This window comes from Mizuhopecten yessoensis, unplaced genomic scaffold, assembly GCF_002113885.1.
Source record: "Mizuhopecten yessoensis strain PY_sf001 unplaced genomic scaffold, ASM211388v2 scaffold1595, whole genome shotgun sequence".
NCBI lineage: Eukaryota > Metazoa > Mollusca > Bivalvia > Pectinida > Pectinidae > Mizuhopecten > Mizuhopecten yessoensis.
In genome coordinates, this window is record NW_018404125.1 from 312,712 (window position 1) to 428,050 (window position 115,339).

The 115,339-nt window shown below is 35.6% G+C and overlaps 7 protein-coding genes across 11 annotated transcripts; 4 read left to right on the plus strand and 3 right to left on the minus strand.

Moving 5' to 3' along the window:
- Positions 1-2,190: 2,190 nt before the first annotated feature.
- LOC110465871 (FGFR1 oncogene partner 2 homolog) lies at positions 2,191-11,098 on the minus strand. Its single transcript, XM_021522000.1, has 4 exons — positions 11,001-11,098; positions 6,446-6,587; positions 4,199-4,450; positions 2,191-3,783 (listed from the first exon to the last, which is right to left on the minus strand). The coding sequence occupies exons 2-4, from the start codon at positions 6,578-6,580 to the stop codon at positions 3,508-3,510; spliced, it is 663 nt and encodes a 220-aa protein (XP_021377675.1). The 5' UTR covers positions 6,581-6,587; positions 11,001-11,098; the 3' UTR covers positions 2,191-3,507.
- A 5,815-nt stretch (positions 11,099-16,913) lies between these two features.
- On the minus strand, positions 16,914-24,986 carry LOC110465742. Of its 2 annotated transcripts, none has more exons than XM_021521776.1 (4): positions 24,609-24,986; positions 23,451-24,183; positions 18,125-18,928; positions 16,914-17,878 (listed from the first exon to the last, which is right to left on the minus strand). In XM_021521776.1, the coding sequence occupies exons 1-4, from the start codon at positions 24,951-24,953 to the stop codon at positions 17,352-17,354; spliced, it is 2,409 nt and encodes an 802-aa protein (XP_021377451.1). In that variant the 5' UTR covers positions 24,954-24,986; the 3' UTR covers positions 16,914-17,351. The 2 variants fall into 2 exon arrangements, with proteins under 2 accessions (XP_021377451.1, XP_021377461.1); XM_021521786.1 differs by having other exon boundaries at positions 24,605-24,742.
- Positions 24,987-54,908: 29,922 nt separating this feature from the next.
- Positions 54,909-55,928, plus strand: LOC110466157 (keratin-associated protein 4-7-like). The gene has a single exon (XM_021522508.1). It carries the CDS (start codon positions 54,909-54,911, stop codon positions 55,926-55,928), a length of 1,020 nt encoding a protein of 339 aa, XP_021378183.1.
- Positions 55,929-58,976: 3,048 nt separating this feature from the next.
- LOC110465753 lies at positions 58,977-74,866 on the plus strand. The gene is made up of 17 exons (XM_021521799.1): positions 58,977-59,106; positions 59,537-59,639; positions 60,343-60,546; positions 62,849-62,923; positions 63,264-63,425; positions 66,268-66,446; positions 67,110-67,232; positions 67,527-67,644; positions 67,975-68,135; positions 68,960-69,061; positions 69,820-69,894; positions 70,154-70,277; positions 71,416-71,522; positions 72,381-72,566; positions 73,085-73,295; positions 73,709-73,780; positions 74,671-74,866. Exons 1-17 carry the CDS (start codon positions 59,089-59,091, stop codon positions 74,790-74,792), a joined length of 2,142 nt encoding a protein of 713 aa, XP_021377474.1. The 5' UTR covers positions 58,977-59,088; the 3' UTR covers positions 74,793-74,866.
- Positions 74,867-76,634: 1,768 nt separating this feature from the next.
- LOC110465754 lies at positions 76,635-81,833 on the plus strand. Of its 2 annotated transcripts, XM_021521825.1 has the most exons (3): positions 76,635-76,881; positions 79,195-79,545; positions 80,926-81,833. In XM_021521825.1, exons 2-3 carry the CDS (start codon positions 79,213-79,215, stop codon positions 81,244-81,246), a joined length of 654 nt encoding a protein of 217 aa, XP_021377500.1. In that variant the 5' UTR covers positions 76,635-76,881; positions 79,195-79,212; the 3' UTR covers positions 81,247-81,833. The 2 variants fall into 2 exon arrangements, with proteins under 2 accessions (XP_021377500.1, XP_021377490.1); XM_021521815.1 differs by having other exon boundaries at positions 79,195-81,833.
- A 138-nt stretch (positions 81,834-81,971) lies between these two features.
- On the minus strand, positions 81,972-94,602 carry LOC110465856. 3 transcript variants are annotated; one of them, XM_021521980.1, is made up of 8 exons: positions 94,449-94,602; positions 93,185-93,275; positions 91,151-91,337; positions 87,358-87,567; positions 85,078-85,157; positions 84,678-84,778; positions 84,046-84,095; positions 81,974-83,765 (listed from the first exon to the last, which is right to left on the minus strand). In XM_021521980.1, exons 3-8 carry the CDS (start codon positions 91,271-91,273, stop codon positions 83,628-83,630), a joined length of 702 nt encoding a protein of 233 aa, XP_021377655.1. In that variant the 5' UTR covers positions 91,274-91,337; positions 93,185-93,275; positions 94,449-94,602; the 3' UTR covers positions 81,974-83,627. The 3 variants fall into 3 exon arrangements, with proteins under 3 accessions (XP_021377663.1, XP_021377655.1, XP_021377645.1); XM_021521970.1 differs by lacking the exon at positions 93,185-93,275; XM_021521988.1 differs by lacking the exons at positions 87,358-87,567; positions 93,185-93,275; positions 94,449-94,602 and having other exon boundaries at positions 81,972-83,765; positions 91,151-91,707.
- Positions 94,603-94,713: 111 nt separating this feature from the next.
- On the plus strand, positions 94,714-113,636 carry LOC110465764 (protein SpAN-like). The gene is made up of 13 exons (XM_021521837.1): positions 94,714-95,271; positions 98,382-98,488; positions 105,041-105,143; positions 105,528-105,666; positions 107,859-107,928; positions 108,374-108,583; positions 109,048-109,111; positions 109,633-109,695; positions 110,616-110,744; positions 111,555-111,706; positions 111,928-112,061; positions 112,561-112,682; positions 113,418-113,636. The coding sequence occupies exons 2-13, from the start codon at positions 98,396-98,398 to the stop codon at positions 113,564-113,566; spliced, it is 1,428 nt and encodes a 475-aa protein (XP_021377512.1). The 5' UTR covers positions 94,714-95,271; positions 98,382-98,395; the 3' UTR covers positions 113,567-113,636.
- Positions 113,637-115,339: the final 1,703 nt, after the last annotated feature.

Genomic DNA, 115,339 nt, shown 5'->3' on the forward strand with positions numbered 1-115,339 from the left:
GGGTCAGCCCCATCATTTGTACAATTTTGAATCCCCACCACCTAGGGATGCTTCTAGTCAAATATGGTTGATATCCACTTTTTAGTTCCAGAGAAGTAGTCGCTTTAAGCAATATAGCCAAATTGACCCCTTTTAGCCCTGCCCCTCAGCCCCCTGGGGGGTCAGCCCCATCATTTGTACAATTTTGAATCCCCACCACCTAGGGATGCTTCCAGTCAAATTTAGTTAAATTCCAATCAGTGGTTAAGAAGAAGAAGTCGTTTAAAGAAATTGTTGACGTACGGACGGACAGACGGACGCAACGGTATGGCATAAGCTCACCTTGGTCCTTCGGACCAGGTGAGCTAAAAAAGTTAGCTTTATACTGAACGCCTATGTTACAGAAACATCTAGAAGACAGAAGGGTAAGTAAACAAGTGAAATATGTAGTCCCTTCTGTCATTAAAGCAACATCTGTACACAAAATCATACACACCACTCTCAAACACTTAACACAAAATACGTCGTAAACATACCTTACATACACAAACAACTGCTTCCATGCATACATAAAATGGTGGAAGTGTTGAGAAAAATTACCAACATTGCCCTGACCAGAAAAATGGTGAGTGGGATTGTCAAGGGATTCTGGAACCTTCAAATCATTCAAATTTTGTTCTCTAAAACTAGAAATAGATTATTTTTTTGTATTTTTAATTTTATTGCACCTGGAACAAACGGACACGCCTCCCATCATTACCTGGATATGTCACTTTGAAGACATGCTGGAAAGACAGATTGCATTAATCAAATCAACTGGAATTAAGTAGGTGCTTGAAGACAACTTGACAGTCTGTCAATCACTATAGGACATGCAGGTAACAATTAAGAACATACATATCAGTATCAGCTCAATCACGATGTGTGAATCTCACTAGTAAATAACAAGTTAATTAACCCTTTCACCACTACGTAAAATAATGGACTCATCCAGATCAAGGCATGGGAGAGTCTACTAAAGTTGCAAAGGGTTGAAAGGGTTAAATAAAAAAAACATTGGTGGTGATACCAAACATATGCACGATATTTTTCTAGGGTACTCGACAGAGTCCAAATTGACAAGTTTTTGTGGGTTGGGTATGATACTGCATGCTTGCAAGCAATGATTTAAGAGTAACACTTCCTCATTCAAATCTCTGGTGGTCGATTTTCATTTTTCAAATGATTACCATATGGGAATTAACTAAATTCAGGTGCACGCAAATTGATTGATACTGATTAACAAATTGTAATGAAGGTAAGGATAAAATACAAATATATATTGTATTTTTTATATATACTAGTTTATACCAAATGAAGGTTAAATGTTATACTGACACAACACAAAGGTAATGCCATAGTCATATAAAATATTGTACATCATTGTTTGTACCTAAATGTTGCAACATTTATAGAATACACACTACACATTACAGTTAATATGGGTGTAGCAGATCAATTTTAGTCACTTCAATGTCTCCTTAGCACAGAAGAACACCACAACCCCTCCCACACCCCGACCCCTCCCCGACCCCCGGGAACCCTACAATCGTTCCTTTTACTTCATGTAATGAGATATAAAGTGATTAACAAAGAGAATAACAAGTGTTAGTTTTTGTTTGTGTAGGAGGCTATATTCTTACACTTGTCTACTGTTTTGTCGAGTACACTGGACAACAGGGTAATATGGGGCGTTTAAGATGCCGACTGCATGTGTGCTAGACAACAGGGTAGTATGGGGTGTTTAAGATGCCGACTGCATGTGTGCTAGACAACAGGAAAGGCAGTACACATTAAACTGGGCTGTGAGAGGGAAACAGCGTTTTTAAACAACAGTTTATTTGATAATCAAAAACATGTAGATATATGATGACATATATGAGCAACAGCTGTATCAACCTGCATTAATCTAAAAATGATCATCAAAAAGAAAAATCAATTCATATCAATTTATTTTTTTCTCTCATCTGCTTCAAAAGCAAAAGACCCATCATAGTTGTCATCGGATGGGGGTCATTTGGAATTCCAGAACATATATGTTTAACATTAAGATTTTTTTTAATTATAAAAAAAATATCAGTGATAGATACTTGTCTTTTAAGAGTCAAAACGTTTACAACATCCGATACATCAGGTTTGCTACAGAGGCAGAAACATCCATCAAGAGATTTCTAATGTCAATAAATAACGACAGATTCTTTATTCACAATAATGATTAAAGATGTTAATATTCAAAGATGAAAAACTTGTCTTAACACATGTGAACATATCAATCATAACATGCCAACTAATCAAGATAAAATCACAGGTGTCTCTAGAAATGAAGTCCAAACAGGGGAGATAACAAAGATCAAATTTACCTCCTCTTTCACAAACATACTGTAATTGGGGTGGTATTTTACATTTATTTCTTCATAACGTTTTTTACCATTCAAATAAAGGCAGAACTCTTTTCTGTTCACATGGGTCAAATTGTCAGTGTTTTGGGTTATAGTAGGGTATTTGACATGTGATAGTTAAGTATAATTATTGAACACAGTGCTGAACTACATGAAATATATCAATAACTTGTTTCACAACTTCTTCATTTGTAAATGTTAAAGTTAAAAACAAAAAAAGAAGCAACAACTGTCACACATGATGTCAGTGTGGTTATGTGGCGCTAATTAAATGTCACTAATTCCTGTCGGATAATGTGAATTTTAAATAATTAGTTCACAAAAAAAATGTTCTGTTCTATCAATAGAGGCTATTTTATATGACTACTTAACAAATAAATTGTTTTTAGTCTTAGACTGTTACACAATGAAAGATCTCTAGATGTATGGGATACATGAAGCTACATATAATTCGAATACTTAAACACTGACCAAGAGTACAGTGACTAGTGTTACCCTTATGAAAACAGTAATTAGTAATGAATCTCTGCTGGTAAATGGTATGTCCAATTTTCAACATCAATAAAAGTAGCAAAATACACACCGGGTATGAACTTGGTATGAACTTGGTATGAACGTTTCGTTTTGTAGCTAAACACAAGTAAAATCATGTTTGATTTTCAGGGGTGAAGGTCCAAATGAACTAATTTTAAGTGGAAGTCTCCTCAAGGCAAGTGACATTAACAGAATCTCATTATACAGAATACATAGTGGGGAAAACAGTGTTTCAAGAAATTGAGATATTCAGTGAAGAGTACAATTGACAATTGTGATAATAAGAAAAATGTATTGTATCAATGATTTACATCACCAAATTATAAACATTGCTACAAAGCATAAACACGTATTATTTCACTTCCTCTTTAGTGACACTCTAGGCTACAAGTGGACGAGGCGGCATACACTCTAGGCTACAAGTGGACGAGGCAAGATTATTTGTAGGTTGCATTTGGAATCACTTGGATTAAGTCCTACTTTGCGTACATGCTCTCACACACCTTCCTATGTCTTTTAAATTAATTGTCTAACCAATTCAAACGATGAGGATGAATTACACTGGCTCCTGCTCAAGTTCCGCTGTTGGTGTTTTTTCTCCCGACATTTCTTCTGTCTGACAATATTTATCGTCCTGTTCCACTGTAATAGACTGGAGTATTTTTTGTTTAGCGGTGGTGCAGACCTCCAGCAGTTCACGTAGCCCGTTGTTCTCCTTCTGTAGTTGAGTGAAGATTTCCTGATCCTTAGCTGATGCGTCCTCATCCACCATGACGGCCCGCTGCATCACGGCTGCCATCTCACATATCTTGTCAATGAGTCGCTCCAGGTCCTACATCCAAACAAGTCAGGTTATTCAATTGAAATTTATTAACAGATGTATCATTTAAATGAAAAGCCCAATATTTAATTGTTTTTATGTAACATCTAATGCTGAAACACTATTTGGATATCAACGTTTTTCTCACTTATACTTATCTTATTCATACTTGCCAACTTTTTTAAAAACTTCATGGGGGAGATCATTATGGGTGCTCAGAATTAAGCGCATAAATAAAATGTGTGTTTGTACACCCTTGGTAAAAATGACACTTTTGAATGGCATCTTTGAGCTGTTCCTTCAGAAGAAATCATCATATCTTATCATATCATATCAAGATCTTTTCAGTACTTAACCTCACAAACTTCTATATACTCATAATGTTGAAACGGTGCCATAACATCAAATCCTTTCATTGTATTCCTACCTTAGACTGGTCTTTCTTCTCTGCTATAACAGTTTCAAAGTTGTTGGCCTGTATGAGTTTAGTCATCTGTTCTCTGTATTTCTGCATGATGAGCTCCAGTGCATTCTGGTGTTCCTCTAGAGAACATCTCAGTTCCCTGTTCTCCTGTTGAAGTTCTCTAATCTGTCGGTTTTCCTGAGCAATTCCAAGAACTAACGTGGAGCGCGGCCGGTGACGTGCAATCTCATTTAGTTCTGTAATGTCGTCTTGGTACTAGCAGAGAAAAGAAAGGTTGTGTCAGGGATCCATGTGTGTAGATATATTTAGTTCTGTAATGTAGCCTTGGTACTAGCAGATAAAAGAAAGGTTGTGTCAGGGATCCATGTGTGTAGATATATTTAGTTCTGTAATGCCGTCTTGGTACTAGCAGAGAAAAGAAAGGTTGTGTCAGGGATACATGTGTGTAGATATCTTTCGTCCTGTAAAGTCGCCTTGGTACTAGCAGATAAAAGAAAGGTTGTGTCAGGGGTACATGTGTAGAAATACTAGACACTAGACTATGAAGGGAAGGAGAGAATGACTGCGAAACAGCTTTGGGATGGGCACCAGATGGAAAAAGGGCAAGAGCTGGGAGGCCAAAGACAACACGGCGTAGGACAGTAGATAGAGAAAGGAACCAAGCAGGATGGGGGACTTGGAATACAGCCAAAACAGCAGCCCAGGACAGAAAGAATTGGTCAGCCAGCATTGAGGCCTTATGCGCCTTCTGACGAGGAGAGCATTAAGGTGGTACTAGCAGAGAAAAGAAAGGTTGTGTCAGGGATCCATGTGTGTAGATATATTTAGTTCTGTAATGTAGCCTTGGTACTAGCAGATAAAAGAAAGGTTGTGTCAGGGATCCATGTGTGTAGATATATTTAGTTCTGTAATGCCGTCTCGGTACTAGGAGAGAAAAGAAAGGTTGTGTCAGGGATACATGTGTGTAGATATATTAAGTTCTGTAATGTCGCCTTGGTATTAGCAGAGAAAAGAAAGGTGGTGTCAGGGATACATGTGTGTAGATATATTTAGTTCTGTAATGTCGCCTTGGTATTAGCAGAGAAAAGAAAGGTTGTGTCAGGGATCCATGTGTGTAGATATATTTAGTTCTGTAATGCCGTCTTGGTACTAGCAGAGAAAAGAAAGGTTGTGTCAGGGATCCATGTGTGTAGATATATTTAGTTCTGTAATGTAGCCTTGGTACTAGCAGATAAAAGAAAGGTTGTGTCAGGGGTACATGTGTAGAAATACTAGACACTAGACTATGAAGGGAAGGAGAGAATGACTGCGTAACAGCTTTGGGATGGGCACCAGATGGAAAAAGGGCAAGAGCTGGGAGACCAAAGACAACACGGCGTAGGACAGTAGAGAGAGAAAGGAACCAAGCAGGATGGGGGACTTGGAATACAGCCAAAACAGCAGCCCAGGACAGAAAGAATTGGTCAGCCAGCATTGAGGCCTTATGCGCCTTCTGACGAGGAGAGCATTAAGGTGGTACTAGCAGAGAAAAGAAAGGTTGTGTCAGGGATCCATGTGTGTAGATATATTTAGTTCTGTAATGCCGTCTTGGTACTAGCAGAGAAAAGAAAGGTTGTGTCAGGGATACATGTGTAGAAATACTAGACACTAGACTATGAAGGGAAGGAGAGAATGACTGCGTAACAGCTTTGGGATGGGCACCAGATGGAAAAAGGGCAAGAGCTGGGAGACCAAAGACAACACGGCGTAGGACAGTAGAGAGAGAAAGGAACCAAGCAGGATGGGGGACTTGGAATACAGCCAAAACAGCAGCCCAGGACAGAAAGAATTGGTCAGCCAGCATTGAGGCCTTATGCGCCTTCTGACGAGGAGAGCATTAAGGTTAAGGTAAGGAAGGATTCACAAGGATAAATTGATTACACCAAAGCAAAACAAGACATAATGTTGATGAGATGTAAGCCAAGGTAGATAACTCTTACACAAGAATAATCTCGGCAGGCTAGGTACCAGTACAGTTTTCATTACTATGTATAGGACGATACACATAACAGGAACAACAGGAATCAACCAAATTGTTTCTAATTCAAGTATTTTATATGAAAATTGATCTTTCACCCCATTAATAATGATAAGTTTCTTGTCCAAAATTATAAAGGGTATTTAGTAAAGACTTATGGCAAGAAAAATGCTTCTTAAAAGATTAAAAGAGATATAATTCTCTATCACTCAACTCAAAATTATTAGTCATACCTCTTTCATGGCATCCAATCGTTTGTGGAGTGTCTGTGTATGAGCGATCAGCAAGTCCGCTGTTGTGTCATGGGTGCGGAGTCGAGCCACAAGAATCTGGGCATCACCCAAAAGCTTATCAACAGTCATAGCCATTACAAATCTGTAAGTATAAACATAGCCATTACAAATCTGCAAGTATAAACATAGCCATTACAAATCTGTAAATATAAACATAGCCATTACAAATCTGTAAGTATAAACATAGCCATTACAAACCTTTAAGTATAAACATAGCCATTACAAATCTGGAAGTATAAACATAGCCATTACAAACCTGTAAATATAAACATAGCCATTACAAATCTGTAAGTATAAACATAGCCATTACAAACCTGTAAATATAAACATAGCCATTACAAATCTGTAAGTATAAACATAGCCATTACAAATCTGTAGAATAAACATAGCCATCACAAATATGTAAGTATAAACATAGCCATTACAAATCTGTTAGTATAAACATAGCCATAACAAATATGTAAGTACAAACATAGCCATTAAAAATCTGTTAGTATAAACATAGCCATTACAAATCTGTAAGTATAAACATAGCCATTATAAATCTGTAAGTATAAATATAGCCATTACAAATCTGTAAGTATAAACATAGCCATCACAAATCTGTAAGTATAAAGGAAGATTGCTATGAAACTTCTACAAAATGGTGATTAATTCCCAAACCATTTCACCATAACCCCCAAGAATTCTAACCATACTCTGAAAGAATACCCAATAGTTTTTTAAGGAGACTTGCATATAATTTTTATAGATATGAAAACGGACCATATACAGTATTGTAGTTCTTCCAAATATTATGAATTAAAATGGGATTTGATACACCTGATTTTACAGAGCATCCGTATGATGACACATGTGTAGGGTTCAACCCATGTTACAGCTCATATTTGTGGTCAATATGGTCATATGAGTACCAGTTCATTTGTTGCATTTATTACACCTACCTGGTAGTATCAGACCAGACTGACTGACAAAAAGGCTCCAACAAAGCTATCATAGACCATCATTTATTTTATAACAGTATGCTGGATTTTGATGTATTTTACAAAAGTTCAGCTGATAACATTTACATTTCATATTTTTTCTTGAGTGGTCTTGTCCTAAACCATTCAATGACCTGAGAATCATGAATGAAGCATTATATCGATTTTAAGAAAATTATTTGTGGACAAAACAGCACTACAGAATTGTAAGAGACATACTTAACCAATTACAAGGTACCATAGCATACGGTAGCCAGAGGTTTGGATTGCCATTCTTCCTCTATAAATGAGAATGCTATGTGAGTGCAAATGGCCCTATTGACATAACAATCGACTAATGAATCTGATATTTATAGTTTGGTTTGTTTTTGTTTTACGTCCTTTTAACAGCTATGGTCATTTAAGGTCGTGTCAGGTTTTGGTGGCAGAGGGAAGTCGGAGTTCCAAGAGAAAAATCACTGACCAACGGCCAGTACCTGGCGACTGCCCCATGTAGGCCTCGAACTCCCGACCCATTGGTAGAAGGTTAGTGGTAGCAGAATGTCAGACGCCCTAACCACTTGGCCATCCCAGCCCCGATATTTATATCAGCTATCATGAAAATATGAAGAAATATTTGTATCAATACTTTGTACATGAAACAGGAATCTGAAGCCTAAATGAAAGCAAATTTATTTAGAATCAATTTTATCATCTTTAACATAACTTTCTTTTAAAATCTACAGGTGTATGCATTATGAATAGTAAGAAACAACTGTGACATTTCAATTTTCATAAACTCATTCACCCCTGAAACTTCATAATGAAATATTCCAACCATTGACTTGGAAGAGTTCAAATGTGTCTTCAGGGGTGAATGAGTTAACTTATATAGATACTCTGATTTTAACATTGCTGCAAACATATGGGAAGTGAATGTTTAAGAAATGTCCGATTGATTTCAGCTGACTGATCTGTTATATAACAGCTAAATATTTATTGAATTTTGTAAGGCAGAAGTCAATAACAGATGAAGGCTTTTGTTCATTTTTTGTTTTTATTACAGTTCACAGAATGTTCAACTGAAATGTGGGGATGTGAAAACAACTGATGTCTTCATCGTCCAAGTTAAGGTAGAACATCTATTCTGAAGCTTTCACATCTCAGTAACAAATTACTTGCATGAATACCTCTGATAGATTAGAATAAATGTTATCTTTCTGCGACGTATTGAAGCCTAAATTCAGTTTGTACGTAATGATAATTTAGGATTCGACACTTATATAAACACAAATCCTCTAGTCCGAGACACTAGTTCTCAGCAAGTAGTTAACTTTATTAACAAACTTGTTATGTCCTATCATGAACTTGTGAGAAACATTAGAATGTCGAATGTTTGTTTACCCGCCCTCAGAGGGCGGGGTGAATTACCCTTTTTCTCTTACCCTGTGATGTACATTATAATGCTATGTTGATGTCAATGTATTGTTGACATGACGCTTATGCAATATTAGCATGACATCAATGTATCATTAACATGGCGTCATACTTCTACTATATATTTACCGCCTTCAACAGGTTGAAGATTATGTTATTTGAGATTGTTGCATAATGAGAAGGAAGAAAGATAAATAGATATAATCATACTTGCCAACCCTCCCTATTTAGGAGGGAGAGTCCCGATTTTGGACCCTTAAATTTAGCATTTTTAACCAGTGAATTTGCTTAACTGTTCCTATATTCTAAGATCTAATGATTTCATCAGAAAGAACAACTCAAATTATGTCATTTTAAAGGGTTATTTTGTCTCTAGGGGATGTATTTACACACATTCTGTGTTTTAATTTTGAGCATGCAGAATCCCCCCCACCCACCCTGCCATGGAAATTTCAAAAAGTTGGCAAGTATGGATAATTATATAAATAAATAAAATAATATAGTGAATAAATAAAGAGGCTGATTAAAGGTTTATGGCAGTTTTGCAATGGCGGATTTGAAGGCAGTCAATTTTTCAAGTTCAGAGATATCTGGGGGGAGTCAGTTCAAGTCAGATATATTGTTTTTGGAAAAAATGACTGTTTTCTGACTTCAGTTTTACATGAAAGGAATGAGTATGGGCCTTCCTGGTGAGACACGAAGGAGCAACTAAAATGTCCTTGGATAGGACAATTTGATTGTGTACAATCTTATGGAAGGTAAAAAGGTATATATCCTTACTTCGTCTTTCTAGAGAGGACCAGTCCAGCTTGCTCAGCATGTCACCAACACTGGACATATTCTGGTGCCTATTTGTGACATACCTAGCAGCTCTACGCTACACAATTTCTATTTATTGGATGTCAGTCTTTGTATAAGGGTCACATACAGTGCATGCATATTCAAGAGATGGTCATGTAGCGCCATGTATGCATTTTCTCAGACATGTGAAGAACCTATTTTAAGGTTTCTGCGGAGGAAGAGCCTTCGCACACACTTTATTTATATGAGCATACCATTTTAGGCTTGATTTGATGTTAAGGCCTAAATATTTGACATCATCTACATGTTTGAGCGGATAACTATTTAAGGTATACTGAAATTTGACAGGGGACTTATTTCTACTGAATGACATGACATTTCACCTGTCAGGATGGAATGACATTTTCCAGTTCCTCTCCCACTTTGCCAAAAGGTCTAAATCAGCCTGTAACCTTAGAGCATCACTAGTTGATTTGACTGCTATTCCATAGGAGGCCGCCCGGTATGCAATGGTGTCATACGCAAATAGGCGGACAGTTGCATCTTGGCCCACCAGCATGTCATTGATGTAGATCAGGGATAATGTTGGGCCGATGATCGAACCACGGGGGACCCCGGACATCACATTCACATACAATTGATATTACTGAGATTTTTTATCCATGTAAAATGGAAAAGCGACAAATGTGGAATAATGGCTCAGTAAGAGATATATCAACATATATGTTGCCTTATATATTCCTTATTATGTAAATTATAGCATGCCGATCGGTCGTATCCCGAACAGCTAATAAAAAGGATCACAGGCGAGACCATCAGCTTGCCCTTTTTTATAAGATCGTGAAGAGGCTAGTTGGCATACCTGTAGATCACATATTGACTTCATCAAACACCCGTATCAGATCAACAAATAGTGAAAATTAACGACATTTCCAGTGTTATACGGACATATTGAAAAATTCATTTTTTCCTCGAAGAACAACAGAGTGGAATAACCTACCAGAAGACATCGTCAAAATGTAAGAACTTAAAAGCTTCAAGACAGCACTACAAACTGAAATAATATAAACTATATGCGCACTCCTCCAACCCAGGAATTTATACTCAAATTTGAGGTCTTCCAGTAATATACAATTACAATGGCAGTTCTGAAGCCTGTGATGAATATGAAGTTTTAGCGGAGTACAACCGTGACCGTCTTTGGCGTCTGCTCAAGTTTGTGTTTTGAATTTACGTATGTGTGTCTATATTTCGAATCGCCTCTTGGTTCAGTCAATGCATATAAACATAGTTACCTGATCTTTTAACAAAGATAATGCTATACCAACAAACACACTTTCTGGACAGTGTCACTAAATGTTTCGTCGCCCGACTTGACACCGGAAGTAAATCTTACCAAGCTTTTCTAATACACAGATTTCCATCGAGGCCATCAAAAAGCTTTATTGGCCTATCTCGAAAGCAAACAGGTGGTGGGGGGCATCTCAAAATGTGGCTATATGAAAATCCCATCGTGGACCCAATAGCGCATTGGGGATAGAGGGGCGGGAGCAAATATAGGGAAACAGAGGTAAATCTTCAAAAACCTTCTCGTTACGATATTTAAATCAGATTTGATATGGAGCACCCTTGGGACTCAATGGTGTTTGAAATCCTAGGTTTTCAAGTTAAAATTCAAAATCATTTCAATATAATTTTCACCCTCTTTTTCATCGATGTATAGCCAGTATATAAACCTACCCAATTCATCTGTGAGCATCGGTAGTGAAGCGGACGTAAAACCTATCAATCAATCAATCAATCAATCAATCATCTGTGAGCAGTAAGATCATCAATGGCGGATCCAGAGTTTTTTTGGGGGCTTCAAGAACCCCCCTCACCCCTAATCTATTTTCACCATTTCCCTCAATTTTTCCCCACAAGGAAACCTCCCTTGAAATTTGGAAACCCCCCAGATAGGTCTCTGGGTCCGCCACTAATCATGGCCCTTATTGTCATGACGTCATTTCATTTTTGTGCGATAATCATAATGTAAATGAAAACTATAAATACTTGTTCTATAATTAGTTCTGAACAGGACTGTAGACGAAGATATAATCATAGGATTTTAACTCGGAACAGAATGCAGTTTTTTGATCATGGCAGATATTTCTATTTTAATTGATGATCGATGAATATCGAATATCAGATAAAAAATACAATACACGTCACGAGTTGTAAAAACACTTCAAAGAAAATAGTCTTTTTAAGAAATAATTTATTTTCGAAAAAATCTCAATCATATTACAAAATGAGGTGAGGTTCTGTAATTAGTCTTTGTTTGACCATTGATATATTTCCATTCCTTACACGCATTCTCTCATTATTAAATCACAAGTAAAACAGCTTAGTTTTCTAAAATGCTTGTTTAAATTATAGCATGCACAGACAGACAGACAGACAGACAGACAGACAGACAGATTCTTTATTTCCTCTGGATAGAGATTTCAAAATACAGTTTTTGATTCAAAAAAATTGATCGGAATATTTAGTTTAAATCATATCAAGTCACATTCATTTGCAATTTAAAGTCTTGAGTTCATGTCGGGGAGCAGCAGCCCAACTCCGTCCGCAACAACCAGCATCAAACTCTCCCACTCGTCATCAGCCAATTGGATGCGCGCGCTACTTCCCAATAGAAAATCCGTTTGGTAATTGTCCTCAAGGAATGAAAACTTTACATTATCTCTGACATTTACTACATTTACAACCTTATCAAGGAAAGCATCGCGTGTAAGGTACAACACTGGACACTCAATAAGTAAATTTGAAACAATAGTGATGGTAGTTTTCGCCCACAATCACAATATTTCCCCAAAAAATACTATAAACAGTATGAAAACACAAATAAGAGATCCTAAAAATCACATTTTACTTGAATAAGGCTATTATGAAAAATTGAAAAACGGAAAAAATGAAAATAAAAATAAAAAAAACTGAGGAAAAAAACCAAAAAAAAATCAAATTGAAAAACATCTAATATTTTCTCAACAAATACTTAAAACAGTATTAAAACACAAATGAGATATCGTGATCATCACTTTCTACGTAAATTAGGATATTTCGACAAGTTGAAAAACGGATAAAATATTGATAAATACACAAAAACTGAGGAAAAAATACAAAAATAAAATTTAAAAAAACCCATAAAATATTTCCCCAAACAATACTATAAACAGTATGAAAACACAAATGAGAGATCGTAAAAAATCACATTTTACTAAAATAAGGCTATTATAAAAAGTTGAAAAACGGAAAAAATGAAAAAAACTTTAAAAAACTGAGGAAAAACCTCCAAAAATTCAAGTTTTAAAACATCTAATATTTCCTCAACAAATACTTAAAACAATATGAAAACACAAAGGAGAGATCATAAACATCACTTTACACTTAAATTAGGATATTTCAACAAGTTGAAAAACGGATAAAATAATGAAAAATAAACAAAAAATGAGGGAAAAATACAAAAATATAATTTAATTTTTTTTTTTTTAAATATTTCCCCAATATATAAAATAATATTAACAGTGTGAAAATACAAATGAGAGATCGTAAACATCACTTTATACTTAAATAAGGCTATTTCAACTAGTTGAAAAACGGGAAAAAAAACCAGAAAAAAAAAGGAAAAAAAAAGAATGAGGAAAAAAAAAAAAAAATTCAAATTTAATACACTTCAAATAATTTCTCAACGAATAGTTCAAACAGAATGAAAACACAAATGAGAGATCATAAACATCACTTGATACTTAATCAATAGGATGTTTCAACAAGCTGAAAAACGGAACTAAAAATTAAAAAAAATAATTGAGAAAAAAATTGAGGAAAAAAACAAGAAATTCAAAGGTAGGGACAACGCCTATGGAAATTTAACATTAGCGTCGGCCCCCGCTTTGAATTTCAAAAGAAAATAGATCCAAAAAGGTATGGTTATAGGAAGCTTAAATCAGGAATAGTTAGTTTCAGAATTCATTTGATGATAAATGTGATCTCATTGACTTACACCTGTGTGGGTGCTAAAGGTGTGGTAAAACAATTCCTCCTAGAGCATTTAAATAGCACAATTACTATCAAATTATATCACTATCGTGTGCAACATATTCCAACTGTTATTTTGACACCAAATATTACACTATTTCAATAACGAATTGTTCTTTTTATTGAAGATTTATGCAGAAAAGTGTGTGAATTTTCATTTTTAATGAGAAAATTTCCATTTTTTACACATTAATTTATAAAGTTCTAAAAATAGTCTATTCTTACTTACTGAAAAGTTGGCTACCAATTATATCTTTCAACACGAGGAATTAACAAAAAAACTAACAACCGGTAAATTTGTCATATAACACTTTTGGTTAAAAATAAGAAAAACACATTTCCTTTAACTTGTGTTTCTTCATGACAAAGGTCCTTGGGTCTTGATATTTGGAAAGTAGGTTGCTGATGTGAATGAGTTTAACTGTTGTAAACGTTGATGACCTTGGCATTAGTTCAAGGTCACAAAAAATCAAATGTGCTGAAATTTATTTTTTGTATAGGGAGTCAGACAAGGATATATTTCCTTGCTTTATTTGTTAAGAGTTAACGATATAAAATAGCGTAATATTCCTTCATATTTTGTTTACTGAATATAGGAGCGGGGGTATCAGTTAGTCTTTGGCTTAAAGTTCTATTTTTCCAAAAGGCAAAAGAAAAAATAATAACTATCATCAACAACCTACTTGCCAAATATCAAGACCCAAGGACTTTTGTATAAACCAGAACTGTAAGCTAAAGGCTAACTAAGGCAAAGCATTGCAAAGCAATCCATAGTCTTCCACCAGTAATGATCTAAGTACGTATGTCACTGACATACCCCTTGTACTCCCTCCCCATGCCAAAACATACTTTCATACCAAATCTTGTTAGCCTTGAAAACCCAGTTTTGCTAACATCGTCCTAGTAGTTAAGGAAGAGTTGTCAAGTCCAGACAAAGATTTTTAACAAAGGGCCATAACTCCTTAAAAAGGGTCGAAATTAAAAAAATACACTGATGCACGACACAGTGAGTAATTACCACATCTGTAAACTTTCATTGAAATCGGCCCAGAAGTTTATCGGGCAGAATTTTTTTTTTTGAAGATAGGGTCATAACTCCTTTTTAAAGGTTCGGACTGAAAACATACTACTTGGATCGATGCACAATGTTAGGGGGCAGTTACCATATCTTTAAACTTCCGTTGAAATTTGCCACATAGTTTTGGAAGAGTTGTCTGGACAAGCTTTTTTCAACAAAGGGCCATTACTCCGTAAAAAAGGGTCAGATTGAAAAAAAAGAATACCTGGATGCACACCATCAGATGTTACATATTGTATTTACCATATCTGTAAACTTTCGTTGAAATTGCCCCCTTAGTTTTGGAGGACATGTCCGGCAAAGGATATTTCAACACAGGGCCATAACTTTGTAAAGAAGGGCCAGAATGAAAATAATAATACCTCGATACACAACTGCAGGTGTTAGTTATCATATCTGGAAACTTTCGTTGAAATTGGTCCACTACTTTAGAAGGAGTTGTCCAGACAAACGTTTTCTACGGACAGATAGACAAGCTGATTCCAGTATACCTCCCCCAACCCCTAACGAATTCGTTGCGGGGGGTAAACTAAAGTGTATAATAGTTTTATGATTAAGATTATTTTATTATTTTTATATAATTGCATAACTTTGTCTATAACACAATCTCAACTTAAAGTAGTTCTCAAGAGGAAAGATTACTTTGGCAGAATACATATTCATGAGTTATTATTGCTGCACATAACTTTAAAACATGCCTTATATAATAAAGGTTTTGGTATGATACAAAAACAGAAAATGTATCGGTATTATCATAATAAAATCAAAAGTCAAATCTTCAAGGTTATGTGAAATTTGCAATTGATCATGTTTGGCATGCTAAAAAGGTACTTAACCGTTTTTTAGAAAGTTTAAAATATAGACTACCATTGTAACTATATGAAGGCAAGTTGACAATGTCGGTTATATTTTAAATTTTGCATGTTTTTTTCTAATTAACAGTATCACTACGCTTACTTGATGTATACCAATATGACATATTTAGTATCAAAATAACAGTAATTTTATACACAGTACACTATCGTAATTCATTTTCAAAATAACATTTATCGCCTGTGACATTTATCGGTCATTTTGTTAGGATAACCCCGTCACTCAATCTGGTGTTATGCAAGGAGGTCGACTACGGTTACCAGTAGTAATTATGAATAATAATTTATGCAGTTATTGATCATTTTTGTGTGTCTACATATGTCAAAAGAATAATGAAATCAAAGTGGGGGCCAAATGTTGACCCCACCTTTAAAAAACATAAAAATATTTCCTCAACAAATACTAAAAACAGCATAAAAACATTAATGAGAGATCAAAAACATCAAGTTATACTTAAATTGGATATTATCATAAGTTGAAAAACGGAAAAAATTGTAAAATAATAAAATGATTAAAAAAACAAAAATAATATTTAAAAAATAAATAAAATATTTCCCCCAAAACAGATATTTTCCAATATTTTCAAGATTTCTCTCAAACAATTTATCTGATAACTCACTTTTAACAAACGTATAGTCTCAATTTAACACAGTTTTAACAAAGTCAACATTAGTCAACTATATAAGATATACCTGGCGTTAGTGGCAACGACCAGGATGTTTTTTTCTACATTCTGACAGGACTGTGTCTGACCTGTTTGGTAACTATGCTTATTTGTAATGTGCTGACAAAACAATAGCAATACAATGATATTGATACGATAGCATTAAAACGATATTACAAAACGATATGACTCACTAAACATTGGCATTATAAGGATCACTGTGCTTTTTCCTGTATGCAGTATCCTCTCCTTAACTTCCATTCGGATATAACAACTGTAGCACAGTTGCGCAATGGCACTTCTAGATCTGTTGACCAGGTTGCTCAACTGGTTATAGCGATGGTACTACATTCTGAAGTTCAGGGTTCAAATACCGGCTTAGCATCAGTGATTTTTTTCACACTCAAAACACTGCTTGTTTATTTTCATCTTTATTATTTCACATGAAAGTCCCACAAGGTATGGTTTACTTTTCAGAAATGATCTATCAAACCTATAGTAGTGTCGGAAAATATTTTCCAACACTAAGTTACAGTTTTTGGTACAGGGGATCCTTTAACGAAACGAGCAATAATTCAAAGACAACAAAGAACCAACACCGCGATCCTAGTCACGGCACCATACTACAATGGACGGGTAGAGCATTCATCACAGATTCACTTTATATAATTTTATTAGCGAAGGAATCAGTTCGATCATTGTCATTGGATGATGTTCAAAACATTTTGAAGTGTTTAAATTTCAAATATAAACCTCACCTCAACGGAGACTAAACATGATTTGAATTTATATTCTAAATCCAGATTCAGATAAAATTACCATTGTATCGCAACCTCCTTTACCAGTGTTCCACTGAACTGCGTAAAGTGTGGTCAATGGCGAGTTCATAGATTGTATGACGAACGCACCGTTCAGTATGGCTGTCAAGACATGATAACATTAAATCGATCCGCCCTACTTGGAAGAAGCGAATTCCGCCACAGTTCTAGAAAGTACTGGACAATCGTCTCCACCTGCGCATCCAGCTTCAGCACCAACACCTGACAGAGAACTACTAGCGTTATCACCTGGAGGATCACCACCAGAGTCGTGAACACCACTTCCAGTTTCATAATTGAATTGATGAATTTCTAGTCGTGGCCCCACAGCCTGTAACGCCTGTAACACTGCGCCAATCGGCATCACGTAGCATTCTTTTTTGTTGTCAGACCCGCCCAACAATACTCCAATGACACGTATAGCCATGTCTCTCACTGCGAACACAGCAGAACCGGAGTCACCATGTGTAGCAAACTCTGTATCGCTCAATATCAGATATAAATTGTGACGTTCTTCTTTCTTCATTACTCCCCATTTCACTACGTCCATCATTGTTTCAAGGCACCCTGCTGTAAGCCCTGATGCGAAGCCTAGTTTATAGACCATGGTATCCTCTTCCATTTGCATGATCGGTTCCCCCATTGAAAGAATTCCTCCGAAGTCTACAATGATAAATAGTTTACATGTGTTTCAGGTGTGTGTACTTAACAGCTTGTTTTAAAGTTTTAATAAGATGAAGAATATCACTATTAACTATTTACTGTTTTCTTTGAAAATTTCAATTTGATAAAAAATGGACTTTCCAAAAGTAATTAAATATGAATTTCTTTTTATTATTTTTGTTATCAACATGTTTGAAATTGAATTTGTTGACTTCCCCTTTCTATACTTATAATGTCATAACTTACCATTTATCAATCTTTCTGGGGTTATTAATTCTTTCGGTATCCGTTGATTGATGACAACATAAGCAACATCAATGCTTGTGAGTTTTTCTTTGTATTGTATATCTTCCAAACACGTGGATATGATTTTACCACATGTTGTATTATCTGCCTTGTCGTGTAAAAGGGAAGGTTGAACTACCTGACTACCGACTTTAGGTGAATGTAAAACATGTTGACATGTTAGAAAACCCATTGAAGATTTATTTTCAGCTTCAACTACAAATGGACCCAAAGTTCCAGCATCGGGTATACCTTTGCCTCCAATGCTTATACCGATCCGCAGAGGATCGTTGTATTCTCGTGCACCTTGAGTGCTGAAAAGGGAGAAGTATCCTTCTCGAACGTCGACAAACGTGTTTTCTATTTTCCTGCGAAATGTTTGTTCGTCCTGAGGTATTATTCCTTTGCAGGAACAGTACATCACGATACATGGCATTTCTACAATACCGCTCTTTCGCGATAGAACAGGACTTATTCCGATCCTGTAGAGGTTAGAGTGCTTCTTCATCAGATCTTCGGAGTATTTGTTCACGAGTTTGTACAGTCGTCTTTTTTCTTCAGTTTTCATTTTCAGACAGTTGTCGTGAATATACTCATCAACGTATCGTGTTTCCCAAGTAGCTGTTTCCACTGTTTTTCTGTCAAGAGCTGCATCAATATCTCGATGGATTGTGACGTGGATTTTGTCAAAGCTTTCTGCTCGGAATCCTATGGAACATCTGGTTGAATCCATCGAACCGCAACAAACAGATGTCAATTTGCGACCTGAAACATAAAGACATGTTTTGTGTTATAGATTAAGTGTGACCTCGCATGATAACAACTATCAATAAGAATCCCCAGAACTATATGAAAGCGCCTTGGTAGTTGTAGTATCTGCGTGCTTATCATCACTGGCTGATGAGTGTATCGCCCGGATGAACCGAGATTACTCATTGTATGAACTGTCAACAAACACACTTCGTCCTTTACGCAACTGCCTAACGCACATGAGTTATATAACATCCTATACATATGCAAGGCAAGAGGAGTTATGTCCTATGACGTTAGTTGTAATGCTAATTAATAGATACCACAGAAGTAAAAATTCGCAGGATATAAATCTTTACATCAAAATAATTTCACTAGGTTTGAACGTGAATTGACCTGTGTGATTGCAAGTTCGTTTTGTTGTATCGTTTGGTACTGTGGACACATGTTTTTTTTATTTAGATCAAACGTAAATATCTCTTTTATAAATTAAGTTCGCACAATTTATAAAACTCTATACCGGTTAATATAAACTTTATTTCATTCCACACTAAGTTGCATGGCACCACATAACATACAAAATACAGAGGAATGGGATCTGGAAACAAGATGAAATAACTTATATAAATCAGTTTCCGATAATATATCTCATTTAATTTAAGGCATGAAGGCATAGTAACTGAATTCTATGGAACGAAATATAAACACTTAAAACATACACTTACTAAACGTAGTTCGAGGGAGACTAGAATGTTGTATAATGAATAGAACTTAGTCAAATCTTTTAGAATGGATGATGAAGTTTTGTACAGATGAAAAAATCAAAGCATTTTCATCATCTGTAAGCTCCTCATTCCCGAACAAAAGTAAATCAAATGAGAGTGGATGGTTGATTTCGTTAAATGTATGTAAACGTAGATGAGAAAAAGACAACAATGTAATAGATAATGTTCATTGGTTTCATTTGCTTGCATGCAAGAACACAGAGGACTATCAATTAGATTTCTCTGGTACAGATAAAACTTAGGGGAACTACACTCCATTCTTAATCTAGCATGATGTATCTGCCCCAGTCTGGTACCATTAAAGTAGAAAATTTGAATTTTGTGAGCGGGCTTTCGTAGATAGGTTTTAAGTTTATAAATTGAAGGGTCGTTCTTGACATAGACAGGCAAGGAGTTCCAGATACTGAATAAGAGTGTAGTACATAGTTTGGAGACTATACCTGTCCAAAGAGAATTTAAATTTACGTAAGATATTTATTTTAGGTGAAATCTTAGATATCAAATAACTGATGTGTTCATTCCGATGACCATTTCCAGATAGAATAATACCCAAATGCTTATGTGTAGTAACTTCAGAGATGTTAGTATTGTTCATATGTAAGGGAGGGTGAAAAGGTTTAATATTTTTTCTACTAATGAGCAGGGTTTCTATTTGGAAGGGTTAAAATTTACTAACCATCTTTGTGACCAGTTATGAATTTTAGTACGGTCACTATTAAGAATGTATGCGCTGACTCTAGTAATATCAACAGTGACGTAAAGAGAGGTGTCGTCAGCGAATAACTTTATTTTAGCTTGTATATTTTTAACAATGTCATTTATATATATCAGAAATAAAAGAGGTCCAAGAATTGAGCCCTGTGGAACACCAGCCTTAACATTTTACCAATTTGAATTTTTACCATTGATGACAACTCTCTGCTTTCGATTGGAAAGATAATTTTCAAACCAAACTAATAGCGAATTTCGAATCCCATAGATGGATAATTTACAAAGAAGGCCTTTATGCTAAACACGATCGAAAGCTTTACTAATCTCACAAAAGACCATACGTATTTTCTTACCATTGTCGAAAGCTAAATATATATCATGAATGATCGCAAGAAGTTGCTTTGTTGGTGAGTCACCGTGCCTAAAACTAAATTGATGGGGGGATAGGAGGGAGTGAGTGTGCAAAAAATTGTAGACATATTTGAAGTCACATCTTTCCATTAATTTACCAACGATCGATAGCAGTGATATAGGTCTGTAATTAGTTAATATGGACTTGTTTATGCACGGGGGTGACGTTAGCAAACTTCCATTCAGATGGGAATACTCCAGATCTAATTGACCTGTTAAAGAGATTTCTTAAGGGGACACATATGATATTTACTGACTCTTTAAGAAGACGAGGATTTACCAGGTCAGGACCAATGGCCCTATAACAGTCAGTGGTAAGAATAGCATCTCTGACATCATTAGCTGGGATGTTAATATCAGATAAGGAATTATTACATTCGTCGTTAGTGTTAGGGAGATTTACATTGGAGTCATCTGAGACAGCGCTATTGTTATGAAGCAATGGTGGTATACAAAATTTACCAGAGTTAGGTAATAGTTGCTTTACAGTTTTCCACCATTGTTTAGCACTAATGTTAGAAGGTTTGCGAAGTTCGCTACATAAATAAGAAAAATATGTTCATTTGGCGTGCTTAATTGTTTTAACACATTTGTTACGAAGTCGACGAAACTTTGCCCAGTGAGCTTCAGTAAGGGTACGCTTGGCTTTTTATGAGCGCGCTTTCGTTTACGAATTAATCTCCTTATTTCGTTTGATAGCCAAGGGGGTTCATTAGATCTGATGACTATTTTTTATTTGGAATACAAGATTTAGCAATAGTCTAAGAAATGTTTGACAGCATCATTAATATCATGAAAATCACTCAATAAATTCTATTTAACTGAGCTTAGTTTTTCCCTAAATAAATCGTAATTTCCTAGGTCAAAAATCCAAACATTTCGCTTAAGTTTTGAAATATTAAAAGAACAGTAAATTGGACAATGATATCTAACCGGTTGGTCAAGGAAGCTTTCTCCAACATAGCATTTATTAATAAGGTAATTACTACTAGTACAGACTATATCTAACAATGACTCGGAGGCTTCTGTATAAAAAGTTGATGATTCAACAAGCTGAGTTAGATTAAAGGACTCGCACAACTTAATCATTTACTATATGTTATTACCAAACATTTTAGCTAATAACTTTAATATTTGAAGTTCAAAACCAGTGACAACTGTCTAGATTCATAAATACACACCTTACAAAGGCTACAAAATGACTTTTTTGGCAGGTTTAGTGGCATATTGGAGTGTCACAGCGCCAAGAAGTTGACAACCGGAAGTTGACAAGTAAAACCGGTGACCCTAAACAGAAACGCCCCCAGACATTTTGTCCCTGTGCAAATCCGCACACAAACATGGACATATATCAAAAGTATACATTTTTCAAAAGTTAAATACCTGAACATTTCATTTATCTAAATATCTGTCATCAGTTCCTTATTAAACTCCTTCAGTGGCCCAGTAATTAGCCGGATCTTATTTCAGATAGGAACTACAAACGTATGAAACACTTGCTGATTGGCTGATTTAGTTGTGTGAGTCCTAAAGGAAACAAGTATATCGCGTAAGTGGGACGAATGGTGGTCTACTAGGGCATTTGCATTTAAGTCGCCGGTTATCACAATATGAGAAATACCTGAATTATACGCTTTTTTCTATAGAATGCGAGATATGGGACCATAAGATGACAGGAGAGTTTGGAGGCCGATAAAAAGTACCATACAATATTCTTTCTGAACCAAGTACAATTTCTTACCCAACACGTTCAATGGTAGCTATCTCTATATCTGATCTTCTCTTTGCAGGAATATTATATTTTACATAAACCGATATACCACCGCCCATTCGATCAGGTCTACAGTGGCAGAATGGGTCAGAATATCCAGGCAGGTTAAAGTCAGATGAGATATCACTTAAATTTAACCATGTCACAGTAAAGGATAACCTTGTTATATTACTTAACTCGGTATAAAGAATATCGAGTTTTTGTTTGAGACTTTGTACATTAAGATGGACAAACGAAAAATTACTTACTGCATCAAGCTGGCCACTAATATTCGAAAACATAGATGAGGAAGATGAGCTAGAAGACATGGGACCAGGATTCAGTTCTATATCTCCAGATAACAACAAATGCCAATAGTCCAAAGCACGACGTAGATATATAGACAATTTATCAGTAGCGGACATGATAGAAGAGGAGATGAATTTAGCACTTATGTAATGAAAATTTTGGTTTGTATTTGAAACTTTTGACGCTAGAATGGACGAAAGAATACCTATCGTTACAGAACTGGATACTTGAAGAGGAAGTAGAAGCAATTGATTCATGGAAGAAAAGGGCTGGGAATTTAACTCAATGCCACCTGACAAACACTAGCTGATCAATGCATACTGTATTTATATAGAAGTAAGTATACCGGTTAATTGTATATCAGTCATACAGAAAGGATTATGTTCAGTATGAAACAATCATCAAAATGAGCATACACAATATTTACTATATACATATATATGGGTGTATATCTGTTGATTACATATGTCGATCACTTCTATTCGCGTGTATTCGTTTTGTTGCTTTAAAGGGACATCCTTACAGAAGATAACTATACATGGATATCATTGTTTTGATGAATTTCACTTACGTTGATGGTTTTCCACGACGTCCGGAATGAGAAGTTTCTCCTCCTGAACAATTATGATCTCTTCTTCTAAAACGCTTTTGATGTACATATGCAAATTGTGCATCGACTCAGTAAGCATTGCTTTGATATCTGCATCAATTGCTTTCAATATTGAGGGCAACGTTGACGCAATGTCCTCACGGCTGTCTCCCCAATTTGTGTTTTTAAAATATTTTTTTACTTTGATCATTTTGATGATTCTGTCACAGAATTCACGTCCATATTTATCTTCCATGCGAAATATCATCTGCTTACATATCACCACTTTGTCCACCTTATCGCAGATCAATTCATTCATTTTTTGCGATAACTTTTCACCAATGATTTGAGAGAACTTGCGAATGATTTCATCAACACAGTTTTCTACGGTTTTGCCGTTTTGCTGTTTCATTGAAAAAACGTCTTTTCCGAAATTTAAGCAATTCATTAAATCATCTTCAGTAACATGCTGTTTGATTAGGCTACTAACGATTTCGCTTATTTTGTTTTTGTTTTGGCACACAACGTTGATGTCCCGTAGAGCTTCTTGATATTTCTCTAACCAACTGTTGATCACTTCACTTCGTTGTTTTGTTATGGCAAGTGGCTGAAATTCTGTAAGTCTCGCAGAAACTGTTTCATCCAATGTAACACCTGCCTCTTGAATATCAAATAGGACTTCACAAGGAAAATCCTCTTCCAGCAAATGGTTATTCTGAAAATTATAAAATATGGTAACTAAAATTAACATTTCTTTTAACAATTTTCTTCTTTTTTGTTGATAACACTGATTACACTTATTCAACAGATCACATTTACGTTCTTTTGGAATAAAGCAAGTTTCTGGTTTTCTTCATGTAGACTATTAGCCAATGACAACATTTATGCAAACATAATTGGCCGAGCTGCCATCGATATTAACGGCAGGCATGAAAGGTGAAAGTCGTAAACTTTTACTGGGAGCCTCGTCTTCATGTAATCTTATTCATGAAAACTGTCAAACCATGTCAATTTTTTTCTAAGTAATATTCATGTAAGTATTTCTAGTATAAATGATTGGCCATATTTATGAAACTAGCTTGCATGATTACGTTATATAATTGTTTTCAAAACAACGATTTTAACGTTACACCTACATACTTTACTCGTGAGCCTAAGGCGGCGATCTCTTGTTTCAACTTCCAGACGGACATGAGCGAGAACGTTGCCCCCGGCGTTGCTTTTCCTCCTTATATAGTCGAATGTTTCCTGTATATCCTCGCTCACCGACACGACTTCGACGTCATACTCTAGCAAAGCATCTTGAAATTTTTGCTGTAATTTCATGGATTCTTGTAGCGATGATAATAATGTATGTATAATGTCATGCCTGTACTCCGTCAGACGGTTTTTGACCTTTTTAACTCTTGCTGAGAAATGACATGTTGGTTTCATTTTCAGCGTCTGGGAGCTGGGATTGAAGGGTTTCATCACAAAATCTGCCATTATTGTGGTTCAAGTTGGTGTAGTCCTTTGATGTGTTTAGCGTTATTCTATCAAAAAAAAAGAAATAGTTAATTTTTACCATAGTAACCAAAACTTCAGAAGGTTGACTTCAAAGTCAAAGTACAATTAAACAAATAGAATGGTTGTAAATTGTATACTGCCATATAATTAATAATGTTGTAAATCCCTAAATACACCGAAGAAAACACAAATTGTCTTATTATCAATTTTTTCATTGCCAATAGTTTGCCTACGTTTTCTTCTTTTTTGAGTTTGATTTGGTTGGATTGGCGGTATTCTCAGCAGTAAATAGAAAATATCTGACACATGGCCCAAAACATGTTTATTCTACGTGGGAAATGTGTTTTGATATTGAGTCTAGATGAATAAAATATAATATTTTTGTCCCCCGATAATACAAATAGTTGACACGTTAATGGGGAATGTAAGATACACCATTCCTTCCATATTGGTTTCTCTTTATTACTTTCAATCGGGAAAATTAATTAGAAGGGGAATACCTACTTTTTATGCTTCCAGTGCTATATGTACATCATCCAAATCTATATTTAAGTTCTTGCTACGGTTTCTTATTATGCAGGTTCATCATACGTAAAAAGGTATCTTGAAGCAAATGTGTATTCTATTTTAAAAAAGTGTCTTGAATGTACATTAATTAGCAAATCTGTGCAAGTTGATAATCAGAAAATACGTAATATTTAAACGGCCAAATTTTTTTTTTTTATAACGAGCGGTTAATTATCGTTTCAATTCAAAACATTGTCTGTATACAAAAACATCTTCAGTTGCTGGAATAATTATAGATTATAACACTGTGTTTTCAAGGTTCGTCGCGAGAACAATTTTCTCATAGTGAGCACTTTAATAATATCGTTCTGTTATCCCCTGGGAACAAAATTCCAAAGGACAGGAGCTGGAAGGCTTGTAAGACCCATATGATGGCTAAGGTAAGTGTTGGGCACATGCGAGAGATTAGAACATTGTTTGAACAACAAACCTGAAATCATTGTGGGCTAAACTGTTAATCATTTATAATCCACTACCTTGTATATTTCTCCATTTATAAAAAGTCAACTGTAGGCCTAACCTAGTGTTCATCGAGATCCTCGGTCTGTGAAAAACGTAAATACCATACCCCTTAAAACTACGTAGAAAGGTAAAGTGTTATCGAAACAACAGTATCGTCACTGACCTCCAAATATGGACATTTACGCTTAAAATGGTGCTGTAATCCCTAACTGTATTTTTTCATAATTCTATAATGATTTTTTTATGACGGACTTTTTTCTTCCGCGTAACACCTGTGTGTGTCTACTATTTCCGATTCAGGACGTCACCTTACGCGAGAACAAGTCGTTCTCAATGTCTTAAATAAATGTTCCCCTGCAGGTAGGGCGTAATAATTGTACCTGCTGCCCCCAATTGCATGATCGTAAGAGGCGACTAAATTTGGGACCTTATCTCTTCTCTCCTTTCTAAATAACTTTCTTCTTCCTAATGTCTCCCTTGACAATGCCTCACTTTTGGCCATTTGTTGAGCGTTCGCCCCTGTGAGGAAGGCTTTGGGTTCTGTCCCCTGGCCGAGACATACCAAAGTCTTTAAAAATGGTAGTTTCTACTCCTGCTTAACGCTCAGCAAATTAGGAGTGGGACGACTGGTTCGCCCGTTGTCAGTATAATGTGACCGGGTGGGGCGTCCTGCTGGGTGTCTTCGGCAGTATGTTTCAGTGAGGTAGCACTATAAAGTCGGCATCAGTTCCGCGCTATCACAAGAAGACAAACACGAACATATCGCAGCCTCCCAAAATACACACACATACACTACACGCATGCATCTTGCACACAGGGGAGGCCGTCCTTAAATGACCTTAGCTGTTAATAGGACGTTAAACAAAATCAAACAAACAAACAAACTTAAATAAATGATGCAGTACATAGATAATAATACAATATCACTCTAATCTACGTTCAACACTGAGTAATTTCTCTCTGTAACTTCATTTCAACAGTTTCTCATAGTTACAATATGATTTAAATTTTTGTTGCAATTTCTTCTATATGATTTAAATTATCACCAGGGCAAAAACACGAATGTTACATTCTGGGAAATGCCCATCATCTGGGCGAAATCTACCTTATACACTAATGATATGTACAGACAAGGATTGTTAGTACCTTATACACTAATGATATGTACGGACAAGGATTGTATTTACCTTATACACTAATGATATGTACAGACAAGAATTGTATTTATCTTATAGACTAATGATATGTACAGACAAGGATCGTTAGTACCTTATACACTAATGATATGTACAGACAAGGATTGTTAGTACCTTATACACTAATGATATGTACAGACAAGGATTGTTAGTACCTTATAGACTAATGATATGTACAAACCAGGATTGTTAGTACCTTATAGACTGATGATATGTACAGACAAGGATTGTATTTGCCTTATAGACTGATGATATGTACAGGCAAGGATTGTTAATACCTTATACACTGATGATATGTACAAACCAGGATTGTTAGTACCTTATACACTAATGATATGTACAGACAAGAATTGTTAGTACCTTATACACTGATGATATGTACAGACAAGGTTTGTTAGTACCTTATACACTAATGATATGTACTCACAAGGATTGTATTTACCTTATAGACTAATGATTTGTACAGACAAGGATTGTATTTGCCTTATAGACTGATGATATGTACAGACAAGGATTGTATTTACCTTATACACTAATGATTTGTACAGACAAGGATTGTATTTACCTTATACACTAATGGTATGTACAGACAGGGATTGTTAGTACCTTATACACTAATTATATGTACAGACAAGGATTGTTAGATTGATCCAGGTTAATAAAACTTACAAAAGTTTTAAATTTTGACAAACCTGAAATCTACTTTTATGAAGGTTCCCATAGTATGAAAGGAACTGCAAGGTATATAAGTTGATACTTGGAACGACGTAATGTTTAATCGGCCAAGTAACGTTATTCTCAATGTCATTTTCTTTATTGCCTAATCTATGTAAATAGTCAAATTACTATGTCATTTATAGGTAAAGGGTTTAAAGAAAAGTATCAAATTACGTCAACCCTTACTTCTAGGGTCACGGCTGAACATAGTTCAATAAAACTTACCTGTCATTATCCTACATCAAATTATACATTGATTCTAAAGGTGTCCATGCTGTCTTAGATTATACAAAAGGTTTGTATTTAGTTGAAACAAATTTGGGAATTTTATTTCGAGAAACTTAAATGAGTTAATTGTCAACAATCCTTGTATGAATATTGGTTCATGTCCCAAATTGTATGCATTCACTAAGAAAAATATTTTTGTTACTTGGGCCACACAGTCCGTAACAAGCTTACATAAGTTCTGATTGTAACGAGGATCCGTTATTAACGGGGACCGTGACAGAAGTTGTAATGGGACCCGTGGCAGAAATTGTAACGGGGGCCGTGACAGAAGTTGAAACGGGGGCCGTGACAGAAGTTGTAACGGGGACCGTGACAGAAGTTGTAACGGGGACTATGACGGGACTGTGACAAAAGTTGTAATGGGGACCATGACAGAAGTTGTAACGAGGACTGTGACGGGACTATGACAGAGGTTGTAATGGGGACCATAACAGAAGTTGTAACGGGGACTGTGACGGGACTATGACAGAAGTTGTAACGGGGACTGTGAAAGAAGTTGTAACGGGGACCATGGCAGAAATTGTAACAGGGACCCTGACAGAAGTCGTAACGGGGACTGTGACGAGACTATGACAGAAGTTGTAAAGGGAACTGTGACGGGACTGTGACAGCTATTGTAATGGGGACCGTGGCAGAAGTTGTAACGGGGACCCTGCCAGAGGTTATAACGAGGACTGTGACAGAAGTTGTAACAGGGAGCCTGGCAGAAGTTGTAACAGGGACCCTGACAGAAGTTGTAACGGGGACTGTGACGGGTTTCTGACAGAAGTTGTAACAGGGAGCCTGGCAGAAGTTGTAACAAGGATCCTGACAGAAGTTGTAACGGGGACTATAACAGGACAGTGACAGAAGTTGTAACGGGGACCCTGACACTAGTTGTAACGGGGACCGTGGCAGAAGTTTTTAAGGGGACCCTGACAGAATTTGTAACGGGGACTGTGACGGGACTGTGACAGAAGTTGTAACGGGGACCGTGGCAGAAGTTGTAACGGGAACACTGGCAGAAGTTGTAACGGGGACTATGACGGGACTGTGAGAGAAATTGTAACGGGGATCCTGACCCTGGTTGTAACGGGGACTTTGACAGAAGTCGTAACGGGGACTCTTACGGGACTGTGACAGAATATGTAACAGGGACTGTGAAGGGACCATGGCAGAGGTTGTAACGGGGACTGTAACGGGTACTGTGACAGAAGTTGTAACGGGGATCCTGGTAGAAGTTGTAAAGGGGACTGTGACGTGACCCTGACAGAAGTTGTAACAGGGACTGTGACGGGACTGTGACAGAAGTTGTAACCGGGATCCTGGCAGAAGTCGTTACGGGGACCATGAGAAAGTTGTAACTGGGACCGTGACAGAAGTCCCCAAACTGCCCTCGCATATGATGCTTTGTTAAAAATTGGAGCAAAATTAGAAAAAGAGAGGGACCATTGGCAACATCTTTGCGTACCCCGTTAGTTAATCAATCAATTATAGGTCACGGTAGCCATGTTTAATGACAATGTAACGCATATTTACACATGCAAAACCATGCCCATGTGAAGATGTGTAAGCATTGGGCAAATAGTTCCTGAGAAAAAGGAAGAAGAAAAAGAAAAAGAACAAATAATAATAAAGAACATAGCCAAATCAGTAAGTCTCTCACTTTTTTTAGGGGACAATATCACTGATGCTGAACTATAATAATGTGACATTGCTATGGTAAGCCAATTGATCATTTAATCCAGAAGTAATATGGTATCGTATAACTATCTAAGATATCTAACATACAATAGAGATATCATATATATATGGAATATCTTATATATTTATGTAACGATATATGATATTATATAAGCTATACTAGATACATCATATAGAAATAATTGAGATACTTCTGTATATAAGGTATGATATACTATTGAAATCTCGTTGGTATGTACGATATGTTATAATATAAATCTTTTCATGAGAAACGTATTTCTCCCTCAAGAATTATTCGGAGCACACCTTATGTGGACGAACCGGTTCGCCTAGTTTTAAATATAATATTTTTGGGATAAACACAGGCAGGCTACAAATATTAATGCAGGCCTCGAAAGAATGTGTCAAAGTTTGCTTTAAAGCTACAACAGATCATTAGGTCCATCCCTATTTCATAAATGAACACCTCTGGTCCAACTGGTCAACCCGTTTGAAATGCAGCACCGAATTAGGCACACCGACAGAGACGCTACTCAATGCTTTCTAGAGATATTTTGCTACATGTATTCCCGTTTTTGCATTGTCTTTGCTATGACAGCCACGCAGAGACTGCCATTTCACGCACCCTGGAGGATAAGACATTTCAATATGGGGACCGGGCCATGTGTTGTAGACAGCAAGTCTATACTGTAGTAGACCCTCGAGAGATTCTTGTACTTTACTTTGAACATATTTATTGCCAATAAAATTGAACAAGGAATTGGGCACAAGTTATTACAACTTATCAAAGCCATCTCCCGTCATACATTTACAATTATATGTCGACAATGATAATAGGCATAAACATTAAGTATATATATATATATATATATAATATTCACACAGGTACAAATACACAACTTTAAAAAGCACCGTTCAAAATCTTTTGCTGGATTTGATGAAGTGATGCACATGTCTAAAAACGTAAGAGTTAAGGTCTACCGAAAGATCTGGAATGCCAAACAAAAGAATCTCTAAATTTATATCTAATGAAACAAAATACGCCTTTCATTGCTTAAATGTTGACACTCAAAGAGAAGGTATTCTCACATGGATGTCCACAGATGCAAAATGGACTCTCGACAAGATAAACTCTGTAAAGGTCATACTTAAGCTAACTACAATTGTGCCTCAGTTAAGTATGTATAATATTTAATTTACGTTCTCCAAAACTGAAGTAGATAGGAGGGGATGGTTGTACTTTTGAGGTAAGAGAGTTTTTAAATAAATGTATAGAAGGCAACGATCGTACTGATAGATCTATGGAGTTCAAGCTACGAAGAGTGGAAGGTATAAAGGAAAGATTGGTAAGAGAAAGCCCAAATAGAGGAACTCGATAATCACTGTTATTTCTCAGAGGGTACCTGTTATTTTCTGCAATAGTAGGTGACAGGAGGTCGTTTAAATAATCTGGAGTTAAGTTGTTTTGCATTTTGTACAAAAGTTGGAGTTTTCTACGTTTTCGACGATTAGAAAGAGTTTCCAAACCTGTTTCAAAATGTAAATCTTCGATACGGGCATAGAAGGAAGACCGGATATAATTCGAGCAGCTTTTCTTTAGGCTTTCTCTAATTTTTCTGATTTAAATTTAGTACCATCTAATAATTCACAAGCATATTCTAAAACTGGTATAATGAATGATTTATACATTTTTAAAACACTATTCCTCTTTAGCAAATATTTCAATCTCCGTAAGACGTTAATTTTCTTCATAACTGAACTATAAATGGCATTAATATGATCCCCCCACTTTGCGCTTCAATTTAAAACTACTCCCAGATGCTTATGATGGTCTGTAAAATTTAAGTATTTTCCATCAAATTTCAAATCTAAATTTTCATCTATGTCAATAGAATTAGAAATAAATATTACTTCGGTTTTGTCTGGATTAAATGTTACCAACCAAGTTTTACACCATACATTTAAAGGCTCAAGATCCCTTTACTGTTTGGATTTCATGACAAGATGAAGAAAACTGAAACAAGTATCATCTGCAAAAAGGCGAGCAGCTGATTCAAGGACATCGGCAATATCATTAATGTATATTAAAAACAAAAGCGGTCCAAGAGATTCTTGTTCCCATGTAAGATTACTTAAATGGGAACGAAATTTAAATTATTTAAGATATCTTATATAGTTTATCGTGAATAGTCGAATGTTTCCTCTATTTCCTCACTCACTTCGATCTCACACTCCGACAAAGCATCTTGGAATCCTTTTTGCAAGTTCATAGATGTTTGTAGCAATGATTCCAATATATATATATTACCATGCCTATACTCGATCAGACGTTCTTGGATCCTTTCACATCTTGCTGAGAAATGGCGTGTTGGTTTTATTTTCAGCGTCTGGTAGATAGGATTGAAGGAGTTCTTAAGAGAATCTGCCATTACTGTTGTGCAAATTGGTGTAGTCCTTTGATGTGTAGTCCCTGACAGATGCATTATTCTATAGTAAAACAAAAGAAATAGTTAATTGTTATCATAGTAACTAAAACTAAAGAAGGTTGACTTCAAAGTCTAGGTACAATAGGAAATAGAATGGTTGTAAATTGTAAACTGCCATAAATACAATGACCCGGTAAGAAAACACATATGGTCCTATTATCAATTTTTCGTTGCCAATAGTTTGCATAAGTGTCATCGTTTTTGAGATTGATTTGGTTGGATAGGCGGTATTCTCGGCGGTAAATAGAAAATATCTGACACATGGCCGAAAACATGTTCATTCTACGTGGTAAATATATTCTGATGTTTTGATATGGAGTCTAGATGAATGAAACACACTATTTTTGTCCTCCGTTCAGTTTGTAAAGTAGTGTGTGACATGAATGTCCTCAGCAGTTGCATTGTCCTTTCTAAAGTAAACTGGCGAGTGAGTCACCACGCCATAGGACATGAAAGTATGGAGCCTGGGCTAACAGAGGCAATCATTGTGTGTTGATACGGTTTCTGATTATTTAGGTTCAGTATGTGTACAATGGTATACATTGAAATAAATTCGTATTCTATTTTGTAAAAGTTTCTTGACTGTAAATGTAATAGCAAATGTGTGCAAGTTGATAATCAAAAATTACGTAATATTTGAACGCCCAAATAAGAACCTTTTTAAAATGATCAGTTAATTACCGTTTCATTTACAAGTATTGTCTTTATACAAAAATAAATCATTCAGTTGCTGAAATAATTATTGAATATCACACTGTGTTTTCAGGGATCGTCGCAAGAACATTTGTTTTATAGTGAGCACTTGAATAAAGTCGAGGGATCACCACAGGTGGACTTGACATTGTATCCACATTATCAGAGAAAATTGTCATCCAGTTGAAATTGGTCTGATATTCTTATTTTTACTTATGTACGCAGACGACACAGTTCTTGTTGTAGAAACACCGCATGCTCTTCATTCTATGTTAGATGATTTATGTTTGTATAATAATGAATGGAAGCTTACTCTTAATACAGATAAAACTAAAATTGTCGTTTTCAGGAATGGTGGAAAAGTCAATAAAACTCATGCAACATGCAGCAGAAAAGGGAAGGGAAGCCTATTTTGCATTATCAAGCAAATTAAAGAACCATAAATTTAATACTGAAACATTATGTTCTGTATTCGACACTTATGTAAGCAGTGTATTGGGGTACGCAAGTGAAATATGGGGTTTTCACAGGGCTTTAGAAGTTGAAAAGGTTCATACATATTTCTGTAAAAATACATGTAATGACCTTGTATATTACGAATTAGGTGGACTTCCAATGTACATTGTTCGGAAAATGAAAATATTAAAATACTGGGTAAAAGTGAAAGAAACAGACAATTGTATATTGAAAGCATGTTATGAACAGAGAATATCAGACAAAGATGATTGGGTTATAAATATACAATCAGAATTGAATAAGTTAGGATTAGGGTATTTATGGAATAACTGCTATGAAAGCAAGATTGTGCACACGTTAATACAGCACAAATTTTATGATATACATGTACAAGAAATTAATTTTTCTCTAAAATAGAAAATTCCCAAAAAGGACCATTGTATCAGGATTTAGTAGATAGTTTTGGTCTACAATACTACCTGAAAAAACCTATAGATCAGTTGTATAAGAACAGTATTTCATGTATTCGCTTAAGCTCTCACAAGCTCAATATTGAAAGTGGAAGATACACTTATTTAGCTAGGTCCAATAGAGTTTGTACATCATGTGATACTCATGATATTGAGGATGAGTTTCACTTCATCCGTAAGTGTCCTATTTATGCAGATTTACGGGTGAGATACCTGAAGCCATATTATTTTAGTCGTCCCAGTGTATTTAAACTTGTTCAATTGCTCAGTGCTAATAATGTAAAAGATTTGAGTAATCTTGGTAAATATATAAGATTTGCTTTTAAGAAGCGCTCTCAGTCATTATAGTATTATCACATTCTTGTGTGTGTGTGTGTGTGTATGTGATACGATCATCATTACTCTGTTTAACCTGGTAATATGTATTAATATTGTGTTTTGTATCTTATAAGTCGTAAGGCTTACAGAATAAACTAATTGAATTGAATTGAGAGATAAGAACATTGTTTGAACTACAAACCTGAAATCATTGTGTGCTAAACTGTTAATCATCTATAATCCATTACCTTATCTATTTCTCCATTCATAAAAAGTCAACCAAGTGATCATCGAGATCTTCGGTCTGTGAAAAACGTAAATACCATACCCCTTAAAACTATGTAGAAAGGTAAAGTGTTATCAAAACAATAGTATCGCCACTGACTTCCAAATATGGACATTAACGTTTAAAATGGTGCTGTAATCCCTCACAGTATTTTTTCATAATTCTATATTCTTCCGCGTAACATCTGTGTGCGTCTACTATTTCCGATTCAAGACGTCACCTTGCGCGAGAACAAATCGTGTTCAACATCTTCTTGTATTTTAATAAAGACAACCCGTGATAATGAATGTAGCTTATTTTTGGTAGGCGGTATAATGCAGTACATATATAATGATATACTACCCATGTCAGTATCGCTCAATCACTCTAATCTACGTTCAACACTGGGCAATTTTTCTCTGTTACCTCATTTCAACAGTTTCTCATGGTTACTATTTTTTTTTATTTTTTTTTGCAATTTCTTCTATATGATTTAAATTATCACTATGGCAAAAACACGAATGTTACATTCTGGGAAATGCCCATCATCTGGGGGAATTTACCTTATAGACTAATGATATTTACAGATAAGGATTGTTAGATTGATCCAGGTTAACAAAACTTATAAAAGTTTAAATTTTGACAAACCCGAAATCTACTTTTATGAAGGTTCCCGTGGTATGAAAGAAACTGCAAGGTATATAAGTTGATACTTGGAACGACGTAATGTTTAATCGGCCAGGTAACGTCATTCTCAATGTCATTTTCTTTATTGCCTAGTCTAGATAAATAGTCAAATTACTATGTCATTTATGGGTTAAGGGTTTACAGAAAACTGTCCAATTTCCTCAACCCTTACTTCTCGGGTCAAGGCTGAACATAGTTAAATATAACTTACCTGTCATTATCCTACATTAAATTATATATTGATTCTAAAGGTGTCCATGCTGTCTTACATTGTACATAACGTTTGTATTTCGTTGAAAACTCCCTTTCCTGCACAGCCTTTTTTACTTCTTATGAGTGAGAAACTTTCGAGTTTGTCTCTGAAACAAATTGGGGAGTTTTAATTTCGAGAAAATTAAAAAACTTGTAACTATAAGGAAGTATAAAATAATTTATCTGTTGATAATGGTAGGATAGAATTATAATAAGTTACGTATACTTACCATACTGATTGATCATGTATGCTAGATTTCTATCCATGCGCTGGTCTATACCATTTCCTACACACTCTGTCCGCAAGAGTCTTTACTGAAATATACATCGCCTTCCTTTTTATATTGACTGTTCTTCAGAAAATCCTCAATAATATACGTTGTTACTCGTTTTACAATCTCTAGTTGTTTTGTAAGCAACTGAAAATTGCATTTATTGAAACTGATGTCATATGGTGACACTGCAATTCCAATTTAATGATTTATGTGAGATCTTATCGGCCCATCAACACAAGCATGTCTTTAGAGCCAATACAAGGTAGTTAAACACTTAAAAGGTAATGACATCAAATGATACGTAGCATGGTTTACGTTCCTCTTATCGAAACCCCCCCAAAGTATTACCGCTATATAAGACGTTACTATTCGTGTGATCTCTATATACGTGGGATAATTTACTAATCATATAGTGACACATTCGCTAGAATTGTTAATCATTTATAGAAGACATGCAAATGTTCTGTACCTGAAAGCCTGACAGAAAAGAAGATCGGAAATAAATTACAGAAATATATGTAAACAGCAGACCTCATCAATCTATACTTGACAGATACAAAATGTATGTACTTTTGCAAACACAGGTGACCACATCACATTGCGTATTGATTTAATGTCGAGCGGCACTACGTAACAAACGCATAATTTATTTACCGTCCGCCAGGCATGGGGCCATTACAATGGTTATGCAATTGATTTTATTACACATTACATTGGAAAAGTAGCATTACCATTTCATGGTTTTAGTAATGTAATTAATAAAATTACAATCACATTGCCAGTAAAATAACCATTACACATTACTATTTTTTTTTAAATAAACAAGTGAGTAACATAAATATTTTGGGTATTTTTTTTATTTTTTTTTAAACGTTTAAGCAAAATATACGGATGTATTTTTTTCTATTCTAGACCAATTCTGACTTTACAGAGATACACATTATTTTGACAGTGTCTCTAGTTTTTATTCAGTAATCCAAAATGCAAGGGTATTATGCTTTTATATGTTTTGTGTTGTTGTTGTTGAGTTTTATGTGTCATTTGTCTGTGTGGGAGGTTATTTACTTAAATACCAAAACTGATAAGAAATGGGGTCAAGTACAGGATCACCTAAGGGTGTGCTTTGGTAATTTCTGGATAAGTGATCATGGCTAATTTTGAGATATTGTCTTTGAATGTCAGGGGTTGTATTCATGTAAAAGAAAAAGAGTTGATCTGTTTAATTGAATAAAAGATTGAAAACCCAGTGGGAAGATGAATGGGGTGGTAAAGGTATTTTTAGTCATGGAAGTACATAAAGTGCAGGAGTAGCAATTGTTTTTGGATATGAAGCAGATTAATAGAATCTATCGCTACTGGTTGTGTAAGATAGAGATATCTCAACCCGAGGACTAAGTTCTTTTGTCCAGAACTCGGCAAGCCTCGTTCTGGACAAAAGATCTTATTCCTCGGGTTGAGATTTCTCTATATTACACAACCAGTAGCGATATATTATTTTTCTCCCATATCTAACAGTATTTCAATGTGAAATAAAGGTAAACATGGACCCAAAACACATACAGGCAATTTGTTGATGGATTGTTGACGTGACGTCGTTGTATTGTTGAAGTGACGTCATGCCATTGTTATGAATAGGGGAAACCCCCGTCTCAACCCTAGGGCGGAGACAGATAAATCTAGCACCGGCAAAACGGGAGATAAATCTGTCAGGTGTAGGAGAAATTGAGATACATAATATAATTATAGACTCAGAGTGAAGATACATTATATTAGATGTTTCACTTAATTAATGGAACCAGGGTAACATCAATAAATTTATATGGGCCGAATGATGATAAGCCAAATTTCTTTGAAATTATATATAGAAGAATCAGATTGATTTCAAATACTAAAAAAATAATGGGAGGGGACTGGAATTTGGTACAGGATATGTAAAAAGATACACATAATATTATGCATGAGAGTTATAGACTAGCCAAAGAACTTATTGGTAAGAGTATGGAAGAATTTAAATTATTTGATGTTTGGAGAATCGTACGACGTAAGTAACGGACAAAACGTATATTTATGTCGAGCATTAAAGGTAACAGGTAAAATAAAGATGTTACTGATTCTGTCATGTCATACGCAGCTGGAAAGGGTGTAAAGATTTCCTACGTTCGGATCTTAAATTCTTGGATACACGCGTGCCAACGTACACCGCAAAGTTAAACGTAATAGAACAGGACTATAGTACGGTAATTGATAGCTCATTCTGCCCAGCTGGAGTTCTTGTTCGGGAATGGCTTGAACGCAAAGAGCAAAACGAATATCGGAAAACAGCAACTGAACGCGGTGGTTTCGGCAGACCAGATACGCAACACAATAGTGAGTGTGATGAGGAACCTGGACACAAAGTTTCCAATTGGAATAGCTAGAATAGAAGTTTCACATTTTCCTGCGAAAACCTGCTGTTCTCTCCACTGCATTGCACCTATGCATAAATAAAGGAAAAATAGCTGGATCGTTTCTATTTGTACTTACAATGATTTCTTAAAAGAATTAAAAAGATGAAATACAAGGAATGCCATAATTGTTTCAACATTTATGAGGTCTAATCAATATTTGGTTTTCGGAAAAAATTAACATGATATGCTAAAAATAACGCACATTATTTAATCAGTTACCACACGGTAATATAGTACAGAATTGATTTGGTGTCCATATTGGACTATGCAAGCTTTCAGAACGTGTATCTTGGTTATTTGATATTTCATTACACACGTCAGAAAAGATGCAATCACAAGAGGTATAACGATTTCAGAGTGGTTAAAGGTGTCAACACTTATTATATTGTTTATTATATTAAAGCAATAAAGCACGAAGAAAAGCTAAATGGATTATTCATGTCAGACTTGATGTTATCTCATCACGTTTAATAATCTTTACTAAGTTTGTTTAAACACAAGGGTAAATTGAAAATTATATTTCTTTTTCTAATCATTATAATTCAATTTGAAAAAAAACCACTTTGATTTTACAAAATGTGTTTCATTTCTTTTTCAACGAAAAAAGTACGTTTTATTACAGTAATGGCGAAATGAGGTTTTGTTTCCCCACGTGCGTGCCTTGACGCGCCAATCTTTTTCAGTCGGATCTCTCTCAAACTATGACGCTTATAAGGCCACACATCTTGGTCAGCTTTAATTTTCATGTCTTCTGTTGTAAAATCGAGCATTATGCTCGAATTTCCAATGTCAAAAGACGTTGTTGCAGCCGATTATTCAAGTATGAAAGATTGCCTTTTGTGGGGAAGGGTAATACTTAGTGTATGACATTACCAAATTATGTTCTCATTTGTTCGGTCCATCACTTGATAGACAAAGCAAATGAAAAATGATATTTAATGATATAGTTCATTAAATTCTGATTAATAATATTCAGAATGTTAAACAATCGTTATGACTCTAAACGTGTTTTAACATTATGATAAATTACACTTGCTAAAACACATTGATGCTATACACTGTTATCACCTCGCATTTTAACACATATATCAGTAATTTACAAACTCAAAACATCATTCTACATTATGGATATATTGCAAGTTACATATACCTACCATACTGTTTGATAAAATATATCAGTAACTAACAGAATCACGACATCATCCTACAATATGAATATGAAACAATTATAATAAGCGACATCTATCTACCATGTTGATTGGGCTTATATGCTATATTTAACTCCACGAGCTGGTCCATACCATTTCATCTACGCTCTGTCTTCATATGACATAACACAAAATATACGTACAAATATACCACGCTTATATAACCTCTTGGTATTTATTACTATTTAAAAGAATAATACTATATAACGTTTCCTATTTCAAAACAAGTCCAAAGTATTTACCTTGTACAGGTAGACATGAGCTTAATTAATAGTCGTGCAAGTTGTTTTTACGTAACTTTAAAATTTGTGTAAATGCTGTTTCTGTGAGTGTCCTGAAAAGGCTCGGCCAGTTGCGTGTTATGATAGGATTGTATATTTGGTAAGATAATTCGTTCAAAACCTCAACACGTAAGGAACAAAATGATGTCGAAAAGCTGTACAGATAATGTGAATAGAACTAGCCTGTCCTATTGTGTACGTAACTAATGAGTACTTATACAGGAAATCGATAATAAGTTTAATAAAAACTCAAAATTAAACCTACTTTTTGTCTTCACAAAATACTATAACAAATAGTTAGATCACAAATGCGATTACAAACTAAACTTTAACAGAGTTTGAGATCCATGGCTATCGTCTTTTGGCTTTAGATAGCACAGAAAATATATATATTTGTATACACCCATCCCCAGCCCCCCAAAAAGGTGTATCCCAGAAGGATGAAGAATACTTATACAGATATTGTTTTCTTTCAATGGTATTCTACAATCAATATGTCCGCTATATCAGATGACATATACATCATCGGGACCAATATTTATGTTGAATATAAGAAATATACACAATAGGAGACAATGTTTGAACTACTTATACATTGAAATACGTTACATAGAAACAATAATTTGGGCTATTTAAAATGAAATACTTATATACTATCCACCGTGTTAAAAAGGAAATACTTGTGTAGTTTTTCACCGTGTCAAGACAGCTTTTTTACCACCTATAATTATGTTTTAAGTTAAACTTTATTTTATTCAAATTACTATGGTAATTAAGGTGTCAACAGTCTCCAAGAATTATTTGCCTGTAATATATACTTGGGAGAGGAATTGATATAAGCTGTAAGCTTGTTTTCCTATCACTGTGTAATTATATGTATGACTACTGTTTAAACTAAGAACGGTGCAAGGTATTTACGTTATACATAAATAGAGAAAGGAATGGACTACGTGATTGTGGGATCGTTTATTGGTAAAGGCAGACGGAAATTTATAGCCGTACAAGTGTACTGTACCTTGATACCAGTTACCGGGGTATGTTTTATGAGGTGCTGACAAAATAATACTTGAAAATCTGTGGAAATGTAGTTTCGAGGGCTTCCCGGAAAGGCTCAGCGAGTTGAATCTTATGATATGTTATTTATGACGTATATAATTTTACCGCAAAATGGATTTATTGTTAGAGCACTTAAAAGTCGCTGAAACTACATACAGAACCACATTAACCAGTTACACAAGAATGGCATGAATATAATGATACAGAATTTAAAGGGACAATTTAGTGAAGTAAGTTTTTTTTTAACCTTTCACAAAGAGAGAAAGGGAAGGTTATCATCATAGGTGATTTAAATGTAAAAAATAGCGCCCCACGTTATAATTTCTTACGTAATGAAAGATCAAATTTGTTTAAGATGTTTTTAAAGAGAAATAATTTACTCTCGGTATACGTCCACACTGAATGTAAAGGTCCACAATATACATTTTGTCCTAGAAATTGATACATATTATGAGGTTCTAAAATCTGTTTTGCTAAATGCATCAAAACGCTGCATTCAGAAATGTAAATTTAAGAGACATCTAAAACCATATTGGAATGATGAGTTGACAAATGTTCACCATCTGATGGTTAGTAAAAGGAAATTGTGGAAAGACAACGGCCATTTTAGAGGTAATGATGTTTATGTTAGACTATAAGTCATGGAAGAATGCTTTAAGAAGTAAGCTTAGAAATGCTTTTAACGAGTATATGATACATCAATTTGAAGAAATTGATCAATAAGGTGAAGTTGAGCAAGTATTGTTCTGGCAACTATACAAAAGTAAATCACATAAACCCAAGTTGAAACAAACAGAACTGAAGTATGACGGTCGGGTCCTACGTGACCCAGAAGGAACAGTAAAGGCATGGGGTAATCATTTTCGTAAATTGTTCGAGAACGAAGCTAACGAACTATTCGATATTTTTTTTTAACATTTTCAAGGTTATCTACCGAACATGACAGAAAAAGGGAAAACTGACAAAGATAGTTTTTTAGAAAAATAATTCACTTTTAAAGAGGTTTCTGAAATATGTAAAGGTCTTAAGACAATCAAGTCTGGTGGTCCGGACGGTTTTGTGTATGAGCATATTAAATACTGTAACAGTCTAATAATCAAACATATTACATTTTGTTCAATCTCGTTATTAAGTATGAGTATATTCCCAACTCATGGATACCTGGTACAATGATCACTCTGTATAAAGGTAATCGGAAACAAAATGATGCCCAAAACAGCTATAGAGGTATAACATTAATTCCTGTGTTTTTCAAGATTTTTGAGACACTCTTGTCTAAGTGTTTAAGTCCAGTCCTAGAATCATACATATTTCCGAACAGGCATCAATCAGCATATCGCAAAAAAAGGTAGTTTATGTACTTCTTTTAATCTACAGGAAAGTGTGAACTATAACCTAGATAATGAATCTGATGTGCTTGTCGCTTTTCTAGATAGCAATAAAGTCTTCGATACTGTATGACAAGAAGGCATATTCTATAAGCTTTACAATATGGGTATTAAAGGGAAAGTATGGAACATCATGAAACAAATGTATTCTCGATTTACCATTAATGTTGTATTTAATAGTTTCAAGTCGGACATTGTAATCATGAAACGGGGAATCTTACAAGGTGGGTCTTTATCCGCAAAACTGTATTTAGGCTTTATTAATGATTTGCTAAATGAAGTGGAATTTAGCGGGAAAGGGACAATAGTTCTTTCCTCGCGAGTAAATATACCTACACAAGCTGATGACATATGTATTATCAGGAATAACGTTAATAGTTTACAGTATCTACTCTCTATTTGCGAGAAATACAGTAGAAAGTGGAGATTTACATTTTCCTCTACTAAATTTAAAATTGTTGTTTTTACTTCTAAAAAGAAACCCAATATTAATTGTGATATAACTGTATATGGAAAGAAACTACCAATTGTAGAAAGTATAACTCATGTCGGTGTTTTATTGAATAGTAGAAATAACAATGTCGAACGTACAGAACGTGCTTGTTCCAAATTAAAGAGTGGTGTTATGTCCTTAATTCGTACTGTAGCACATCCATGTGCTCTGAATCCTTTAACCACTGCAAAAATTATAACGTGTAAAGTATATCCCTCAGCACTGCATGGGTGTGAATTGTGGCAATTAAAGCAAAATGAAATTAACATGTTAGAAAAAGCACAAAATTTCAATCAAATCAAATCAATCCAAGGTTTTAATGTAAGAACAAGAACAGATATGTGCACGTCCTTGTTTGGTTGGTTTTCTGTAGAAGAATACATCAGCGTAAAGAAAATGTTATTTCTAGCTAGAATATGTACCATGGAAGTTGGCTGTTTAACACGCGAAATTCTTATAAAGCATCTTCTCGAATTCAATCTGTCTCAATTTAGTAGAGGTTTTGTTCCCGACATTGTTAATATTTTATAAAAATACAAATTGTATCATGTTCTTGATGAATTTTTGAAGATCGTTGTATTTCCAAACAAATGTCAATGGAAGCGTTTAGTAAATGACCATGTAAGCAACTATGAACAGTTTAATTTATGTAAAAGAATGAACGCTGATAGGGACTTCTCTCATTTCACTCTTTTACATAATAAGATACAACCGTATGCTATATGGACACATGCTTTACGTTTTCCACAATACAATCCATGTTTTAAGAAAGTTGTTAAACTTTGTGTTGAAATGCGCGATAATGAAAATACATATTTGTGACATTACTGTGGATCTATGCACAAAGATACTATTATGCTTAGTGTACTTGGATGTTCACACACAGAGCTATTACGTGAAAATATGTAGCAGTGAAACGTGTACGGTATTTACAATGAAGAAAGCTTGGCATTTATACTTATTACTTTGTTAGTTGGTTTAAGGTCCAGATTGTCTCAGGTAAATATCTGTCTCCAAATAAAAAAAGAAATTAATTTCGAGAAATTTTATGAATGCTCCAAAAAGGATATGATTAATTTTGATTGTAATTATAACATTACTTAACTATTTGTGCGCTCAAAATTGTGAATTTGAAGTAATTCATATGTGTATTCAGCGCTTTCTTTTATGTGCTATGTGCAAGTTGTGATTTCTTCCTCTTCCTATTATTTTTACGAAGGCTCCATCGATTTTGATGATCATGCCTTTAGTTGACTTTCACTGTGTATTTGAATTCAGACTGAAGCTGTTCAATACTTATGTTTAATATTTCAAAAATGATAGAATCTAATAGAAAATTGAATTAACTATATAGATTGATCAAAATTTGAAATTCAAAGGAATAAAGGAATCTTCAAGATAGGGTCATTGGTACAATTATGACATATGACCAGATATGAAAGTCATTCAAACTTGGTTATAGAAATTAATACATAAAGCAGAAATGCTTTAGAGTGGTCTATATTTATATCTGATAGTGTGTCATGCAATAATATACATATGTGTTAGTATAACCGTTCTCCGATTTTTTTGTATCTTTTCTTATAAATGTGCGGTAATAATATAGGCTTTGTCTGTTTTGTAATCCATTTGTAATTTTGCAATGAAATAATGTCACACGGCATTTTAATTTTTTTTTTAATACAAAGTGTTAACTCTTTTTAGAAGTTAACTGTGTCCAGCTGTGTTGATTTTACCCATTAAATATCATTTAAATTTGTTATTAATACACATTTTTCAATACACTATATAGAGAAATTACAGGTATCCTTATTCAAATTACACATCTGTATTTTTGAAATTTTAAATATCTGTCTACATACATCTCTTGATAATATGCAGACTGTCAGTTATCTGAAATAGATATCTACACTAAAAATATCTCTGTTGGAAATACAGATTTACATAATAGAAATAGAGAATAAGATATATATACCTACACACATGTAAAGTGTAGCTCAATTAATTATCCATAAATATGCAAGAACTACTGACCTATCTATAGAAGCTGTATTTTAGTGAAGGATATTTATAATAAAACATAGCTATATTTAAGACACAAAACCAAGAACAATGCGGAACTAATATATGAAATATGTGAAAGGTCTGTCAATAACATCTTGAGAATGAGTGATTAACTTTAACTGTTCATTTCAAAGATGACTTTAAGCTTTTTACACACCACTGACCAAATGCTGAAAGTGATTTAATATCAGAAATGGTTGGCAAATCTGATTTTGAGCCAAAACAAAATATGTTAAAACAGGTGCCTCCATCCTCCCCCATAAGATTAAATGCCCAGTAGCCATCTAGGCAGAGCCTCGGGTTAGACAACCAAAAAACATCACCCCTCGGGGTGGAGATTTCTCTGTCACACCCTCAAGGTAGGGGAAGATTCTATTATTCTCCCACCCTTCACAGGTGAGTCTCCCGTTTTAGCCGGGAAAGATCAGCTTGTCACCCCTTAGGGGGAGATAGCCTCGTGTCGATTAGCACGTGTTCAATTGTGACGTCATTAAAATGCGTCACCGGTAATTGTGACGTCATCAAAAGTGAATGACGGTATTCATACCGAAAATGTGTTTTTGTTTTCAAACAAACTACTGTCGGTGATGTTGTGACTGAAATAATAGGATGGGGGATGCATAATCATCCCCTACCTTTAGGGTGTAACAGAAATTTCCAACCCTCGGAGCGATATTTTTAGTTGTCAAACCCTCGGCAGAGTGTCGGGTTAGCTGGGCATAGTAAACAGATTTATAAATATCATTAAATGTTCAAGATCAAGTCCTACATTAAACTTGATTGCTCATAGACTGAACAAAAGCAAACAATACTGATTCCATATTTTTGCAGGCACTGTGTGATCATATGGCACCTAATATCACAGAGAGAAGTATTTGTATAGACAAGAAAATTCTTGCATCATTATGGTTGCTTGGCAACAAGGAGTGTTTGAGAAGTGTGGCTGACCGCTTCGGCTTCAGCAAGAGTTCGTTGCATGACAATGTTCTCAGTGTTGTTGAAGCAATAGTTGCTCAACAGAAGAAATTCATAGTCTGGCCCTCTACTGTTGCAGAACCGAAGTATGTTGCTGATGGGTTTTTTAACAGATGTGGTTTTCCTGGTGTGGTTGGTGCTGTGGATGGGACACACATACCTATCCCTGGGCCTTCTACACACAGGGATTCCTATATTAACAGGAAAGGCTTTCCAAGCATCCAGCTACAGACTGTTTGTGACAGCTACCTTGTCTTCCGGGATGTTTATGCTGGTTGGCTAGGGTCAGTTCATGATGCCGTTCATGATGTCCGTTAAGCCAGATTCTTCCATCACTGCCTCCAAACCAGCATCTCCGGGGAGACTCGGTTTATCCCCCGTCAGCAAACTTGCTGGTACCATTTCGTGACAAGGGGCATCTAAGTCATATTGAAAGAAATACAACAAGAGTCACTCCTCAACAAGAGTTGATATTGAGCGTGCATTTGGCCTCCTTAAATTTAAATTCAGGAGGCTGCAATTTCTTAACATGCACCTGCTGAATCAAATCTCTAATGTCATGGTAGCATGCTGTGTACTACATGATTTCATTCTACTGAATGCATCTTCTGATGACGAAAAGTTTGATATGCCAGATGATACATGTTGTCCACCAGCAGATTACAACTCTACATGACAGGTCGCCTTGGCAAAACGTCTGGAGATTGCAAACATGTTAGTGTAATCTGGAAAATTCTTCAGAATTACAAAGCGTCTCCTTCATTTTGATGACCTTAAGCTCCCTATCATAAAGAACAGAAAGAAATATGTGTATTATTACAATATAATTTAATTTACTACATAACGTTAATTGGTAACATCTTTAGAATGAAATACAAATACATGTACTGAGTATTTTTCAATTATTAAGCAATGAATATTTAAGCAAATATTGTTATTGTTCTATAACAAGCATTGCCATAGATGACAAACTTAAAAAAGCCCAGTAGGGCTTTAAGTAAGTTTGCCAACAATAAAAACGTGTTATAGGACCATAACAATATTTGCTTAAATATTCATTATTTTTATTCACATTTTGATAAAGAAGTTAAGTTTTTTTAGTTATTAACAACACTTCTGTGAACAACAAGTCTTGACAACAATCATGGCGATTATCTATTTTTTAACTAATGCTGCAGCCAGTGATTTTAGAATAGAATTTCTATCCTCTGCTCTCTCACTGCCTTTTGTTGTGATTCTTTAACTTCTAAAAGTATTTTGTTTTGTTGTTCGGAAATTCTCTAAACCAGTCTGGCATCTCTTCTCTCTTCCTTTTTCTTTTTTCCTTTATGGCAGGGGAAGTTTTGGGATTTATTTAGAGCCTGCTGGAGCTGTACTGCCTGCTGGAGCTGTACTCCCTGCTGTAGTACTGCTATTTCCTATTATGTTATCAAAGCCATCATTTCAATTTCAATTTTCAGTTAAAAGTACCTATTTAACATTACCAAAACAATTGAATCTATAAGGCTATGATTGCAAATGGATCAATGTGATTTTGATGGTTCTGTTTTTGCCTTGAATAATGCAATATAATTATAAAAAAGCAAATACTAAAAGTAAGTCAAGCTGTTCCATAGTTACTGTTTGCTGAAACTTCTGAGTGTATATTTACACAAAGTTTGTTTTTGAAATTCCTATCGTATTGACTGAAGTTTTAATTTTTTAAACCAGTGTTCCATGACAGTGGTCAAATGATATCTGATTTAAAGGAAAGTGAAGATATTTGTAAATTTTGAGGATAATATGTACAGCAATAATATATATACGCTGTATATCCAATTACCTTCCATTGATGACACTATCGTTCCTGGCCGAACAGCAGGATCTTAGTTCATAATATGATATTATCAAATATGTTTGTATTTGTACAAGATATATATATCCATGATAAAGTGTGAATGTACATCCCAAAAATAACTGAACATGATTTGTCTTGTGCATCCTCTATCATGGTTGATTTTAGTAACTGAAGACATCACCATGTGGTTAAATGTTTGAGGAATTGTTTTAGGAGAATAGGTCTATTATAGGCCAGAGCAGACAGTTAAAAGTGATGTTTCAAGGATAACATAACAGACAGTTCAAAAAGATGTCACCTAGCTATAGGTACCTGTACCATAATATTTGACAATATTTTCTTAAAATATCTGTTCTGAGGTAGGTCAAGGGTACCTGAATAAACTTCCATTTTTAACATGCACAATACATATTTATATACGTGTATCAATTTAATCTCTGTAATTATTTGATTATCAGAAATGACACTACCGGTCACATATATACCTAATAAATACTCCCATTTCCTTCTCCCTCTACCAGTCTCCTCATGCCCATCAGCTATAACTTTGTATCTGCGAATGTTGAGTACACAATGCAATACCATTTTAATCATCTATAGGGATTGAAACAATAGTCTTTCAAAATTACAATTGTATGCAATGTTCAACCCCATTCTGTGAAGCACGTCTATCTGAGACCAGAAGGTCCAAATTGGAAACATTCCTGGAGGCCACCAGAAATGTTTGCTGTTATTGCAGCTGTACATTACATACATTCGCTATCATACATAAGTACACATTTTGTAGTCTATCACTGAACTACTACAAGCATTTGCAAACATGTGATATTTGTGTTCATACATGTAACATGAAATATATATCAGGGATCGTCCTGGAGGGGGTCATTGACCCTAAAAAATGAAATTGACCCCTCCATGTTTCAATTTTCTTTACATATTATATAGAATGGCACCTCTTTATTTTGATATAGACTAAAAATTGTTAAAATGGGCCACTGCTCTCAAGTTCCCTGTATATCATAACATCTGTGTATGTGGTTTGAACTCTTTTAACATGAAAATGATGTGATACATTGTAAGAGTTGAGTAATAGTTAAAAGGTGTAAACAATCACTACTATTGCCAATTATATCATTAATAAGATATTAGACATGGGTTGACTAGTTAAAACTAGGAGGCATCAGGTTTTCTTGCTGCAATTTTCTATGCATGGTTCATTTGTACTAGTTTGTACTGCCATATATGGTACCTGTATTTGAGCGACCTCATTTTTTTTGTCACACGACTCTGACGAATACAGATTTCCGTGGCGTTGCAGAAAAGCTGATATCTTTTTCCAAACATCAGCTTTCCTGATCAATGGGGACTTAAATTCATATTCATGGTACCTATAAGTCTCTATAAGAAGAAAAACTGCCTCATGCGACCATGATGTTTGTTCTGAAGGAGGAAATAGACATGACTTTGTATTTCATTTTACTGCTTATTTGTACAAACTTCAATGTTACTGCTGCTTAGTGTACTGCGGTCACATTATGTCCCAAAAAGTGGTGACAACATGCTCCAGGCCTTTAAAACCTTTTCTGTAATTAAAATTAAAAAAGTGGATCAGGTAACAAGTTTAGCAAACCTATCAATATAGTATCATTTACCCCTACATGTGCTACTAAATAAAGACTACTATAAATCAAATTATGGCTTTATAAGTTCATCATGAAATAAAGATATAAAATGTATAGATAAAATGAGATCCGATTATGAGAATAGAACAAACCTAATATTATTTTACCTTTATATATCTTAGTCATGTTATACTTTACTACACACTTCTATTAGTATTTTCACATGTTTCCTTATCATTGGTTACCACTGGTAATTCTGGTAGGCTTGCATGCATAGCTGACTCACTTGACACAGGTTCAGATGATGCAACACCTTCACGATACATGTACAATTACAAACGTACCCACTTTACATAAAAATATACATTATTAACTTATTTATAATAAATTAATTTATGTACATGTATATCCATGAATAAGGACTGGTATCATACAATTGTATTACAGAGTTCAGTCATGTAATTTTGATTATGAGCAATCTTTGAAAGTGAAATTATTCCAGAATGAATTAATCTTCTTTTAACAGAACAAAAAGCATGCATTACAACCTTTTGTGACACATTTTTCAGAAAAAATCCATTGTAGATCCTGATTTATAGAGTGACCTTTATTAAATATATTATCATGATATGTCAGTTAAAATTACCCCAAGTCACCTGAGGCCTGAAGGTACAGAATTTGGGGCAAGTGATATACATGTAGTTTATGATACTGACATGAAATAGTTTCAATTAATAAGATGTACCTTACTACCAACAATGCACTTGGCTTTACTCAAATTTTGATAGAACAGGCAACAAATATAATTTCATTTTGGCCTAAACATAAATCAAAGATGATAAATTTATCATTACAGTTACCAAGATGTATCTTCAGATATGATACTAATGAAATTACAACATCCTAAAATACGGGTAAACAAAGTTGCAACATGCATGTTACTGTTGTATACCTTTTTACAATGTACTTAATATACCTGAGCTGTGGTATAATTTAATACACAATGACCATCAAGGTCGATTCATTTTGAATCATTTCAACTCATTTCCTGTATCTATAAGTATAAATAATCTTGAATTTAAATGTATGCAAGGTAAAGTGAGCCTTTGTGATATTCATTTACTGATGAAAATTGTAGGTTTGACGAGTTTTCCAGGACTCGAACCTAGTGCCCATGTTGAAAACAAAGGCAGTACCAAAAACTATTAAAGCTAAGGTCATGCAAACAGCAACAGAAAGGAATATACAGAAACAAAGTTTTAAAATGAATTTTCAAATAAAGCAATCTCAAAAATAGAATCATATCAAACAAAACTGCATAAACAAATTCTTGATTTCATCTGTACCTGTTTCACATCGAAAGGCCTCTTTTTTTACCAAGTTTTTTATGATTGTTTCATCTGTTCTATATGGATCGATATATATATATATATATATAAAAAGGGAATTTCAGTGTAAATCACTGTTCATTGCACCTATTTTATTTTTATGAAAATCATTAAGAGGTTCATTAAGAATTATATAGAGAGAACTCATTATGACGTCATTAAAGTAATCACATTATTGACAGCAAAGGGATGATTTTCAGGTTTGACACCAACTTTGGCATCGCTCCCTATAGTTAGTCCCTATACATCTAATTGAAACTCTATAGGATCAAGATTTGACTAGGCCTATATAGCAAATAAATACATTGTAATTTCAAAGTCAAAAACACATTCCTTTTCTAAATTCGTGAGTCAAAACATACATGTACGTCAATTAGTTCTGTCCTTGAAGACACAAGTATGTAAATCTGCATGAAGTCATTTTGGTATTTTCATAGGTTTTAGTAAGACTATATCTAATGTCCATTTTATAAATTGTATATGTACTTGACTGAATAAATAATTTAATTTATATATTACGACAGAGTTGGTGCTAGATGTATAGAAATACAGAAATATCAAATTTGTATGAAGTAACTTGTATGTATACATTTAGATGTACATAGAATAGGTCTCATCAAGACAATTTATTCTAACAGGTTAGCAGTTTCATAATTGTTTAACAGAAAGTTGTTATCAAAGTGGAGTCACATCCCCTTCGTATTTAATGGAGGCACAGTAGTCTAGTGGTAGGACGCCGGGGTCGTGACCGAAAGGTTGCGGGTTCGAGTCATATCACGGCAATGTGTTGTATTTTTGAACTAGATACTTTACTCCGCTTGTTCCGGTCTACTCAGCTGTACATGAGAACGTGGTTGGGCAGTGCTGGAATTGTTGAATACAAGCTGTGAGTGCGGAAATGGCAGCACAGGCTGTATGCTACATCTAGGGAGTTGAGAAATGCATTGGCTAGTCCCTATAACCACGCATAATAATTTGTAAACCGCTTTGACATGACCTACGAACTAGGTTGTGATAAAGCGGCATATAAGAACCTCGAATTATTATTATTATTATTAAAAGCAGCTATTGACTACGCTGACTAGATGTAGGCTTAACAAATAATCCGGAGATGGGAGAAATTACAGTTTCCTAATGTGAAAAATACTTTTCTCGCGCAGGTTGAGACGGGAGAATTCCCCAGTCATAACACAATGGTATGACGTCACGTCAACAATGCATAAAACGTCTAATAGGCAATTGGCCGAACGTGTTACGTCAACATTGCATGATGAATACGACGTCAAGACAATTTTTTTTATTCAACCTCTTACATTGAGATGGCAAATCTGCACCCTTGAAAAACAATTCCCCTAGCTTACCCCAAAGGGTATGAGAACTCTATTAATCTATTCACTTTATCACTACAGACTATCAGACATCAATTTCTGTTTAAAGTTAGGATATTGTGAATAAATTATCTTACCTAATAAAGAACCATACAGATATAAACTTTTCCTGAAAGTCTCACCTTCCAACAATCCACACGTGTTAAATATACTTTCATAGACCAGCATACAACTTAAATTTATCAACAATGCTTAGAAGGCACCCAAACCCAAAACGAGTTATGAGAGACTATACCTAAAATGTTATACAGGAGATGATACTAAAAGAGAGACAATATTAAAACAACACAAATAAACAAATGGCTCATATGTACCATTGTGCGCTAAAAATATACGTCATAAATAATATATAAGATTCAACCCGTTGAACTCTTCTGGACACCAGAGAATACACTTTTACACATATTTTCAAGTATTAGTTTTTCTTCTACAATACGCTGTGTTATTCCATTCTCAGATCATTGTATAAATATGCAGACTGTTGAATAAATATGAGTTATACACCCTACGTGGTATATGACCTTCCGTAGTTTTGATTGGTCGAGAAGATGAACCTTGACCGGACTACTTTTTTCACGCGCTTTTTGCCGCGTGCTGTTTTGTTTACGTCGTCTGCTGTCAACATCCGGCAAATGTTGGTAACTTTCGTGAGATTGTGCGATGGGAAAAGGGGGTTATTAAGGCAATACCAAAAGAAGACGATGCTAAAAGATTTGATCGCTAGTTTCAGGCAAAATTGCTACAGACACTCGATATCGTTTCGACGCCATACCGTCGCGTGTCCAGGTCGTGAAACACAGAGACGTATCGATAATATATGTGTCTCTGTTAAACCCAAACAAGATCTGTAACAGTGTTGGAAAACATTTCGTTCTCCCCATTTCCCGCTATTAGTATTTGAAGGGCCTGTCTATGGCGGAACTCTCACTATAAACGTCAACCATAGAACCTCACGAAGAAACGTCCCAGGCCTATGGTTTTGGACATTGACAGCGATTAGCCTAGTTCGTCTTCATCACTTGGCGGGAAGCAGACTTCGTCCGATATGCTTACGCGCATATAGTCCATGGTTAATTTATATTAATTAATGCAATATTGCATACTCTCAATATTTAAAGCCGTTCATCTATTCTATTTTTTAAGTTGTTGCCGAAACATTTATTTTGAAAATTATTGAATAAAAAAAAAACAAAAAAAACACAGTCATTTTTGAATATTAATGAGTGACTTTTTACAAATGAGTCATATCACTACGCCAGCCTTGTCAACAAAATGTACTCCAGCTGTAGATCACACGACTCGTGGTTGTTGAGTATGGTATTTATTTCACTCTCGTTAGCTAAAGCTCGTGTCTTTTGTAACTTTTGAAAATTAACTAACTCGAGTGAAATAAATACCATATCCAACAACCACTCGTTGTGTAACCTCTATATCTGCACCTCGTAAAACATATTTCAACAGCAGGTGCATGTACCAAGGTACAGAACACGAGTAGGGCTATAAATGTATATCTGCACAAATACACTTAATGCTTTTTATTAAGTTATATACATATCGATCACGTAGTCCATACCTACCTCTATAACGCAAATATTTTGGCCTTATCTTAGCAACTCAGTGGAAAAGTATATAAGTATTTAGAAATTGTTCAATAACTTCAGAAAAACTTCGAAGCGAATAAAATTAACATTACATCTATGCTCGGGTATACGTAGGGCGTAGGCTACGATTAGCAATGATTATCAGATATTTCCTTAACTTTTAAACGTATTTCATCACAATTCTAACTATTTCATTACTGTTTTAAAGCTATAGCAAAGCTAGAAATTCTTATATTACTTCAGACAGTAGCTAATTTACATTACAGCTATGCTAGGGTAGGGCGTAGGCTACGATTAGCAATGATTATCAGAAAATATCCTTACTTTTAAACGTATTTCATCACAATTCTAACTATTCCATTACTGTTTTAAAGCTATAGCAAAGCTAGAAATTGTTAACTTCAGACGGCAGCCACTAAACATAACAGCTATGCTCGAGTAGGGTGTTTAAATTTAATATATGTCCTCTCGAGGCATGGCTGGTATGTTGAAAACACTCTCAACATGATCAAGATAAATCCAGACAAGGCCAACAACCCGTGTTATCAACTGACGTAAGCCGAAAAATTCGATAAACCAACATAAAGAGGAAATATGTACCAACCGTTACTTGTTTGGGAACCTCTATATATTGTATTGTTGTTATTGTAGAAAAACACTACAACTTACTTTTCAACGTATTTCATTGCTGTTTAAAGCTATATAATAGCTAGACAGTGACAGTCCAAACCCTCATGTTACTACTCCCGCTGTCCAAACCCTCATGTTACTACTCCCGCTGTCCAAACCCTCATGTTACTACTCCCGCTGTCCAAACCCTCATGTTACTACTCCCGCAGTCCAAACCCTCATGTTACTACTCCCGCAGTCCAAACCCTCATGTTACTACTCCCGCTGTCCAAACCCTCATGCTACTGCTCCCGCTGTACAAACTCTCATGTTACTACTCCCGCTATACAAACCCTCATGTTACTACTTCCACTGACCAAACCCTCATGTTACTATTCCCGCTGTCCAAACCCTCATGTTACTACTCCCGCTGTCCAATCCCTCATGGTACTACTCCCGCAGTCCAAACCCTCCTGTTACTACTCCCGCTGTCAAACCCTCATGGTACTACTCCCAATGTTCAAACTTTCATGTAACTGCTCCCTCTGTCTAAACCCTCATGTTACTACTCCCGCTGTCCAAACCCTCACGAAACTACTAGCACTGTCCAAACCCTCATGTTACTACTCGCGCTGTCCAATCCCTCATGTTACTACTCCCGCTGTCCGAGCCCTCATGTTACTACTCCAGCTCTCCAAACCCTCATGTTACTAATCCCGCTGTCTAAACCCTCATGTTACTATTCCCTCAGTCCAAACCCTCATGTTACTACTCCCGCTGTCCAAACCCTCATGTTACTACTCCCGCTGTCCAAACTCTCATGTTACTACTCCCGCTGTCCAAATCCTCATGTTACTACTCCCGCAGTCCAAACCCTCATGTTACTACTCCCGCTGTCCAAACTCTCATGTTACTACTCCCGCTGTCCAAACCCTCATGTTACTATTCCCACTGTCCAAGCCCTCATGTTACTACTCCCGTAGTCCAAACCCTCATGTTACTACTCCCGCTGTTCAAACCCTCATGTTACTACTCGCGCTGTCCAAACCCTCATGTTACTACTCCCGCTGTCCAAACCCTCATGTTACTACTCCCGCTGTCCAAACCCTCATGTTACTACTCCCGCTGTCCAAACCCTCATGTTACTACTCCCGCTGTCCAAACCCTCATGTTACTACTCCCGCTGTCCAAACCCTCATGTTACTACTCCCGCTGTCCAAACCCTCATGTTACTACTCCCGCTGTCCAAACCCTCATGTTACTACTCCCGCTGTCCAAACCCTCATGTTACTACTCGCGCTGTCCAAACCCTCATGTTACTACTCCCGCTGTCCAAACCCTCATGTTACTACTCCCGCTGTCCAAACCCTCATGTTACTACTCCCGCTGTCCAAACCCTCATGTTACTACTCCCGCTGTCCAAACCCTCATGTTACTACTCCCGCTGTCCAAACCCTCATGTTACTACTCCCGCTGTCCAAACCCTCATGTTACTACTCCCGCTGTCCAAACCCTCATGTTACTACTCCCGCTGTCCAAACCCTCATGTTACTACTCCCGCTGTCCAAACCCTCATGTTACTACTCCCGCTGTCCAAACCCTCATGTTACTACTCCCGCTGTCCAAACCCTCATGTTACTACTCCCGCTGTCCAAACCCTCATGTTACTACTCCCGCTGTCCAAACCCTCATGTTACTACTCCCGCTGTCCAAACCCTCATGTTACTACTCCCGCTGTCCAAACCCTCATGTTACTACTCCCGCTGTTATAGTCTCTCATAACTCGTTTTGGGTGCCTTCTAGCACTGTTGATATATTTTAGTTTACAGTGTATGTTGGTTTATGAAATTATATATAACACGTGTGGATTGTTGGAAGGTGATACTTTAATATATATATATCTTTATGTTTCTTGATTAGGTAAGTTAATAGTTGTTCACAATGTCATTACGTTAGACAGAAATTGATGTCCGATAGTCTGTACTGATAAAGTGAATAGATTAATAGAATCTTCTATACCCTTTGGGGTAAGATAGGGGAACTGTATTCCAAGGGTTGAGATTTACCATCTCAACGTAAGAGATAGAATCATTTTTTTGTCTTGACCCTGTCATATTCGTCATGCAATGTTGACGTAACATGCTCGGCCCATTGCCTATTTGACGTTTATGCATTATTGACGTGACTGTAGCTGGCTCGGTCAATGATTGAAGCTTACTAATGATGAGTTTGAATTTCGTTTATTCATCAACGTAAGAACTGAAAATAAACAAATAGCAATCATAAGTGATACGCACAACATAGCTGTATACTTATATTACACTTCTAAAGGTCAAGGCACGGAATTAGATTATCTAAGTCCGTGGTCAAGGTAAATCTCAATAATCTATATGACCTTTTACGCCATATAGAATCAACCCAATATTAACTCGCAATGTTCCAAATACACCCCAACACAGACATGGTACTATACAAAAAATCATATCTATGCAGTTTACCACTTTCACATTACAGCGGTATACATTCACAAAAAAATGCCATTATAAAGGTTGTGTCGTTATATAGATATAACGAATGGCATTATAAAGAAAGTTGACAAAATATCAATGACCTTATATTGGATAATTACTTGGTACTTGACATGCATATATATGTAGGTTGAATTATATTAAATTGTATTATGTAATTAATCAATGAAATTATTACAGTAAAATAATTTCACAATTAAATCCTTTTCTTTTGCACAACCTCATACACTCAAAAATGTAGCTATGAGAAGTTTCATGTGACAAGGGAGATAACTCTAGTGAAAAGTTTACAACACATGTTTTATGAATTGTTTAAAATGATTTACACCGAGAAAAATATTTTTCACTGGGAAACTGTAATTTTCTCCCATCTCCGGATTATTTGTAAAGCCTAAATCGATGCCTCTTGTCAGCGTAGTTACATTGTAATTGATGCTTTTAATAATAATAATACTAATTCGAGGTTCTTATATGCCGCTTTATCACAACCTAGTTCGTAGGTCAAAGCGGTTTACACGTAATTATACGTGGTTATAGGGACTTTGCAACTAGACAATACCTTGGGAGCATAGTCATTTCGGCACTCACAGCTAGCATTCAACAAATTCCAGCACTGCCCAACCACGTTCTCATTTACAGCTGAGTAGACCGGAACAAGCGGAGTAAAGTATCTTGTTCAAAGATACAACACATTGCCGTGATATGACTCGAACCCGCAACCCTTCGGTCACGATCTCGGCGTCCTACCACTAGATTACCGTGCCTCAATTAAGTGCGAAGGGGATGTGACTCCAATTTGATAATTAAACAACTTTCTGTCAAATTGATAAGAATTTGCTAAAAACATGAAATATTGCGATTACACCGACAGGGGCCTGGACTTTTCTTAACGTAGGTATGTTTGGACTTAAAATGACGTATAGAAAGTAACATTAGACGTCAAAAACCTTATATTTTTGTTGTATTACTATACATTTTCTTTAAAAAATAATTAAAATGTGCTTCCTACGAATTTCAAGGTTTAATTTCGAACTGATCAACAGTACCCCAATCGAATAACCATTTTCTACCCATTGGTTACATAAGCAAAACTTTGATTTAGTAGTAAGTTAATTCAACACAATATACGAACATGTATGAACTAGAAATACGGTGTACAGAATACGGTGTACAGAATACGGTGTACAGAAGTGCTTTATACTTGGGTTCATATATTGCATGGAAGATGGCCTAATTATGAGCATTTTATTAAGGCAGTAATTCAGTGGTATTAATGAAAGAGGTAATTCTGGAAAATCAATTATCACAACGTAGTGTTCAACAACAATGGACTCTTACTGAACTGCCATATTGTACCGTGTTAGCCGGTACAGATGGTGATATAACACAACGTAGTGTTCAACAACAATGGACTCTTACTGAACTGGCGTATTGTACCGTGTTAGCTGGTACAGATGGTGATATAACACAACGTAGTGTTCAACAACAATGGACTCTTACTGAACTGGCGTATTGTACCGTGTTAGCCGGTACAGGTGGTGGTATAATACAACGTAGTGTTCAACAACAGGGGACTGTTACTGAACTGGCGTATGGTACTGTGTTAGCCGGTACAGGTGGTGGTATAACACAGCGTAACATAAAATTACCAAACAATGACAAACTCAAACCTTGTATATTTCCATATTTCTTATTGCTTTCTACTTCTTTATAACGCATGTTTGATACCCATTCCATGTCACTATTGAAAACATCTATTTAAATACATTACCTCTATATTGATATCCGTTTCACACATTACAATAAATAAATATCGTTTCCAGATTAATTCTAGACTTTTAACTGCATTACCCCCATCCGGGTACCGTTAAAGACGTTTCTACAATTAAAATATCGCTTTAATTGTATTACCTCTCCTGGTCGCCTCTCCAGATATTACTAGCAGTGTAAAAACAAGTCTATTCCTTTCGACCAATTTCGAGTTACTGCGGTAGATTATTAGCATTTAGATGACAAAAATTTGCTACTCTTTACTCTCTGCTAATAATCTTCTGGTACAAAGAGACAAACAAATATGTTAGGGAGAGGAACAAAAGTTGTTTTGAGTGATTTGAGGACACACGACTCTATAACTAAATATGTGAATATGGGTTACTGGTTAATCCTATCATACTAAATGTACCATATCTTACATGTACAGGCGATATCACGTTGGCTATCTTATCAACATGTCGGTAACAATGACTGTTTAGCTCAAAGTACACATTTGAGGCCGCTTTATTTTGTTTCCTGATAAGTTTAAGTATAACACTTGTATACTTCTAAACATGATATTATTTCGTTCCTGATACGATGATTTAGATAGTAGTGGAACTGGAAATCAATTGCAGCTTATATAAATTAGTTCAGGGTGAATGATGTTTTCAGACAAGGTAAGTCTTTCTCAATCTATGCAAGTTAGAAGTTTGAAGAAACTTTAAAAGACTATTAAGACGTAATTAGCTTCATAACAGGTATATATATTTACCGAGTTAATACGAACAATGCTATTTAAGTTACATTAAGTTATATTTGTCCCTTTTGCTTCCGTCCCGTAATTGATATTTCTACACAAATCATGTCAGTACAAAGTCTTTCTGATAAAAGAATAAGCATTTCATTAAATAATAACGTACATTTGATGGTTGTAATAAAGAGAAATACTAATTACCAAGGCAGCTTTCCCTACTATCACACGACAAGGGACATAGGTAACCAGCTGCAATCTTGGATGCAAGTTCTTGCTTTAGCTAATTTATATACTGGCGACACTGTACACGTTAATATGTGAGGATCCCCCTTCCTTGTTCTTTATCGCCATAGAAGTACTTCCTGTGGACATTGCTAGTATTGAGTGGATATCGAATCTCAAGTGGACAATTCCATCCGGAGTTCTGTACCCCACTTCCAGGAAATTTAACAAAAGGTAAGTAATCACCTTTAAAGCTGAATGTATTTTGTATATTAGATACTGGATTCTCATTGTTAGACATCGGGCTATACACCACTCATATTTTGTGTGTTAGATACTGGAATCTCATAGTCAGAAACTAGATTATATATCACTTATATTTTGTGTTTTAGAATTATAACCTCGTAGTTAAAAAGTGGGTAATATATAATCCATGTTTGTGAGTGAGATACTTGGATGTCAGGGTTAGATATCTCTATATTACTCATATTTCGTCAGACACATACTTTCCCGTTAAAGATATATTATGGATATTTCGACATATCATGACTGATAATAATTCAATGATTCTGTTTATTTAACGAAATCAAGTACTCGTGACCATGAGGTGATACAGGTTTCAGTTTCGCTTCTTTCCTATTGCAAGATATAAGAAAACATGAACAAAGGAAATTTTGATGAGGCGTTTATGTATGTTTATGTGTTTATATTCAAATTAACGATTTTTTTTTTATATTACAATGAACATACATATCTGTGAAACAATTAAATATTTCGTCAATCATAATGTTTTCAAATCATGATTCAACACAGAATGTTTTAAAAGATTTTTGTTATATGAAAGTCACATTTTCATAGTAAATAAATATTACAACATACAATCATATATCTTTACACGCTATGTTAAATCCCTCAGACATTGACTTCATTGTTTCAGGGCCTGTTCTACCTACCCTGAGTAACCAGTATTACACCACTGCGGAATGGCGTCAGATGAGTTCCGAAAAGTCTGTGTACATACAGGAGTACTTTGATGAGCCTGGACAAAGGGCAGTGGTCAAAGCGACTGGGCTGTATGACCCGGGAGACACTGTGATAAACATGAATTATTATAACACAAAGGAGAGACTCTACATTCAAGGTAGAAGGCAACTATACGCTTTACATACATTAACCGTTATAAGACAAATGATTGAGGAAACAATTCAAGCAGAAATGCATGATTTATTATAAACAAGGGCCTTTATAAGAACAATTTGAAAAACTGGACAATAAACGAATAACGCCATTATTTATTAAAAAGGTGAAACTTTACAATGCTAGCAAGCAACCACCAAAAAAACATGATACGAAATGTTTGTTATTTCGAAAAATCTTCTGAATAGGTATTGAACCATAAGAATGCTTAATAATTATTGAAAATCTTATCACTAAACAGTTATTGGAAAAAAAAGACCACTGAACAATAATTGAAAAATAAGACCGCTAAACATTTATTGAAAAATAATACCACTGGGCAGTAATTAAAACATAAGACCATTGAACAGTAATAAAAACATTAGACCACTGAACAGTAATAGAAACAAAAGACCACTGAACAGTAATTGAAACATTAGACCACTGAACAGTAATAGAAACAAAATACCACTGAACAGTAATAGAAACATTAGACCAATGAACAGTAATAGAAACATAAGACCACTGAACAGTAATAGAAACATTAGACTTCTGAACAATAATAGAAACATAAGACCACTGAACAGTAATAGAAACATTAGACCACTGAACAGTAATAGAAACAAAAGACCACTGAACAGTAATAGAAACATTAGACCACTGAACAGTAATAGAAACATAAGACCACTGAACAGTAATTCAAACATAAGACCAGTGAACAGTAATAGAAACATGAGACCACTGAACAGTAATAGAAACATAAGACCACTGAACAGTAATAGAGACATAAGACCACTGAGCATTAATAGAAACAAAAGACCACTATAAACAGTAATAGAAACATAAGACCAATGAACAGTAATAGAAAAAATATTAAACCACTGAACAGTAATAGAAACATAAGACCAATGAACAGTAATAGAAAAAACATTAGACCACTGAACAGTAATAGAAACAAAAGACCACTATAAACAGTAATAGAAACATAAGACCAATGAACAGTAATGGAAAAAATATTAAACCACTAAACAGTAATAGAAACATAAGACCAATGAACAGTAATAGAAAAAACATTAGACCACTGAACAGTAATAGAAACAAAAGACCACTTAACAGTAATAGAAACATTAGACCAATGAACAGTAATAGAAACATAAAAACACTGAACAGTTATTCAAACATAAGACCAATGAACAGTTATAAACAGTTACAGAAGTAGTAGAATTATAAACAGTTACTGAAGAAGTAGAATTCTAAACAGTTACATAAGTAGTAGACTTCTAAAAAGTTACAGAAGTAGTAGAATTCGAAACAGTTACTGAAGTAGTAGAATTCTAAACAGTTACAGAGATAGTAGAATTCTAAACAGTTACAGAAGTAGTAGTATTCTAAACAGTTACAGAAGTAGTAGAATTCTAAACCAGTTACAGAAGTAGTAGTATTCTAAACAGTTACAGAAGTGGTAGAATTCTGAACAGTTACTGAAGAAGTAGAATTCTAAACAGTTACAGAAGTAGTAGAATTCTAAACAGTTACTGAAGAAGTAGATTTCTAAACAGTTACAGAAGTAGTAGAATTCTAAACAGTTACTGAAGTGGTAGAATTCTAAACAGTTACAGAGGTAGTAGAATTCTAAACAGTTACAGAAGTAGTAGTATTCTAAACAGTTACAGAAGGAGTAGAATTCTAAACAGTTATTGAAGTGGTAGAATTCTAAACAGTTATTGAAGTGGTAGAATTCTAAACAGTTACAGAAGGAGTAGAATTCTAAACAGTTGCAGAAGTAGTAGTATTCTAAACAGTTACAGAGATAGTAGAATTCTAAACAGTTACAGAAGTAGTAGAATTCTAAACAGTTACAGAAGTAGTAGTATTCTGAACAGTTACAGAAGTAGTAGAATTCTAAACAGTTACTGAAGTAGTAGTATTCTGAACAGTTACAGAAGAAGTAGTATTCTAAACAGTTACAGAGGTAGTAGAATTCTAAACAGTTACAGAAGTATCAGAATTCTGAACAGGCATTGAAATAATAGAATTCCTAACACTTATTGTAGCACTATCGTGATGTTAAGATTTCGGCATTAAAAGTTTGATGTGATGAAATTAAGCATTTTGTCATAGTTTAAAAATATGCTCTAAAACTTTTCGATGTGTAGAACATGTGTTAATAAAAAACGTCTTTACTGGAAAATAAACTGACTCTAAAGATCAGCTATAGTTATTTTTCAATTTTGCACCAAAATATGAAAAGTTTTTATTTTCAACAGGGGGTTCGTGTACAGCAGATCAATTGGATACCGAAGGTTTTTTTGGATTTCCCTATACCGAGCAGAACAAGACAGGTTTTATGACAATTATTTATTTATTTGTAAAATGAAAATAAAAAGTCAATCTTAATTTCAATTCAAAGATTGCTTAAACACGCCAATCGATATATATTTAATTGAATATCAAACATTAAGCTTACTCTCAATTTTATTAAGTCCTGGATATATTCATGTTTAATGCATTTACAGTTTTGTTTGATTTCTTTGAACCATTGAAAAAGACGACATAAATATAGTAATTGAACCAAACTATCAAAACCTGACGTGGAATTATATTGGATATTTGAGTAAACATGATTTATATTTTAATAAATGTAGAATCTTTATAATGATGGTTCATTTGTTTCATACTTAGCACATTTGCTGAATGCTAATGACGCGCTCGAGTTCGGCCGAATGTTTAACGAAACTTATCTCGGAACTGACACCATACGTGACATTCCCGTCTACCATTGGAGGAGCTGTGGTTACCATGACTACCTAAAGACGATGGTAGAAATCGACTTCTACTTTTCTAGTTAGTATAACTTTATATATCACAAAACTTCACCTGTAATAAATTTACATTACCTCTATTGTAATATATCTTAGTACTGGCCTCGATTTATAATTCATGTTGAATGTTTTGGCAATTTTTAATGACGAATAGAATTGATTTCGAGTCATACAGCGCGGGAAGGAGTTCAAGATGTGAAATACTAAGCTACGATGATTTTGTCAAAATATTCTGTCTTTCAATATGAGTTCATCACGCCATATTGTTAGTTGTGACATATACAAAAGAAAATTGGTAAAATTATGAAATAGGTAAAATGAGGAATAAACATCCTCGAATGGCAATACCGTTATAATAAACATCCTCGTATGGCAATACCGTTATAATAAACATCCTCGTATGGCAATACCGTTATAATAAACATCCTCGTATGGCAATACCGTTATAATAAACATCCTCGTATGGCAATACCGTTATAATAAACATCCTCGTATGGCAATACCGTTATAATAAACATCCTCGTATGGCAATACCGTTATAATAAACATCCTCGTATGGCAATACCGTTATAATAAACATCCTCGTATGGCAATACCGTTATAATAAACATCCTCGTATGGCAATACCGTTATAATAAACATCCTCGTATGGCAATACCGTTATAATAAACATCCTCGTATGGCAATACCGTTATAATAAACATCCTCGTATGGCAATACCGTTATAATAAAGATACGTTTCTCATCCTCATCTTCCCACGTATGTTTTACTTTTATAGTGTAATCCTCTTATTTTGAAGGAAAGTGGTCCAGGTGTTGTTCGTTTTGTTCAATTTCAATAAATTTTATTGTCAAAGGACAAATGGATTGGGCAGCAGGCATAGCCTATTTAAGCCCTCACCAAACACAGTAACAAACAGTGGTACAAGCATAGACATAGACATTAGAACACATACAAACACATATAAACAAGTTGGTATTATCAAATTAATAATCAAATTAGGGGAAACAACTACTAATACTCATTTTTGTTATAATTGAATCTAATGGTTTAAATTCTAACCTTTTATTTTGATATTGAAAAGACATATAAAATATATACCGGTATAAACATATTATGAAGAGTAAAGAAAAATAATTTGTTGATGGAGCTGCATCTATAAACATTTGATAGGATTAAATTACCGCACCCAACAGATACAGGCCAAAAAGTCCATTGTATCACACAAGGCCATCCACTGATGAGTTTGGAAATTCAATCCCACCAAATAGTTTAATTTATGCATATTAAACACAGGTTAGATATATAATTAACATGTTGTAAAGCTTTATATTCTTATTTATGTAGTTGTTTCCCAATATTTTTTAATAAAATAGTATAACTGGTCTTCTGAACCCCAGCCCCCCTCACTAACAATATTTAAAAATAAACAATGAAGACAAATAGGAAATATTAATATTAATATTCATGTACCATTTCTGGAAATCAGAAGAATTACATTGAGAAAAAATAAAATGTAAATAAATAAAGTGTAAATAAATAAAATGTAAAATTTCATTCAAAATTGAAGTTAAATGTCCTGAATCTTCTAGAACTTAAAATGTAATTGGATATAGATAGGAGAATATGTTTATTTTCATTTTCATCACATCTCTCACAACCATTTAGCATGACATCTAATGATAAATGGTTGTGAGTTTCATGGAATATATTCGGAAAAAGTAGAATACGATCTTCAGTGTATTTGATACAATCATGGAAGTAATGAGATGCTGTTTCAAATCTAGAACCACAAGAACATGCAGAGGACTCAGTAAGATAATCTTTCTGACGGTCATTATTTAGGTTACTGGCCTCATTTCTCAACTGACAGAGAATAATACTAGTTTCCCTATTTCCTAAAAACTTAAAGACATCAGTTGTTCTTGTGTTTGAATTTGGAATAGGTGTTATTAACTTTTTGAACTGATAGGTGGAACGAATATTTTGAAGGTCTGAAGCGATATTATTTATTTCATTAAACATGGATGGAAAAAAGCTATTAGAATAGTTAACAGTTCGACAAAGAGGAGGATCAAATATTCTAACTGATCTAAGGGGATATCTAGCTAGTGTGGGATCATGAAAATGTGACTCAGTGATTTCTTTCAGATAATACGGAGTTTTATTATTCATTATCTTGTACATCAGCATCAATTTATGTTGTTTTCTCCTACTTTCAAGAGGAACACAGCCTAATTCTTTGTACAAGATATTGTGTGTGTAATGACAGTCTGTCTAGTTTATGTTTCATCATCCTTAAAATATTAATTCTTTTGTATGCTTTTTGGTAAATATCATAAATGTGGTCATTCCACTTAGCATCATCACTGAATGTCAAGCCAAGATGTTTATGTGGTTAGCTGACAGTAACAGGTTCATCATAAAAATATACATTTGGGTGATGAGTATTCAGGTTTTTAGAGAATATAACAGATTCTGTTTTATTTGGATTAAATTTAATATCCCATTTATTAGCCCAGAGTTGTATATTACTGAGATCATCTGTTAGGTTTTGTGCTAACTCGATTGGATCATCGTCTGTTAAAGCGTATAGAGAAGTGTCATCAGCAAACAGTTTAGTTTCATGAGAAACACAGTCAACAATTTCATTAATATAAAGTAAAAACAAAAGTGGCCCGTGAACCGAGCCCTGTGGTGCCCCTGCATTTCGTTTTGTTAAAGGCAATCTGCGGTTTAATTCTTATTGATAACATCAATTTGATAATGGTATTATATTAAACATGTTTCCATCCGATCCTAGAAATAGGGATATATATATTCGCATTTGGTCACTGTATACATTACTTGCGTGCATGGTCAGTTCCAGGTGAGTGGGAGAGTGCGTCCGGAGTGTCCAGTGTGCCAGTTCGAAGCGTCATCAGACGCCGAGAGAGTACCACAACCCAACAGCCTGTACAGACGATCGTATGGTCCGAAACAGAGGAATATGATTACCTTTATTTCCAGGAGGGACTGCCATCCGATCTCACTGTCTTTCAGGTGTTTATCTATAATTTCATTTAAACTACAATTTAAGGGTATTGATTCTACCTGATAATTACAGGACCTGACTTTATTATTTCATTATTTAACCATTATTTTATCAATCCAAATTTTCCGCGTCTTCATCAGTACATCAAATCTCGACAGGTTTATAAACTTGAAAGTCTTTATTTTGTATCTTAAAAATTATGTGAAGCAATGTACCTTACCCGATAGATAATGCTGTTTATATATATAATTACTAGATAGATAATGCTGTGTATATATATAATTACTAGATATATAATGCTGTGTATATATATAATTACTAGATATATAATGCTGTTTATATATATAATTACTCGATAGATAATGCTGTTTATATATATAATTACTAGATATATAATGCTGTGTATATATATAATTACTAGATATATAATGCTGTGTATATATATAATTACTAGATAGATAATGCTGTTTATATATATAATTACTAGATACCAATCTAGATATCCCAAGATCAAAAAAATAAACACTGCGCATACATTTATAATTTCTCATCCAACCGCAAAAATGTCAATTTAAATAATCATTTCCTCAGTAAATTGTGTTCCACATTGTTGATGGTATTTATTGTTTAAATGTGATAAAAGAAAACGCTTAACAATCTTTCCCTTTTAGATTCCCGAAGGTGTTTATTGTACGAACAGACCGAATGATAAAACTATACCGATAGTCGCGGGCTATTTCAGCTTCAAAGCGGAAGTGACCTTTAGCAAAGACAACGTAACGGGAATACTAAACGTAAGATATTACATAGTAATACATATTTATAAATGATAATATTTGGTAGATACATATCCTAATTTGAATTTTGCAAAGACTAACATTATAGTAAGGTTCGTGGTTTGATGTGAAAAAAATTCAACAATTTCAACTTTATATGTATGCAAATTGTATAAATAGATGTATTTAAGTTAAAGATTAAGCTAACTTAATAATAATATTATTATGACCAGATTTTGAAAAATATGCACTTAATTGAATGCATGCATTATAACTTTCAGTCTATAAGATTTTTATATTTTTTTTCCACAGGAATGGTATGATTACAAAACTCAGGTGGTCCGAGTGGATTCTGAGAACATTCCAAGTCCGTACATTGTAACGGCGGGAACCCAGGACCCAATACAGCAGATTCATGATTTCTTCTCGGGTCTGTTTTGCTTGTTTTTGAGTACAACCATATTCAAAGTTAATATGACATTTATTTATGCAATTAGAGACTGTTTAATGACAATGCAGCAGATTTAATCAACATCCTAATTGTCATCGTCAATACTGTCACATTGATGCTTTCGTTATATATTGATGTTATGTCTATCATAATTTATACAAATTGCCAACTTAATAAAGTTTCAGATGTATTCCACGGTAATTTGTTTCACACCAGTATTGTCATTTTTGACACCGATATCATTGTTACAGATTTCAAGTGTTTTGATAAAAATAAAAATGATAATTAAATGATATCATCCTTTTGTAGGTCTAAGCTATAACATCGATGGAGTCACGGGGGAATGTCACGTGACTCCAATATCACAGCATGGTTTTGATGTGCGGTACATTGACCCTAATCACGTGACCATTAAATCCCCGCAACAGTTCTTCGATCTTGGAAACAAGAGCGCTCAGTACGTTGGACAGGTGTGTTATACTATCAGTGTCTAATACTTTTTATACATATACGAGTGTTTTATACTAAATATACGAGTGTTTTATACTAAATATACGGGCGTTTTATACTAAATATACGGGCGTTTTATATGGATCACAAGACTTCTTTATAGTTTAAATATGATAATTGTTTTTATTGTGAACGTTGGACTTAACTGAGCCTGGATTATTTTTGAGGCACCATTAGCCATATTGAACATGATATTTTTATGGAGCATACAATGTACGTCTACTTTATATACTGAAGGAAGAACATGTTTATGCTTAACATACGGCTAGTTCATACACTTAACATATTACTATTTTATTCACTTGGCATAGGGCTTGTTCATTCACTGAACATATGTTCAGTGAATGATCTATGTTTTGCTATTTCATACACTAACAAATGACTATTTTATACACCGAACAAATAATGTAGGGCTATTTCATATACTGACAGGGCTAATTCATACACTGAACATAGGGCTATTTCATACACTGACAGGGCTATTTCATACACTGAGCATAGGGCTATTTTATACACTGAACATAGGGCTATTTCAAACACTGACAGGGCTATTACATATACTGACAGCGTTATTTCATACACTGAACATTTGACTATTTTAAACACTCATAGGGCTATTTCATACACTGAGCAAAGGGCTATTTCAAAACTAACAGGTCTATCTCATACACTGACAGGGCTATTTCATATACTGACAGGCTATTTCTTACATTGAGCAAAGGGCTTTTGCATACACTGAGCAAAGGGCTTTTGTGTGCTGAACATATTATTATTTCCTTTACAGAGAACCGTCCGTGACATTCCATGTGATGTTTGGGTGGCAACGAGAACAAACTACCCGCCGAACTCTAACGAAACAACAATTTGGGAATGGTATTTTTCTCATGTATGTCTCATAGGATAGCGTGCTAAAATAATCTATATGACTTATATCTAAATTAAATTATCTTCACTAAGTTAGAATTTAAGATAAGGGTGGTCGGGTTGCGCAGTCAAAAACGCACGGGCCTTTCACCAAGGCGGCCGGGGTTCGATTACTCATTCGGATGTGAATGTGTCACATGACTGACCACGTTGGTTGTCTCCGGGTACTCCGGTTTCCTGCCAAACTAAGGCTTGTTGTGCCTCACAAAATATCGAACGTGATTGTTTCCACGTTACATATAAACCCGTCGCAAAGTTACATTGTAACAAAATGTATCTATTGTTGTTGAAATACGAAGTAAAAGTAGGGAAACGTCCATTTTCAGAGAAAAAATAGTGTGTCGATACAGCAGCCCGAAGGCAACCTTTAACCGCACTTTATGGTTATTCCGTCTACTTAAGATTCATCAACGATACTAAAGGACAACATCATGAAATTATACGTCGAAAGTGCTTCCACTTACATGAAGAAATAAGTTTAAAGAGTTAAAGTGTCTATGGAAACCCGTTATTGCTTTACAGATTTGCTGATACCAATTAAATATATAGATGCCATATTAAGTGGTGTGTACAAAATAACGAATAGATTACAGTAGTATTGAAATTGAATATAACTCATTTATACATTATTTTTCTATAATGTACTAAACCTCAGCTAATTTGTTACGCTTTCTTTATCGTAAATGGACATTGATTAACAATTGGTTTATTGGAGTATAGGGGAATTGGAAAATCAGCCAGGCATCAGGAAATCACATACAACGACCACTGAAAATAGTCATTACGTTTACAAAGGTACTTTTATCAAAAACAATATAATAGGATATTTGACTTCACCATTCACTTATAATTGCAACAGGTATCAATTTCCTTAAATCTGTGAAATCAGACATGTCATTATTTTGTTATTTCAAAGTAAAGTTTACTTGACTAGTTATAAAACAGGTAAGTAAAACTGCGTTCACTCGTTCGTACTACTATCAGCAAAACTGTTAAAAACACGTGTTCTTATTGCTTTAATGAGAAATGTACCTGAGGTTTTTTTTCTTTTCAGAATAATGCTAAAATAATATATAATATTTTCGACTTTGAAACAAAGAGGCCAGAAATTTCTCCATTCAATGTACACCCGTGCTACAACGAGACCAACATACGATATGTGAGGCTCAATTTTACAGGTCTGTATGAAAATATTGAAAATCCGTCAAATTTATGCGAGGCCTTTTTCCTCCTCCGCCTTTTTCGTATTCTTCTTGTTTTTGTTCTTTTTGTGTTACCAATGTTCATATATCGAAAATCTGCTGTACACCAATAGAAATTGTACATTATTTAAGCGCCTAATTCACAATTCTGAAAAGGGTCTTTCATAAACAAGTAGGAGGGACAAGGTAGAACAGGTTTCACTTTCTCCATCATCTGCAAGGTTCGTGTGTCCCATGTGGAACCAACACATGTAAGATAACTCTGTGCCTTTAGCAAAGCGGAATCGAACAGGTAAAACAAAATTGAACAATGAAGGAAAGATAAATCGATACTTTTCCCGATGTAAGATATCTTTGTCTTACCCGAGGGTTAAGACAAAGGGATTCTCTAGTAAGAGCAATTTGATAATGTCAATTCAACATTGTAGCAATGAATTTACGTCATTATTGTGTAATTTTGACAAGGTCAACAGGAAAGTGAGAGAAAAAGACTTCTTTGGAATCTAAAGGGAAGATTTTTTTATCAAACGTAGCTGAAACCGGCGACCTTCCCCAGTAACTTTATTTCTATAAAGTTTGACTAGGAATGGCTTAAACAAATCATTTCAAGTATCCAAAATAGTCTGTATCTTGTCGGCTTCCGTTAAGAAACGCGAAGTACATGTAATTTCAGTGTGATACATTATTGTCATTTTCATCAGCGGTAGAAAGCTACCAATTTGCGCAATCACACATCATATCGTATCGTTATATGGAACTCGTCAATCATTTAACAAGTTTAACAAGTTGTATGTGACGCTTTTGCCGATTATTTTTATTTCTACACCTTTTTAATAGTCTGATATAATTATTGCTGAAATCATTTTTCGATTTTTGTATTGTATTGAATCATCTGCTCAATAAAGTTTGGTTCATTAATAGAAATAAACAATCTAATATATTTCTTTTACAAGCCACGTTCTTTATTTGGACATTTTTATTCATCGCTAATGAGTGTTCAGTATATAGTTGCCTTGCTATGAAAACAGATATTTAAATTAATTTAAAACACAAACGTCAGCACCCCCTCTGGGATGTCCAATATTATTTTAGAAAACATGATTCGTTTCCCCAGGTCCTCTACTACTGGTGTCGCCACATCCACAACTTGTAAAACAGAGTGCCCATGTGGCTCTTCAGAAAGTGATGCGGGTGTCGATGCTTCGTGTAATAGGAATACAGGTACACACTATATTTACTCCACAAATACAAATGCAGACGAGTACTAAGAGCTTTCAGAACGGCTAGTTATCCAGTTAATTTTACGGATTAGTGCCTTTGATTTCTTGAATAATGAAATAATTTTTAAAAAGCGGTAAACAGTTGCTAATACTAACTAACTCTACATAAAAACCACAATAATTCCCGATTTTATGATATTCTTTTGGGCAAGGAACCAACGGAATATAACATCTTCATAATCTAAAAATAGAAGCACTTTACAGTACTTCGTTTAAGGTCGCCTCTTGGCAACATTATTTGCCCGGTTAGAGAATGCGAATCCTAAAGAAAAGCTTAAACAAGTCCCCGCAGTCAGTGAACTTGACAAATGGTATTATTTATAGTATACAAAATATAAAGGTACAATCTTGTGTCAGAGTGTATTAAGAGATATCAATAAACACATTTTTAACATCGTTTTCGTTATGCAAATATTCTAGACAGAGGGTGTTTTCGAGCTATGATTACTTAGTTTAAAGAAAATGGTTAAGTCTATAAGTGAAAACTGTTTTATGTACCTACAAAAATAATAAGGGATTTTTCTACATTAACCATTTATTAACCATTGACCTATTTAGAAGTCTGAATCAAATTACCCCATTTCTGGGAGTGGAAGCAGCACCTGCAATTCCAACGGGGTACTTGAACGCTTTAGACATTTTGAAAGTTTTCAAGCTGACTATATGATTCTAATAAGTATTTGATAATTAAGTCAACATTGATACTTGTATACATATAGTTAAAGGGTCATCATGAATTGTATTGTTTCTGCCGACGTTTATGGTGTCGCACTGTGATAAATAATTCCTTGTTTTCCAGACTGTGTTTGATAACTACGGACTATACATTGGCTTTGTTCTATTTGGACCACCGGAAGTCGATGGTAATTGGAAAGGAAAAGTTAACATCACCTCACTAGAAGATGCCTTCAACAATTTGAGAAAAAACACAAATAGGGGTTCCTTTCAATTTGCAGTAAATGTAATAGAAAATAATATTATACAGGTGCGTTAGATTATATAACAATTTGTCAATACGTGTTATATGCATAAATATGGGTGTGTGTTGGGAACTTACTGCTTCTCCACTGGACTGGTAATGATCACTATTATGTGTTTGCTATGAACCATCTATTATGACAACCTATGACTATACCTGTTAGGTGAACGTTTAGCTTTTATTAGTTCTGTCGATGTGAAATAGTACAACAAATAAGTTAATTCAACCTATGTATCCTCAGCTATGTTTACAATGGCTATATGGTTAGGCAATAACTTACTGTGCTTTGTGCCATAAATTTGAAAATAACAATGCTTGTGAGATCCAAACTGTGCCGCATGCAAAATACGTATAAATTCATACATTCAAAAATTATGTATAAGTATTTAACTAGTGCAGAAACAAATAAGTGTGGTTTAAGGGTGTACAAATTGTGTTCGTTATTTGTTTTGCTTATCAGTATAATCTATAATATCAAAAACCAAAAACTGTTTATATATCTATATCGCATGTGTTTACAACAGTCGGGTCATTTTCATGCCGTCCCAAATTCAGTCCGAGTAGCAATGAAAGATGAGGATGGCAAAATCGTGGATATCATCACTAAGAGTAGTACGCAACAAACGATGACGTCAGAAACTACGACAACGAAACAAAGCACACATCATTCCCATACATACAGAACGCCACATAAAGGACCAACACCGAAACCCTCAATTTCAGTTCCAACATCAGGTAGGTTTATCATGTTTGCCCGTTGGCTTAACGGAGTCATTTGTATTAGTTCGAAATCTTCTGGTTCTTCTTCCAATACCATTTATCCGGACCGTAAAGCGTGAGATATGTCTTGATGGTGTGCACTACACTCATATAAAGTTATGTGACATTCAACTTTCGTTTAAATGTCCAATAAGTTTCAGATACATCTTGAACAGTTTGTCGTTAGGCATGGTGAAGATGTATAAGCCGTTCATCGTTTCCTAAGATACAACTTCGACCAATACAACTGAATAAATGGAGGAAGAATTTTCAGGGAATATATTAACACCAGTAATTTTCTGGATTCAGAAAACAAATTTACTAAAAGATGTTACGTATGTGTCATTACGATATATTTTGGATGATTGGAGAAAACAATTATTTTCCAGCATCTGGAAACTCAACACCATTGTCATCACCTCAGCATACAGCGCCATCATCTCATACAGGCATGAGTGGAGGTATGTGTTTACTAATAATCGACTCATGCTATATAATCCAGTTAGTCTGGTCCTTTCCTGATTGCCATTAGGAACGCCTTTTTGTTATGTAAGGACTCCGACGTTATGGTACCTTTTTCTTATGAAGTTATAGAATTTCATTCTAGAAGCTTACTTAAAGATGTTTGGAATTTTGTTCGTTTGTTTATTTTCTTACTTATTTATTTATTTTTATTTCCCTAGTATCAAAAGCCAATATGAAGTTCTCTGGACCCCGACAAAATAAAAGTCTTAAATCCAGTAACGACTTCTTAATTTTCGTATTTATACCTCAAAATATCACCTACTGTTATTGGTGTGTAGAAGTAGTTGGAGCGTTTTTAATTCAATTATCCAAGTTAACGTTGACGATAACGTACAACAGAACAGGAGATTGCTTGTACTACATGTATGGCAGTTCGTATTTCTCAATCACGTTTAGTTTTGAGGTTTTAAGAGCGAAATATTCAACCGGTCGTCACTTTTCATAAATCTTACAAAACATTACTACGTTCACTGCTTCATCCAGAGAGAAAGAACAAACTCATTCTTTCTCCACTCCATTCCTACTGCACTAACCTACAACACAAATCATAGCCCTCATTCCAATTCAAATATGTGATCTGAAACCTATCCCAAGACAAGTATATGTAACCTGTATAAAGTGAAAACAATCTATATATCAAACCTAGTACATCCTTAAAACCTGTATAATAAAATAAGATCTTTCGCTTTGTCCTGTTGAATACATTCCAATAATAATTGACCTTGTGTAATAGAGAAATCATTCTATATTGATTGGTTTGTTGACGTTGTGTCTGTTCTGATGACGTTGTGTCTGGTTTGATGACATTTTGTCTACTCTGTTACAGGTGCCGTGGCAGGTTTATCAGTAGCTATGGTTATCGTCGGAGTGTTGATAGGTGCAGCCGCAGCTATATTATATATTCGTAGAAAATATCCGAGTGATTTTGAGATGTCAGAGTTTCGCTGAATAATTTCTTATTAGAAATAACTAATACGGTTGATTTTGATTTTGATTTGTACATGATTTATAATAAAAGAATTGTTGCAAAAATGAAGTGTACTTATTTTCCTTTTAAAACGCTATGACTGAACGCAGGACCAGTTTTACCTTCAATAGTCATGGCAGCAATTTTAGGTTGATTATAAATGCAATGAACCTTATCTTTTGTAACATTGCATGAGAAAACAAATTCCGCTGGGTTACATGATTAATTCTACATCAGTTATGAAACAGGTACTGTCGACATATATAAACGGTATCGTTGCGGGACCAGATGATAACACACATGTGGTTTTAATGCCAGAAGGAATCGGTGTACCACGTGATAATATCGTTGTCAAGCCGCTAATCTGTTCACGTCCGATTGGGGAATCGAACCCCAGCCATCGTGGGAAATAGCGAGTGTATTATCCACTACCTTATTCGACCACTCTAAACTTTACCCTTGAAATAATGTACAGGGTAAAGTATTGTGTACAATTGGTTCAATGAAGGAAGTGTGTGCAATCATTTTTATATTTCAGTCGACTGTGGGTTTCTGTGACCAACTGCAATTGCATGTAACTATAAGTTATAAAAATGAAGACTCGACATGTCAGGCAGTAATTGACATAGTAGGTAAACTGAAAAGCCTGGCCTTTATGCATGATGTAGCATAGCTGTGACAAATGTATCATTATAGAGAATCAGTCGTTACAGATTTTAATGAATATAAGATCCTTTTTATGAACCTGCAACGATGTTTTGATTCATGTTAATTTCCCCTTCGTTTGCCTCAATTAAAGGATAGATCACTGTAGTTAACGTGTTTGTTATTTGTATATAGATTGGGACATTACAGTCAAACATACTCGTGACTTAGAAGTCAGGGAAATGGAATAACCTGATTTACCCTGAGATAGTATAGTTCATTGGTATATAAACGGCGACAGACTAGTAAGCTGGGCACTTCATCGACGGTCTTCGAAGCTTCACCGGAAGTTGGAAGTTGTACCACGACAAATAGAAGGTAATACTAATATCCTGTATAAGGATAGTAGGGAGACCCGAAATAAAGGTGCTACGGAATAACTGGCAACAGAGCCTGGACAAGGCTCTGGGTAGCTTTTTGTTCTCCCAGTATTACATAGAACACTGAGTAAGTGTAGGTGTTTGGCACTGCATAAGTGCCTTTGCGCGGAACAGACAACTGCTCAGGTTGGTGCCGTTGCTCTGCGCACTGTATAAGTGCCGTTGCGCTGTGTTGACAACTGCGCGAGTGGGCGCCGTTGCTCTGTGTGAAGTCGAGTGAAACGATCAGGGACGAGTGTGTTTGTCTATTCGCTGACAGGTAGTGAGCGTGCATTGCTAGTTATTGTTCTATATATATTTACCTTGCAATTAAAAATCATCTCACCCAAAGACATTTAATACTTAAGATGGACTTTGATTATGTGTCATAGTTGTAGATGGATGTTATATATCCTGATCCAGTAGGTGCTAGTATATTGATGAAGTCATTTCTGTGTTGGTCTACTTTTCAATGGGATACAGACATATACACATTATAGATAATATTCCGTATCATTTTTGGAGTAAAATTAGACGCGTTGTTGCAAAACTATTATTGCCAGTGACGTCACTATCGATGGGAACAAATGTACTATTTTCAGCAAAAAGATGCTATTTTGAACTAAACAGAGTTCAATGCTGTAAATAGTGAAATTTGCTTTTTCAGTAGAAAGTTTACCACTTGTGTAATGTCACATGTTAAGAGTATTGCGGAGGACGTCACAGTATGTGTGTTATTACCATAGGAACATTGCATCGCATTGTAAATAGCCTTTTTGTATTTACGCCGAAACATTCATCAGCTATGGACCTTCCTCTAAATGGCACACTGACCATACTTATAATGAATAGCACAGTCACAACCTTATTGGGGTTGTTGGTATGAAATGGCTTTAGAATGGTTGTCAGTTGATTCACAATACGAGGACCTCAGTTCACTGCGTACGTCTGTACCGAGCCTTGATGTTCGTGGTAGTTCTGCCGCCTTCAACAAGCAACAAACAAGGTAAATCGATTTTCAAATCATACACCATGTTCAACACTGTGGCATACTCATTATATTATTAACCTGTTGTGTTGAAAATTTATTTACTACACTGTTTATGACGTTTATCTGTCTTATATCTAATATACTTGTTGTAGATATTTATGTGTATATAACATATGTGGAGTAGAATTGTAGGTGTATATTACCCAAACGTTTTATATGCTAAAAACACGTCGGTCATGCTATGTAAACATTAGCTATTTACCTTTATACAAATGTAATATGAATATACGTTACATATGACTTAAACCTTGCTATATTATCGACACATGCACGTTTGTGTAACAACAAGTGCTTGATCGTATAATGTTTAACATGTATAAAGACTGGTTATGTTAACGACGACAAGTATTCTAAAACTAGTTTTCGAAACGAAACGTCAATCACGTTATAAGAATAGTCAACTTAACAACAAGTTTCCCGTTCTATAAAACAAACTATCTCAACCAAACGGACATCACGTTATAACACTAGTTATTTTAACTACACGTTCCCGTTCTATAAAACTAACTATATCAACCAAACGGACATCACTTATAAGACTAGTCATCTTAACGACAAGATCCCGTACTATAAAACTAGTAATATAAACGAACTGTCCATCACGTCATAAGAATAGTCAACTTAACGACAATTTTAACGTGCTATAAAACCAAATTATCTAAACGAAATGTCAATCACGTTATATGACTAGTCATCTTAACGACAAGTTTGGCGTAATATAAAACTAGTAATATAAACGAACTGTCCATCACGTTATAAGAATAGTCAACTTAACGACAAGTTTGGCGTAATATAAAGCTAGTTATTTGACCAATACATCTTTCAAGTTATGAGACTACATATCGTTACAAGTCCTACACATTTGATAACTGGTATCTCGCTGACATGTTTACTTTGTAATAGAGTTTCTAATGTATGTCCAATCAACACATTATTGTTTTTTGCTGCACCTGCCATTTTCAACATTTTCAATTGTGACCTCATTGTTCTTTGCAATTGTTTAAACGATTGGAAACTCCCAAGAGACACATATTGTTTTTTTTTTGTTAATATATAATCTGAACGTTGTTTGCAAAACAAGTTCTCCAAACTCGTGATGGTAGGTTGCCATGCTTATCTCGCTGGTCTACTCGAATTAGATACTCATATATATAAAGAAATTCTGGAAAAGTAAATAAAGTTTGCCTTATCGACGACATTCACCATGTCATCTTAGGTCAAAGTCCAGGCGTTCTAGAAGGGCAAGTATCTTTGCCATATCGACGACATTTGCAATGTAGTCTCATAACTTGAAAGATGTATGAGCATAATACAAATTATTGACTTTCACACGCAGTAAGAAATGAATTATTCCCCGGTGAGATTTTGATGGCACACCGTAAAACTTGGCCGTAGTCTTCAGCAACCTGCATTTTTCGAATTGTTGTGAGTTAGTCTATTCGTCAGAAGTCTACATCTATATCGAAAATCCGAATATTCGGAGCAAGCCTTTGAATTCTGAATTAACTGAGACATGTAAAACCCAAATGTTGTGGGAGCAGGAATTAAACTATCAAGAAGGGATCATTCACGATAGCAAAATCGAAATCGTCAAGTATTTCGTACAGCATGGTATTGATTGATTGGAGATCGATGAAAGCGGGTGATTTGGGAAAGGTTTGTAGTGTCATTGATTGCACACTCAAGAGCATATATACGACTAACGTGGTCAAAACATTTCTTGTAATTTAAATGCATCAAATCGTTGACAAAACTGTAAGTAAAATTGAAGGATATGGGTTTTCTTACCACCTCTCAAATAAGCGCTTCGCCTCAGTACATCCATGAGTACTATAACGTCTCCTATGATGGGCGAACAGAGATATAACATTATTATGATTGCATTCTGGACTTAGCATTTCGGATCTTCAATTTTCCGATAAAATCTACACTGTCATAATATCTTTAAGGTGCCGCAGTGTCAGGAATTCTTAGCGTAGCTATCCTAATTACTAAAAGTGAAATCAAGGCAAGGATTTCTGAAGTTATGAAGAAAGTTAACAGGGAACCGTATACGTTGCTTACACGTTACATCATAACTCAAGCTGAACAAACATGCACGTTGTTCATTGAATTCTTCTAAATTCTACTTCCGTCCCTTTTCTGTTTCATATACTAATACTTTTCATAACAAAGAGTACTTAATTCAACTCCACGTATATTATCCTCTCAATCAGGAGTTCGATTAGTCCCTTTGATTAATTATATTAATTTTGTTTTTATTTTCAGGTAGGCATAACTACAGTGATGGAACCAGAAGAAAGTGAGAGGATGTCTGTCCTCTTATCACTGATACTGGAGAAGGACATCGGTAGCCAGAAGGAGGTGGAAATCAGGAGGAAGACTTTGCTTTTTAAAGAAAAACTTGACAACGCTAGAAATGAGAATCATTCAATATTTAATACAGGCAGCTCAGCTGAAGGGTTTTCTATGCGAGGGTCTGATAATGATGCAATGATCGTAGACAAAGCTATATTGCTGGTTAATTCAGGCCAGCAAGTTCCATCAGACAGTAATCATGATATGGTCCTTTTAATGCGAGAGGCCGAGAACTGTCAACGTGGTTACGTGGAACTGGAGGTGGGTGTTTGGCGTAGATGTAAGGAACCGTTATATAAAGCCTTTCACAAAGTAGGAAGTACAACGTTTATATCTAGTGATATATATAGGGAAGAACATGTTAAGCAATCTTTAAATCGAGGTTTTAATGTAGCCTCTCATGGCCCCAGTAGCAGTTCTGAGGCTACTGTAACTAATGCAGCGTACGATGTAGTGCACGCTTTTCACTGTCCAGTTTGGCCAAAGGAAGCACTAGAATGGAAAATGAGAACACGTCTGCATGGCTGGCCTTCCGAAACATTATTAAACAAAATCGTAAAAGGCGGCTGCCATGTCGTTCCAATCGGCGATAAATCAACAAACAACACACTACTACAGTGGCGAATATCATTCGCTTGCGCGGAGAGACTTTTGGTTCATTCTCTCAACCATACTCAGTTCAAAGTGTATGGTCTTTTCAAAATCCTATTGAAAAACATCAAAGAATGTTTAGAAAATACTTTTCAAGGGGAAGATATTTTGAGCTCTTACATTTTAAAAACCATCGTATTCAATGCCGTCGAAAATACGCCAGAAACATTTTGGAATGAAAACAACACTTTTGTTTGTTTTTGGTTTTGCTTCAATATCCTCTGTGCCTGGGTTAAAGGGGGATATTGTCCACAGTACTTCATTCCAAAGAATAACCTGTTTAAACGACACATTCATGGAGAGAACCAGCAAACATTACTCAGCATTCTTACTGAAATTCACCAGATGAAATGGATGTGTTTATCAGTTGGGACATTTGTGCAGCCACCAATTATGGACGTTCTTTTAGACGAAAGCTGTCGGTCCGAACTTATGCAGCAACAGACGTTGCCTCAGTCGGAAGTAGTTTGTGACCTACACGTTCTTACCTCTGTAGTTACTAAGCTATCGTTAATACCAGTTCCTAGTGCCAACCAAATATGCCATGTACTACATTCCCTTTTTGCTACATCGCACTCAGAAATTGACGAATTTCTTACCTATTACAGCACAGCAAAACTATTATCGTTGTCTGCTATGAAAGATTACTCCCCCGACACGGACTCCGCATCCAACAAATTAAGGTACAGAAATATGAAAAAATATAAAACCCTCTTGCAACCAAGGGCTTCCTGGTGTTCAGAAATATTGTATGTAGCAACGTTTTGCTTCCTGACAGGTAACAACAGGGCAACATTAGAAATGTGTAGGAAAGTAACGTCTTCTGTTCAGTATTATCCAGGTAGTTCCCAGGATGTGTTTCGTAAACAACACGACATTTACATGCGTGACTATTGTGGGCGTGGGTACACCTTAATCAACAAACTTCAAAAAGTGTTTTCCTCTAGTGTCTATTTCTTAAGACAATGTCCTGACTTTTGTCTTCCGCAGCTCCAACTTGAATTTGACGAACTGCCAGCACATGGATATATTCGAATACCCCCTCTTCCTTACGCCATTTTCCTTGCATTTCTGTCCTACCATGAAATTGGTGACATCGGAAGGCGTGATGACTGTCTACGTCATCTCATTGCAGTGAAGTACGATGAGGACCAAGGGGGACATAGACACTGGATAGTCCACACTCTCTTAGGGATCTGCTACCAAACTGTTGGAGACAGTCGGAGGGCCATTAAGGCTTATGAGGAGTCTCTAACAGTAGACATCCAGTGGAACCCAGCCTTAGACAGAATTGAACTCCTGGAGAGATAAGCCTAGGAATATACTAGGAATGCATAAGGGTTGTCGTGCTTTGTGTTGTACTCACCCATAAACAATGACTGCGATCTAGGATATATGATACTGAACCATTGTAATGTTTTAATGTTGTCATATCGTATTCAGATAGGTTGAACTTTCATAGAAATATCATTTTGGATGCTAACTTTTACCAGGTCGGATTATGTTAAAACACTAGGTAATTAAATGATTGCAATGTATCTCGTGACAGCTGTATGCTTCCTTATGTTGTAGAAGGTCATGATGCCTTTCCTTTGGGTGTATTCTTCGTTCCCATTTTAATCTTAATTAATTCTATCTTTTTGTATTGAGGCAGTAGTAATTGTGTATCTTTTTGTGCTCATATGAATTAAAACCAATCTGTTTGAAAAGCCATACGTATATCATTCATGCGTGAATATCAGGCTTTTATTATTCTAATATGGCTATTTTCCGACCAAAACATCATGTACGGGTATAGTTTTATACGTCTTAAGTTTAAAATTCATTTGAACTAAGGGAATACATGGTTTTAGGACAGCTTTGATTAAATAATTGTGGTTTACAGAATTACCCAGACATGACGAAAAGGGGGAGGAACTGGAGGGTCTTTAAGTTTCGTTTGAAAAACACAGTTTTCATTGATTTTGTTTCCAAAAACCAATATATTAAATAATTAATAATTAAAAAATCAACAAGTATCTATTTTTATTTTTTTTATTTCTTTAACGTCACAACAGTAACAATATTTCCCTAAAAATCTGATAATAGGTCCAAAATGGCTTTTCTCCCGAATAAATTGTATTTGTCAGCCATCAATAAACATATTGAGTTACACATTATTATATAAATATCATTTATACCTTAGTGATTTGAGAATATAATTCTACATTCTGATGTAACAAACTTAGGATTCGTGATGGTCGATTTGTCTGGTGCAGCTGTTTATAACTGTGCTGCATTACAGAATATCATGTAACTTTTTGAAATAAGGGAGCTAACTACCATGCTCTTCTGATCAAGTTTTTATGTTCATGATATGACATCCGAAGCCTCCTGCTCTGAGTGTAAAACAGGAAACATGGTGATATGTCAAACACATACTGAGCAGATACACACTATGATCGGGTGAATGCTATTTTGATTGCCTTTATTGATGGGTGGATGGAGGGATTTGTTCATCGATTCATATTCCAATCACTAAAATTTTATTTTAACTAGCCTCGGTAAAATATGTATTGCGCCAATCAATTACCATACAACAACGAAAAAATAGTCATTTCCTATGCGTTCATGTCTATTGTTTCAAACTGCTTCCTCCAATTCAAAAGCAGTTATCAATATTATCTACCAACATACATGTATTTATTTACACGAAGTGTTGAATAATAGCTTAACCTCCAAAAATGGCTGAAGCCAATCTGTAACAATTCATGCCAAAAACACTGGCATTAAAACAGTACCATAGGTGTACAAAATAGAGAAATATGATGTATACTAACAAACAACAAATGCATATTTTATTTTTATAACATGATTAAATGTTAAGGTATAATCGAATAAATCTTTATCGTTTCCTAAGGCTAGCTTAAAGTTAGATGTTCTCATATAATCAATACTTGATGTGTTTTAATTACATATATGTTCAGGTACAAATGTAGAACATGAAAATTAATAAGAAATAAAATAAAATAAAGCTGAGAAGTCCTCAAAAAACCTTCCATTCAACAAAAATTAAGTTGAAACCGTTAATATCATCATCTCTTGTGGTTTTGATTAAAGCTATAAAGTCTGGAGTCCACTAAAAGCTAACATTTCAGTAAAACGACTCTCATATTTTCTAGGTTTTTAAATAAATCGGGCAAGTTTATGAAAACATGTGGGTCAATTAATTACCTGTAGATTTACTTTACATGTCAGCACATGTACTGTTATCTCCGCCAGTATAATTAAGAGAACTATGGCTACAAATAGGATCATTTAGTGCATGAAACCGCTATAAAATTGCGATATTCTCGATTACTCTATATTATATTACTATTAATGAGGATAAACAAAAAATAATATAACAAAAACTAAAACAAAAAATAAGAAATTTTCAAAACCCTATCTCGAACCAATGATGTATTACCCTGGTTGTTTTTCTGTTAACTGTTGTACATGTAGGCTATAGTTTAAGTTATTACAGTATTACCTTATAAGTCATTATATGTTTTCTGTATCCTTGAATTAAAACCAATTATCTATCTATATACATGCATCAGCTAGGTAGCGAATACTCTTAATAAGATCAACTCCACTGTCTGAACAAAATATACCAATCTGTGTATAAAATGGATGGAATTCGGCAGGTCAATGGGTCGACATCACAAGGACTATACTGATGCTGCTAGATTCGTCCCCGTTCTATACCTGAGGGGTAACTCTCGGTCACTTATGAGTTTTGTACACACGTAATCACTGTCACTCACAGAGCCTAGCGCAAGCGTCTTGTCACCGAGATTCAGAGAACACTGCAAAGATGTAGAAAGAATACGTCAATGTTGTGGATATTATTACAAATAAATACGCAATACCATCGAATGTGTACAATGAAAACAAAATCTTTCATGTAATGGCAATGTAATGCAATGTAATGTCTATTAACAGACATAATATTAAGATGATACCTATAAACAGACAGAATATTAAGATGATACCTATTAACAGACAGAATATTAAGATGATACCTATTAACAGACAGAATAGTAAGATGATACCTATTAACAGACAGAACATTAAGATGATACCTACCTTAAATGATGTAAGAAAGTCCAGACCAAGTACGACATCCGGTATATCCCCTGTAAACACATTCCAGGCAGAAACATTATGTTATTGATTTTGTATCTTATATCCGATTTTTTTAAGATATCTAGGAAAATATTGTTCAAACTATTAAATCTTTTCCTTAATATCATGAGATCTGAACACAAGTTTATTTTCAGTCTGAAATATAATGTGGATGGTAGGCTTTCATTAATGATTCATACTTAAAATAAATCCAAAAAGCAGATGCAAAATCCAAATGCTAATAAGTGATATGTAAACGTCTACTTTTCGAACGTTTTTAGAGGAATTAAAGTATAGAATGAAAAAGGTACATTATATGTGTCATAGGAAAATTATACATAAAGCCTATTAATCTGAACACATACACAATTTACCATGGCGTTTACTAGTATTTAATATGGGGGAAAAGAAACAAATGATCTCGATCGCCTGTATTTAAAGTATGATATATGTAGCTACCGACAGAGAGGTGTGAATGTATTCAGGGTTTAAGTAAAATACAAGTTAGCATTTCCTAATTTCACGAAATCACATTTTATGCATTTTCGTAAACAAAGCGTCTTGATTGACCAACAGTATAACATGTACTGTACCTCTAGTGTGGAAGTCAAATTGTAGCGTCCGTTCCTCTATTGTAATCGGAACACCCGTAGCCATGTCTCCCATAAACTTCATATTCTCGTCCGAGCCGAAACTGTCAAAGAAGCACATGGAGTGATAACAAAAACACCGATTAAACTTTCAAATAAGTTTGGCCTTACAATATAAATTGACATTATAGCTATATCTATACCAGTTCTTAAGCGACAGGGGAAATACTGATTGAACTGTAATTCCCATTCCGTGCTATAAGATGCTATATTATTAACGGTTTGATTTTTGGGGTTCTGAAGGTTACTTCGACGCGTGTTACTATAGTTAAATGGTGAATAGCAATGTAGTAACGACATCTTACCATTCTAAGACATGGCTTACAGTTCGACTCTGACTTACATGTGTTGGAACATGTGTCTGTTTATGATCGATGACATCACACATGTGTTGAGTAGGGCCTTCACACTCTTACCATTAAGCTGTAAATAAAAATAGCACCATCTCAGTGTAATCTCCACACAGTATAACCTTGCCACTGTATAATGAATATCAAAACAATGGAGGCAATCCAAGCAGTTGCTCTCCACTTGTAATATCTATCAGTAAACATCTCGCGATGTACAGAGCATGCAAATTAATCTCTCATACTGTAATTATCAAACAAGCGTACACTATCCAAGCTGTTGTTTTCCAACTATGATATCTAAAGGAAGACAACTTAGGATGTACAGAGCACACACCACGCACATTATTCTCTCATATTGTACAGGCAGTTTGTATGGTCTGATAAACAAGTGTACCAGCAAGTGAAGCAGGATAATGCATGTCATTAGATCAAAACCTGACCGGAACACAAATCTGGTGCCAAACAGCAACGAGAAGGAAGGCAAGACCAGAAACCATGCAGGCATAAAAGAAATAGAAACATAAATTAAACCGGTGGCGTTTCCTGGTTTTATGGTAGTTTACTTGTAATGTGCATCACATGTGCAAAATCTATGTTGTTGCATGTATTTGTTTACAAAGTATCAGGTAAACAGCCATCCCTCGGTGTACCGATACATTCTCAACATCACTTTCTGCTACTTCTAATTGTGTGTTTGTGTACCGACGTTGTGGTTTAGGTTTGAAGTTTTTTTTTAATTAGGAAAACATCATACATTGAATAGCTTTGACGTATACTAAATGATATATGATATCCACTGCGTTATAGAACATTCCTCAGTGACTATTGCCATAACAATAATCTTTTGATTACTGGTTTCATTCTTAGGTACTCTATACATAGAAAGCTCAATCATCCTTAAAACGATAAGCATTGCGTGTCCATACTAAGGTCTACTTCCTAAGCATGTGCAACAGTCTGCTATCTGTATAGATTACATAAGAGATACAATGTATTCCCGAGAAATAGTAACATTGCTTGTCGTTGCCATGCGTCTGTCTAAACACCAGAGTGAAGTCTTTATATAGCCTTATCATGAATAATTATTTGAGTATCTATTTATTGATTTGTGACGCACCGTTGATGTTGTGAATAAGAATGCATGATTGATGCGGTCAATCTAACAAATACTAATGTCGCGAAATTTTAGAAATGCAAACATAATTTTCTCTTTTCTTACTTTCTCACTTTTTTAATGTTAAATGTTTTTCTCGATACGTTATCATAATTCATAACTCTAAAAGCGTCTTTGTAGATATAAATTTTCTTTCTCAAATGTCATTTCATAACATTTGTTTTTGTATTGCTTTGACAACACGGTAAACTGATTTTAATTTGGCAGTAAAAATAATTGACATAAAGTTATTACTAACGCATTTACTTTTCAGCGGAACCTGTCTGAACCAAACACCATATGACTTCAGTATAGAACGGTGTCCCGATTACACAGGTTCTACAGGAATTTGGTTCTGATTAGAAAGTAAGCATTACGAAAGCAAGAACTCATAGGCTGAATACATGTGAGTAAACGTGTTTTTTTAAAAAAATCACTATTATAACATTTAACAGAAAAAATGTACAGTAGAAAGAAAAAGTAAATGAATTCAAATCCTGAACCCAAAATCAACTGGCGAAATTGAACATAACAAAGATGAACAATAGGATCCAAGGGTCACCGAACAAATGTTAACAACAGGAACCAAGAATACACCGAACAAGTGTTAACGAAACTGTCCGAGGAACACCGAACAAGTGTTAACGAAACTATCCGAGGATCACCGAACAAGTGTTAACGAAACTATCCGAGGAACACCGAACAAGTGTTAACGAAACTATCCGAGTAACACCGAACAAGTGTTAACGAAACTATCCGAGGATCACCGAACAAGTGTTAACGAAACTATCCGAGAAACACCGAACAAGTGTTAACGAAACTATCGGAGGAACACCGTACAACTGTTTACAATATCAATCGGAGATACACGAACCAATCCTAACAACTGGAACCGATGAAACTGTAAACCAATACATAGAAGGTCATATTAAATCATGCGTGATGATGTCGCTTTCTAAATCCACTTTGTAAATTTATTAATAATATAGATAGGGAGCACATTCTAGGAAAGCTATACGAGCAGAACGTAAACTGTTATTAACTACTATTATTTACAATTTACAACACAAATAACATGAACTATCAAATACAACAGCAATCAAGTTCACACTGTCTTTACCTTACACTCTATAAAGGGCAGACAGGGCGTGTCTGTTACAGAACGCTTCGTGGTGTGATATGTCGTTTTTTCGACGTTACCAAAACTACGTCTGTGAGTATTCATACGCCGTGGTATAAGTAGGTCCCTGTCAACTTGTGGTTGCTCACGATCTGTTATATCAGAAACTGCACCATTAGATACCAATTGTGATCTCCTTCCCCTAGGATCCTACAAAAACGAAAACAAATTTCAAAACATTCTACTCTGGACATGATTGAGCAGAGATAGATTTATTCCAGATTTCATAATTCAATATCTTATAGGGCATTTGGCAATAATGACAATATCGCTTTAGCCCTGGAGCGAAAGTGACTGTTTTAAGGGACATAGGGATGTTTGCGGACAACATCAGGGTATGGGCAATGCAGATATATTAATGCATAGAGGAAAACGAGATTACGAGTGAGACAGAAGATACAAGGTTTGTTGGCATGTTATTCAAATGTAATCAATATCAGACCAATAGCAAACATTTTTATCACTTACTTCCGGCCAACATTCAGAAGACGACAGTCAAAGATAACATGTATTATATTGATGTAAGATTGATAAATCTGAAACCTAGGAAAGTTAGGAACATCGATTGTTTATAAAGATACCTAAGATCGGAAAGAAAACCTTGCGGCGGTATATCATATCGTACTATGGTATATTTAATAAATGTTCAAGGGTAAGTAAAATATCAAAACAGCTTACAACAGTGTAAACGAATAAAAAGCATCACCTGATACGTAAAAATATAATCATGGCCCAACGAAACAACATAACAGAAGGAAATTCGTCTTGACTTATTTCTTTTTTGCATCCTACATTCACTATTTTTTTTTTTACATATAAACGTTTTTTCTTGTTTATATTTGTACGTTAAATGTAGTGTGGAATCCTATATATGTGCCGACAATATTGTTTACTGGTTGATTCTGATAAAAGAAATGTGTGAATAAATATGTCAATGTCGATACTATATTGACAAATTAATTAGAAAGAGAAAAAATAAATCGATAAGAACTAGTATTTTTATTCACCTTAAAGGATGCCAAAGTTATTGTTCAAGCCTTATGAGAACCACCTTAATAGAAAAGATACCACTGCGTCGACTCCAATCGATACCAATCCAAGTCAATACAAACGAAAACACGAGAACCAGAAACTGTAACAACTACAAAGACAGCAATAGGACCCAGAAACCGGAACAACAGGAAAGACGACAACAGGAACCAGAAACTGGAACAATATGAAAGAGAGCACCGCGAGCAATAAACCGGAACAACTGGCTATACAGCAACAGGTTCAAGACACCGGAACAACTGGAAAGAGGACACCAGGTACCGGAAAAACAGGAGCAGACACCGGACCAACTAGTAAGACTGCAACAGGAACCTGAAACCGGAACAACAGAAAAGAGGACAACAGGACCCAAAAACCGGAACAATAGAAAAGACAACAACACGAACAAGGTACCGGAACAACAGAAAAGACGACAATACAAACAGAAACAGGAAAAATGGCAACAATATCAAAGCACTGCAAATACAGGAAAGACAACAACTTGACCACGGCACTGTAACAACAGGAAAGACAACAACACGAACCAAAAGCTGAAACAACATAAAAGACAACAACATAAACAAGGCACCTTAACAACAAGACAGACAGCAACACGAACCAGACACCTAAACAACAAGACAGACAGCAACATGAACCAGACGCCTAAACAACAAGACAGACATCAACTTATCACAGAAACAACAAAGATAGCAACAACAGGATACCAAAGAAACAACAAGATATCAAAGCAACATGTAAGCATCAACAAAAACTGTCACCAAAACAACAAGAAAGACAACAGCACAACGGAAGAGACGTCGTGATTCCCCCAAAAACCAGACGTTCGTACAATGTAAGTGTTTCCACCACTGTGACATTCCAATGTGAGTTCAACTGATAAAAAACAAAGACGCATGTCGACTACCTGCAATTAAAGACTAATTGCAAATTAAAATCAGGTCGCTTTAAGGAAAGGAAATATCTGAACTGGAACATGTGTACTAGTAATCAATAATTTATCACGCGATTAATTGATTTTTACCTGGAACCTCTCTCTGCTGGTAAGACGTCGACTTCGCTTACCATTCCTCCTATCAATCAATATATCATGCGCGGGACCTATTACCTATCCATTGCAGGTCGCATTCGTTTTTGCAAGGAAGACATTTCCTCCCTCCAGTATAGAGACAAGATTAAACGGCTACAGCGAGGAAAGGACTATACGTATGAAAACAAGTAACTGGTTTTTGGTTTTAGATTGATTGATAGAATCAAATTTACAATTTAAGTTATCATTCTTGGGTCATATGCTTTGTAATAAAATGTTGCGATAAATCATTTTATTTGTTTTTGTATTTTTAAACGGTGCTTAAATCAATCGCTGTACATTTAGACATTTCTTCCATGCATGAAAACACTAATTATTCCGATGTTTCTACTGCCCTGTTAACTCTGATGGATACTGTTACAGGTGCTTGCATGGATAAAATGAAAGCAAGCTTTGTCAGTTTCAATCATCTCTTTTGTGTAGCGCTATATATAGTGGCACAGTAAATTATATACACACTATAAGTATTTATAATACAAAATTAACCAATAGTCCTCGTATTTTCAATTCATATAGTTCGGGGAGTTATGTGCCTTCCTTTCTGTTTCAACAGAAGCTAATATATAAAGCCAAATTGAATTTCAGTAACAGTTGTGTGAAATACCTTGGCGTATGGATGTCATCTACTTTTAATTTAATCTTCACGTTAAAAAAGTTGTATCCATGGCAAATTTTACTGATATATCTGTCATCCGTTCTTTGTATATTAGTATGGTCAGAAGCAAACTAGAATATGCTTGTGAAATATGGTGTCCATATGGAACTACTCTGGCACATCGATTAGAAGCAATATGCCTTTATTTTAATATTCCACCTCTTTTAAACCGTATAATGTATTTAGATCATTTGTTCCTTTTTAAGTGTGTAAAGAGTATGTTCGACTGTCCATATCTTATTGAACAAATCAATTTAATTGTTCCAGACAAATCTCTTAGGTCCAGCTGGACGTAAGGAAAAACAGTGTTTTAATTAGCTGTCAGAAAAATGTTAGCTTCCTCAATGTTTAGCCGGATAATCTATTTAGCAGATCACTAAAAACGTTTCAAACAGAAATGAAACAGATTAGTTTGTTTTATTCATTACACATAGTCTGTTTGAATTTTATGTATCATGTATGTATTGTGTGATAATTTTACATCTGGGCTTGTTGTTTTGTCAATGTTTATTTGCCGTTTTCCCCTTGCTGTCATGTTGTTGTTGTTTTGTCTATGTTTATTTAACGTTTTCCCCTTGCTGTCATGTTGTTGTTGTTCTGTCTATGTTTATTTGTCGTTTTCCCCTTGCTGTCATGGTTTTCTCATAAACCTGTCGTGTAGCACTGCATCTCTCATCAACCACTTGTTTATTTTCAGTTAATAAATCAATAAATCTACATATTTCAGGACTTTATTTTTGTTATTTTTGTTTCAATTATCCGAGCCAACACATCTGCTAAAATGACGTTTGTTGACAATGCAGCCCAATGGCCTAAATGTTATTTTCATTGTTGACATGCTTGTTATAACAACGTAAAATGGGTTAAAGCATTCGGCGACCATTGCTCTGTTCTGTATCATCTTTTCAAATAATGAATGACATAACTGAGAAATAACGTACCTGTCTTGGGCTCGGTATAGGAGTACGTGGACCGTCTACAAACAAGTCACCACCAATCCTGTTTTTAGATTTGTTTCTCTCTCTCCTTATTGCTGCCTGCTTAATGATATCGTCGTCAGCCATGTTGCTGTGTCGTTACTCGTTCATATGGCTCACCTGATTCCAAATAGGTGTACTAATGACGGTGCTGAAATAACAGCAACCCGATACTAATGTTATCCATTGTATTCAAACTAAAACACAGTAAACATGTGTCCTACATCAATGGAGGATATATCCGGTATCTCCGACGAGAGATGGCCACTGTAATGTACATCCGTGATAAATGTTGCATAGACGTTTTATTGATCGGCTCGTGCTTTACCTATAACTACTGATTATACGGACTCGGGTCTCACCGGCTACATACCTGTCTTAGATACACACGGAATGTATCTTAATACAAATATATTCTCTATGTACGTTGCCTGAATGCGATGTTTCTTATGTAATTAGAAATGAGAAATGTATCATTTTGATTTTCGAAACATAAGATCTGAGACATCCTATCCATACAGAAGCATATACTATATCGATCCCTTTACATTTCTCTTGTTTTATATTAATTTCATTTTACTCCTTATTAAGATTGCATGTTCAATTTCAACAGAAGAAATTATTAAAACGAGAATGCAGTGTCCCTAACATGATCCTAAATCATATTATTACATTTATTGAAATATAATTCAGTATAAAATGTAAACAAACGAGCACGACCTGTACATATTATCCATTCATAGATATGTGTGTAATATATATTTTTCCACTGAGGTGACACTTTAAATCAGGACGTAAAATCCAGACAATGAGTATAATGTATTTTTTACAAACATTCCGTATATACTAACGCTACGTTTCGGTACCAGTCAAAGGACGTGTGACCTAAACATCGACTGTAACAAAGCGCTATGGACGAACTGTTAAAGTCTCAGCAAAGACGTCCCGATATGTTGTTAACACTATCTAGTCTTCTACGGGATCTTTAACCCCGATCTGTCGGCGGTGTACACTGTGATATTTCAGCACCTCTACATTGATAATGACGTATGTACCTACTAGTATTGTGTAAGATTCACATAAAAGGCATTGTGACTAAAGGTGTGATCTGACATCGAGTATTATTGGGAAGAGGTAAAATAGTTCAACAAATGAATGTGGATCACACTTGACGTAAGCTAAACGGATATAAAAGCTAAAAAAAGTATAGCCCATTGAACTGATTGTCGAAAAAGATCTGGAGGATGTTAACATTGTGTTTTACCTCAAACATTATTTTATAATGTAGAGATCATTACATGCACTAAAAAGCTGACATTATCCGTTATTTTAATATACAGTATTTATAACCTGTCTCAACCGTACTCAGCTAACCCGGAAACCACATCCCCATGCACATGTAAATAAAACTTGTTTTTAACTGATTGTCCTGAAACAAATCATGTTTATTTGAAGAAATGTTCTCCGTGTTTTTTGGTTTTAACTCTTTTTGTTTTCCTTGCATAAACGTTAATAAACACTTACTATGAATACATCGAACATTTAAATGGACTGCTGTGGGGTGTACAATCGTCATCAAAGTGCATGTATCGTTATGCACTATGCGTAATATTACTCTGTATCACAAAATACACAGAAAACAAAACGATGACGTCACAAATTCATGACAAAGGCTAAACTGGAGGCGTTTTTGTTTCATGTTCCCGATCTAAATGTTTATAAACTGTTTGATTGAAAAACATGCTATGATTGACACTTCGATAAAATGACTCCCAATTGATGAAAATTCAATAAAGGGGCATGTGCAAGTCTACATTTCCCCGAGGTTGTCCATAAATAACCATTAAACAACATGACACGAGGATCGATCTCAATGGAAGTCTCGTTTGAGTACTGCTATACGGCTAGTTTTCTAATCTAATATTGAGCCGTTACTGAGCTCTATGTTCACGTTCATCATGAATATTTTAGCGTTTTCCCTTCAGCCCAGAGACTCACCCTTTCCAGTCACAATAGCTCCCAATCCTAACTATACAGGATAGTTTCTTGTCCTGGTACACATTGAGCGATAGTGCCATCGTTTAGTAATCTGTAAATTGACTTATTTATTGCCAATAACTATGACGTCATAATGAAGATGACGACGCAAAGCTTGTTATCTGACGTCATTATTAGAAGATTGACAAACGTTATAACGTCCAGGGTAAAACATGTTATTTTATCACATACCTGTTGAATCTTGTTATAGTAATACAAGCAATTTTTAGACATTGACATACAACGTTTTGTATTGCACCGTACACTCGTGAATATATTCGTCCCCGCAATAAACTCGTGCTTTCTGATTCGTTAGAAAAACACAAGTGTGTGATCTTGCATATACATGCATGCAAATTTCTCGCAATCACATTGGTCGGATCATATTCACGTGACCAGTTCTCAAAAACTCATGTAGACTGGTTATCCAGTGAATATCGATTTCTAAATATAGCCTATATGGAAATTCCCCGGAATCTGTCGTAGCGCATGCGCAGTTAGACCAGAACGCGATCTGTCAAACGACATTAGCAGAAGCTATTGAACACGCAGTGCATGTCCTCCATGCTTATCTTAAGAAAAAGAAATTAGACGATGTCTTCGAAAGCTACGATGCTGAACTGTTGAATTAAAACCTGGCTAAATTTTACACGGAGGTTCGCGCACACAAATCAGAACCTTGAGTTTTGTTTTGTTTTATATTATTAATGAAGCAAATAATAAAACAGTTATGGGTTTTTGTGCTGGTAAATATGATGTGATATGAACCTGAAAAAGTGATATTGACCTCGGCTTCGCCTTGGTTAATATCACTCTTTCAGGTTCATATCACATCATATTCACCAGCACAAAAGTCCATAATTGTATATTAACCAACACCTACGGGTTTATCCAATGAGTCTAGAGTGAGGAAACTCTAGTATGAGAGAAATACAGGTAAACATATGTTAGTCAAGTTAAAGTTTATGTAAGGAAACAGGTTTTTTAGTTCGAAAACAAAAACAAACAAAAGGGTTTGTATATTGTGTACATTCTAGTTACGTTAAACTCTCGTCATCTTCGTGCCAAGCTATTGTGTTTAAGTTGTATTAACCTCGAAATATGTCCCACAAAACACTGATTCGCTAACGGGACAAACATATTAATGACTGCTCGATACACACGGTTTTAATTAAATATGCATGATTTCCGTGTTTAAATCATTGATAAGATAGTCGAATCTTACCTTTGCATCAACCATCATGCGAATCCCATATCGGCAACTTCAGAAATGTAACATCCACGTACCAGTATTATGTAATAACAGTGCTCATCCCGCACGTTTTGTTTTTACAGTTACGACTGCATTTTATCATTGAGTAGATGACCTCTGTGACCCGTTGACCTTGTTATCTATGGGTGACGCGTTGCTATAGAATCCCCCTGCCCCCTCTACGTATCTGATAATGATGTACTTCTGACATCCCTACCAGTATAACAGTGTACACGTAAACAGATATTGTAAACGAGTTAATAGTGTTATATATGGAACAGCAAGAGAATAGCGAAGTGTCAACAAAATCGTCATATGATAGCAAGGCTTTAAAATGTTTAATATATTGTTCTGAATAATGAAAATCAATAAATGATATTTCACGATATGGTATATAGTTTCTTACCCATGAAACATTGTCGAAGTCTTGGAATATAATTCCCGCTTACTCGCAAATGAAGGTGGTCCGATCGCCTGTTTAGATTAGTGTAATTGTCTGGTGGGTAGTTGTTACGAGAACGACCGAGTAAAAAGCCTAATATGCACACGTAAGTAGACGTGGATATTGACTATGAACAATGAAGGATGCGAGTAACACATACTTTATCGGAGGAAAATCTAATTATTTCATGTCAAGAACACGCCAGATACAATTTCGGAACAATCAACAAATAGAAATGGATACCTAGTTATTTCGAAGCTGACTTCTCGGGGAGATATTGACCAGAGAACGGACGAGTGGATCGAGAACGACCAGCTCATGTGTCGTGCCTCTGGACACAGCCTGGACGTTATAGTAAGTAGAAATATATTTATCATTCTTGCTTTGTCCAATCTTACAAATCCCTTTCAAGTAAGCTGCCTTGGTAGTGACTGCCGTCAACTCTTATTTAGATTGTGTCATAAGGCTTTTTCGTGCATAAAGCTAGGAGAGGAATTGCTTCGAGCAATATTTGAGATTTCGTATGTATCGAGCACAAATAAGCTCTATGTGGACAGGATAATGAACACATCATCCTGTGAATGCAGTTACGACAGGACCATTGAATGTCATATCACCCATGGTTTATCAGTATAACTGTAGACTGTAGCTGAACTGGAAAACCAAACATTAATTATAAAATTATAAAACATATATTGTATGGATTGATGCATCCATTGTCTTGAAACCTATACAAACTTGTATTATGTATGTATGTAGGTATGTATGAGACTTACGACAGTTCCAGATGGTACTTTAGATAGCAAATGGTAGGTTGAATATGTATTAGTATTGCTTTGGTTAGCAATATACATTAACAATCAAATATAATCATCAAAAGGCTTCTGAATTATTTATCGTAAATAGATTAATGGCTAGATGAACACCTATGTGCCCTAAATATTCACATCGTCAGCTGGCCAGGTCGATATTTATTTCCTTCTAGTTGTAACACAAGTATCAATATTCAACTTAAGGTTCAACAACTCCCTTAGATATAACGTTTGGCGCATTCCCACAACCATCTTAGTGTGGGGCCTGTAGGCTTCTCAACAGCAAGAAGAAGAAAAGTAAAGCTCTGCACAACCTAAGTATATAAATGAACTATGGATGATATGTTATTTCGTAGATCCCGTTCTGTCACAGAAGCGAGAGCCATGTTATAAGTCCAGCGAACTATATGTTATGATGACATTAGGTTTAATGGATTCATGCGGCCTACATTAACGTCGCTATGTACCATTATGATACATAATGTACATGTTCTATGTCTCCAATTAACACCTCGATTTCGATGGTTAAACGGGGTCTTTGGTTATGAATTATCAGGGGGTTGTAATGTTTGATAACATCTGTTAATGTGTTTGTTAAGCCGTCATATGTTTTGGTAAATTCTTAACGATCAATTATTGAAATAATGTCATACATGCACATGGTCAAATTGAAGTGCATATGTAAAATTTAGTCCATAATAATAAATTATAAATTATCACAACCTAGTTCATAGGTCGTATCAAAACGTTCACAAATTATTACCCGTGGTTATAGGGTCTTTACAACAAGCCAACATCTTTCTCAACTTATTGGGAGGACTACAGCCGGTGCTGCCATTTCGGCTCTTATAGCTAGCATTTCACAATTCTAGCACTGTCCAACCTCGTACTCATTTACAACTGAGTAGACTGGAACAAACGGAGTCAAGTATCTTGCTCAAAGATACACCAAAGTGCCGTGCCGTGACTCAGACTCGCAACCCTTCGGTCACGAGCCCGGCGTCCTACCACTACACTAACGTGCCTCTTATGTGTGTATGTGACCCAACAATGTGTGTGTGGCACAGCAGACGCTAGGATAAACACTGGGGAGATCAAAACAAGGACAAGAAATTGTATTATAGGTGTTGATACTGAGTATTGGATCCCTCAATGTTATGACATCAGAAGACATGAACACCGCCATTAACCGGGAACAAAAGTGTATTCCTACTCTTATTCACTTACTTCACCTATGTACATAGAACAAAACATAACGTTTATTCATACGCTTCTCCACGTACTTCACATACACGAAGAAAACAGAATTGAAATATGCATTAGAACGGCATGAAGTTTTCAACTCTTTAAACAGTATCTCAAATAAATACTTATATTATTTATGTCAGAGGTTTCTCTTACATAAACAATGTAAGTATTTATTTTAAACACTGTTTAAATAGTTAAACTTTCAACTACCATGCTTAGAGTCAAGACATTGGCGAATACTAGACCTCACAATAGACTTTTCGCACGGGACTAATACTTGTTATAATAGAAAATATATGTATAATTTCAATCACGTGTTTCTCAACACCATGAATAACAGGGAACTGTCATATATGTTCACACTTACCAAATTCAGACGGCATTCATTTGAGCTATGAATGATGTCAAAGCCCATATGTGACGTTATTTTGACCTTATAATTGTAACCTTAGATACCAGGCTACCACTGGCTACTTATTGGAGATGATATTCTGTTCATTAACGAACCGTACACGACACAAACACTCATTTGAACTATATACTGGATTTTGATAAATCAATTTTTCATATTTTTTCCCACGCACCGTTAATATAAGCATTGACATGCTCTCCATCGGCATTTATAGACAGTGTGAATGCCAACAGGAAATTTCAAATTCAATTTAAAATGAATTCATCATCTCGTTTTGCATTCATATTGAGTTGCTTGAGGCTATAACTGGTTTGAAAACCCGTTTTCTGGTTACTTGTAGTTATGGTTTACTAGAGTCAAACAATAATGACGTGTACTCTAAGTTTCTCACTTATCAGGCGCAACTTTATGACCAAATAAGCTGAATTCCTGTTGTTAGTTAAGTCGCGGAAACTATTGCTATACATCATTTTATATAACGGCGCACATAAGGTCATGTGATCAAGGATGCAACTGATATATCGCCGATGTTTCGTTTCAAGTTATGACGAAAGTTAGTTGATAAAACCAATAAATATAATATAAATAAAATGTATTTAAAAAAATAAAATGTCCGTTTTATTTCTTTTGAACTCTCCCTTCACAAACGTCACCACCGATGTATATCCTAGATCAACATTAACTTCCCACGTGACAGCTGAATCAAGAATGTTTTAAATACAAATTTAAATGTCATGATATGATACCAGATTACACGGTAGATCATTCAATGTAGAATGTGGTGTGATGAATCACCAGTACTTAATAAGTCCCGGTAAAGGACCTAATGCATTTAACAGATACAGATGTGTAAACTTGACAAATCACCTGTATAGGTTTACTCTCATTTCCATATTAAATACTCGTCATATCAGGTTATGAAATGTTTGCTTTCACACGATAACGGTCTACGCTTGGCTATTTTTAGTGCAATGCTTTTAAATTTGTGTTAGGAAAGGGACCAAAAATGATCGCTACCGGGAGGAACGCGTCGCCATTGGGGACCGGATTTGTGGCTCGACTTGTGCTTACCTTTGTGATGGGGAGCTTTGTTCAACAGGTATTGGTTTTATGAAATTTTCTGACATATCCATTTGTTGAGACTCTAAGTAACTCAATACACGATAAGAGATTAATATAACGTGTTACATGATCATCAGGAGTTTATATTTATAAGTATTGTAACAGGTATAATATATTATAGCGTTCTGATAGAGATAAACTATTATCGAGGAAAGGTCATTACATTTATTACATAATAATACGGTGAACAATGTTTACATTTGTATCTATTACAACAAGTGTATGACATACAATTACAAACTTCAATACGAGAATCACAGCTGTTATTATAAAGCTGTTCGGGTGTTGCCTCTTTTTTCTATAACGAGAAGGGGGTAAGGGGGTATGTTTTGATGTCTGCTAAAGTCCTGCTCATTTAGTGTCCTATTTCATCCTGTGAGTGTTGTTTTGAGTTTTAATTATGTTTAATGTAACGTGCTGTATTGGTTTCTGTGGTATATTGTGTCCTTGTATTGACACTGTGGTATATTGTGTCCTTGTGGGTTTCTTTTGTGTGTTGAAGTTATGGAACATTTTGTTATTGTGTGTTGAAGTTATGGAACATTTTGTTATCGTGTGTTGAAGTTATGGAACATTTTATTATAGTGTGTTGAAGTTATGGAACATTTTGTTATTGTGTGTTGAAATGATGGAACATTTTGTTATTGTGTGTTGAAGTGATGGAACATTTGATTATTGTGTGTTGAAGTTATGGAACATTTTGTTATTGTGTGTTGAAGCTACGGAATATTTTGTTATTGTGTGTTGAAGCTACGGAATATTTTGTTATTGTGTGTTGAAGTGATGGAACATTTGATTATTGTTTGTTGAAGTTATGGAACATTCTGTTATTGTGTGTTGAAGTGATGGAACATTTGATTATTGTTTGTTGAAGTTATGGAACATTATGTTATTGTGTGTTGAAGATATGGAACATTTTGTTATTTTGTGTTGAAGTTATGGCACATTTTGTTTTTGTGTGTTAATGTTATGAAACATTTTGTTATTATGTGTTAAAGTTATGGAACATTTTGTCATTGTGTGTTAACGCTAGGGTTTATTTTGTGAATGTGTGTTGAAGTTATGGACCATTTTGTTATTGTGTGTTCAAGTTATGGAACATTTTGTTGTTGTGTGTTGAAATGATGGAACATTTTGTTATTGGGTGTTGAAGTCATGGAACATTTTGTTATTGTGAGTTGAAGTGATGGAACATTTGATTATTGTGTGTTGAAGTTATGGAACTTTTTTTTATGGTGTGTTGGAGTTATGGAACATTTTGTTGTTGTGTGTTGAAATGATGGAACATTTTGTTATTGTGTGTTGAAATGATGGAACATTTTGTTATTGTGTGTTAACGTTATTGAACATTTTGTTATTGTGTGTTGAAGTTATGGAACATTTTGTTATTGTGTGTTAGCGCTATGCAACATTTTATTATTGTGTGTTAGCGCTAGGGTTTATTTTGTTCTTGTGCGTTGACGCCATGATATATTTTATTCTTATGGTGCAGACGCTAGGATTTATTTTGTGCTTGTGTGTTAATGCTATAGAATATTTTATTATTGTGTGTTGAAGTTATGGAACATTTTATTATTTTTTGTTGAAGTTATGGAACATTTTATCATTGTGTGTTAGCGCTAGGGTTTATTTTGTTCTTGTGCGTTGACGCCATGATATCTTTTATTCTTATGGTGCAGACGCTAGGATTTATTTTGTGCTTGTGTGTTAATGCTATAGAATATTTCATTATTGTGTGTCGAATTTATGCAACATTTTATTATTGTTTGTTAGCGCTATGGTTTATTTTGTTCTTGTGCGTTGACGCCATGATATATTTTGTACTTGTGTGCTGGCGCTAGGGTTTATTTTGTGCTTTTGTGTTTTCGCCACGGTTTAAGTTGTTCTTTTGTTCTGACGTTATGGTATAAGTTATGCTTGTGTATTGCGCTATTCTATATTTCGTACTTGTGTGTAATCACTATGGTATATTTTGTCCTTGTGTGAGGACGCAATTGTATGTTTTGTACTTGTGTGTTGGTGCTGTTGTATATTGTGTACTGGTGTGTTGGTGCTGTTGTATAGTTTGTACAGGTGTGTTGGTGCTGGTTTTTTTTGTACTGGAGTGTTGGTGCTTTGTTATATGTTGTACTGGTGTGTTGGTGCTGTTGTATATTTTGTACAGGTGTGTTGGTTCTGTTGAATATTTTGTACTGGAGTGTTGGTGCTTTGTTATATGTTGTACTGGTGTGTTGGTGCTGTTGTATATTTTGTACTTGTGTGTTTATGCTGTTGTATAGTTTGTACTGGTGTGTTGGTGCTGTTGTATATTTTGTACAGTAGTGTTGGTGCTGTTGTATAGTTTGTACTTGTGTGTTGGTGGTGTTGTATAGTTTGTACTGGTGTGTTGGTGCTGTTGTATAGTTTGTACTTGTGTGTTGGTGCTGTTGTATATTTTGTACTTGTGTGTTGGTGCTGTTTAATATTTTGTACTGGTGTGTTGGTGCTGTTATATATGTTGTACTGGTGTGTTGGTGCTGTTTTATATTTTGTACTTGTGTGTTGTTGGTGCTGTTGGATATTGTGTACTGGTGTGTTGGTGCTGTTGTATAGCTTGTACAGGTGTGTTGGTGCTGTTGTATATTTAGTACTGGTGTGTTGGTGCTGTTGTATATTTAGTACAGGTGTGTTGCTGCTGTTTTATATTTTGTACTTGTGTGTTGTTGGTGCTGTTTTATATTTTGTACTGGTGTGTTGATGCAGTTGTATAGTTTGTACTGGTGTGTTGGTACTGTTGTATATTTTGTACTGGTGTGTTGCTGCTGTTGTATATTTTGTACTGGTGTGATGGTGTTGTTGTATATTTAGTACAGGTGTGTTGCTGCTGTTGTATATTTTGTACTTGTGTGTTGTTGGTGCTGTTGTATATTGTGTACTGGTGTGTTGGTGCTGTTGTATAGTTTGTACAGGTGTGTTGGTGCTGTTGTATATTTAGTACTGGTGTGTTGGTGCTGTTGTATATTTTGTACTTGTGTGTTGGTGCTGTTGTATATTTAGTACTGGTGTGTTGGTGCTGTTGTATATTTTGTGCTTGTGTGTTGGTGCTGTTGTATATTTTGTACTGGTGTGTTGGTGCTGTTGTATATTTTGTACTTGTGTGTTGGTGGTGTTGTATATTTTGTACTAGTGTGTTGGTGCTGTTTTATATTTTGTACTGGTGTGTTGATGCAGTTGTATAGTTTGTACTGGTGTGTTGGTGGTGTTGTATAGTTTGTACTTGTGTGTTGGTTCTGTTGTATAGTTTGTACTGGTGTGTTGGTGCTGTTTTATATTTTGTACTGGTGTGTTGGTTCTGTTGTATATTTTGTACTTGTGTGTTGGTTCTGTTGTATAGTTTGTACTGGTGTGTTGGTGCTGTTTTATATTTCGTACTGGTGTGTTGGTTCTGTTGTATATTTTGTACTTGTGTGTTGGTGCTGTTGTATATTTTGTACTGGTGTGTTGGTACTGTTGTATATTTTGTACTGGTGTGTTTATGCTGTTGTATATTTTGTACTTTTGTGTTGTTGCTGTTGTATATTTTGTACTGGTGTGTTGGTGCTGTTCTAAAATTTGTACTGGTGTGTTGGTGCTGTTGTATATTTTGTACTTGTGTGTCGGTGCTGTTGTATAGTTTGTACTGGTGTGTTGGTGCTGTTGTATATTTTGTACTTGTGTGTCGGTGCTGTTGTATATTTTGTACTTGTGTGTTGGTGCTGTTGTATATTTTGTACTTGTGTGTTGGTGCTGTTGTATATTTTGTACTGGTGTGTTGATGGTGTTGTATATTTTGTACTTGTGTGTTGGTTCTGTTGTATAGTTTGTACTGGTGTGTTGGTGCTGTTTTATATTTTGTACTGGTGTGTTGGTGCTGTTGTATATTTTGTACTTGTGTGTTGTTGCTGTTGTATATTTTGGACTGGTGTGTTTGTGCTGTTCTATAGTTTGTACTGGTGTGTTGGTGCTGTTGTATATTTTGTACTTGTGTGTTGTTGCTGTTGTATATTTTGTACTGGTGTGTTTATGCTGTTGTATATTTTGTACGTGTGTGTTGTTGCTGTTGTATATTTTGTACTGGTGTGTTGATGGTGTTGTATATTTTGTACTTGTGTGTCGGTGCTGTTGTATAGTTTGTACTGGTGTGTTGGTGCTGTTGTATGTTTTGTACTTGTGTGTTGGTACCGTTGTATATTTTGTACTGGTGTGTTGGTGCTGTGGTATATATTGTACTGGTGTGTTGGTGCCGTTGTATATTTTGTACTGGTGTGTTGATGCTGTTGTATATTTTGTACTGATGTGTTGGTGTTGTTGTATATTTTGTACTGGTGTGTTGGTACTGTTTTATATTTTGTACTGGTGTGTTGGTCCTGTTGTATGGTTTGTACTGGTGTGTCGGTGCTGTTGTATATTGTGTTCTTGTGTGTTGGTGCTGTTGTATAGTTTCTACTGGTGTGTTGGTGCTGTTGTATTTTTTTGTGCTGGTGTGTCGGTGCTGTTGTATATTGTGTACTTGTGTGTTGGTGCTGTTGTATAGTTTGTACTGGTGTGTCGGTGCTGTTGTATGTGTTGGTTCTGTTGTATATTTTGTACTGGTGTGTTGGTGCTGTTTTATATTTTGTACTGGTGGGTTGGTGCTGTTGTATATTTTGTACTTGTTTGTTGGTGCTGTGGTATATTTTGTACTGGTGTGTTGGTGCCGTTGTATATTCTGTACTGGTGTGTTGATGCTGTTGTATATTTTGTTCTGATGTGTTGGTGTTGTTGTATATTTTGTACTGGTGTGTTGGTACTGTTTATATTTTGTACTGGTGGGTTGGTGCTGTTGTATATTTTGTACTTGTGTGTCGGTGCTGTTGTATATTTTGTACTTGAGTGTCGGTGCTGTTGTATAGTTTGTACTGGTGTGTTGGTGCTGTTGTATGTTTTGTACTTGTGTGTTGGTACCGTTGTATATTTTGTACTGGGGTGTTGGTGCTGTGGTATATTTTGTACTGGTGTGTTGGTGCCGTTGTATATTCTGTACTGGTGTGTTGATGCTGTTGTATATTTTGTACTGATGTGTTGGTGTTGTTGTATATTTTGTACTGGTGTGTTGGTGCTGTTGTATAGTTTGTATTGGTGTGTTGGTGCTGTTGTATAGTTTGTACTGGTGTGTCGGTGCTGTTGTATGTGTTGGTTCTGTTGTATATTTTGTACTGGTGTGTTGGTGCTGTGGTATATTTTTTACTGGTGTGTTGGTACTGTTTTATATTTTGTACTGGTGTGTTGGTCCTGTTGTATGGTTTGTACTGGTGTGTCGGTGCTGTTGTATATTGTGTACTGGTGTGTTGGTGCTGTTGTATATTTTGTACTGGCGTGGCGGTGCTGTGGTATATTTTGTACTGGTGTGTCGGTGCTGTTGTATAGTTTGTACTGGTGTGTTGGTTCTGTTGTATAGTTTGTACTGGTGTGTTGGTGCTGTGGTATATATTGTACTGGTGTGTTGGTGCCGTTGTATACTTTGTACTGGTGTGTTGATGCTGTTGTATATTTTGTACTGATGTGTTGGTGTTGTTGTATATTTTGTACTGGTGTGTTGGTACTGTTTATATTTTGTACTGGTGGGTTGGTGCTGTTGTATATTTTGTACTTGTTTGTTGGTGCTGTGGTATATTTTGTACTGGTGTGTTGGTACTGTTGTATATTTTGTACTTGTGTGTTTATGCTGTTGTATATTTTGTACTTGTGTGTTGTTGCTGTTGTATATTTTGTACTTGTGTGTTGGTGCTGTGGTATATTTTGTACTGGTGTGTTGGTACTGTTTTTTATTTTGTACTGGTGTGTTGGTCCTGTTGTATGGTTTGTACTGGTGTGTCGGTGCTGTTGTATATTGTGTACTTGTGTGTTGGTGCTGTTGTATAGTTTCTACTGGTGTGTTGGTGCTGTTGTATTTTTTTTGTGCTGGTGTGTCGGTGCTGTTGTATATTGTGTACTGGTGTGTTGGTGCTGTTGTATATTTTGTACTGGCGTGGCGGTGCTGTGGTATATTTTGTACTGGTGTGTTGGTACTGTTTTATATTTTGTACTGGTGTGTTGGTCCTGTTGTATGGTTTGTACTGGTGTGTCGGTGCTGTTGTATATTGTGTACTTGTGTGTTGGTGCTGTTGTATAGTTTCTACTGGTGTGTTGGTGCTGTTGTATTTTTTTGTGCTGGTGTGTCGGTGCTGTTGTATATTGTGTACTGGTGTGTTGGTGCTGTTGTATATTTTGTACTGGTGTGTTGGTGCTGTTGTATAGTTTGTACCGGTGTGTTGGTCCTGTTGTATAGTTTGTACTGTTGTGTTGGTGCGTGAAGTGACGCAGCAGTAAACATTTAGCCACTCTACATATCTCGTACAACATGTTGATTATGTTACCCACCACTCTACATATCTCGTACAACATGTTGATTATGTTACCCACTGTTTCTTTGTCTATCTAAACGTCGTCCTTTTGTCCATATAAGTAATGATATTAACTTACATTTCACCAGGTATGTGGCCGATCTAGGTTCCGCCGGCAGGACGTCGACAGTCCCGATGGAGTGCTTTACTGGCCCGATGGGATCATTCCTTACACGTTTCCATCATCGTACAGTAAGACAAACGATGTCACTTTATTAAGAAATCACTTTCATGTTACTTTTTATTGAACTGTATTCGGTTCTGGTTTTCTGTACTGAGTTTAAAAATAACGTATATATAATTTCTAAATAAAATACGATGCTACACTAATGGACATAAAATAAGGAAAGCAAGGGATTGAAGTTTTGATGTGATGAGAAAAAAGATCGTTTCTTCGAACTTAATGAGAAAACAATCTAAATGGAAAAAAAGAAATGACCTTGAAAAGAAAGCAAGTATCCACTAGAAAATCTCACTTATTATTATCATGTTGCAGAACTATATTTCCTTCAATTGGGTTTATACAAAATGCAAATGTATATGTGCATTTATAACTATATAACTTATGTTATTCAGCGGAGACACAGCAGAGCACTGTACGAGTAGGTATGGCACGGTGGGAAGAGCAGACATGCATAAAGTTTGTACCTTGGACCAGTGAATTGCTAGAACAGATGGGAACGACACGTTACCTTAAGTTTATCAACGGTATAACGTAAGTAGGCAATGTCTCTGTGACCTCATTTAACCACATCATTAGCAGTACAAACTGTATGTAGAAACTGTGACATTCGTCATTGCTGAGTTTAGTTTAGTATGGCTGTCCTAGAACAAATATGTCCTGGAGTACGCAATCGATATTCTAGAACGTGTCTTCGTAAAATATTAACGTGTAGTTGAATAGTTGCAATGCACTTAGTATTCTTTTTAAACGTAATTCATGCATTCACACTATAGGTAGGACTATTCAGCATAATAAAGTTCATAAAATGAACAAGGTTTCAAAGACCGAACTATAATGTCGGCTAAAGTCGTAGGAAGTAAAAGATGCAACAAAATGAATGTTGTTTTATTTTCGTTACGTTTGACGCCATGAAAACTGGTTAATTATGTTTTATATTTCAACGAGTCTGCAGGTGTGCAATATCAAATATATGCCTGGTCATGCTATCTTACTGCGACTTTCATTTCCTATTGAGAAACTACTCTAAGTAACCTGTTCAATATCATTAACAATAGCCATTTCCACTGCGTTAATTCGTTATTACTCTTTAAAAGTGTACATATGGATCTGAAAGAATACATTGACAACACTCGAGGATAAGTCAGGTTACTGTATGATGGTAAGGGAGTTAACTCTAACACAAACCACAGTAGTAATGAGTGGGATTGTGTTTAACCTTAAGCGGAATAAATCTTACACAAATGTCATTAATACATATAGATGTAATAGGTAAGGTGACGAATAACCTTATGACTGGCATTAAATTAGGTTTCGCAGTTTCATACGTTTGTTTCTGATCATGATGTTAATTTCGCTATCGTAGTTAGGCATGAATGGCACTGTTAATTACCATTGCAATGACCTGTTTCACTCCAGAGGTCATACAAACCAAATATGATCGATATTTATTTGAACAGAAACCCAGATTTCCTTGTAAGGCAATGTCAAAATGGTTATATAAGTATGCACTGTTACATAATGGACTCACGAGGAACCACATTCTCAGAAAGAGAGGCGGGTAGCCGGGTGGCGCAGTGGATAGCGCACTTGCCTTCCTTTCACTAAGGCATCCGGGGTTTAATCCCCCTGATCGGAAATAAAAAGGTATGGAGTCACCTGCCCGACCTTGTGGGTTTATCCGGGTACTCCGGTTCTCCACCCCTGCAGGTGGGGGATCTGGAAAAGAAAACACCTGCTGTTACCCACTGCATGTATCGTAGGAGGCGACTAATAGGAACCCCCTGCAGATTTGGGGATTTGCTTTGGTGTCCTCTATTTGGTGTCACAAGAGCGAACAAAATAAATCTGCTGCGCCCATTGCAATGTTTGGGATCTTTATCTTTATTTCCACTTTTTACTTTATTTTATTTCCTAGCGCCTTACTTAGCAACACCTCACTTTTGGTTTGAATGTTGTGCGTTCACCCTGGTGAGGAAGGCAATGGGTTCTGTCCCCAGCCCGGTACATACCAAAGTCCTTAAAAACGGTAGTTGTCATTCCCTGCTTAACGTTCACGATTAAGGGAAGTGGTAACGACTGGTTCCCCCGTTGTCAGTATAATGTGACTGGGCGAATGCTGTGCTGGGTGTCTTCGGCATGGCATCTTAGTGAGATAGCACTATAAAATTGACATCAGATCCACGCTATCACAAGGACACAAGCCCATCAACATACCATATCTCCTGCATACACATACGCAAGCACTCATGCACTACCCACATGGAGGCACGTCCTTTAATGGCCTTAGCTGTTAATAGGACGTTAAACAAAGTTAAACCAAACCAAACTCCGGTTTCCCCCCCATTTGAAGACCCCGGCGTGCTTACACCTGGGCCAACAAGAGTGATAAATATAAGTTGATTTTACTTATTTCATAATTGTTTAAAAGCTTATAGAAAGAAAAAATGATAAACGTCTGAACTATTAACAATAGCTTTGTTACGGTTTTACGTCCTCGCAACACCATAGGTCATAGGTCATATGAGGATGTGTGTCTAGGGAGGCACCACCGGAAACAAAGAGTAGGGAGGTGAGGAGAGAAAGATAAAGGTCTCAAGTGTTGCTATTGGAGGAACGTATCAATAACAGTTTCTGCAATATTCCCTTAGCAAAACACATAGAGGAAAATCCCGGGATCTGCAGGGGTCTGAAACTAGTCGCCTTTTTTTCAAAACTATTTCCAGGTGTTTTTCTCGGTATGGTATGTACGCTTTCCAGCCGCAGCCCATCTCTATAGGAGCCAACTGTATGAGTGTAAGTACGTTTTATATTCTTCAGGATGATAATTTCCTGCCCTTATTATCATTAGTCAATTATCGTCGTCCAAAAAGTGGTGGTTTAATTTGATTCTATCCAATAGAGTAACTAATTCAAAGCAGACAGTAAATATCCATATCTATATATTGTTTTGACTTTTGAATGATTAAATAATTCCGTTCCTCCTCTTAACTGAAAATTTCGTAAAAATCGACAATGATATCGCGATGTTACTATAAATAATGACTTTATTTGAAAAGAGCAGAAGGAATTATATTAAAACGGGTTGCAAAGTAACAGAAAGTTTGTTCAGTTATACTTTATTGCTCTCGTGATTAAAAAGCATACATGTTCTTAAATAGAGGTCGAATTATGTATTTGTGATCGTTAGCACGCTTTACAATAAACATGGTGCCAGTATAGTGAGCGTTCTGTTCTACAGATAGACACGATCATACACGAGCTTGGTCACGCTATAGGGATGCTACACACAATGGAACGGAATGACAGGGATACGTACATCACAGTCAAGTACGAGAACATTAACCCTGACTCCCGTGGGAACTACGACACGGTCGGTATGAAGGGGCGGACGTATCCCTACTATGACACTCCTTATGATTATAAGAGCATAATGCATTATGGACCCAAAGTAAGTAAAACTAGTCATTTACATTTTTCTGAGAAATAAGATGGAGACAATGGATCAAAAAAATTGCTTCAATAACCATAACATGTTTGTCGAAGTTGATTCATGCTTTATTTATTATTTGTTTCAAAGGACAGAACGTACTTTCTGAAAATGTCGATAAACTGTTGTAAACATGTACTTCCCGTAAAAAATCAGAATTTTAAAATAACTCGTTCTTACTAAAGTGATTTATATTCTATGATATTTTTGTATAAGCATAATATTATTATAAGTTACTGATTAAGGTCAATTAACGAACAGACACGTCCCCTTTGATACATATATATAAAGTAGAACACCAAATGCTGTCAAGAGAGAGCATAAAACAAAGTTGAACTTACGAAGCACCTGCTCTTTTTTGAAGACATAAACATACAAACAATAAGTAACCATAAAACAGAAGTGGTGGTATTGGTTTATTGCAGTACTGGTCCTCTAATGGTAAGCCTGTCATGTTGACTAAAGACCCAGCCTACCAGTCTGTTATAGGTAAGTGACTTAAATAGCATTGAGTGCCCTAATATATCGAAATAACACAATCTCAATGCACCTGTTTCTATTTATGGATAGCAAATGATGGTGTTTTGATTGGCTGTAAATGTTCATGGAAATAAAAAATGTGCTGTTTTGAAAGAACAACACACATCTAAATGATCAGACTTATTAGTAATTTCCTGCTATTACAGGTTATTAAAATAAATCGGTTTATCAACCTGCATTTTCCCTGAAAAACCTCAACAACATTTCTTTGTTTGTAAGTGAACGTTCCTCATAGCAAACTGACCTAGAAGTACCTGTCAAACATATTTGGTACTGAAATAGTTTTTTTTTTACTTGGTTTGCCTTTCTTTAATCATTAAAACAACTTTTCTTTATATAACTTTAAACACAACAAGTTTGTTTGTGAGGTTATACACCAAACAACTACTGAACATCAAATATATTGTAACTGGCGAAAGGGTACTGGGGGTACATGTATGACTAAATCTATAATGTTACCCTACCTACAGGCAAAGCCAAAACCGTCAGCCATTACGATGCCGTGTTTGTAAATCGGGCATATCGATGTGCAGGTACGTCAGAATTGTTATGTTGTACATATTTTATTTTTATTTTTTTATTACTGCTTGGCTGGTTTTGTTTTGTTTAGTATTGTTTAACGTCCTATCAACAGCTATGGTCATTTAAGGACGGCCTCCCCTATGTGCAAGGTGCATGCGTGTAGTGTATACGTGATTGTTTTGGGAGGCTGCGATATGTTCGTGTTTGTCTTCTTGTGATAGCGCGGAACTGATGCCGACTTTAAAGTGCTACCTCACTGACACATACTGCCGAAGACACCCAGCAGGATACCCCACCTGGTCACATTATACTGACAACGGGCGAACAAGTTGTCCCACTCCAAAATTGCTGAGCGTTAAGCAGGAATAGAAACTACCATTTCTGGTATGTCTCGGCCAGGGGACAGAACGCTCAACTTAAGGCCAAAAGTGAGGCATTGTCAAGGGTACATTCGAAAGAGAGAAATTGTTTAGAAAGAAGAGAAAAGATAAGATCCCAAATTTAGTCGCCTCATGCAATGGGGGCAGCAGGTACAATTCTTACGCCCTACATTTTATGATGATTTCCGTATTTTCAGTCTTAATACAAACCTCGTTCAATCCTAACCTTCAAATTATTTTCATATTGCTTTAATTCTGATGAGGTAGTTTCTTTTTCCCATACCATCAGTAGATATAAGTATAAAAGATATAAGTATATCCATAACGGAGTGGTAAGGTACGTTATTTACATACAAGGAAGTTAATATGCAAAGAGTAGTATTTAGGTGATATTTTCAGGTCTTATATAGCGTTTTATCAAATATTATTATTTTTAATAGAATTACCCCAAAACATGTTTTTTTTTGTCGCCTTGTGATCCGAAGTTTTTATATGTGTTGTTACTGTAATTATCTTATTTATTCTCTACTTGTGTTATAATCGAATTTCAGAAACGTGTAGTCTACCCTGTGAGAATGGTGGGGTAAATGGCGGTAAACCTACGAGGGAGTGTTTCTGTTTATGTCCTGATGGCTTCATGGGAACATTCTGCCAGATACCTGTACCAGGATTTCAGCACAGTGAGTTAAACTTATTGCTACTTACATCCGGGAATTTGGAGTCACTCCTTCAAATATTCTAATTCAACTCATAGGTAAAGGGATTGTCAATTATGGAGAAGTTACCTAAAGTTGCGTACCGACATTTTCCTTGTGTAGGTTGGGTACCACACTTAGTTCATGAGACACTTGCCCTTCTGGAGTGCCTTGTTTTACTTCCGGTTAGACAGAAGATTCATGACGTCTTTCCACTTAGTTTTGATGTCTCGGCAGGATTTTTTTTTTGTATTGACATTTCATGTTTAGTTGGCCCCCGATTCGTTGACTTGTTTGCTATGTTTTTTTGCAGTGGCGTTTCGACAGCGTATGATGTAGTGTCTGATGTTATGGTAGACTGCTGTCCGTGTATCAGCTTTGTGATGCTCTGAGTTTATAGCGTGAATTCAATCTAGTATCCAGCTGCATTGCTTGACTTCACAAATACCTTCAATTTAATAATATAATCTTCCATGTGTGTTCATATTAACAATTTTAACAATAACGTCATTATGATGACGTCATAATTTTAACGTTGGATACCAATGACCCTCCCCGGGCGATGGCTGTTCTATTCATTGAAAAAAAGCATACACGATAATACATGATATGAACTAAATGCTGAATAATAACAAGTGTAATTGAATTGAACAGATTCAGAAAAAGGTAAATAGCGCGTTTCATTGAATTGGCATTTGTCCAGTTGGCATTAATTTTGCCTATGAATGCCAACTGAAAGCAGTTCGATGCTGACATAATTGCCTACAAAATCAACAAAGTTATTCTCATTTGCAGTCGTAAACTGGGACTGCGGGACATCTTGGCACTACGCTAATGGTAACTGTTACAAGTTTTTCCCGTCTGTGGCAGTAGACTATGAGATAGCCGCCGATCTGTGTGCCAACCACGGTGGAAACGTTGTATCATTTAAGAGTAGTAAAGAAGTGGTAAGATTTATTATAACTGATACAATCGATTTTGGACAGGCTGTAGTTTCTTGAAATTCTAAACGGTATGTTTGTCGATTTTTTTAATTAAAATATTTTTCAACATAAAGCAAGAAAATCAATGACATTGTCTGCAAAATGCTTTGAAATGAGAAGGTCTTTCATTGAATGAAATACACTATTTGTTACACATTTTTATGTTATTTTCACCTCCTCATCAGAAATGGCTCAAAGATAGAATTGACGAGAATTTCTTGATGACGTCTGTAGCAAGTTTCTGGGCCGGTGTTAAACGCAGGGCAGGTGAGACAGCCTATCTGCTTCCCGACGACTCCTTGTTGGATGCAAGTCTCATGTGAGTGTTGATAGGCGAAACAAACAAAATATTAGAGACAATTGGTACAGGAAATGCTTACCGTTCTGGAACACTTAGTTTAGCTGCCAGTTGTGTGTGCTGGTTAAAGGTGTATTTTCTGTTGTTTTTGTTTCTTCCCAGTCGTTATTATTCAATTTAAATGACAATAGAGGGATTGCGAATTCTGTAAACCTTCTAACGTTTGCGTTTCCAAATTTCGTAAAAAAAATCTTTATATATCTATAAAATCAGATATATAAATCTTTATAATCTTTATATATTTAATGTCGATATGAACGGTAGTATATATATGTAAAGATCACTGTTGAAATATATCTCCGTAAATACAAGTCGTGATATACATAAAAAGCGCGATAACTTCCTTCGCGTATCAAACTTAAAAATACAAGTGAGGTTTGCAACCATTATAAACTTTTCCCAATTTGCTTCAAGAAATTATACTAAAGCATTATTTTTGTATTGAAAAATACCTGTGAAGGCCGCTACACGAGATGGGCACCAGTGACGCGGACGGATGTGCCACAACAAATGGTCAGTCTCTGATCATAGAGAGCTGTGACATAAAACCGGACAATGGCGTCATCTGTATGAAACCTTTCGGTAAGAGGACAGGTTCCTTACGTATGAATATGTCATCCATGCATACAGATCTTCCATTTTTTTTTTTTTTATATAAAGTACAATATTTTCTTTATCATTGTTCCTGTATCAATTTATTTTTGTCTATGGATTGAGGTTTTGGGGCCTTTTAAAATTTCATAATTCTAAATAAAGAAGAAGAAATAAGTCAATTACACATGTATGTTTTAACAGTTGGAACAGAAATGTTTCTATAAATAGCCAAAAACCCATGTTTACTAATTGTCTCACAATATGGTCCTGAAACATATCAACCAATCGTAACGTCACAGGGCAATAATGGGCCTACAAATATTCATAAAAACACGCGTAAAGCATCGTTACATCACAACACAAAGAAATGGGCCTACAGATATCCCTAAAAACACGCGTATTGCATCGTTGCATCACAGGACAAAGACATGGGTCCACGGTGTCCCTAAAAGCACGCGTAAATCATTGTAACACCAGAGTGCTCCGGTATGTTTCTACAGATAACCCTTTAACACTAGTACTGCCTGAAGCGATTGTGAAACCAAGAAATAGGGGGTAATAAATCATAGTTTCTACAGGTTAATGTACTCCTTAAAACCTTTGTAAACAAATCGTATCAATACAATACGACAATTACTTTTTTCGTAACGGAGACACCACACATATTATAAATATTAATTATTAACGATGCTTGTGATTGGTTGGTGCTTCGTATTATACTAGATTCAGACTGTGGAGGACGTTACCGCCTAACATCTACCTCTGTATCTATACAATCACCCGGATTTCCTGCGGGCTATCCCTCCTCCACGAACTGTCAGTATGTACTACAGGTAAGTCCTCCACGAACTGTAAGTATGTACTACAGGTAAGTCCTCCACAAACTGTTAGTATGTACTACAGGTAAGTCCTCCACGAACTGTCAGTATGTACTACATGTAAGTCCTCCACGAACTGTCAGTAGGTACTACAGGTAAGTCCTCCACAAACTGTCGGTATGTACTACAGGACTACAGGTAAGTCCTCCACGAACTATCAGTATGTACTACAGGTAAGTCCTCAACCAACTGTCAGTATGTACTACGGGTAAGTCCTCCACGAACTGTCAGTGGGTACTACAGGTAAGTCCTCCACAAACTGTCGGTATGTACTACAGGACTACAGGTAAGTCCTCCACGAACTCTCAGTATGTACAACAGGTAAGTCCTCCACGAACTGTCAATATGTACTACAGGTAAGTCCTCCACAAACTGTCAGTATTTACTACAGGTAAGTCCTCCACAAACTGTTAGTATGTACTACAGGTAAATCCTCCACGAACTGTCAGTATGTACTACAGATAAGTCCTCCACAAACTGTCAGTATTTACTACAGGTAAGTCCTCCACAAACTGTCAGTATTTACTACAGGTAAGTCCTCCACAAACTGTCAGTATGTACTACAGGCAAGTCCTCCACGAACTGTCAGTATGTATTACAGGTAAGTCCTCCACGAACTGTAAGTATGTACTACAGGAAAGTCCTCCACGAACTGTCAGTATGTATTTCAGGTAAGTCCTCCACGAACTGTCAATATGTACTACAGGTAAGTCCTCCACGAACTATCAGTATGTACTACAGGTAAGTCCTCAACCAACTGTCAGTATGTACTACGGGTAAGTCCTCCTCGAACTGTCAGTATGTACTACAGATAAGTCCTCCACGAACTGTCGGCATGTACTACAGGTATGTCATCCATGAACTGTCAGTATGTACTACAGGTAATTCCTCCACAAACTGTCAGTATGTACGACAGGTAAGTCCTCCACGAACTGTCAATATGTACTACAGGTAAGTCCTCCACGAACTGTCAGTATGTACTACAGGTAGGTCCCCCACAAACTGTCAGTATGTACTACAGGTAAGTCCTCCACGAACTGTCAGTATGTACAACAGGTAAGTCCTCCACGAACTGTCAGTATGTACTACAGGTAAGTCCTCCACAAACTGTCAGTATGTACTACAGGTAAGTCCTCCACAAACTGCCAGTATGTACTACAGGTAAGTCCTTCACGAACTGTCAGTATGTACTACAGGTAAGTATTCCACAAACTGTCATTATGTACTACAGGTAAGTACTCCAAAAACTGTCAGTATATACTACATGTAAGTCCTCCACGAACTGTCAGGATGTACTACATGTAAGTCCTCCACGAACTGTCAGGATGTACTACATGTAAGTCCTCCACGAACTGTCAGGATGTACTACATGTAAGTCCTCCACGAACTGTCAGTATGCACTACAGGTAAGTCCTCCACGAACTGTCGGTATGTACTACAGGTAAGTCCTCCACAAACTGTCAGTATGTACTACAGGTAAGTCCTCAACGAACTGTCAGTATGTACTACAGGTAAGTCCTCCTCGAACTGTCAGTATGTACTACAGGTAAGTCCTCCACGAACTGTCGGTATGTACTACAGGTAAGTCCTCCACAAACTGCCAGTATGTACTACAGGTAAGTCCTCCACTAACTGTCAGTATGTACTACAGGTAAGTATTTCACAAACTGTCATTATGTACTACAGGTAAGTACTCCACGAACTGTCGGTATGTACTACAGGTAAGTCCTCCACGAACTGTCAGTATGTACTACAGGTAAGTCCTCC

Bases quoted from the DNA above. Each gene is read 5' to 3' on its own strand.
- LOC110465871 (XM_021522000.1), bottom strand. From the start codon at position 6,580: ATGGCTATGACTGTTGATAAGCTTTTGGGTGATGCCCAGATTCTTGTG. The intron at 4,451-6,445 runs GTATGACTAATA...TTTCTCTGCTAG, and splicing joins GATTGGATGCCATGAAAGAG to TACCAAGACGACATTACAGA. The intron at 3,784-4,198 runs GTAGGAATACAA...GTTTGGATGTAG, and splicing joins AGAAGAAAGACCAGTCTAAG to GACCTGGAGCGACTCATTGA.
- LOC110465742 (XM_021521776.1), bottom strand. From the start codon at position 24,953: ATGGCAGATTTTGTGATGAAACCCTTCAATCCCAGCTCCCAGACGCTG. The intron at 18,929-23,450 runs GTAAGTGAAATT...TTTATGTTTCAG, and splicing joins CGTCGTGGAAAACCATCAAC to GTCGCAAATTGACATCTGTT. The intron at 17,879-18,124 runs GTAAGTTATGAC...TTATCATTGTAG, and splicing joins CCCAGAAAGATTGATAAATG to ACTTCGGAGGAATTCTTTCA.
- LOC110466157 (XM_021522508.1), top strand. From the start codon at position 54,909: ATGTTACTACTCCCGCTGTCCAAACCCTCATGTTACTACTCCCGCTGT.
- LOC110465753 (XM_021521799.1), top strand. The intron at 66,447-67,109 runs GTGTTTATCTAT...TTTCCCTTTTAG, and splicing joins CCGATCTCACTGTCTTTCAG to ATTCCCGAAGGTGTTTATTG. The intron at 67,645-67,974 runs GTCTGTTTTGCT...ATCCTTTTGTAG, and splicing joins GATTCATGATTTCTTCTCGG to GTCTAAGCTATAACATCGAT.
- LOC110465754 (XM_021521815.1), top strand. From the start codon at position 79,213: ATGGAACCAGAAGAAAGTGAGAGGATGTCTGTCCTCTTATCACTGATA.
- LOC110465856 (XM_021521970.1), bottom strand. From the start codon at position 91,273: ATGGCTGACGACGATATCATTAAGCAGGCAGCAATAAGGAGAGAGAGA. The intron at 85,158-87,357 runs GTAAAGACAGTG...TTTTATTTACAG, and splicing joins TGCCCTTTATAGAGTGTAAG to CTTAATGGTAAGAGTGTGAA. The intron at 84,096-84,677 runs GTACAGTACATG...ATGTGTTTACAG, and splicing joins ATTTGACTTCCACACTAGAG to GGGATATACCGGATGTCGTA.
- LOC110465764 (XM_021521837.1), top strand. From the start codon at position 98,396: ATGATCGCTACCGGGAGGAACGCGTCGCCATTGGGGACCGGATTTGTG. The intron at 107,929-108,373 runs GTAAGTACGTTT...TCTGTTCTACAG, and splicing joins TAGGAGCCAACTGTATGAGT to ATAGACACGATCATACACGA. The intron at 112,062-112,560 runs GTGAGTGTTGAT...ATACCTGTGAAG, and splicing joins TTGTTGGATGCAAGTCTCAT to GCCGCTACACGAGATGGGCA.